Source organism: Barbatula barbatula (assembly GCF_947034865.1).
Source record: "Barbatula barbatula genome assembly, chromosome: 2".
Classification (NCBI taxonomy): Eukaryota; Metazoa; Chordata; class Actinopteri; order Cypriniformes; family Nemacheilidae; genus Barbatula; species Barbatula barbatula.
The window spans coordinates 14,493,676-14,630,457 of record NC_136767.1 but is presented as its reverse complement, the minus strand read 5'-3'; the positions used below and the strand labels follow the sequence as shown (position 1 = coordinate 14,630,457).

Genomic DNA, 136,782 nt, shown 5'->3' with positions numbered 1-136,782 from the left:
TTTTTGACCCCAGTAAAGATAAGCAAGGATTGTTTTATTTTACAATGGTTTATTGTACTGGAGAGCTGACTTGCTTGTGCTCTTTTTGACTGAATTATCTGCTTATATGCTATAATAAAGGATTGTGTTAATTATCAACTATTAATATAATATTTTTTAATAAAAACGTCAAGAGGCAGTGTTTATGGTTATATACTTTCAAATTACTGAGTTTAAATGTAAATCCACATTCAAATGAACTGGGATTGCACTTCTTTGCTATACCACAGCTGTTTACAGTTGAGTGATTTACGGTTCAATTCTCTAATTTATTGATATATTTATATAATTATACAGTTTTTTAAATAACAGCATTTAAAAGCCATATTTTTTATCAATTATTAAGAATTTTCTGACACACTTTCTCACAGTGCAGAAAGTCAGTGAATTAAAATAGACACAGTTTAAATAGTCATGTCACTACATGGGTTTGTTCAACCTTAATTTTATGAAACCTTCATGCAAACATTCATAATAAGAACAAGAATAATAAACGAAAAAGTAAGTATTATTTGTTATTTATGTATTGTTTATCTTAAACAATAGTATTATTGTTTTTATTACATCATTGTTGTTGTTATTATAAAAAAGATAAAGCAATTGTTGTATATCATTTATGAATTAATGAACTTAAATCCTTTTTTATTATTAAATTAACTCAATTGTTATATTCTGTTTAGTTATTAATAATTAATTGAAATCATGTAGTTGTTATTAATATTAATAACAGGTTAATACCTTTGACCTTTTCAGGGAGAGTGTCATCCATACCTGATCCAGACTCCGCTGATATCTCACTGCTTGCAGTAACAGCCTATAGTCCTCTGGGTCCTCCTGATCGGCCTTGGTATACACCTGGAGAAGCCTTACTGCTGGATGATCCAAGGGTGGTGGATATGAAGAATCCAATAAGACTTCCGCACATGTCATCATCAGGAGAGAAAGATTTCACACGTGCTGCAAAGCATTGTCAGTTTTATGGTTAATATTGTTGACTCACAATGTTATTATCGTCTCATAGATAGCTTGTAAATACAAGTGTCATTTGCATCCCCAAAAGCATCATGCCATCAAGGATCAAGCTAAATATTGAGGTAGATTGGAATTGCATTCCAATCACAATGTTAATATTCATTCTCTGTGAATCATTCAGGCAGCAGCACGAGTATGATCTGGGATTTAAATCAGAAGGTTTAAATAAAGCTTGAGAGAAGCTTGTGCATTGAGGTCAATCATCACCATTAACATGTTTTAGACATAGAAAGTCAACAGAAGATAAGCAATACCTACGGAGACCCCTGCAGGACAGTTATGACAGACAACACATTAAAATATGCAAGTGGTTCAACCTAAAAAAAATTAAACCTTCTTGTACAAATACAAAAAAACTATTTATTTTCTTCAGTGTCAAGGTTGAACTACTGTAATGTTGACACAAGGCAGGTGAAGCATGCAAGATGGTCTAAAATGTATTCAGGTTTAATTATCTGAAAACAAGATGATTATTGAATCCTTTAACAGGAACAAGAGGCTGATCATTCCAACTATGGAGGTAATTAATTTTCTAAATAAATATTGCAGTATATTGACGTAAATGTTTTTGACATTTAAATCATTTTGTCCACTTAACAGAAAGATTTGGAGACGCCAACCATCCACATTTTCCTTTTCATGACCCATATTAACTGGACATACAATTAAAATCTGTAAACAAGTGGAAAATTCATAAGAAAATAGTATATAAAACAAGTTCAATAGTTGAATGTATTTTATAGACACTTGTTTAAACAATGTTTCAAACATACAGTTGATGCATATTTAATCAAACCAGAATAATCAAATAGAATGTTGCGAACCAGAGAGAAGTGCGAAAGAAATGTAATTATTAAAGAAACAACTTGAAGACAAAGATTCAATTGCTGTTATTTGGGATCGTAGACAAATGTAAACCAGCCATTACAACGTTGGGTCCATTTCGTGAATTTTATTTAACATTTTTCAAACTTGTAATACATTATATGCTACATTCATAAAAAAATGAAGTCAAAGCCATTTCTTTTTGAATCCATCCAACAGCCTAGCATTAAACCCGCTCATACAGGTTGTGAAATGTTAATGAAATAATCAAATATTGTGTATGTTTTCATTTAAATGCAACCCCAACCACAGAATGTCAAGATCACAGTTCTCATAAATCATCCTTTCACAAACCAGAGCAAAACACAAGCAGCTACATGCTTTTCTCTATCAACAGAGGGAGGTGGACAGAGGGAATAAGAGGCGAATAAAAAACAGTGGGAATGGACATAAGCGGAAAATAAACAAAGCACAGTCCTAAAAAGTGGAATTTATTTTTTGTCTTTTGTACACGATGGCCAGTATGAAGAGAGGCCTTTGAGGGTAAACGCACGGTTACATTTATCCATAAAGGTCATCATCGTTGTCCTCATTGAAGATGTTGCCTCCTCCACTGCCAGAGGAACCCTGACTTGGTCCACTTCCTGCTTGGTTACTGGATGGGAATCTAAAAAAATAAATGAAGGCCAATTTAAATACTAAATGCTTCTTGTGAAAACCAATTAAAGCTGCTAGTAAATGAGAGCTCTCACCTGAAACTGCCAAAGCCTCGGCTTTGTTGCAGGGTCTGTGCGAACATCTCGTATTTGCGGATGTCATTGTCACTGACGGAGCGGCGAGCAAAGCGCATAGCCTCCTCAAAATGATCCTTCCTGATCTCAGGTACAGGATCATCCTCCTCCACCTCCTGAAGAAGCAACAGTCATCAAGAACGTGGAATAGATTAAATATGACATTGTATTACTTAGGGGATTGATGGGTTTTTCGTTAACTGCAATGTATCAGTGGTTCTCAAACGATGTTGTGCACACCAGCCAAAATCCTCCAACACTGGATTCACAGGTCCTTCATTTCAAAAAATTTTATTTCATTTTGGGTCTCTTATTCATCTACTTAAAATATTTCCACAGTGACAGCAGAGGCACAAAAAAAAATTGTGCTGGAATTGGCAAATACAAAATATGGCTTTTTGTATACGGCTAAACTGAGAGATCATTGAAGTGCCCACAAAAGATTTTACCGCAAAAAATCCTGTTTAGCTAATGCAACCTCTGCTCAGCAACATACTTACACTAGCACTTAAATGTCTCTGAAAACCAATGTTTTGACAAGGTGGTAAATTGGTTGTTCTGCATTTCTGAACAATAAGTAGTGCCTGAAAAGTCATGATAAACCATCAAATCTCACCATTGCAGAAGGGTTGGTCTGCCTCTCACGTTCCCGTCTGATCTCATTCTCAATGGACTCACGGATGGCCAGTTTACAGGCTCTCTGACAAATCTCAGTCAAGTCAGCACCTGAAAAGCCATTGGTCATCTTTGCTAAGAAGTCCACGTCCACATCCTACAAAAATGAAAGCAAAAAAAAAATTAAAATAGCTGTAATTTATTTTAGAAAACAGACATTGATCCGAGTCTTCCCCACCTTTGAGATCGGAGACTTCCTGAGGTTTGCTTTGAGAATGGAAATGCGGGACTTCTCATCAGGCAGTGGTATGTAGATGAGCTGGTCCAATCGGCCAGGCCTGAGGATGGCAGGATCAATGATGTCTGGTCTGTTGGTAGCGCCGATGATGAACACGTTCTTCTTGCTGGACATACCGTCCATTTCTGTGAGGATCTGGTTAATGACTCTGTCAGCGGCGCCGCCTCCATCACCAACGTTTCCACCACGAGCCTTAGCAATGGAGTCCAGTTCATCAAAGAACAGCACACATGGTGCAGCTTGACGAGCCTGGAGGACAAAGCAGACAGTGAGGACACATCAAAGTGAAACTAGAACCTGAACAGCCTTTAGAAAGCTTGTGGAAGAAAATAAATACCTTGTCGAAGATCTCTCTGACATTAGCCTCTGACTCTCCAAACCACATGGTGAGAAGTTCTGGTCCCTTAATTGAGATGAAGTTGGCCTGGCACTCATTGGCGATGGCCTTGGCCAGAAGGGTTTTACCACAACCTGGTGGTCCGTAGAACAGCACACCCTTGGATGGGGTCATGCCAAACTTGAGGAATTTGTCTGGATGCTCCACTGGGTACTTAAAGGATAGAGAGATGAGGCAAATTGTGAGTCAGCATAGACAAAGTATGATAAAGCCATTCAAGCACATTATGAAATTTATTCATTTGGTCCCAGTACCTGCACAAGCTCCTGCAGCTCTCTCTTGACATCATCAAGACCACCAATATCCTCCCAATTGATGTTGGGCACCTCCACAACTGTCTCACGTAGGGCAGAGGGGTTGCTCTGGCTAAGAGCCCACTTTAGGTAGAAGAGAACACAAAAGCAAAATACCTCATTCTTCTGAACACTACTCGCTCACAACTTTAGGAGCACAGTAGTTAAAAGTCACAGTTAAATTAATGTTGAGATGCATATTGCTCACCCTAAAGTCATCCATAGTTACAGCCAAGGAGTTCATGACCTCAGCATCAATGGTCTCATCCTCCAGATCAATAAGGTCCATTTTCTTACGGATGGCTTGCAGGGCAGCCTCTGAGCAAAGGGCAGCCAGATCAGCACCCACATGGCCATGGGTCTCATTTGCCACCTGAACAAACAAATTTGTAAAATAATTGAGTCACACGTAAATGCACAGGTATAGGTTGACATACAAATGTTCTCTGAAACATACCTGCTCAAGATCAACATCATCAGCAAGCTTCATGTTTTTGGTGTGGATCTGAAGGATCTCAAGTCTTCCAGTAGCATCTGGAATGCCGATGTCCACCTCTCTGTCAAAGCGGCCTGAAATCAGAGCAACCACATCAGTACAAAACACTTCCAGTACAGGGACTAATAACGAACGTGATACTTATTGGTAAAAAAAAGACTCCAACTTTGTGTTCAGAATCCCTAAGAGAGGTACATTTGAGAGAAGTTCTCACCAAATCGCCTGAGAGCTGGGTCGATGCTGTTTGGTCTGTTAGTGGCTGCCATGACGATGACATGAGCCCTCTGCTTCAGCCCGTCCATCAGAGTGAGCAGCTGAGACACAATACGCCTCTCCACCTCACCATGAGTCTGACAAAACAGAGATCGTTTATATAAAACAACACTAATTTAGACATTCAGACAACCATTTTGGGAAAAGATTGCTCTAGAATCTAAAACATCTTACCTTCTCTCTTTTGGGTGCAATGGCATCGAGTTCATCAATGAAGATGATGGCTGGAGCGTTCTTCTCTGCTTCTTCAAAAGCTTTTCGCAGATTACTCTCAGATTCTCCTGCCAGTTTGCTCATAATTTCTGGGCCTGGGAACACAACAGGAAAAACATCAAGATCACACTCAAAAAAACAATGTGCACAAAAAACAGCAAGAACCATGAAAATTTTTATTTTCATATTATCAAATGTAATCTTTCATCCGCACCATTGATGAGGAAAAAGAATGCTCCAGTTTCATTGGCCACAGCACGAGCAATAAGAGTCTTTCCAGTTCCAGGGGGTCCATACAGCAGAATTCCACGGGGAGGCTGAACAACAGGACATAATGTTCTTATATGAACCTCTCACTTCAAATGTATAATATCTTAATTTATAAATAAATTCTTGATCATTACCTTCACTCCAATAGCCTTGAAGAGAGCTGGGTGTCTCAAAGGAAGCTCCACCATTTCTTTAATCTGGGCGAGCTGTTTCCTTACACCTCCGATGTCATCATAACCCACTTCATTCAGAGACTCTTCCTCATCCTGAAATTAAGATAGAAAACAAAAGTCACAAACTGCCTCAAACTTTCCTCCATAAATCAATGTTAGCTGCCAGAAACAACCTATATTAAATGATACTTTTTTTCTAAGGACCACAACTGTAGAACCGCTTAATATCCCATAATCCACATACCTCTCTCTTGATGGGCTCTCCCTCACAGTGGATAACCGTGTCTGGAGCCACAATACAGTATGGGCTGGGGTCAGTCTCCACCACTTTGAACTCCACAGCACGCATGCCACCTCTCACCAGAAAAATGTCACCTACGAAAATCAAGCGGTACAATATTGTTAATAGGGCCGTCACAATATCAGATTTTCACTGCACGGTTTTCATGGCCAGTCATCAATGGTTCTCTAAAATATTATCTGGTAATAAAGCTACACTTAATTCTGTTGCACAAAACAAAGGGTATTTCTATAATTGTATTAATGTTAATCTCGTTACACACAATTGGACCAAAAATATTTAAAACAATGCTAAATATATTAATTCAAAGTCATTTTCAGTTTTGGTTGTCGTCATTCTGAATTTTCAGTATCGGTTTCAGCCCAGAATTGTAATCTCTGTGCATCGCCAATTTTCACATCCATTACAGTTGAAACATTTTAACACAAAAGGTTTGAGGTTGCACACAGATGCTTGTGACCTTTTTTGAATCCACCTTCACTGGTCGACAGAAATGCGTTAGTTTGTTGTTTTAAAGATCAAACTATATTCAAAGCATTGTTAAACTTGTATTCATGTATTACAAAAAGATGTCAAACGATTTACCTTTGCGGATTGGACGGTAAGCCTCCAGGAAGTAGGGCTTGAGATAGACCTCAAACAGGTTACCAGTGATGCCTTCAACTGTGTCATCGATGGGCAGAACATGAATGCGCTTTCCATATTTCACATCTGGGCATGGTTGAATACTGAAAGCCAAAAGGCAGAACAAACAAACGATAATAAAAGGTTTCTTTAACAAACTTTATCCAGAAAGTCTGATCTTTCTTAATCAGATACAAACAGCTCGAATATTTTTGCTGGCGTAATTACTGACGTGTAATAGAGTTAATATAATCCTACCTGATGACATCACCAAGGCGCACCCGTAGGTTGTTGCGGACCACCCTGTTCATGCGAACCTTCTCATCAGAGCAGGTGTCATCAGACAGCACGATGCAAACGGTCTCCCGCCTCTTCTTGCCCTTCAACAGAACCGTGTCTCCTCTAAAGAGCTGCAGCTCATCCATCTTTGCCTAAAAATGCATAAATAATGAGATAACCACAAGGGACAAGATGATGGACAATTATTATTTTGTGTCAAATGTAAGGACTGTACCTGAGAGAGAGACACAACACTGTTGTCTTCATTGATGGACTCATCAACAATCAACCTATTCGGCCTGTTCTTCTGCTTTAGGATGGCAGTGGAAAGATCATCGTTTTTGGATCTGTGTGGAGATTCAGAAACAACACTTTAATGGCGATATCAGGTGGTTATCATACCAATGTAATATTATCTGTCTCACTGAACACGAAAGAAAGGTACATTACAGATTAAATAGCACTTGACAGAAAATAAACTTTTATTAGCCTGTCTGTTCTCAAATAATTTAGGGATCGAGACGATAAGTGCACTTCTGGCCATAAGGTACATTAGTAAAAGCCGAGCTCAAGTTACACTAGTCTAGAGGTTTCTACAAAACACTGGATAGACGTAACGATCCGCTAGATTTAGGCCAGGATGTGGCCGGTAACAAGGCCTCAGTGTTGCTGAGCTATTGGAATATAACGTATGATAGAATATATATATATATACATACATAGATTGACAAAAAGTGCGCAAATAAAAGGTTGTCAAACAAACGTCAAAAGCGAGACGACAACTGCGCTTGCGTGGGTTAGCTAGCACATTATCATCATAGCTAAAAGACAGTACGCACTACGTCAAGTGTGACTGAACGCTACGATTAGCTTCCTTATAAAATTGTTAGTTTTCGCCATACGAATTGCGGATATATTGTTTAGCAAGATGGATGTATGGTTTATTTTCCACGCAGTGTGGTGATGTGTGAGCTACTAGCAGTTAGCCGTGTAAACTGGCCCAATGACACAGCAAATGCTGCTGTGACATGTGAAACAAAAACCGCTGCATTACAAGTAACTTAGTATGCAAGTTATGAACGTAAAGGAAATGGCGACAATTTTTTAGTACGTAACGTGTTTATGTCACATCTTGTTTTGTGCTTCATGGTTAGAGTGCCACAATAACGGGTTTTACGAGTCATCTGTTGCTACTCAAATTTACACAAAGCCGCGTTCTCGCGTCAGCTCACGCTGTTATGTATTATTATACATTTTCACTGTTGTAAAGAATTAGATGCGGGTTTATTTTCTCTAGTTATTTAGGCAGTATAATGCACGTTTGACATTGCCATATGTGTATTTTCGGGCAGTACGTTAACCCGTGATGCCGGTGGGCCGAAAGCCTCCGTCTGAGGAGAATGACTCAGTCCGGTTAGCTCAAATGCTAAACACACCTGGTTAGTCGGTTTCCTTACATCTCGCTCGAAGTTTGACTGGGCGGCGAGGACACGAATGCCAAAATAAATCTACATTACTTCAATCGACATGTACTATCCGAAGACAAACCTACAACATTCAAACTCACTCGTTTTACCGATCGCCATTTACGAAGCGCTCATGTCACTTAGCGTTAAAGCTAACTTCCACTCAACCGACAACAAAACAGCCATCCTTCATTCAAACACGACATACGAAATATTATACTTACTCTCCACCCGAAGCCATATTGCTTCTCCCACAAAAAGATATAAATAGTTAATGGAACTGAGTAGCTCTTTTGAGTGACCGTCTCCAACCTTCACAGTAGCTTTTTACCTCTGCACTGAATTAGCTTGCTAACATCAACTCTGCGGGGAAAAACTTTCCTCGCCCATAGAATGATGCACCAATTAGAAGACGCCTCGCTATTTTTTGCGCTGATGGTTTGGCCAATCGCGTGGTGACCACACAAGAGCTTAAGTATCATTGGTCTGAGTGGCTTTCAGCTTTCACAATGATTGGTCTATTTTCTGCTGCGTTGTGAATAGTCTCTTTAGGATTGGCTCGGGCAATCTGATTAAACTGTTGCTCAGCTGAGTAGAAGTGTCAAAATGCCACTGAATAGTCTGTTGCCAAAAAGGCCTTGTTGCCCAATATTTTGTCAATCTCTAAAATACACCCAACATAAAACATAAAATATGTTTAGTGTGAAATAAGTGAAACCAACCAGTCTGATGATGAATGACAATATAAGTGTCAATATTATTAAGATGATATATTATATAATAACTGTACTTGCATTTATAAGCACCAAAACATATTACAATGTTGAATGATTTCTTTGAAACCCCTTTAATGTATCAGTTTAAATGTAAGATTATGAATGGTGTGTATTTTCATCATAAATAATGTGATAGATGATTTACACTTAAGCACACATGAATCAATTCAAACAAAGAGATATGCTTGAACCAAAGTTCAAATCAAGAAAGGAATCATATATGACTGACACTGGTGGACTAAAATGTCAAAGCATTTAACAAAAGCAACTTACATAGTTACAGAATAAAACAGAAATTAAAAGATGCTTTATAAAAGAGTCCTTGTTTGGGTGTGGTGTGACATAGTATAAAGCATCTTCTTTTTCCGTATGTTATACATTGCTGGCTTGAATGTGCTCCTCTATTTTCTTCTTAAGGCCACTGAAGTCTTCTGAATCATCTTGCCATGCTTGCAAATATAGTGGTAGGTTTCTGAAACACACAAATAAAGAACTGAACATTCATCTATATACCATATACAGTATCTCACAGAAGTGAGTACACCTCTCACATTTTTGTAAATATTTTTTATATCATTTCACGTGACAACACTGAAGAAATGACACTTTGCTACAATGTAAAGTAGTGAGAGTACAGATTGTATAACAGTGCAAATTAGCTGACCCCTCAAAATAACACACAGCTAATAATGTCTAAACCGCTGGCAACAAAAGTGAGTACACCCTTAAGTGAAAATTATATTTCTTCAGTGTTGTCACAAGAAACTATATAATAAAGTATTTTTTTAAGAAAATGTGAGTGGTGTACTCACTACTGTGAGATACTATACATATACTATGTATGTATGTATTTATGTATATAGATACGATACTTACGATATAAGAAACATTGTGACTTAAGTAAACTATATGACTTGTCAAAAGCTTACTTTGACTTGGTGGTATCTGTAGTATTATAGCTCTCTCTCCAGTGTACTGAAGCTTCTTCTCTGCGATCAAGCCTCCATAAGACTTCAGTAAGCCACATTTCAGTTTTCCTGCAACCTAGTGGAATTTGATTCCAGATGCATTTTTTAATCGGCAAGTAAAACAGATGAGATAATGATTGTACCTTTGAATCTCTTTGTTCACTTGACTATAAAAAGTATTTTCTTTAAGTAACAGCAGATCCAGCTGTTTTTACATACCTGGGAAAATCTGGAGACTGAGATGAAGATCTCTCAATGCCTCTTTTAATTGGCCCTTTTCCAGGAAGCACAGCCCTCTTCCAGCTAGTGATTGTGCTTTTGCTGCTTCTAAAGTCAACATTCTTTTGACCATTTCTTCAGTGTTTCCAAGATTCTTTTGTTTCCATTCTGTAGTTTTGACGAGAATATATGAGTAAAGAGACAATGAAACCAACACGCAATATAACCCCGTCCCCAGTAAAAAGAACCTTACTGCATCTCCCATATTCAATAATACATTTTTATATTAAAACAAAAAAAATCTTGCCTTTTTGTTTAATAAACACCTTCACCATTTGAATGATAGCCCTGAAAGGAAAGAAAAAAACAACATAAACGCTATTGTTATATAATTGAAAGAATGTTATGGAAATATCTATATAATAAATATATGGATTAAAGTAGTTATTTTGGTTTGTTTTCGCACATAAAGTATTCTCGTCTCTTCATAAAAATTCAATTGAGCCACTATGCAAGGATGGACCAATTTAATGATGTCTTTAGTACTTTTCTGGACCTTGACAACAACTATAACCGTGATGTCTATGAGGAGGCCTGGAAATCTCTCGGATGTCACCAAAAATATCTTTATTTGTGTTCGGAAGACGCCAAGAGGTCTTAAAACATGTTGAACGTCATGCAAGTAAAATATAACACAATTTTGATTTTGAGTTTAACTTTCCTTGAATTCTTTCTTATTTGTGAGTTCCTTGGGATAAAAGCGTCTGCTAAATGAATGAATGCAAAGATAAACGTTCATAATTTTGTACCTTGTAAAATTTGTAATTGCCTCTTTGGTATCCTTCAGCTTCCAGTGAGTTTGTGCTTGAAGAAGATGGGCTGCACCAGCCCATATTACAAAGTCCACATTTTCGAGCACAGCATCAGAAGCTGGACTCACAGCTGTTGGTCCACCTGTAAGCTGATTTTCCATGGGCAGCTCAAGCACCAGTCTCTCAGGGATGAAGTCTAAAGTACTGGTAATGACCTCCTCACAGATCACAAGAACATCCCTATATTTCTGAGCTTTAAACAAAGCAAATGCTGCTTCAAGATAGACCACTGGGATTCTGGGAAAAGAAGTGCCAACCCCTGTAGGTACCTGCAATACAGTCGGAGTTTGAGAATCAGTCTCATATGACTAGATACACTGTTTAAGTTGCTTGAACTAGCAACACATTCTATAAACTTACAAGATCTTTGCTGTCCAATTGGAATGATGCCAAGAGATCAAGATAATACTCAACACCATCTGAAATACTGATTGAGACAGGCTTAATTAATACAGGAAAATAAGTAGATGTCTTTGCCATGTTATATCAGTATGGCAGAGTACAGAAAAATGCAGATGCTTTATTCGCTTGTTGGTATACTTGCCTGTCATTGAGGACACACGCGTGTGCCAAAGTGTACAGAATCAGGGAGGGGGAGGGGACTCTGTTAATAAAGGTAATATGTTCCCCACTCTGCAGTAAATCTGGAGAGACCAGTAAAGCACTAGATGGACATTTATCAGACTGTCGCTGTACAGCCTGAAAACAAAGAGAAAAATATGATTATTTAAATGAGTCATATGGCACGAATTCGTGTCTTTGGTGTGTTAGTTGCCCATGCATGTATTAGTAGGGCTGTGCAATTAATAAAAAATGTATCGTTATCGTATCGTAAATTTTGGCCTTCCTCAATTACACAACATACACAAAATAATCGAGGTAAAATGATTGTTGTGGCGCATTCCATTTGGCAAGTATCCTCTCTTTTCTTGTAGTATAAAGAACACAGTGCACCTTTCTCTTAACATTTATTTTCAGTTAGATTCACAGTTTAAAAGCCAACTATGTTGTTTGAAAGGTTAATGAGTAATCGTGTTAAATTATCGGGATCTCAATATTGGTCAAAATAATGGCGATTATGATTTTTGTCATAACTGAGCAGACCGCCCAAATGTATTCGCAAGTAAGGGGAGCGTACCGGTCAGTACAATTGCTTTGGAACCTGATGTTCCAAATATGGTAAGAGGTGTTACATCTCCATCACATGCTTGTGTTCAACCAAAAAAAGACATTTATAGAGTTTTGAAACAACTAGAGAGTGAGTAATTCATGACAGTTTTTGGGTGAACTATCCCTTTAAAAACAACACTATACATACCAATGTGTGAATGTATTCGTTGTAGTTAAAGGTAACCATGTGAAGCATCCTTGTGTAAAGGACCACTTACAGAATAAAGAAGACGTAGCGCCTCTATTTCTGCTTTTGGATTACCAAGCTGTCTGAATACCAGTGCACCTTGATAGATCGCACTGTGGCAAGAAAAGTCAACTTCCACAGCCTTCCTATAAAAGTGAAGAGCACAATGGGGTTGATCCTGCAAGGACATAAAATACAGAGACATTAAGAGTGTCCAGTGAACTCAAGATAAAAAAAGAATAAATCTTGATCTAACAAATCAATCATTTATAACATACAATCTTATAATTACATCACTATGAACTGAGACAGAGGCAGAACGTGTGTGTTCAAAAAGTTTCTAGAGGTTTGTTTAGTTCAATCTTTCTTGCTATTGTAACGGTTTAAATGGATGGGGAAATCGTATAACAGCTTTGTACCAGCTTAGACAAACTTTGGCCTGTAAGAGTGTGGATCTGTGCCACGAGTCTTCTGGGACTTGGCCGGTCTTTAGCCTCCTGAAAAGCCTCAAGGGCCTCAGAATAGTTCTCCTTGCTCATTTGTTCCACTCCTAAACGAACAAACGCAACACATTGTTTGTCTTGACAACTAAATAAGAATAAAGATAATATAAGAGCATTATCTTTTATAGTAATGTATATTAAATATTTAAGTAACTTAAGTTGTACAGTGTATAATTTATGAATATTTATATAAACTTGTAATATTATGTAATATCTTCAGACATACTGTACCATGAGCAATAACAGTACAGATGTGCAAAAGATCCTTGAGGTCTCTTGCTGACATGGCAACCATTAGCAAGGAATCCTCCTCCATGCTCAGTGCAAGGTTTCTGATTTCTGTCTGTAGATTCACAGGTGCTAAAAGCTCTCCCTAGGAGGACACAAGAATGACATCCATATAGCCATATGCGTCCCAAAATCACATTATCTGAATTCTTGTCACATTCAGCCTTTTAAAAGTATAACTACCTTGTGATTTGTCTGTGTCAGAAGAGCAACAATTCTCTCTAACTGTGCCTCCATTAGCCATAACATCCACTGGACCAAAAGAAGCTTATGGAGATACGGCGCATAAACCGATGTGTCAAAAGTCTGCAGTACAACCTGCCATAACTTAAATGGACCAGAGCTTTGGACCTGAGATCCAGCAGCACCCAACACTGGAGAAAAGAATAATGAACATAAAGCAAGATTATGACCCACAATGCAAAGCCTACTGAATATAAAAACATTGAAACATGTACATGTTGGGCGTCACCTCTTAATAAAGTTCGGGTGAGATTCTTCTCTATATCACTTGGGTGGGTGAAACCCAGAGAGAATAAAGACGTGTTGTATGAGACTGTCATTTCAAGTTTGAGTCGTTCAGTAGCTGCTGGTATACCTGTGAACACGCACAAGCGATCGTATGCGTTTCTCAAAGTAACACACTGACTTCAATGTATCAAAACATAAAAATAACAGGATAGTCAGTTACCTTCCATTTTCTGAAGCAGTTTAACGACTTCCGAATAGCATCGTGTCCGAACATCGTGCATTGGTTGAAGTCCTCGTTCATATTGCTTAAACGGAAACGAGTGTTTGATCGTAAGGTAACTTAACGTTAACATTAGAGTGTTAACAACAATTATTATTCAATTTATTACACTAACATTACCTTCCACCTGACGATTATGGCGTTATTCTCCTCAATCCATCTGTCAACTAAAGCCGGAGTGAAAGACATGTCAAAATTCAGATTTTAAAAACCGAAATAAAACCATTTTTTCTAATCTGATGTTTAATAAACAGGGTCCGATGTCTAATTCGAATTTCCCTCCTGCGTGTTGAAGCAACTGTTTGATGGTAGGGCGCCATCTGCTGCCGAGGATGTATTACACATAACGAAAACACATGACGTCTGACTTTGGAAATCTGAACATTACCGCTAAGTTATCTCCGGAAAAGTTGTGATTTAGTAATGTATAATAATAAAATATTAAACTCATTCAATAGCCGCTCCAACAAAATTTGAAGATAAATATTTATTGATAAAAAATTTGGCTTTTCTACAACCCGTTTTTATTTTTCTGCCTAATGTAAAACGTTTTTAATTATTTTTTATTTAACATAACATAAACGTGACCAGTAGTGCATTCATTCTACATTCTTCTACATCTTCTTCTACACTGTCTAGTATTGAGGTCACCTGAGGACATCTGACTACTTCCACATACGCAGCGATATCTGTCGCAGCATTAAACTACGATTCTACGTCACATTTTCTCTGTTTACCCCCACCGGAGAGCACCACCGACCGCAGACGAGGCCGTTCTAGACTTGGAAACCTGCATTCGCCAAAATGGTACGATATTTCACCACGACAATCAGCCGGGATGTATCAAAACGACTCAACTATTATATACTATTATTATATATTGAATGATTTTCAAGACTTTACCGCCGCCTTTATTCAGCCATTTATGTAATCTTGTGTTATTCTGATGTGATTGACGTAATGACAACCTGCCTAGAAGATTATCGCGTTTATGTAAACCTTGAATTTGAATTTCACGCTGAGCGTTTAAATACGTCTCTATAATAAACTCGTCAGGTTATGGAATGACGCACTGAAATATTGACGCGCATGTAACTTTGAGCTATTCGAAGAAGGGGCGTAATAAACATGGCACGTATTCATTAAGTTTGCTATCTGACAAAAAACGCTAAACACTGTTAGTGCGATCTTATTTAATGGATATGGCCCAAGACACACGGGCATATTGGAATAACGTCGTTATAAATAGCGCGTTCACGCCTAGAACAGTCTATGCGCGTATTAAAGTTTCGTGCGCACGCAACCGTGACTCTGAAGGGTGATGGATGAATAGAAAGATAAAGCGTTTTATTATTTTTGATGGTCGAAACGCGGCACTTCCTATCGGTCCAGACAAGCTTGTTATTGGCTTAGTGTGTCACGTTTTAAAATGGTGCTGAAAACGCTGTAGGGCACAGCAGCTACGCAGTTATGTTACATGCTGAAACTTCAGTGTACTCTACTTTAAATAGTCAATTATTTGTTAAGCATTAAACACATTATTTCATTGCTGTGGGGTTTTTGGGCATACTTGAATTATTTACACTGTGTTGAGAAGTTAAATCCTGTCACTTTTAGTATCCGTTGAGCTGAAGGCATCCATTTGTTATGGCATTGCCCCATACACAAACTCCCGTATACAAACTTGATAAACTTGATTTTGTTGCTCAGGTGAACTTCACAATAGACCAGATCAGGCAGATTATGGACAAACAGTCCAACATCAGGAACATGTCTGTGATCGCCCATGTGGACCATGGTAAATCTACTCTGACTGATTCCTTGGTGTGCAAAGCTGGTATTATCGCTTCTGCTCGCGCAGGAGAGACCAGATTCACTGATACCAGAAAAGATGAACAGGAGAGATGTATCACCATAAAGTCCACGTATGTACCCCTGTTTTAAAAGTTCAAATAACATTATAATTTACTCGTCTGTAGTAGAAGTTAATTTGAAATCAATTTGTTCAAACGAATACCAGGATTATTGAATAGTTAATAAGCATACATAATAATACATTGTGCACATTTAAACTTCATGTATCCCCCCCCCCCCCCCCCCACAGAGCTATTTCTCTGTATTATGAGCTTGATGAAAATGACTTGGCCTTCATTAAGCAGTGCAAGGATGGATCTGGATTTCTTATAAACCTGATCGACTCACCAGGACACGTTGACTTCTCATCTGAGGTGACAGCTGCTCTTAGAGTTACAGATGGTGCCCTCGTAGTGGTAGACTGTGTATCAGGTAAGGCAAAGCTAGCATGCATACTATCCTCAAAAACTCTTATTTCAGAATATCAAATTCAAACATTCAGTAAGTAAAGCATGCAATATATTCACAGACATGTATTAGATGTTTTTGTGTATGTAATATATGTATTAATATGAATAGTTAAGGCACAAAATGACCAAATTATCTATGATTTGCTCTATCCACAGGTGTGTGTGTGCAGACTGAGACCGTCTTGCGTCAAGCCATTGCAGAGCGCATCAAGCCTGTATTGATGATGAATAAGATGGACCGTGCCCTCCTTGAGCTACAGCTAGAGCCCGATGAGCTTTTCCAAACTTTCCAGCGGATCGTGGAGAATGTTAATGTCATCATCTCAACCTACGGGGAAGGAGAACATGGCCCAATGGGAAACATTATGGTAATTTATCATTCCAGTTGACATCTACACATTTGAGAGATTTGAACTACCACAGTTTATGGAAAAGTCTGAAGGTTATTTCTGCTTTTGGGGTGTACCCTAGGTGGATCCTGTGGTTGGGACTGTAGGATTTGGGTCAGGCCTCCATGGCTGGGCTTTTACTCTCAAGCAGTTTGCTGAAATGTATGTGGCTAAGTTTTCTGCCAAAGGAGATAAGAAAAAAGCAGATTTTACTCCGACAGAACGGGCTAAGAAAGTGGAGGATATGATGAAAAAACTTTGGGGAGATAAGTAAGTATCTTGCATTCTAAAGAATAGTACAGTCGTGGCCAAATGTATTGGCAGTAACATAAATGCTGTGTTTTGCCAAGTTTCTGCTTAAACTGTTGTGGTGTTCATTCACGTTGTTTGGAGATTATTAGGCAGAGTGATCCGATGCATTTAAATAATTGCTAAAAAAAGAAACTGCCCAGATGTCAATCCCATATAGAGAACCTGGTCAGTCCTCAAAATGTGAGTGGACAAGCAGAAGCTTTTTTATCACCTCAGAGCACTAATAAGGAAAGAAATGATGGTCATGCTCAGAGATTATGAAAAACAAGGCCCAACACTGTAAATATTGATTCTTTGCAAATATTATGTTATGCCAATAAACGCCTTCAAACCTTAACCTTAACTTTAAGATATGCTAATTTAAGATATCCAGTATACCATTGAAACATGTGGAAAAACAATTACAAATACAGAAGCAGCAAACTTTGTACTGTTACTGCCAATACTTTTGGTCACAGCTGTAGATGGTAGAAGATACAATTTACGAATGTGACATCAAGTATAAATCATTTCTATGTAAATTAAATCGTCCTTTTAACCTTAAGTCATCTTTTTCAGGTACTTTGATCCTTCCTGTGGAAAATTCAGCAAATCAGCAACTGATGCAGATGGCAAAAAGCTGCCACGTACTTTCTGCCAGCTGGTCCTGGATCCAATCTTTAAGGTGTGTGTTGATATCAGATCTTGGTAATACCTCATTAGCAGACACTGAATAAAAAAAAAATATTCCATCTTAACTTCGTCCACAGGTTTTTGATGCCATTATGAACTTTAAGAAAGAAGAGAGCCAGATATTGATTGAGAAGCTTGAAGTAAAACTTGATGCTGACGACAAAGAAAAGGAGGGAAAACCTTTACTTAAGGTAGAACCACCCAAAATAACTTGCACTTACCATGAAAGAAGTCATAAAATAGCTTAAGCCTCTCTAAATAATCGCTTTTTAATGATCTTCCTTAATTCTGAAATCCAAAGAGAAAACAAGTCGGTCCTGTTGTAACTGACCTATTATTGTCCTGTTTTCAGGCTGTGATGCGCCGTTGGTTGCCTGCAGGTGATGCTCTACTGCAGATGATTACCATCCATCTTCCGTCTCCTATTACAGCCCAGAGGTACCGCTGTGAACTGCTTTACGAGGGCCCTGGAGATGATGAAGCCGCTATGGGTTAGTCCTAACATTGCAAAGTGTTCACACTTCAATGTTGCCATGTTGGCACCTTTGGTCAATCTCCTCTGACCTTTCAGGTATAAAGAACTGCGATCCCAAAGCTCCTCTCGTGATGTACATCTCCAAGATGGTGCCAACCACTGACAAGGGTAGATTCTATGCTTTCGGCCGTGTCTTCTCCGGTGTTGTTTCTACGGGGCAGAAGGTGCGCATCATGGGCCCAAACTTCACACCAGGAAAGAAAGAAGACTTGTACATAAAACCAATCCAAAGGTTTGCTGCCATCAATTAAACTAGATTAGCAAATCCAATTTTGTGGTTTGATCATATGATCATTAATAATCTCGCTATGTTCTCCTCAGAACTATTCTGATGATGGGTCGTTATGTGGAGCCCATTGAAGATGTGCCATGCGGCAACATTGTCGGCTTGGTTGGGGTCGATCAGTACCTGATTAAGACTGGCACCATTACCACCTTTGAAAATGCTCACAACCTGCGTGTCATGAAGTTCAGCGTTAGTCCTGTGGTGAGAGTTGCTGTGGAGGCCAAGAACCCAGCTGATTTGCCGAAGCTGGTGGAAGGGCTGAAACGACTGGCTAAGTCTGATCCCATGGTTCAGGTAATATACCTTGGGTGGGTTAGCCTATAACTAATATAAATGTGTGCTTTTTAACATTACTTGCCTTTTGCTAGTGTATCATTGAAGAATCTGGGGAGCATATAGTTGCAGGTGCAGGGGAGTTGCATTTGGAAATTTGCCTAAAAGATCTAGAAGAAGATCATGCTTGCATCCCTCTGAAGGTAAAGTAGGGTTTTGATGACCTCACTGATGAGTGCTGGTGTTCCCGCTAAAAGCTAATTTTTTACAGAAATCAGACCCAGTCGTGTCATATCGGGAAACAGTCAGCGAGGAATCGGACCAGGTTTGCTTGTCCAAGTCCCCCAACAAGCACAATCGCCTATACATGAAAGCTCGACCTTTCCCAGACGGCTTGGCTGAGGACATCGATAAGGGTGACGTGTCCTCAAGGCAGGACCTCAAACTAAGAGCACGCTACCTGACTGAAAAATATGAGTGGGACGTTACCGAGGCCCGTAAGATCTGGTCCTTCGGACCCGATGGCACGGGACCCAACCTCATGGTGGATGTCACAAAGGGAGTTCAGTATCTGAATGAGATTAAGGACAGCGCGGTGGCTGGTTTCCAGTGGGCAACTAAAGAAGTGAGTATGGTATTGTAATTAATAGGACATTTCTACATAGTTCATAGATTATGATCCACTTTATTACAAGTTTTTGAAGATTAAATTTTTTGTGTTAACTCACCAGGGTGCACTGTGTGAAGAGAACATGAGAGCAGTTCGATTTGACATTCATGATGTCACCCTTCATGCCGATGCTATCCACAGAGGTGGCGGTCAGATCATTCCCACAGCCCGTCGAGTTCTGTATGCTTCTGTGCTCACCGCACAGCCAAGACTCATGGAACCCATTTACCTGGTCGAGATTCAGGTATATGAGACTTCTTTGAACAGAAATACAATTTAAATATTGATGGTACTGAAACATTTTCTTTGCCCTTTCAGTGTCCTGAGCAGGTTGTTGGTGGTGTCTACAGTGTGCTGAACAGAAAAAGAGGTCATGTCTTTGAGGAGGCTCAAGTTGCTGGGACACCTATATTTGTTGTGAAGGCATACATGCCTGTAAATGAATCATTTGGTAAGCTTATTCTTTAAAAGATCTTTGTCTAAAATGATGAAATGTGTCATTTTTAAATTCAATAAACCCACTTGTGAGCCTGGTTTTAAGTAGCACGGGAATATTTGTGGCAATAGCCAGAAAAACATTGTATGGGTCAAAATTATAGATGTTTCTTTTATGCCAAAATTCTATAGGATATTAAGTAAAGATATTTTGTACATTTCCTACCATGAATATTTTAAAGCTTTGTGAGTAGTTTGCTATGCTAAGGATTTTATTTGGACAACTTTAAAGACGATTTTCTCAGTATAGATTTATTTTGTACCCTCAGATTACAGAGTTTTAAATAGTTATATTTTGGTACAAATATTATCCAATCCTTACAAACCATAGATCAATGGAAGGCTTAATTATTCCATGATGTAAAAACCTCAATTGTGAAAAACTTGACACATAAGTTTTGTTGTCCAGGGTCAGATTTGTACATTTAAAACAAAGAGTCCGTTTGATTTAGATTTTTTGTTTCCCGTACAGGTTTTACAGCAGACCTGAGGTCTAACACAGGTGGTCAAGCATTTCCTCAGTGTGTGTTTGATCACTGGCAGATTTTGCCAGGTGATCCCTATGACGTTAACAGCAAACCTGCCCAAATTGTCGCAGATACCCGTAAGCGTAAAGGTCTGAAGGAGGGAATCCCGGCATTGGACAACTTCCTGGACAAACTATAATTTTCTCTGGATTGTGTTATTAATTTTACAATGTTAAATAACGTCAGTGATGATTGGAATAATGTTTACACAAAACATCACTAGAGCTTAATGTCAATTTTCAAAGCTGCAGAGTCTGCAGGAAATAAAATCCAAGCACGTTAGACGTTTGTGAATGTTTCCCAATGTAATAGAAAAATACAGGCAATTCAGTAAGGCTACAAAAATATGCACCTTGGAAATCATTAAAAAATATATATTTTCAGATGAACATGAAATAATGATCTAATCACTGGGGATTGGTGTATATGTCATAAGTACCGCATCCTCCATCTATGGAGTGATATATCCATTATATGAACTCCCTGGCTAGGAGTGGAAATAAAGCACTGTATCAACATTTACAGAATATCAATGTTCTTTTTTACAATGTAAAATGAGATTCCTTGGTTCAAAATAGTACATACAATTTATGAAACATATGCGAATTGCTACATGTGTAATTGACATGCTTTGTAAAGACAGATTTTGCCTAAATAACACAGTATATAGTATGGCTCCCATCCAGTAGTACTATATGCGAGATTAATTCAACCGAAGTAAATATTCAATTAAGTAAATAACCATTAGCAAAAAATGTGTATTGTGCTGAACCCACCCCATAACAAAACTATAAACTTTGAGGCGTAATTTTATAAATTCAATGAATGGGTTGAGAATGCTAACAGAGTGAAATGAGCTAATCTAAACAAATCATAGAAAATTTAATTTTAACTCATGATGACATTATGCAAAAAAACAAAAGACTTCAACATAAAAACACAAATTCAAAATGGGCATACGGCTTCCAGGAACCTAGAATCTGATGGCCTTTAAATAATTAAATCAGAAACTTTTAAAAATCCAAAACTAAAAAAGTAATGCTGTTACAAAACTAACACTTGCCTTCATATTACACAAGTTAACGAGTAAACTTTACATAACATACAACAGGTTTTTATTGCTGCAAACAAAGTCTGAAATGTTAACAAAAAGAATTGCACTGTTGAAATTGAATAGGACAAAATAAAATAAGCTGCCGCTGAAAATCTGCATTTGTTTCTGCAGACACAACACACACAACAGAGCTGTCTCTGGATGCCCAACATTTCCAGTCCGCTCATTTTTTCCCTGTTTGCTCTGCTCTATTCCTCAAATCAAAAAGCTAATGGATGGGAGTCTTTATTGTGTAATTGTAATTAATTGTGTGAGAAACAGCTTGTGTCAGGGCTGCATTAAAAAAAGCATCACTGCCGATGCAGTCATATTCCTCAGAGATTTTCACTGCAGTCCTTCTAGGTCCTTGTCTGAGCAATTCTCAGTCCGATATAAAAAATGTAGCTTAGCTTACTCGATTCAAAGGGTCGTTTTTTTGGTGACTGGTTTAATTCTGGCCAATACAAAAGTACCCAAATGATTCAGTCTAAGGATATAATGTCTGAAAGGCCTGAAGATCCTCCGGTGATGACCCCAGTCTCGTGACTTGAGCCGCTGCTATGAGTCGCCGTCTCATACGGAGCTGAAGAGGAAACCAGGCTGGTGCTGGCACCCTGAAGGCTGCTGGAAAGGCTGTCTAAAAATATGGGGGGCCGGTAATGCTGCTGAAAAAAACAGACAAACTTAATTGTCATGTTGCTCAAACGTAAGATCTGTATGAAGCCAATCAAATAATGGAAGAACATGTACTGACAACGCAATTCAAACTAAACATTCTATGCAACAATAACTCATGCATACCTGGGGGTCCCCTTGAATCAGAGAAAATAAATCAAGACCTTTTGGGAAGCAAATATGAGAAAAACGTTAATGTTGAACCATGAGGATGATCAAGAGCCCATCTAACTGGATGGAAGATAAGATAGACACATACTTTGCATATCTGTGGGAATAGTGGATAAGGTTGAATGGTGGAATGGAACCGAGTAATCTGCTATTGAGGAGGTCAGGTATGAGGTGTCCAGTGACTGGACATTTGGCACACGAACAGTTGATGGCTGATAAGTCAAAACCCTAAAATAAAAAATTTAAGTATTAAAACAACATACAGTTTCTCACAAAAGAACACCCCTGACATTTTTGTAAATATTTGATTCTATATTTTCATGTGACAACACTAAACAGTTGTGTACAGAACACAAAGTAGTGTACGGTTTGTATAACAGTGAAAATTTGCTGTCCCCTCAAAATAGCCATTAATGTCTAAATCACTTGCAACAAAAGTGAGTACACACCTAAGTGCAAATGTCCAAATTGGGCCCAAATAGCCATTTAGCCAATTGTTGCTCTACATAAAGCTGGCCTAGGCTATAAGAAGATTGCAAAGACCCTGAAAGTGAGCTGCAGAGCGGTGGCCAAGACCATACAGCGCTTTAACAGAACAGGTTCCACTCAGAACAGGGCTCGCCATGGTCGACCAAAGAAGTTGAGTGCACATTCTCAGCATCACATCATGTTCCAGAGAGAGCCTCTTTTAAAGATGATGAACAAGAAAGCAAGCAAACAGTTTGCTGAAGACAAGCAGACTAAGGATATGGATTACTGGAACCATATCCAGTGGTCTGATGAGACCAAGACTTCTTTGGTTCAGATGGTGTCAAGCGTGTGTGGCGGCAACCAGGTGAGGATTACAAAGACAAGTGTGTCTTGCCTACAGTCAAGCATGGTGGTGGGAGTGTCATGGTCTGTGGCTGCATGAGTTCTGCCCGCACTGGGGTGCTACAGTTCATAGTGGGAACCGTGAATGCGAGAATGTACTGTGACGTACTGAAGCAGAGCATGATCCCCTCCCTTCGGAGGCTGAGCCGCAGGATAGTATTGCAACATGATAACACGCCTCCAAGTCGACCACTGCCCTGCTAAAGAAGCTGAAGGTAAAGGTGATAGACTGGCCAAGCATATCTCCGGACCTAAACCCTATTAAGCATCTGTGGGGCATCCTCAGCCGGATGGTGGAGGAGCACATGGTCTCTAACATCCACCAGCTCTTTGATGTCGTCATGGAGGAGTGAAAGAGGACTCCAGTGGAACTCCATGTCCAAGAGGGTTAAGGCAGTGCTGGAAAATAATGGTGGCCACACAAAATATTGACACTTTGGCCCAATTTGGACATTTTCACTTTGGGGTGTACTCACTTGTGTTGACAGCGGCTTAGACATTAAAGTAAATTTAAGTAATTTTGAAGGGACAGCAAATTTACACTGTAATACAAGCTGTACACTCACTACTTTACACTGTAGCAAAGTGTCATTTCTTCAGTGTTGTCACATGAAAAGATAATAAAATATTTACTAAAATGTGAGGGGTGTACTCACTTCTGTGAGATACTGTAGTAACTAACGGCACTTATGTTATTTGGAAAGTGGAACAGTAAATCAACTTTTGGCAAGACATTTACGTAAATTGGGCTTATCTGTAATGAACGAATGTCTACAAACCCTTTGCTGTGGATCTCCTCAGCTTTTGACAAATATACACAACGCTTTTTTAAAGGAGGATCGCTCTCGTCATCATCAGACGAGCTCTCTAACGTCAGGTCGATAATGTCTGCTTTTTTTGTACTGCTGGGCCCCACTGCACTCTGTCGCACTGGGACAGCACCTGAGAGTCATGAATGATTTAAAAAGAAAAGGAAAGAAAACTTACAATCAAATACATGAGTTCACAGAGACGTACGATTTGCTTAACAGTAACTTAACAGAAAGAAATATCAGGACAGATTCCCCAACATTCTGTCATTAGCAACAAGAACAAAATTAGAATTTAGTTTGAATGAGTCATTTTCAGTACTGTATCAAACTTACAATCGATTTTTGGGATACATGGGGATGACACCTTTAAGGCCTCCTTCTTCGGTCTCATTGGACACCAAGTTCCATCCTCTTGAAACTTGATTTCATCAACATCTGTGCAGTCGTTGAGTATTTCCATAAAGAGCCTAAAGAGTAAAAAGTGCATAGTTTATTCTAAATGGCTTTTCCGGTGCTTTAACCCTAGTTCAAAATGAGCTTAAGTTAAAGGGATAGTTCACCTAAAAAAATGTATTCGGTCATAAGTTCTTGTCATTTAAAACCTTTATGACTTTCTTTCTTCCACAGAACAGAGAAGATATTTTGGAGAAAGTTGCTAACCGAACAGTGCTGGCACCCATTCACTTTTATTGTATGGAAACAAAACCAATGTAAGTGATTGGGGGCAGTTAACAACATTCTTAAAAATATCTTCTTTTGTGTTCTGTGCAAGAATTTTTTTGGGTGAACTACCACTTTAAAGAATAACTTTGAAGTCTATATTCATAAAACTCTCTATAAAACTAAATAAATTCAAGTATGTACTGTTATTAGAGTGGACATAGTCCCTTTTAACCAGAGTGAAAACTCACCCATCTATAATTAAACTCTCGTATGTGGCCTTCTTGTCACAGACGGGACAGATCCAGGTGGGCTTCTTCTCATTCATTTGCAGGTATAGAGCAGCATCAAAGCACTGCAGGTGCGAACAAGTAAAAGCTCGACAGGGCACTGTAAGGCGCATCTTGCCAAGCTACGCAAAGGATGAAACTATTAAGTTATGCAAAACAACACCCTTAACACAAACCAACACTAAATAAAAAACACTACGTCAGATTTAAAGTGACGACTTACTGGGCACATAAGTGAGACTCGTAAACTGGTTGTGGCGACTTCACTGTCAGGGTCTGCAGTAAGCTTTTCTTTAACTGTTATAAAAAAAAGTGAGTGTGGATTTAGTAAATCCATTCAGACGATTTTTTAATCTTACAAACGCTGAGAAGGAACATGTTCTAGAATTCAAGGCACACATAATGATTTTACAAAAAGATTACGGAAAGGTTTTCTTTCTGATCATGTTCATATTAGCAAAAAAGATAAGGGCTTTTCTCTCTACTGAAAAATAAAAAGTTTCTTTACTTAAAGCTCTAGAGTGGTCAGGGTTCCTGATGCCCTTCATTCTCAATCTCTGCAGTAACAGTGGAGAGGTCAGCTGCCGCACCAAGTAGACCGACATGGAGTACGTCTACAGAAAACAAAAGACTTAAAAAAGACATTCGACGGATAAAACTGACATTGGAAGGTGTGCCTGAAAAAGAGGGACAACCTGCACTGCACAAACCTTTCCTATATCAGGTGCCCACGTGACGGATATTTGATTGGGTACAGCGGATGATAACCTGACCAGCGATGTGATGTTTAGGGGTTTGCCTGGTCTTTTTTGCTCCACACCATTTTTAGGGGGAGGTGCAAAACCCTGTGTGAAAACCATATCATATCAATTATATCTGAACGCAATAACAACAGCAAGATTAAATGTCTAATGTTTTGCTATTACGTGTTAATCCTGTTAAGTGTGTGCAATGTTATTCGGATGCTATTTTAGGTTGGAAAAACATGAAACAGGCTTACTGAAGTTTAGTTACAACAGGACTACGTACAGGGAGAGGAAACAATTTCCCATTGACTTTGATGCACAGGCTGTTTGGGAAGTTGTCCTCTTGTGGACAGCTGGTCTCTGACAGGCAAAACCTAGTATATAAAAGAAGCGATTTAAATCCAATTTGAGACCTGCAAAAATAATACAGAACATTCTTTTGGTTCTTACCGAAGTTGGATTTGAACCATGTAGTCTCTTCTGCCACCTGGGAGAAAGTCCCTATGTAAAACAATAAGAACAAATTTAACCAAGGCTTACAAGGAGCAGATTCATATTTTTTTTATTAAAGTCAAAGTTCTTACCGAGAAATGCAAACTTCTCTCACTTGCTGTGGAGTCAGAGCAAATATAAAGTATTTCTCCTGATAAAACCTCTGAGTAGCACAGGCCCCTTTAAAACATAAAACACCCATGTGACTACTCCGCCCTACTTATAACCAAACTCCCTTTAGAGAACAGTCTTTTTAGAAATGCATGGCTCAATATAAATCCCTGTTTAAAGGGATAGTTCACCCAAAAATGAAAATTCTTTGATCATTTAATCTAGGGGTCGACTGATATGTGTTTTTTAGGGCCGATGTCGACATTGTTTATTACAGATCAAGTTTCAGAGACGGCTGAAAGCGCAGCCTGTGTATTTTCATTTTAATACAAAAGCAAAACATTTTGTAGATAATGCGTACACACAAATAAAAGTAGACAAATCACAGTTTCGAATCATGTATTAGTCTTATTTGTATGACCAAAAATAACTGAAGATCGTCTTTTTTTTCTGACAGTCCCTCTGACTCTAAATAAACCATTATATTAATTCAGTTAGTCACAGTTCTGAAATGAAGTGGGTGAAGAGGGAACTAATGAGCACAAGCAGCTGATAGTGAGCTTTATTCGCTGAACCGAGAGCCATTTCCTTCAGACACGTTCACTTGAGAACCTATGATACTGCGCATGCATGTAATTCTAAAGCAAATAAAAAGATTTTAGTCAGATGTTTAATCAAACATCAGATGTGTGATACTATAAAACACATTGGAAATATGTTTAGTACGTTATTGCTGCCTTATTACTGTTACCCCCGATCTGCAGCGCCGTTTATGTTCGTGCCACTGCTAGAGCGGTTCTCAAGAACCAATGTACACTGAACCGATAGCCGTTTCTTTTCTACACGTTGGATTGAGAGAACCGATGAGTGGAAAGTGACTGAGCATGGTTGATTCACCCACAGTGAGGCTTGGAGGCTACCGAACTATGTGGATAGTTGATGCTGTCCTAATGCTACGAGCTCACGTGAACAGAGCATGTAAATATTATGTAGCAATCTGGCAAAACTTACATTTATATAGTAACAAATAAATCGTATTTGATTGTGCATGGATCATAGTTTCTGTAAAACGCTGATGAAGATGAATTATGTACTTTATGTCTTTAAGATGATTAAAGATGATTCTGTTAACTGACAGAAGTTATGATTAAGGATTTATATATTTTGTGCTGACTGCTGAGCCTTAGTGTAGTATTTTAATACCCGCCTTTTTGATATGCATTGCTCTAGGCCAGAGAGTGGCGTTACAACAGAGGAGGCTCCATTAGTGCCAAATGTATATTTTCAAAAATAAATAAATTTATCGGCAAATCCGCTTTGAAAATGACCGATGTCAATAAAATGGTAGCAAATGTGAAAAAAATGTATAGCGTAAGTGCTTAATTTTAACAGGGTCGCTTGCGGGTGTCAGTGCATAAAACAAATGTTTGCCCCACCAAAGATTTTATTTAACATTCAATATATTTTTTTAATGGTGAATGTCGGGTTTGTGATAAGTGCAGGAAAGAGCGAGCAGAGAGCTCCTGCACTCTCTTGGTCTCCAAACTAAAGTGTGCATTTGACCTCATTCTGTATAATTTAGTTACAATGTATGTTATATAAAGTATATATATAATAATTTAGTTCTGAGTTACTTTTGAGTTTTGAACTATATAGCTAATTTAATTTAATGTGGTAAAAATAAAAATAATCAAATTAAAAATAAGTTCTGGCAAATGAAGGCCAGTGGCAAAATTACAGATTTTTGCAAAGTGGGCAATAAATGAGGATTGTGAAGAGTGAAATTTGTGTCTGATCAGTTCATAGCCGATTCATAACTTGAAAGAAGTTATAAAACCTAACAACTGTATAAAATAACAAATACAAGGTTTCTTTGCATTTATTTTGGATTTATTGGGTAGGGAACTTTTAAGATGGTCGTCACCCACCATCAAAGACTCTTTTTTGACTCCGGAAAAACCCTGCCTGTTAACCAATCAGGATCAATGTGCCCCTCCGTACAAGCACGCCGTGCATAGATAATAAAACACAAGAGTTAAAGCACAAATATGAAGCGGTCTATAGCCAACGATTTTAAAAGAATGACTGACAAATTAACAGAACGATTTATCAACTGAGTTCATAATGCAAGGTCATTTTGGGTGCAACCAAATTTAAAGTTGGTGCGACCAACTGAGTGGGAAAGTGGGAAAAATTTGTCTAGAGCCCTGGAAAATCAAAAAAATGCTTATTATTGACATCAATAATCTGCCAGGGCGATAATCGGTCGACCCCTAATTTAATCACCGTCAAGTTGTTCCAAATGTGAATAAAGTTTGTTGTTCTGCTGAACACAGAGAAAGACATTTGGAAGAATGTTTGAAACCACAGATTTTTGGCCACCATTGACTACCATAGTATTCAATGGTGCCCGAGAACTGTTTGGTATTCCACATTCTTCAAAACATGTTCTGTGTTCATTAAAACAAAGAAACAAATAAAGTTTTGTAACAACTTAAAGGTCTCTTTAATATTCATAATGCACACCGTGTAACACTGGAAAAACTAAGAATTTGTAATAAAATTACCTAAACTTGAAGGTTTAATCAAGACATCCAGCACATCATAAAACGGAAGGGACTTCATCTGTACGTCCGGATGGACGGGCGCCATAAGTGATGTGGGCTGCTGCATATTCATCATGGGCTTTGATTCATGAAAGAGGGGTGATTCACAGCTCACCTGGTCCGAATGGGCTATGTGAGAAGGAAGATCTGAGTCTACAACCGTGGCGCCGTTGTCTGCTTGAAAATAGGATTTAATGCTCGACTTAAGAGCTACCAAGTCTGCAAGACCATCAGATGTCCTGGGGTATCTCCGACGATAAAGTTCCTTAATCTTGATCTGCACGGCAGGACTACAACCACTCCTCAGTAAATACAAAGCCCTCAGCAAAAGTTCATGCTTGCGGCCGCTCTTATTCCTTCCAGCAAAACCTAACAGTACCTGGAGCTCTGACACACGGAAACTTGATATCATATTCTGCAAAACAAATCCAAACAGGTCATAAAACAGAGTACAAGATCCCAGAACATGACAATCAAGCAAGCTGGTCAAACAAATAAAAAATGTTCCCACAGAGATTAGAAGAATTATCACCTATGCCATGTTGAAAAGTTCTGCATGTGGGCAATTCCAGTGTTATGGATGTGACATTTTCAGTCAAAACTAGAAATAAAAATGCATTTTCTACTGATAGAACAAGCGTCTGTTTATATTTAACCAAACCACTTTTGATAGAGTCGAGACATCAGAGACATATTAGTCTATACATGAGTTGTCTAATTTAAAAAAGGGAAAGATTTATGCGTTATGCATGTGACAAAAAAGGATGCATGTTTTCGAGAGACTACACGTTGTAGGATTTCTCTTAATAAAATGAGCAAACAAGAAGCAACAATATCGACAAATTAAGAAAGCTTGGCTCTTTGAAGAACTTAACATTTTCATTTATGACGAATAAGGACCGTTATGGATTTGACAATTCATTTAGTTGACTATAAACCAAAAATGCTAAAAAACCTTAGAGGCTGATTCACATGGGTACTTAAACCACCAAATACTGACATCAGTATGGTGAAAACATGTGGTAAAACGTGACTTTTGTGTCCTAAGGGTTGACATTTGCATGGAATTGCCCAATTGATAAAAATAACCAAAAAATATCAGTGTATTGATAATCAACATGACATAGAATGGTGATTTTTAAAGAAACCGGGGTTTCATGTGCAAGCAGGTTCTTCCGTCAACATGTATGCTAGAAGTGTGGCGACAACCCACCCAAATTCCCATGTCAGACAGAAACCCCAGAGAAATAAGAAAATCTCAACTGACCCTTCATTATACGGTCCATGCTTGGTTGTTCTTAGGTGTTAATCCTTTTTTCTTTAAAAATCCTTAACAAATGTGACCGAAATGCATCTAAAATGTTGAGAATAATTCCAAGACCCATTAGATAAACATTGTGAGTATCACAAAGGACAAAACAGATGTTGAACCCGAGAAGAATTAGGTGAATGATTTGTAAAAGTTGGATTCAAATAAGTGTGGTGTTTCTGGACAGCTTACTAGAACTTTTATAATACAACATAACTCACTCGTGTATATGCATGTACAATAACAGGACACAAACACAAACAGGAGTTTTTTCAGCTGACATGCTATGCATTGTTTTGCATTGTAGAAAGACATTGCATTGACATCCTCGTCGTCTGGAGAGAAATGTTCCATAATCAATTTGGTCTTCGCTGAATTGTAAACAACATGCCTCATTTTAGAGTTTATATAAAAGTGCTACATTTGCATGAAAAACGAGTGTACACTGCATATAACAATACTACACCCGTGTGGGTACAAACGTGTTTACAGTGCTGTCTGGTCGGACGCTAGCTAACAAAAGACCAGCCAAAACAAATCAAGCAGTGAAGAAATTATAAGGTGAAAACTTGTTACCTGCTGCGAACGGTTGTCAAGCTCAGTTAGGTATTACAATAAAGCACTTTCATGCATTGAAAGAGGAATATAAGAGCAGTCTCAGTGACACGTAGAAGCCAATCTTCAATGTTTGTGTTGCAGCTTCAGAGCTAAAAGAGCAGCTAGTTGGTAGCTAGCAGGCTAACAACTTTCAGTCTAAAGAGTGATGGGACATTTCTGACTGGATTATTATTACACTAAACAACGGGCACCGAACCGGCCGAAAATGTACGATACGGCAACTGTAAAATATATTCAGAATGTAAAAGACGCAAAGAAGTAGCCAGCTATCATGACACTTTCGCCTACCCGTAACTCCTCAATATCCGCCATTTTCTGGCTGCGCTCATCCTGCCAAGTCCGGCGATGTCGGGTCACGTGACACGAAACGGGTTAAAGGGGTCGTAACGTAACTCAAAAATAATTGTAACTTTTGGTTTAGTAATATATAATTGTTTACATGATTTTTACCCCTAAATATCTCGCTATGCTCAAAAGCATATAGTTGTACTTGTACATACACTTGCATACATAAATACTTACATACACTGTTTTACATTTAAGCGTTGCTGTGTGGTGCCCCATCAGCAAAATAAAACAATGAGGATACATCATGGATTTTGTTTAGATGATGTATTCTTGCAACATGGATGTCCCATGCCATTATTAATAACTGCTTGACATTCAGAAGTTTAAACATTTAGGATTTATCGTCCAGCAGGTGGGGCTAAGTGCCTATAAATAAGCTTTCCCTCTCTGTTTCCCCCTAATGGTGTAGAGATCTACAGTTGAACATGCAGGTCTTCCTTTCAACAGCTTTATTTAGGAAGCTATAGAAGGATGGTAAGTATGAAAAGCCTGTAGTTTAAAGTTTGACAAGTGTAAACATTTATATATATGAGATGGATTTTTTTTATTTAAAGTTTCTTTTTGGCTGTTGCATTTCATTTGTATGACTGAATCATTAATGTAAATCTCTTTAGGTCTTGTTTTGTGTTCTGTAAATTTTGTTGTGTTTATAAGAACCCATTTGAATATCTGCTTTACGTTCTCATCAGCTATGCAAACTGAATTTTCTTTTCTGAGATAATATTTTTTGTTATATTTCCAAACTGTTTATTTTCAAGCATGTAGCCTAATTTAATGACCAGGTCAAATCTAAATGAATATAAAAAGTAGGGTAAAACAAGTCAATATATGAAATATGCCATGACCGAAATATGTCACTTTTGGAAATATGATTATTCTTGCATACTGCATGGTGATCTCACTGTTTTAGCTTTCAGCTGTTTACTAACTGCATTCCAGTGGGTTAACCTCAGTATTTCCAGTCAAGACATTTCAACCTGCACATTTACATGTCTTTTTTCAAACTGTCTTTTCTCAGTCGATCAGTTCAAATGGCTACATCGGTCTCAGTTTTCAGACAAAAAAAAGGATGTATTTAGGCACTCAACAGATTTTCTCCAACACAGATCAAAAAACCAAACACTGTTAATACAGTTATGTGAATATTGCACAAATTTGAACCATAAATACACAATCAGAATAAACTGAAAAAAGAGGGAGATATCAAATAGGTACATCCCTTGGCATTGAAAATAATGAGGCTAAAAACAACCATTGTCCCTTTATTTAATAACTTGATCCTTTAGATTTGATCCTTAAATGTAGGCTACATTGTTTTAAGCTAAGGGGAAATCTTATTTGTGATCATTTTCAACTTTGTTGCCTCTTTCAGTTCATCACTACTTTATAAATATATAAGATGGGGTATAACATCAGAAAAGTTAATTTAAGATTAAATGGTAATTTATCATTTCTTATTGATTTTTAATTTTAAATTAAAACCCCTTTTATATTGGGCCAAATGGTTACTACACCTCCTAATTTTAACGTCCTCATGTCTTGCCAAAAAATGACTTTATTTCTTCCAAAGGAATACAAGAAAAGTGTTGTTGTTCCATTGTACAATATCGCTGCTTTGGAACAATGCAAATTGTGAAAAGCGCTATATAAATAAAAATTGAATGAACAATAAAAGTCAATGGTGACTGCTATTTTCACCCTACACAAACGAAGGCACCTCCACAGACTCTTCTGTCAAACTCCTGAAGTTTGCAGATGACACCACAGTCATTGGCCTTGTTCAAGACGGTGATGAATCTGCTTACAGAAAGGATGTTGCTCAGCTGGCTGCCTGGTGCAGTCAAAACAACCTAGAGCTAAATGCATTCAAGACAGTGGAGATGATAATGGATTTCGGAAAGACGACTCCACCACTCCTCCCATCACCATCCTGGACAGCACTGTGGATTCTGTGGAGTCATTCAGGTTCCTGTGTTCCACCATCTCTGAAGTGGGAGTCCCGCATAGACTCCACACACCCTGCACACAAACCTTTCAAAACTTTTCCACACAGAAGCAACTTCTTCCCCCAGGCCATCTCCCTCCTAAACAGATAACTGCTCCTTAAGAGCTATATTTCACTTTCACTACTTCTATAGTGTGCACTATAGTGCCTTATTAGATGTAAATTTTATTTCTACATGTATGTAACACTACCTCTACTTACAACAATATCCATTTGCACACGTGTACATACAATCTGTTAAAATGTATATTCTATTACATACTACCCTGTAGCTACAGTGTCTCTTATATGTTATTATCCCCCATTTTGTCTTTCATTTTATATATGCATATTTTAGAATCTTTTAGACTGTAAATCTTTGTATTGTCATTGTGTTGAATATCTGTACTAGAAGCGTCCAACACCAAAGAGAATACCTTGTGTGTGCAAGCACACTTGCCAATAAAGCTCTTCTGATTCAGATTTTTTGCATCATCGTGAACATCGTGTGGTTGAGTAAATGGCAGAAATGTCAGTACTAGAATTATTAGCAGATCTATCCCTTTAAATAAAACGTCATGATAACTCATGATTGATGGATGCTGCGCATGACAGGATTTTAAGTACAACAAGTTTAGCTGAAAACAGAATCGCTACTCAAATTCAATCTCTTTGATGCCTGACAAACACAAGGTTAGCCTATTTGTGATTGATGAGGTTGAAGTGTGTAGGCACAGAAGTCCATGACCTAGGTAAACTGCCCATGGCATCTAATTACCCGGCCTTTCTCACTCGGGTAACCTGCCATGAAAACCCCCATACATACAGACACACAAAGACCTGCAATAAGAAAGAACATACACCGACACACAAACACCTTAGCCTTTATTAACCTCAGCTCTTGTTATTGGCAGTAACAGACAGAGACAAGACCCCAATTACTGTTGAAATCAAAGTTGCTATCGTTAAAGCTACCGTGGAAGTGTGTGGAGACCGGACTACTGGAGTGGCTTGTTAGCTCGCTTAGTGCCCGTCCATCGGGACTCTCGCTTTCAAATACCTGTCTCTCAGAGCATTGTTATTCAAACGGAAAATCGAACAGCCCAATGCTGCTCTGGTCATTCTGTCAAGTACACACCATGCTGTGGGCAATGGTTAACAGTAAATTGTAATTTAGGGTCAAGCTGAGGCATAACACCACTTTCACAATCGCCTCATAGACTTGGACGGTGCCGCATGTTAAACATGTAGAAAAACTTCAGACGATTTGAATTGTGTGCTGATCAGACTGAAGCTGACTAAAAAAGATCAATGACGGACTGCATTGTATTGAATTAAGGATTTTTAAAGAATTTTCTACTAACCAAACCAAAACATGTTTTGGTACAATCTGCTTTTGCGCCAGTGATGTTGGGTTTAGGGGTTAGTTAGGGGAGAGGCCTCAGTATTGCGTTTTTATAATAATCACATGCTTCTGTTTCATATGCATCGTACAAATTCATACAAATAAACCACCTCGTAAAATAGGCGGATCATAATGCTTAACTTAATAAACCTTGTTTCACAGAAAACACTGTAAAATAGAAAACGGTTGTAGAGAATATAGTTGTACAAATCTGTAATTTTTTAACAGATTTTTTCACTTAAAACGTAAAAACATGTACTGTTATTCTTTTTATCCACGTATTCTTCACAGCAAAATCGTCGGTGTTAAAAAGGTCAAATAAACTCTCACACTTTTAAAGGCTGGTTTCACAGACATAGCTTAGCTTAAATCAGGACTAGGCCTTAGTTAAATTAAGATATTTATGTCGCCTTTATAAAAATACCTTAGAAGAATACATTGCTGGTGTGCATCTAGAGACATAACAATTGCACCGACACATTTTGAGATATTTCTGGGCAAGTTATATTCAGTTAAGACAGGTTCACATTCACTAGCCTTAAGCCTTGTCTGTGAAACCGGGCCTGTGAGTGTTATTTTGACACTTGACACTGCTCGTTTTAACACTGGCGATTTTGCTGTCAAATCACAAAATCACGTAAAATACTGTCAAATCACAAAACAAGACAAGAAAAGTGTACTTTTATGTGATTGTTTGGTATTTCACTGGTGCCACAGCTGCTGGAAAATTACAAATTAAAGATTTTTTTACAGTGAAATCTTAGCTTAAACCAGGACAATGTCTTAGTTAAATTTAAATCGCTTTAATAAAAATGCTTTAGAAAAACCCTTTACTGGTGTGCATCTTAAGACAAAACAATGACACTGATCAATTTTACTGATCAAAGTTATTTACAGTTAAGACAGCTCATTCATTTTAGTCTGGGACTAGCCTTAAATTGCTTAATTTTATGTTGAATACTAACTGATCTTATGTAGGAGGTAGAAATTGCTTCAGTTTGATAATAGCTCCTTCTCAATATCCATTTCAGATTCTGCTAAAACAAACCAATACCAATAAAATAACCATAAACGTGGTAGGATCATGCCTTTTTCTTAAGCCGAATGGCAGTAATGGGGCAGTAAAGTTGCACAGGACTCCATTTGTAAGGCAAAACAGAAATATAAGCAAAAGACTAGCGTGAGCCATCTGTGTTTGTTAGGATGTCAGCATGGTTTGTGGAAGCATATTCATCATTGTGCCGCATCGCTTTGGCTTGGCTTTTGTGTGCTTTGGTGAATTTGCATTCTAAATGTTTCAAATTATCTTCACAATAGCAGGTGCAGCCCAGAGTTGGTAGGATTTAAACACCTTGTCTCCCAACAATCAGATGGACCAAAGAGACGTTGCCAGGTATTCACGGTTTTATCATTGTTCATTTGGCACCCAGGAATATCTTGATATTCATTGGCTCATGATGTGAAGCGTGACAATACTGATGACGCAAAATGGAAAGCAGAGTTATACATCCAAATGTCCACATTGCCAAGATCAACAGGGTTTTCCCTTTGTTTTAATATAATGTTTGGCCTACTCTAAACAGCCATGAAAAGTCTTTTGTCACCCACCTCGGCTGCATGCTTTGAAAAATAGACGAATGCAAAACATGCACAGGAAAAAAATATCAAGGCTCTCCCTACAAGAAGAAAGGTTTATTTATTATTTATTCTTCATTGCTGTTTATCTGTCTAACCAAAAATGTATCCAAACAAAAAAAGCAAAAACTTAAATAATATACATTTTTATGTTATTCATTAAATAACACATAACAGCAGAGGTTTTATTCAAGAGAAGATTTGGTCAAGTTTTTATATCTGATCGATAAAGTCTACACCACAGACAAATGACTGTTGAACTGTGGTGATCAATCCATTATTTTGTATTGACTACAGATCCAGTTTCCATAGCTTTTATCGCTATGGCAACTACCATTTCCTTTACCATGAAAATATTTCTGATAGCTTTTTAAGTGCCTGGCTGTACATAGGTTCCATTTCATAAGGGAGGTCATGGACTGTGACCCAGATAACTGAAGGAAATAATCCCATTACAATGCATTAGGGCCTGACTAACCCCTGCTTAATACAAGGAATGAATGACCCTTCCCCTACGCAGATATCATTCATTCTCGCCGTGTCAACCAACAAACAGAACAATGTTTTTGAGCCTTTTGAAAGTGCTGTTTTAAGTGAAGTGTTTTAAGTACAGCATGAAATATGTCAGGCTTCGTGATTCCTTGTATATTTCTAAGACAAGTTTACATTCCATAAAAAATTCTGCGACTGGATTGACAAGGTTTATGAGTTCTCAAAATTCTGAAATAAAATAAACTAGATTAGAATAGAATACAGATATAGTTAACATAGCCTATTTTTTTAAAGAATCTCTTTAGAAATGCAGTGATAGGGTTGTTTAGTGTTTTGAACAAAATGAAAAGTTCTCCTCAGGCTGCCTTTCAAGTGACACTCCCTTGAGGCTTCAGGTCTCCAAATGAATTTTATTGCTGACTTCATCCTACCACACCCCCGAGCTATACCTGCCACAGAGAAAAGCCATTTGATCCAGGATCAGCAAAAAAAAAACATAGAATTAACAGCTTTAACATCCAATAACATAAATGTATAGTAAGTCGCTTTGGATAAATGCGTCTGCCAAATGCATAGATGTAAATGTAAATAACATTCTTTTCCACAACACAATTCCTTAATGAAATAGCCACGTTGGGATCTGACGGAAGGATAGCGCTTACTGCCGTGTGCTGTTAGTTGTTTATTTATCGAGGCCGTTTAATTGAGAAACATGAACCCCTCACATAAACACATACAGTTGAATGAGAGGGAGCAATCAAAACAAGCTTGATCCTTCACGCTCCACTTGCCAAGAGACACTCCCAGTTGCATCAGTCCGTCGCATTTGAATGCACTAGACATCAAGTCTTTACATATCTTCATGGAACTTAGAAAACAAATCTTTTGAATGCAAAACAGACATTTACTTTACACTGACGAGACTGTCCGATGCTAGCTTGGAGCTAATAGTTTTATTTATTTACTTTAATTTGATCTGGAATTGATTCATTAAATAATCGGAACATTTCAATAAAAAATGACTAATTTATACAGGAATCGTTCACGCCTCTTAAAAATGCATAAAGTAGTGCATAATGTGTACAGCAATATTACACATATAAAGGCAAAATATCACACAGTATGAGTATTCTCAGGCCAAAATGTTAACATTTTCTAAACTTTCAAATGTATTTGACATTTTAATTTCACAAAAAATCAAGTTCTGGTCATATTACATATAAGAGGTAGGTGTATGCTGTGATAGCTAATTGGTATTGACCGCACAAAAGCTTTTCCTCTTACATCAGCTGAGCTAATCGTCACTGACAGCCATGAGGTGATTCTAGTGCTGAATCCTACTGCTGAGGTGAAAGTTCACCACAGAATCAATGATCACCGGGACAACGGTGGATAGAAACAACATGATTTATCTCGTGAGAAAAAAGAAATAGCCTATGGCTTATTTGATTTAGATGCTCTTTGTAAGGGAGACTTGATGCAGATGAATTATTTCTAATAATAGGCTAAATATTTGTATTTCACTGTGCTGCCCATGAGTGAGAAATCTTAATGTTATCAAATGTATTCCTTGAGGTTGATCTCTTGAGCATGCAGAAGCTGCGGAGGGGAAATTAAATTAAATGAAACTACAGGATCTACCTACATGTCGTACTCTGACATTATTAAAATTCTCAAAAAGTTAAGTACTTTAAACAATAATGTTATCATTTGCATCATGTCCAAAGCAACTTAGTTCATTGAATATTGAGTTGATATGATCCAAATAAATTATGTTCTACAGCAAAAAAAGATATATTTGGAAGAATGTTGCTACCAAACAGTACTATAGTAGTCAGTGGTGCCCCAGAACTAGTTTCCCACTTCTTTAAAATATCTTCTTTTGTGTTCAATAAAGAAATTTGTACAGGTTTGGAACAACTTGAGGCTAAGTAAATTATGTAAGTTTACAGTTTTGGGTTAAGAATATTTTTATATCAGACAGCTCATGGACTTGGGGTCCTTCAGACCATGGATTGAGAATCATTGCTAACACATACAAAATTATAAAAGATAAAAATGAATTGGTAACGCTTTAGATTACGGGGCGCAATGTACCACATAATTAAACAGGATTTACTGCGTAACTGATTGTAACAATGGTGTTCCTCTACAGTGCATGTCTGTAGATAAAAGGCAATAAAATGCTAAGTTTGGGGAATAAAGGGGTAAGAGTAATAGGAAAATAAAAATATATTTACAAGGGAACTGCCATATAAACATCCAAATCAAACTGCTCTTGAAATACTTGATTTAAGTCTCCAAAGATCAAAGTTGATTTTGCACCTTAAATCTCGTCAAAATTACTCATAATTAAATAGAAAATTATTTGTAACCAACAAACCTATAATGAATGAAATAAAAATGTATCCTAAAGTGAAAACTCTGTCAAATTTACAGTTGACAGACAGTCTGCGTTCGTGTTGTTCGTGCTTTAAATGAACCCATAATTTCCCCTCATTTCATGTTTGCTAGTAAAAAAATAAGAACCCCGTCCTTGATTAATATCCACAATAGCTTATTTATGGGTATGTATGTTCAAGCTAAGATTGTTAAATAGCATACTGCAGGTCATGCATACCACATTATATTAAAATAATTACCCCTTAGTTTAAAAATATATATTTTTTCTTATTTCGTAATTTATTCACTAATCTTTGCATATTGTTCCCCTTTACAGATATGTATTTTTAGCTGTACATTATTGTTACAATTACACTGTATATTCTGTTTAATTATGCCGTACATTGCGGACTGTAATCTAAAGCGTTACCTATAAATTTAATCTAGGGGTTTTCAAACTGGGTTTTCTTAAGGGTGTCATTTAAAGTCCCTCGCAAAAGGTTTGGGGGTCCTTGGTACGAAAACTGATTAAGGTTTTTTTAGCAGATGTCCTATAACACATTTTTGACACTTGAAGTAATAATACAAGTGAATTTAGATAGTCCCATTTCATAAGAATGTATGTTGTAGTCTTAAGAGTTTTTATCTCTCTTGGATTCAAGTACAGGGGACATTTAATTGTTCAAGAAAGAGTATTAAATTAAGTTTTCAGTAAACTAGAGCAATTCGCATTTTGGTGCAAACGCCAGAACAACTTACAAAACAAGAAAAAGTCTTTGTCTACCTGTCCTCAACGTGGATTGATGGACTTCCTGACTTTATAGTACCTCTATCGATTGTGAAGGTGCTTGTCAGTGATGCATAAAATTAACACTGTGTTATAGGGCATAGATTTCTGTCAGGCCCTGACAAGATAACCCATTATTGGACGATGCTGCTAATTTGTTTTTGTTTATTCGGAAGTGTAATGTAACACTGCTTGAGTCTCAATGATAACTCTATTCCCTGCAAATCCTGGGCAAGACCATTGACAGACACTAATCTTGGCCGTACTCCTAATTACATCAGGTCTCGGGTCTTAATGAACCAATCTTTACTCCATTTTAACTGCTTAATGCTGCACACACCCCTGACATCATTAGTTTAATTGCCTGCGATTGCGGTGCGCTATTTTGACCTTTGTCCTGATCAACTTTTTCTCTGTCTGTATTTCTCTGGCTCCTTTTTCTCTCGACCTTTGTGATTGCTTCAGCTCATTGCTGATATCCTCTTAAATTCTGGTGTTTCCGCTCAGTTTATTATGTTTTAATATGAACATAACGAGATTGAAGGTCATATCGATTTGTGTGCGTCTTGTTGCTTAATAAACGCTTGTTGCTCAATGTGCTTTTGAGTGAACAGTCACTTAATCCTTTGTCTGTAAATACAGGCTAAACAACAGTACGGTGTCCAAACATCATAATAATTTCTCTCTGCAGTATATTAATATCAATAAGATTAGTGCGGATGTAATGACATTTATTATAAGATGTTTTTATTTTGAGAATAGTGCCTTGTGACTTGAAATATAAATTCTCAGAGAATGTACTTATTACCAATATATCTGTATATATTTTCCTAAACCCCTGATGATAGAATCCAGACATCAGAAAAATATTAGTCTTGTCTATTCTAAAAAAGAGGAAAAAAAGATTGCGTTATGGATCTGACACAGTTTTGAGAGACAGCATACTTTGCAGGATTTCTGTGATTTACAATGCACAAACAGATGCAATAAATCCAACAAACGGATGGGTCTTCACAGACAACAAACCTTCACTTTTCTTTCATGTGCCCATTCACGAGGAAAAGGGACTGTTCTGAATGTGACAATTCCATTTGTTAAAAATCACTTATAAATATGGTGAAAGTCCTTGGTAAAAAACTTTGATTTTGTTAATCTTCAATTGGACATTTGCATGTAATTGCCCAGCACTACTCAAACCTCCTCAGCTCCGGTACAGTTTTGCCTGAACTGTGTACTAACCACATGCATTGGAGTAAATTAAGAAAGATGCTCAGATTTATCAGTAAACTCTCTAAATTGAACAATTTGATGATAATTTGACAATTATTCTATGTTATGTTTGTCCAAGGTGATACATATACAATGATATTCTTGATAGTCAGAGCTTTCATTTGAAAATGTAACTAACTTTGTGTGATTTAAATATGAAATTGAATATTATTTGTATGATTCTCACAGGGGTAAGTGGGTGGGTTTTGGCAAGACGAATTCAGATTATATTCCTTCATGATCTGAGCATAAATACAAAATAGATTTGAAAAAAACAGATGTTGGACCCACCGGTCGTTCGAAAGAAAAACCCAAGTGCTCGTTGAAGTGGAAAGCAGTTCTTTATTTCTAATTATGCTACAAGTCAATGGCAAAACAAACTAACAAAACAAAATCTTTCACCTGTTTTTTTTCCCTTTTTAACCCCTGAGCACCACAATCCAGCTTTCCCATAATGCACTGGATTTATCCAAAATTGAATAAAAGGAAAAGAAGCATTATACACAGCGAATAATAGAATCTAAAATCTACCAGCATTGCATTGTTGACATAGCTAAACAAAGTAAACAACAAGTTATTTTTTTAAGCACGTGAGTGAATCTTTTTTTCTTAACCTTTATCAAAATGATAGTCTCTATGAACAATTTTCACACATTATTCAAGCACGGGTCTGTAGAAGCATTGGTTATGGAATCATTCTGCTTCGTGGTTTTGTTTTACAGTCAATAAGCACACCAGAGTTTGTCGAAGATCTGTTTTGCAGTCTAGTAACATGAACTGAAGAGGGAACAGACAACCAGGTGAAGAGCAAAGTCTCTTCATGTGCTGATAAAGAGGTAAATTACATTGAACAACAGGAATCAGACAATTGTGCATTGATTGTGCCCTCTGTTATTCCACATAAATATAGACTATATATTTCTATATATTCATTCTTGCACCTATACAACAACAAAATGATGCTCAGGTTTACTTGTTTCATTAAGCATTGCGTTTGTGCTGAACGTCTTGATATAACATTCGTAGATTTCCTTTTTTGGACAGAAACAAACTCAGCCTTTTCTTTGAAAACAGTTTGATCCAAGTGCTTAATATCAAGTTTTGCCACAGCAGGGAACGAATAAAAACTTCTCTGCTGCTTGAAATTAAAAGTTCGGGTTGACACGATGACAACACTAGGGCATTTAATGATGAACCCCAAAATATGGTCAACCCAGATCTTTGGTATTTAAAAAAAAAGTTCAATCACAAGAGCATGTTTCCACATTCACATTGCGTCTAAGAGAATGTACAAAAGAAGATATAGATTTTTTCGTTAGTTTTGGTTTAGGCTATACATTTGGTGAAAACCACATTATGTTGTGAATAGAAATGATGAGTGAATCAAAGACTAGCAGAAATAGAACATCCAAAGGCTGCGGACCGTGAGGGTAGGCGAAACAATTAACTCTAAATGCCAATAGCTGCAGCTTAACCTCGATACATTGCAGAGGATATATTGAGGCGTATTTCCGATCTGATTCATGATCTCATTTACAAAACCTCAAAAATAAGTCAATGTGAGCAGTTGTATACATAAAATAGAATCCTTCTTGTATTACCTTTTACACGAAGCACAGCAAAATGCCGCAGACAGAAATGAACGAGCGATGCAAATGGTGTGTCTACAGCCCTGTGTGGTCCAGCCTCTGGTCTCGCAGCAGAAATCATGCAAACAAAAATGATTTTGGAGCAGAAAGGCTATTATCAAAAAACTGGCTGCTGTGATCATGTGGTTGGCACAGTCTATAACAAATGAGGTAGATGTGTTCATTATATATTCCCTTCTTTGGAAAAACAATACAAAATAGAAAAAAATCCAGTGATCTGTTGAAAAACATCAATTTTCAAGTGGCTTCATCATAAAATGATAGAAATGAAATAAATGAGGTATTTCTTGTATTCATAATCTGTTTACAGGAATTCTGAGGTATCGCCCGTGAAAAGACTTTTTCCTTTCTTTTAAATAAAAGCGATTTTCACTAAACAGTCACTGAAAGCCCAAGATTCAACATGATAGATAGAGAATAAAGGCAATAATAAATACAACTTGAAATTGTCTACAGAAGTCTAAACAAATGACACAATAATATCCTCCTATTTTCCTCACCAGAGAAGAAAAGGAGATGCACAACAAGAGCGTGAGCAAAATGGAGAATGGGATAAAGTACGAGAGATCCGCTCTCGAATGCAAGTGCGTTGCTGTAACTTGCCAAAAACTGGATTCTATTCACAACAAAGATGGTTGGATCTGTCGATTTACAGCACGCAATCTTCTCTCAAGATCCTTCTTTCTGGTTAAACTCTGCCATTTTTCCATGATCAACTTGCAGCTCATTTAACCCCCAGCGACTTCTTAAATACCTGTATTAACCAGCTTTACCCGTTTTCCTGTCTACTAAACCATTTAATAAACGTTTTTAAATCGTTGCTATAAAACATGAGCCGAGGCGGTGGAAAATCGTTGAACATTACCGACAAGTGTTCCCCAAATAACTAAGTAATCAATGGAATATATTTGGCCGCAGCCTCGGGCCAAAACCAGACACAAGAGAATATAGCAGAAATAATCTCCCTGCTTTCTTCAACAGCGATCTACAAAATGGCTGGTCTTGCATATCCAACTTAATTTTATGATTCTCCCATATTTTATTAAAATTCTGTAGGTGATGATTTCCCTACATTGACCTATTACAGCAGAAAATATCCCTTATGGACAGAAAGTCAAACAGTGGTACAGTAAATATTTTTTTCTCCCTGACTATTTGATGCCCTTTGATAAATGGCATGTGCTTTGTTTAAATTCTGAAATATTGACGTGAGCTAATATGATGGCTCTCCATTGCAAATTTCAGATATTATGCAATGGCATCATAAGTGTGACGATGCTTAAAAGCATCAAGGTAAATAATCAAATGAAACCATTTGCTAAGTTGCTCTTATTCTCTTTGGTTGAAGCTGACAGTAGCTCTTGCTGTTGAATTCAAGAATGCAAAAAGTAAAGTTGATCAACACCGACTCCTATACAAAAACTGCAGGATCTGTGTAGCAAAGTGATGAATCTCACGTCAATGCATAAGGAACAATTCGTCCTCCTTGTGTTCCTGCCATTGTCACACAGTTTATGGTTTAGTCGCTCCGCACTGAACAACACGTCCTCATAAGAACAAAATAAAAAGCTGCATTTGCTGCATGTGTAAATGTCTTTTTAATGTGTTTTAATGGTTACGTTTTTTTAACACTCCTATCCTGATTGGAGGGATGGGGGAGGGTTAGCAAAACAGTAGAAAGTGTTCACTGAAAAAGACAGAGGGAAAACTGGTCCGACAGGATGAGACCCTGCCTTATCTGACGATGAGGGAGAGTTGAGTGAGGAGTTGTGGGGCAGATGGAAGGTTCAAGGGGAGGTGGCTGGTCCGTGTGAGGAGGTGCTGGAGGAGGAGGAGGAGGACGGCTGCATCTGGGTGCTGAGGCCCGGGCTGACGCTCTTGGCCTGAGAGCTGTGTTGGTGATGGATTCGCTGACTGCCAGGAATGAAACCAATGGCTGGTTTACGGCCAAACAAGACCCCTGGAGCAGAAGAGAGCAGAAGCATAAAAACACTTGCAATCTCTGGTTCTGCTTAAATCACCCCTCCATAAACTTTATTTAATTGTTTAAAAATAAAAATAAATGTATGCAATTGCAGTAACTATGCTGCTAGGACTGTAAAATAGATAAATCAAATCAATCGATGATTGTTTGTGTTTATACAATATGTGTCTGTGTACTGTGCATATTTAACAATAATTGAAATGATATGTAAGTACAATATTTTTTATGTGATAATTTTTCTTAAATATATACATGTTTACAAATATAAAATGAATATACACAGTACACAGACATATATTATGTAAACACAACCGTATGTTCTGGATGCGATTAATAACAATTAATTACTTGTAATATTCATATAAATTACAGACTTTTTAAATTATTTTTTTGAATAATCATGTGCATTCTAAGTAATATGAATTAATGGGTTGTTTTGATTGAGTAATAAAACAAAAAAATGCAAATGAACTCTTCGAATACATACAGTATGGCACATTTTTTCTAAAGATATACATGTATGTTTGTGCATTTATAAGTGCAAATAAATATGCACACACACTCACATATAAAATAAATATTTTGGAATGGATTTAATGACGATTCATCGATTTGACAGCCCTAGCTGATAGATTTTCTCAAATAATCTTTCATTGATTTTTCACATATATTGTGAAACTATGCGCTTCCACAATCCTAACAAAAACATGAGCATCACCCCCTCGCCAAACAGGAAATACATTTTTGTTCCAATTTTTCATTTGTGCAATGCTGGAGACAAAAAATCTGTAAATGTAGCAAATATATGAATTAAATGATTAAATAATATTAAGATTCTTTCAATCACATGTAGTGGCTAAATCAAAATGTCTTTACATGTTAATATAGTTTTTTCCATTTAATTCTATCTGTGTTCAAATTTTGAACATACTGTATATGTAAATGTGTCTTTGGCCACTGCGTGTCACATCATAAGTGTGACATAACAACGCTTTCTCAATGCATTCTGTTGCAATCCGTCTAGCAGTTTAAGTTAAATGTGGTCAGACGGGGTGAACTGTCTGTGGTGGCACACACACATCAGGCGTGAATAAGCGCATTCTTAGAATGCTATTTTACTCTGAATGAATTGTACTAAATAAGTGTGATAAATGGCCAAAAACGTCTCTATGTTGGTGGGTTGTACATTGTTACTGGAAACAACCCTTCAGTGAAAACAGATGCCACTTCAACTTGATCTCCTCCATTGAAACGTTCCCAGCAAGCTTATGACCCATCTTCTAGTAATTACTGTCTCTCGCGCATCAGGCACAAGGACAGTATCTATCTAAGGCGCGGGGCCTTTCTCTCAGGCACGAAAGACACTAAGCCGCATCGACCTCTCAGCGCCCGGGCCCAATTTTAAGATATTTAACTTTTTTAACTCGATTGGACTTGCCACTTCATTACGATGGATTTTATAGCAAAGACATCAAATTGTGTGGAGGACTAAGCGAGGGGGTGCTGCTATAACTTATTGAATTTCCTGCCTCCAATTACATCAGCAAACAGCGCTCTATTTACCTGTGTAGACAACCCCATTTATTTCTATTGACATGTTGATGCTGCTAATGCCGTTGGTAGACAGGTTCAATGCAGTCTCTTGTCTATCATCTGTCAAGAGAGGAGCCAGAGAGCGAGAGAGAGAAAAACTCAATATGAGCATTTATAAAAGGAACACAAGAAGCAAGAGAAGCGTGCCACCAACTATCGGTGATAACTCATAAATGACAGGATAAGGAGGGGTTTATTAAAAGACTTTAAGGAGGGAGGGAGATGACTGCTGTCAAAAACATCGGGTTTTCACTTGTGTTGTCTGTTTCAGAAACATTTCCTCTTGACAAATTTGTGTTGTTAAAGAACACTGTTAACATTACACACAAAGTTTTGCACACAAATACGGTAAGTTTACGTTTAAAATGCAAAGGGTTCAGCCACGGTAAGAACTGTTTTTGAACTTTTTTCAGTTCTTCTCTGTTATGAAAGTGGATATTATGAGGTTAAAGAAAATAACATTTTATATAATCTTTAAATTGCACGGTTACATAGTGCTGTGCCCAATATTACAGAATCATGATACATTGCCTAAATAAAAGGCAAAACCTGTTATATGGCTGGTATAAGACAGTCATGCAGTGCACAAAAAAACACATTACTCATGACTAGACGGAACCTACAATCATATCTCACACACTCTGTCATTAAGGTGCACTGAAATCATTAACATTGAACTAACTTCTTGGCATGAATTATTTTTCTTCAATAGTTTCACCATTTATTTTTTGTGAGAATGTCTTCCTCTACCTCTCACAATAAAACACGTTTCTCTTATCAAAGTGTCAGTGTAATGATAAGACATTTATTTATAAAGGTCCAGTGTGTAATATTTTGGAGGATCTATTGACAGAAAAGCAATATCATGTACATAATTACATATATGTTCAGAGGTGTATAAAGATCTTTCACAATGAAGCCATGTTTTCATTACTTTAGAATGAGCTATTTCTATCTACATCGCCATGTTATTTCTACACTAGCCCTAAACAGACGAACTGCTGTACAAAGCATGTTTCGTAAATATGTTATCTCATTTGGACTAATAATGCAGCATGCACTGCAGGGACGACATCTAAGTCCCGTGTCAGCCACCATAGTGCTTCGAAAGGGGGGGGGGGATGTGTAGTGAGCCATTGATTGCAACTCAGGTCAGTTGTGGCCTGGTGGTTAGATCGTTGGGCTTGTGATCAGAAGGTTGCCTGTTCTAATCTCAGTGCCAGCAGGTCATGACTGAAGTGCCCTTGAGCAAGGTACTTACCCCTGATTGCTCTGCAGTAATGTGCCACTGTAAGAAAACTACTTGTAAGTCGCTTTGGATAAAAGCGTCTGCCAAATGAATAAATGTAAATGTAAATGTAACTCGCAACCTCACCACTGGATTTCATACACTGGACCTTTAATAAAGTAATTTTCAATTTCTATACGGAGCAAAAGTCTAAATAATGATGAGAAAGTTTCTGCCTTGCAAACTCTGTAAATAGCTTTCAATTTCATTGAAGTTACACAAATAATGCTAACAAATACTTGTGTGCACTCACCCCTGTTGTTCAGCTTGATATTCATGGGTAGTTGGGATGCCATGGCGAAGATATTCTGCTGCAGTGCATGCTGCATTATTCTCTGCTGCTCCTCTGCCATAAGCATCACCTTCTTTTCAGGTGGTTCTCCAGACTCCAGCTTCTCCCGCAGTTGCTCCAATGCAGCTGCCTGCACAGCTGCGGCTGCAGCCTGGGCCGCGGCGGCTTGGGCTGCACTGTGGTGGCCGACCAAAGACATAGGGATGCCCATCCTGTTAGTCAGGCAGCTGGAGAGCATGGAGTCTTCTGGAGAGCAAGAAAGCATCATGAGTTCGTGCATGTGACTAAATGCTTTTGGCTTTTTATTTCCATTTTTTCCATTTAAAAGGTTTGAGTTCTATTTAAAATCCCAGTTTAATGCAGTCTCTGTATATGCTAAAACTGTTTGGAAAATGACAAGTAAGATGACACAGCATTGCATAACGTTTTATTTTTACATTTAATGTTACAGCTTTGTATTTTCATCCACAGATTCATATGGAGATGCTGCAACAACATCCTCATGTGGTAACATGAGTATGAAACACAAGTCATGCAACATGCGACTTGTCTATTTAAAGCTGCATTGTAAACACTATAAATACTGTCAGATTTCACAGGTCTTTGATCCATTACGGCCTGTGTGACTTGTCTTTTTCCACATCGCCACATTATTGAATCATGAAACAGCCCGTATGCCTTTGTGTTCATTGCTTCTATTGCTGTGATGCGGGAACTGGCAGAGTGGGCAGGAGGAAGTCCTGCAAGCTGTTTCCTGTCTGCTCCGGTGATCATTCATGCCACAGTGTGTAATACGTGTGCGTAAGATGTGGCAATGTTACTGTGGAGGAGAGATTACTTCTGCTTTGGTAGGTCTAAATGATCTGCTACAAATTCAATTGACTGATAAAGAATAAAATGTATGTGTTTAGTCCTCTTTGTGTTTGTGTGTACTTGTGTGTGTTTAATCTTCTCAAGCCCTATCCACACTTTTCGTTTGAAAACACATCTTTTTCTCTCGGTTTTGGCCTTTCGTCCACACTGAGAAGGTGGAAAACAGAGCTTTTCGAAAACGCACTCGAAGTGTTTTGAAAACCGCGAAAATGTGAACATTTTCAAGTGAAAATTGACAGAGTCTCAGACTGCTGTTTTTCAGAGATTAACCTATGAATGACTTACTATAGGGACAACACTGCACATTAAACTGGGTTAGGGCATTGCAATAAAATACAATTAAACAAAAGGGAATATTTGTAGCCATTTGTTGAGGCATGTTTACAAATGGAAAGAAAAACATACACACACCTTTCTTTATAACGGGGTTCTGAGTCATGTGCCCACCATTAGGAATGGGCATGCCGATGTGGGGCATCTGGAGTTTGGGCGAAGCCAGCAGTGTAGGGGTGCCAACGGGGGAGTAGTTGAAGAGGGTGGAGCCATAACTCTGTCTCCGCCCTTCACGTCGATTGCTGTCAATAGCTGCCTGCAGCTCCTCGGGAGAGCTCAGTCCTCGCTTTTCACATTCATAAGGATAGAGGTACTTCATATACCTGAAGATATAAACATTTGTTGTAGTGTGTAGAATTCAGTATTTGACATTGTAGTCTGTTCTCTTAAAAAGATGCTACAAAAAGGTTCCTAAATAATTATATAAACCAGTCATTTCTCTTTTACAATCTCAAGATCCCTTCTCCACAAGAAAGCCCTTTTTGTGAAACAGTAAAGAGGGACTTCTTTGAGGATAATGCAATTGCGTAGGCAATGATACGCGGGTTGAAGACTGCTTTCTGACACAAAATTACCATTAATGTATAAATGGATGAAAGGTTGAAACATTTTGTTCAAACTCATCTTCACATAGAATCAATAGGACAAATCACTTAAAAAAAACATTGTTTCTTACTGATTCTAAAAATCACTATCTTCCATCTACTCGGACCCTGTCAAATATACTCTCCCCTTCACCCGCTCCATTTTAAAAGCAGATAATTGAATTGGCCGAGATAGTCAAGAATCAACTGGCAGTTATCAACAGGTTCTTCCGCTCTAGGTTATCACACTCACTGCGTTCGGAGGGTGAAAGCCGCACTGGTGATGGAGGTAGGAAGGTTCAGGCCTTTGGTAATCTCCCGCCATATTTTCTTATTGATGACTTCCACTAAGCCGCCTTTTTCTGTGACAAGCTTGTAGAGTGTGTAGAGATCCAACACCTGCTTGGCCATGATAGGAATCCGATTCACAGGAGTCCCTGCAGGAGCGGAGGGGAAAAAGCACAATATCCACAATCAATGCCATTAACTCGGGCTCATCGACGGGTCTCTCTGCTGCTTATAAGGCCAATCAGTCAGGCATAAGTAAAACGTCTGACAGCTTCCCACTTCACTTAGCAAAAATATCACTTTTTGCCTTCCATCAAAGGTCTCCACTGTCTGTTCGGTACTGAATAGAAATATCCATTATGCAGCGAGATTGTGTTAATCCAAAGAGTGAAGTCACTAATAATAAAAATAAATCTTTTTCACATTCTTCCTTCATGTGTGTTCCGAGGAAACACAGTGTGACAAGTCATTTTATGTCGTTTCCCTATATTTAACATATTACACACATATCATATTTACACATCTAACCTATATAAATATTACCTTAGAAAGTAGATATGCGACTATACATTAATATGTATACAACTACATTAGTTGACAGACTAATAATTTGTAATATGGTGTGACAGCAAAAATGTGAAAAAACTAACAATGAATTTAAATCTCTCTTATGCTATTTTATGTGATAAATATAAAAACGAATTATATGAAACAATGTAATATTAACAGTTTGTTTTCAAATGGTTCACCGTAGGAAAAATGTAAGATTTATTCGTCAACTACCCATGTTTGATAAAAAGGTAATACGACTGTACGTGTTCGATATAATGTATTATGTAATGTAATATGAAAATGTAAAGCTCAAATGCTTTTATTGCCAGATGCATAAAAGAAACTGTATCTGATATAAAACAAATCTAATATCTACTCATACTTAAAGAATCTGCATTATATCTAATCTGAGCCATAAAGCCCTGCGCAGCAATTCAATACAATCATTTGGACAATAAAAAGTGTATTGCGTCTCAAAAGAAGTAGCAGAACTCTCTCAGATACCGTATGTCAAACCCCTCCATTTCCCTCTTTTGCCTGTTAACTCGGCGAAAGAAAAAAGCCTTGGTGATAATTTGCGCTCACGATTTAATGTTAGGTTGTAATGTGTGAAGAGGATAAGCCCTTTGTGTGCATCGGAGGCCGCCTGACCTCCAGATAATTAACCTGTATTTTGCTGATAGAGTTCTATTGTGCCCATTGGATTTGCCATAATAGCAATCAATACACCGAGAAATATAGAGCAAACAACAGCAAGCAGAGGCACGGACTGAAAAGAGCAAGAAGAGCAGAGCTATGGTCTATCAAGGCGAAAACACATCAATTAAGACTTGTAATTACGGCTTCATTTTGCCTCTCTGGCATGTGAACTAAGAGACACTATTAAAACTAAAGATTTATCCGTCCTCCACTCTGAGACAATGCAGCCATTAGATCTAAAGTCGCACCGATGTCTAAAACAATCGACTGATGTTTCGAACTTTTCCTTAAACTGAGCACACATCACATGTCACTGAAGTGTCTTCATTAAAAAACATAGTGAAAGTGTTTTCAGAGCTAAAAGAGAATACCGTGTCCTGTGTTACATTGCAAAGGTAACGAATAATTTACGTCTTGATTTTACCGCTTTGTTAGTGCAACTTAATGTAATCAAATTAAATCAAATCAAATTGATTTAGTTTGATTTAGTCAAATAAAAAAAAATGTTTTCACAGCGCACGATACATTCGGCAGATAAAAAAACAAAGACCAGTCGCGATCGGCCATCTGAAAGGGATACCTTAAAGTATTTAAATAAATAGTCTTGCCAAAAGCCAACAAAACCTTTAGCCTAGCGTGTGTTTTTCTAAATGCAAAACTACATGCAAAACTTGTCCTCCTGGCACACTCCTTACACACAGACCCAATAACGCACAAATAATTATTTATTCCAGTGTACAAAAGGCCAAACCCGCCCGAGGCAATAAATAAAGCCTGACTCCAAAAGCCACCTCTGGACTGAATCTGAACCAGGACAAGAGTCTTTAAAACAAGATTTACGAGCGCTCGATTTACGAGGTGATGTATTCATCTCCTCTAGTTCCCTGAAAGAGATGCAGCGAATAAAGGCCGCTACCAGCTTTTGTCATCCCAAACAATTTGATCTGCTCATGCATCATTATGACAATGAGGGATTGTGGACTGCAGTGGAACGCGTTTTGTCGAGCTCACATAGTTGCCCGCTGTTAATTGCTCACTGGCTAAAAAGGTTTAATTGAAAATGTGCTGAAGGGAATAAGCTCGTGTCCGAGGCCAATCATCTATGTGGCTGCCTTCATCAGCACTCTGTGTTTTCATCATTCACTTCAGGCAGATAATGGAGGGACAGCGAGCCGGCAATTGCTGGCTCTTCCGAAGCATGAAATGAAGGGAACATTTGTAAAGACAAAGCTAGAAAAAACTTTATCCATGTGTATAAAGCCGTCAATTTGTGCTTTTTAGAAGACCAACAGGCTTGAGTAAGTCCACTGCTGTGATGTGTGTCATGGACACGGGTAGGCCAGCCAACCATTTAAAATTGTGAAATGTTTTAAAGCTGCAGTCCTTAACTTTGGCCTTTTTGTCGCCGTCTCGGCTTGAAACATAAAATGTCCGTTATACGCAGAGTTATTTTCTTTACGTGGGTTGTGCTTTGGCACTGCCGCTCTGTGCGGTTGAATCGGAGCTCTGTGCTAAATGACTGACTGCTCACCGGTGGCGGCTGGTGAACATTTCTTGAGGTGGGGCTGTAGCACACTGGCACAGCAAACAATTTCAGCAAAGCAATAAAGTTAAAGAAAATCTAGTTACCTGTTTATCCATTTCATAATCTCTGATCAGTTCATTTACAGAATTATTCATGTGTACCCTGGTGTTCTCTTACTTTCTCCGACAGGTGCTTCATATCCATAACTACCGTAACTGTCAATGCTGGATCTCCCAGATGCTTTAAACAACGGGCAGGAAAAGCAAAATTAGACCTTCGCAGAATCACAACCATATGGCCAGGCCTTTTTGGTGTACCAACGGGAAGAGAAGCTTTGCGTGTACTTCTTCCCTTTTTTGCTTGTCTGCTGTTTGATTAAGGGGTCAGGCTGATCTGGACCCAGCTTCTTTACCTTCAGTTTTTCGGCCAAAGTTCTCTTCTGAAACGCACATTTGAGTAGAGAGTTTACAGAATTAGCCATTGTCACACAATTGGAAATTGCGCCACTACAGACCTGCCCATTTCAGATAAGATTTGTGGACGCTGATTGGGTAAATTTGATGTCATGTCTTAAATATATGTATCAGGATTTGCTTAAATTCTACCAAGACCCGCCTCCTGTGGGCGATTTCTCGATCGCTGAAATTGAGACGTGCAGACAGGCAGAGAAGGCCATATTGTGATCACAAAAACATTTATTTTCCGCAGATGATCATCTATCACATTACATTACGCAAATATACATTTAAAAAAAACGATATCATTATTATTTTGTGTATGTAGCTCAGGGAGGGCGGCGCCCTAGCGCCCTCTATTGGCCAGCCGCCACTGCTGCTCACACCTCACATCAGAGCACATCTGTACAGCAATGAGACCCCCTCACTGTACAGCAATGACCCCCCCTCACTGCCAAAGGTCCAGAATTTAAGTCTGGGTTTTTTTAAGTCATTTGGCAGACGCTTTGATCCAAAAGCAACGTGAAGAATCATCGCCTCTGAATGATGCGGGGGGAGGGGTTATATATATATATATATATATATATATATATATATATATATATATATATATATATATGAATGTGGCCCGCCCACAGATTTGGACCAGCCCTCTGAACAATGCCTTATAGTGTGTTCACACCAAACGCGAATGAAGCGTTAAGCGTGAGTGATTTACATTTGGCGAACTTTGGCGAAAATTCGCGCAGCGTTAACCAATCAGGAGCTTGCTTTAGTAGGGATATTGTCAGAATATTGGCTTTCAGACCCAAATTTCTCTAAGTTACTCACATAGCCTAATAATTTTTTTAATTCATAACGTACCATTGCGATAGAACTGACGCGCGAACCATCGGAAAATTTCAACGAGATGACAAAATGGCCAAACATTTACATTTATTCATTTGGCAGACGCTTTTATCCAAAGCGACTTACAAGTAGTTTTTTTACAGTGGCACATTACTGCAGAGCAATAAGGGGTAAGGTGCCTTGCTCAAGGGCACTTCAGTCATGACCTGCTGGCACTGAGATTTGAACCAGCAACCTTCTGATCACAAGCCCAACACTCTAACCCCCAGGCCACAACTATTAACTATTAATAAACTATTATACCATTAGGAGGCATAATAAATACATAATTAAATCTCCACAATAATTCAAGTAGTACCTCCAGCCCATGTAATTTTCTGTTACAAACCGACCCGGCCCCCCATTAAAGACAGGGAGAATCATGTGGCCCTTGCAAAAGTTTGGGGACCCCTGGTCTACAATATAATAGCCATATAAACGTAGCGTAATAATAATAATAAAACATAACAGAGAGGCATTGACAGAGAGTCAAGAAATGATGATGAGAAGAATTATTATTAATTTTTCAGAAAAGTTCTTTAAATCTATTCTGTTGTTAGTTTGGTCTTTAAACTTATGAACTGTGTATGGACTGACAAAAGTGTTACATGAGGAAGCAATTTGACAACAATGCAATGAATATTTTAGGTGCATCCAAAAGCGTGCTGGTTAAGATACTAAAAGACAAGCTAATCCAGCAGAAATTAGTGCATAAAAGGTCACCAAAATGAAGTATTTGAACCTCATAATTAAATACAAAAGGAGGAGAAAACTGCAAAAAGGTCCACTTTTTGAAAAAAAGAACCTCCCCTTCAACTGGCTGGCTACGGACCTGTAGATACAACACCAAACGTTTAAAAACATCACTAATATAGAATCAATTGAAGCATTCGATATCGCGTGACAAAAATATATTGAATGATGCAGACAAAAACTCTACCTTACGTCCAACAAATAATATATCTGAAATATGGCCTCTGAACAAATACAATATCTGCTTTTGTTCTGACTACATGAGACAACTTAAAAAAATTCACGATTAGGGCTGTAACAACTAATTGATCAAATCGATCATAGATTCAACTATCAAAATAGTTGTCAACGAATTTCTTTATAGGTTAGTTGGTCTGTGACGTCACTTGCGGGCTGCGCAGTTAAAAATCAAGCGCATCTTCTTCTCTTTATAAGTGGTTCCTCTATGATTAAGAGCAAATAACCACTTTTGGTGCTTTTTAGCACCATTTTTTTAGTTGTAAACTAAACTTAATTGTTTAAAATCTGTGCATTCAGGTTTGAGCTCTAAAAGTGCTTGACTACAGAAGAGCTTTCATGGAAATGAGAGGCTATCTGAAACCATGGGAGAAACTATGAATCAAAAGACTCATTCATCGAAATGTCGCTTAACTGGCCTTTCATTCTCCTCATTAGTATTTCAGGTAACTATAAGAGCGTCAAATATTGATTCATTGTAAAGAAAGTGCTGATGCTACCCCAGATGTGATCAATTTATTGTTGCCTCCCTGTGGGAATCATGAATCAAAGTGGGAATTTATCAGTTTACAATGGGTAATAACATGGGCATTGTTCCCATCGCTTTAAGATTAGCGGTCGTAAATGAGCACATCACCCCGAGTCGCTTAAATGATGGACGAATGTATTCTTCAAGACCGATCAAAGCAGCTTGAAAGAAAGGCTACAGCTTAGTGATTTACACCAGTTGTTTAAATCTCATTTCTCTACATCTAATGAGACAAGCATACTAGAGCCAGCGTCAAACAAAGATGGTCATTGAACTGCCATAAAACAACAGTGTGTGTTTTCGAAAACTTCCACGAAAATCGCAAGATATTATCATTCTGACAGAAGTATAATTTCCTCTCTGCAGTCAACGGTACAAGCTTTATTTACAGGTCTTAAGCAGCTGGCCATAAATACTTCTCTCTATATAAAGCTCTCTGGGGGAGCAGTGAATATCATCTACATTCCTCCGTGAGCTAAGCTTAAACACAGCGCTGTTTGTGTTGAGCTGTGAAATAGAGGTAGCTATTTTGATGTGAAAAAAGATACGGCCATCTCAATACACATGGGGGCCTGCGACAAACCGTTTGTATTTGACAGGTTATGATTGATGATGGCAAGGTCCAGGGGACGCTGGCGAGGCCAATGACCTATGGTCTCAGGCCAGGCCTACAGGGGACACCAGCCCTGGCGCAAACAGCGGGGGAGAACCTTTCGTGTATTGACTTTTAATGTGTTCCGGACACGTGGCGAAGCTGAGACCATTGCAGCCAAAGTTTTCATTTTCTTACTATCGTCAAACTGTTATTTGATCCTGTGATTAAGTACTGAAATATCCTTTTAGGGGAGAGATTTTCTTTGGAAATAGTTTGCTTAAAACAAACCATTGGGACTTGTCATTGCGGTACACAGTAAAACATTTTTGTGAATTTACAGTCCAGCCCTAAGTTTGAATCTTTATATTTCTATTCGGGCTGTCATACGATTAATCACGATTAATCGCATCCCGAATTGATGTTTTGTTTACAAAATGTTTATATATTAGGAAACATTAAGATGTACTTATTTATATTTACCAATAATTGAAATGTTAAATAAACCTTAACATATTTTGATATTGTATAACTTTCTTAAATATATGCATGTGTTTATAAATACAAAATGAATATGCAAAGTACACATATATTATGTAAACACAAATGTCAATTCCGGATGCGATTAATCGTTTGACAGCCCTTATTTATATAGCATAGTTTACCACAACTGTAACACAACCTATTTTTAAACTGTATCTGTTTTATTTGTATTTAAAATAGGGCCACATCATTAATGAAATAAACAATTGCGAGTAATAAACAAAAATTAAGTCTAAATGAATATATATATGAGATGAGATAACGAAAGATATCTGTCCATCTGGTTCATGTTAAATGTTTTAAAGAACTTTTCCAAGGTGATATTCATTGTCACCTAACAATGATAATTGCTGACATTGAAAAATGATCTCTCAAGAATACAATAAGCTCAACCGACAGGTCTTTGTACTTTATTCACATAAACTGATCAAACGAGAAATGATATGGGGGAGGTGTAGGGGTGGGAATCTTTATACACAGATGACACCCAACAGCAGTTGCTTAGGATAATGTTTTCCCACATAGGGATGGAAAATCTCGCCCTAGGAGCGACACTTTAATCTGAATGCTCTTTGAGTGGCCTGTAAGGGAGCGAAGAGTGGAAGTCTGTCTGTGCCCCAGGCAGTACAGGAGACAGTCCCTTACCCAATCACAATGATAGGATATGTGACACTGATATATGCCGCACTTTTACCAGGAACATTCAGTGGGAAAAAAATGCCTTGTCGATTACGAGCGTTGTTTAACATCTTTTAATTGGACATTTTTTGATGATTTTACATACGATATTATTATGTTCTTTTATTTACAAATACAAATATTATTCAACGTTAATATATAATTAATATGTGCCTATCCACTTCCACTTTGTTATATTCGTTGTGTTTTTTTTTTTTTTGTCATATTTATACTTTCTTCACACAAGTCAAACGTTTATTTCCCTCGAAAACGTTTCAACTTTTCTGTGACGCGCAAAGAAATATTTTCAGAGACACCTGAAAGGTTTATATGGAATTCACACAGCAGTTCTAATATATGTATTCTAATTTGAAGCTCAGATTGCAGTGAAAGCCAATACACGTCAAGGCTTTAAATACAAATTTGGTATCATTGATCACGGACCTAGTGCACTGCTTAAATTTTCCTGCACTACAAAAACGGCAGGGGGATAGTTTGCATCTTGTTCATTTCAACCGTAATCAAAATAAGCAAGTTCACTCAACTCTGACGTTCAGTTAATATGTTAATGTAAAAGAGGATTTAAGATAACACGAAGCCTTGTGAAAAATAGAAAGAAAGAAAGAACAAAAACAATCTCTTTGTTCCTGTTAAACCGTCAGAAAGCTACAATCATTACGTCGCATGTGGGAAAATGTTCTCAGCGAGGAAAGCTTTTAATAAGGAGCTGTAACATGATATCATCTGTTTGTGTCTCCATCTCCGATTGCAACATGGCAATAATTTCATTCAATCCAAATCTGTGTTGAAATGTCATTTATAATATGTCTATGTAATCTGTAACCCAATCCTCGACAAGTCTCAAACAAGAAAAACCACTAACCATGTGGCTATGGACGGCATATTTAAGTGGGGGCAGCATGCTTCTTCATTTCACATCAGCAAAATGTTTCAGTCTGCAGGTTTATCAAATGATCACCTGTCACTGATGAAGCACACAAGGACTGACGTACCTGAGTGCAGGAAATAGACCTGCGGCAACCGAACATTACAAGACATGAAGTACAAATGTAACCAAGACAAGAGTCACAGTGAAGACCAGGTGCCATCACTCACTGTAGTTAAATGTTTCTCACTGTTGTTGCAACTCACTAAGACTGACAAGTAAATACACCTGTATAAGCCCCGGGCCTTTTTATCATGTGCTGCTCTATGGGTCAGCTTCTTTAGCTTGGGACCGGAGTGTTTTTTGTTTTCATTTCTTCAGCACTACGTTGTCATGATGATATTTTAGACGCATTAATGGGATAGTTCAACCAAAAATACAAATTCTGTCATTTGTTCACCTTCATGTCATTCAAATTGTATGGACTATAGTAATTCAGTTAATATAAATGTCCCGACATAAAACATTTTTGCTACTTAACATCATTTTACAGTATACAATGTTTTGAGGTTTGTTGGACTTTTACACATTTAGCTCCATTAATACAGATATTCTTGCATATCCGTGCACTTAAAAAAATTGTGCAAGTAAATCAGACAGGGTTTTTCTAGGATAAGTGGACATTTGGGGCATAGACCATGTTTGTCTGGATGTAGGGACCACCTTTAATATGATATTGCATGTAACAATTAATAAATAAACATTTGAATATTACAACTGTGCAGACTCGGCTTGTATGAAGTAAATCACTTCATATCATCACAAAAAAGTAGTTTTGTTGGTGTAACCCCCTCTAGTCGGGTGTAACCTATTAAGTCCTATTGGACTAGTTTTGATGCACTTATGTATTTTGTTGCCTATGTTGTTATAATTGCTTCCAATGATTCCTCATCTGTAAGTCGCTTTGGATAAAAGCGTCTGCTAAATGACTAAATGTAAATGTAAGTCATTTTAAATATCCTTGATGTGAATAAAGCAAGTTAATTTAGATTACCAAAGAACTATGTTGTTGCCAAAACATTCTTAACATGTAATGTGATCCAACAGTTTCGGCTGTCACTTTTGAATCACCAACCTCAGAGACAAAACTTAATATGGTGGAAATGAAATGGGAGTTTCCATTCTATTCATGCCGCCCTCTCACACAGTATGATATCGCAGCTATGAAAACCACTTTGTCATCTGAAACCATAGAGGCTTTATTTACAACGCAACAGTCAAACAAGTAATACAGGTAACCTTCATTATGTGTTAAAAGATTGATGTACGGCATATTAATTGAAATCTCAAAATACTTTATTATAATATCACAAAACTCATGGATCGGATCATACTACGGATTTTGAGTCACGGATCGGATAAGTTTCGGATCAGCAAAAAAAGTTGTGTAAACTACTAGCATAACTTCTAAAGTCAGTAATAAAACAAGAACTATTACACAAACTAGCATAGAATAACAGCTTACACCATAAAATTATAAATAAATGAAGTAACAGTAGTATTCAGGTGCAGAAATGTAAAAAGTAAGTGTAAAACACAATAATGCTTACTGCAAAAATTTCATACAGAGTCCTTTTTACAATTTACAGGTAATTTTATTCAAATGAAAAACTTATTTACTACAGGAACAAAGATTTATTTCATAATTAAAGTTTGTATCACACAACAAGACAATTTAGATTGTCTTTTGTCGATTTTTATACATCAAGCAGTGCACAGATTGAAATCTGACATGGAACAACATATGTGAGTGGTGCAAATCACTCCCCCTCAAAATGACCAATCACATTAGAGAACGGGGAATTAACAGCTGCATCAATATGCATCTATTAAAGACATTTGAATACATTAATGCACCTGAGGTGAGCACATTAAAAGATTCAAAAATGTTTTCTTCAAAGTCTAGTTGTCAAGTCACAACCAATGATATTAACCGACATTTGGACCTTCTATGACATCTGCTTAACTGATGCCTTCGCAAGTGCGCTGCATGGGACTTCTGATTTCCTGAGCTATCAAGTCAATAGAGATTTACACATCAGGCAAAGAGGATTTCATTATATTTAATCTCACGCCTGATCTTCACTTCAGTGCATTCAGGCATTTTTATGTTATGGCATCACTCGAAGGGTCGACTCCTCACTTGGCTGTCTCAGACGGATTAGCCCACATCGCAACAACAACAGTTTGAACAGCGATAAAACCTGCCTTGCATTCTTGTCATCACAAATTTAGGCAGATGAAACAGCCCCAAGGACAAATCAGCCCAACGTGACGTGTTACCTCTCCAGGCAAATAAACCAGATACCCAGTCCCTTTAAACACTAAACCAAAACTCAGGCAATAAGATCTGTTGCAAACCTGTTTGACTAGTCACACTTGATGTATAAGCAAATTTATAAAAAAAATAATGTCACTACTATGGAAAGTTTTCAAAGACCTACCATGCATAACAGGTCGCCTTGGAGTTCCAACAACAAAAGAACCAATGTTTTTTAATCCATTACAAAACGCTTACAACACTCAATGTTGTTGTAGTTAAATTACAATATATTTCATGGTACTTAAGTATCTGAACTGCTGAAAAACATGTACTTTTCAGAAACAGATCAAGGAAAATGTCCTAAAAAACAAATGGATTTAAGTGTATTACAGAATGATATATATAACAGAGTATTGAAGTGCATGAAGTTAGAACTGATCGTTGAGCTGTGCAATGATATGAGCTATTCAGTAATATGTTGTAGTTTTGACATTTACACATAGATTTTGTTGCCTAGTACCTTCAGCATAATGTGCGGGGAATGACTTCAACAAAAGAGACCAGCTACAAACTGTTAGCCAGGCACATCTGTCATTATCCATGGATTAGCAGAGGGATTTTTGTTCTACTCTTCTTTCTCTGGAAAAATCCTCTGTACTTTTTGTTTGATTTGGAGATGAATGTGCCTGACATGTTCATAATACAACAACTGAGTGAATCGTGCTCACGCTATAGTTGAGAGTGAGAAAGGGAAAGCTGGTTGAACATGGTGATGCTCTATTTTTCATGTAAGTGTCAATCCCATGAGCACATATCCCTTGTTGTTAGACAAACCAGGACACAACAAATTAATCTAGTTTAAAAAGAAACCTCCCTAAGGCGATGACTTTGGTCTGCCCCACTTCAGCGGTCGTGTTCTTACTGAAGGTTTCTTTTCCATCGATGAAAAAGATTGTATACAATGTTTTAAATTGTACGTAATATATGTTGTATTGATATTTAATGTACCAAATGCATATTTAACTGTTTTTTAACAATTTGTGCACACCTGATATACAGGCAACTATCAAAAAAATGTATCATGACATCCAAAATCATCTGAACCAATTTCTTTATTTTTTATGTGGTATAATGTTAACTATATTCATAAAGCTCGACTCTTCAACCTCAAATATTGTAAAAATAAAAATCTAACAAAATATTTAATTTATAATTTTAAAGTAATTAAAAATCTACCTACATAGCACTTATTATGCCTATATGTACAATTCTTCCCCCATTATGGCAAGTTGTTATTTATAGATTTTTATTTGATAGATTTTCTTTGTTGTATTTTGATGTTTGTATTCTTTAACTAGAAAATAAGAAAATCATAATAAACCACATTTGTTACCAAATTGGTGAAAACTGCCAATGTAATAAAAATCAATAGAGAATTAAACAACATTTACTATTTAGTTTGACACTTTCAGGTTGATAATGACAATTTTATTTATTTGAAAATAATAATTTAACAAGTAATCCAAAATCACAGTTCTAAACCCCCTTATTTGAACAAATCCGCAGCACGAAATAACAAAAATAGTTGCAATCTGTGTGTCCTGTTGATTTCTCTTTTTTCTGAAGGCTTCAAAGGAAGAAAACTTCCTCACATTATGCAAGCTCTTCTATTTCCTCTATAAAATATATGACGTTTCCCACCATGTGGGAAAAATCTCTGAAGATGTTCCTCCCTTCTTAATAACGCATAATAAGAAAATGCATTACGCTATGGCATGCGAACATAATGCCAGGATGCTGCCTTTCCCACTGTGGCAAGGTCATCCCCTCAGGGGTGTTTTCACATAATCTGAGAGTAATTATAAAACAAACAGCCGAAGCCGTTGTTTCAGATAGTATCACACGCCACCGTGGCAGCAACACTTCAGAGAAATGGACGGTTGAGCAGGAAACCTGACATAGCCGATCACAATAGTATCTACACATTGTCAGCCTTTACCAAAACAATAAAGCCTGCATTCCTATTGTTGTTATAAAGCAGATGTTGTGTTAGACATTTCTGATGTTTTGTTTGAGAACGCAGGTGGCTAAATGCACATGACTACAATTGAATATAAGTAGTTTGATTGTTCAATTGAAAAACATGTGATATTCAAGTTAAATTTTTGTCACACAATGTAAATTCAATTTCAGATTTGTAAAGCCTAAAAAAATTAAGATAGCTTTTCAAGTTTAATTTATTTGTGATTTATAAGATGTGACACTAATTCTGATTTACAGTTTGACCTGGAACATATATGACTAGACTGACTAGACACACACACACACACACACACACTCAACAACACTCACCTCTTTTCTGCATGAAACTGAAGAGGTCATCGAGAAACTCTTTTCTTTTCTCGTCATCGTCTAGTTCGTACAGCTGTGAAATGATAAAGAAGACACTCGATTAATGTTCTGAGACGGCTCATTCAGACTTTCCTAGGTTTTATCGCACATTGTTTATGCTGTACAACAATACAGCTATTCATTAGAAAGTTGAAGCATCTATCGTTAACAATATCATATGGAGGCTGGATGCTGATACATTCACATCAGTGTGAAGCCACATGCCTTTTAAGGGAGCTTTTCCCCTTATTGGCAGATCCATTATGTTTCCCATCCTGTCTCTGCTGCTGAATGGACATGCTCAAAAGAGCCTTTTAAAAGCTGTCTCGTGAAGTAGAGGACTGCAGCATGATGGAAATATGTTCCTCAACCTTCACTTTCAATAAGTCTTAGGCCACGTTAACAGGCGAGCAGGTCGATACAGGAAGACAGAAGGATGACCTTTGGAAACAGCGGGGCACACGGAACAAGACCTCAGAGATAATAACCGATCATTTAGGAGCGTATTAGCTGTCACCAATATTAAAGGACCAATGCAATCAATACCTCAGGAAAAAAGGTACAGAGGGTTTAGTGCGACCGAGATGACACACCGGCCTTTTAAGCACCATATGTGACATTTCAAAGGTGTGGACCACAAATCAAAAACATGCAAGCAAAGAAAATCTGTAATCGGGGAGGAGCACGGTGAAGTCTGTAAAGGCAGCTGATAAGGTTATGTCTTAGTCTATACCTGTCAAACTTTATTTACAGTATTTTTTCAAGAAAAGCGATTCATGTTAATCAGTAAAACACTGTGAATGTCTGATGCTCGACTGTAAATTGTTGAGTGACAAAGCGAAACCCCTAAAGCACAAGGCACAGATTTTGTAACATGAAAATGCTGCTTCTCTGGATGCTCTATAAACATTTTTAGATTCAGATGTTGCGTAAGCCACACAACATTTTCTAGCATATTTAGCAAAATTGTGAGATGCAAAAAAGTCTAAGCATAAAAAAGCACGTAGCCCAACTATTTCATCTGTAAAAAAATAATTTTAAAATGGTGTAATATTAAAGAAATTACTTTCGGTTGGCTTTTATCTAACCAACACTCTCATAATTCTGTTGAAGTGCCAGGAAACATAAGAGTAAATTAGAGATTCAATAAGACTGATGTAATTGTGACACAGTCGGTTTAGGGGTCATCACTGAGCCGGAGTGACCAGTAAAGGGGTAATTAAGTCAAAAGCGTAATGACGTATACAACATTCCATTAAATATTAACAGATGGAAAATACATTAGAGCTGCGCTTCACTTTGAGTGCTCCATTATGGTCATATAAGTTCTATTCCGAACATTATAACTGCAGGAATGTTGAGCAATGAATATGCATTTAGACTCACAAGACACACATGAATCTAAATTTTGGTAGATGGACTGTGACTGCGATCATTCAGAGTTTGGTTACTTATTATATGGCACAAACGGTTTTGTTAAATGACATACTGTACAGTGGAGTGCAAAAGTATAATGAGACCATACTGAAGATCTAGAATATAAAATCGAATGAAAAATATTTTTCAAACAATTTTAAAATGGTGACATTTCACGATATCTAAAACAAATGTTATGACATTAATAAGAAATTAATAAGAAATATGTATCTCTTTAATTAAGGTCACAAATAGACAAATCTGTTGAATTCATGCTAGTTACTTAAATCATCAGGGTTTGCTCAGATACAATTTGTAATAAAATATGATTAACATATTTCATAATTATAATATAGCTTTTATGACAAAATAGAAAAGGGATAACAAATCAATTCATTTTTGCATATTTTAGAGTAAGCAAATAAAACCATGTTTTAATAATGTACAATTTCATAATGTTTTTTTATATCTTTGTCTACATCATTCAGTATTTCTTCAGCATCACTGACAAACAAAGGAAATTGTATTTTATTATTTAAAATATCATATTTAGAATATCATATTTATGTTGTTCTGTTGAACTCAAAATGAGATATTTTGATGCATTTAGGAAAGCAAACATTTTCATTTATCCTACTACGGTAGTCAATGTTGTTGCAGAAATGTCAGGAGCTAATGTTTTTCCAAATATCTTTGGGGTGGGGTGTAATTCATGACTGCATTTTCATTCTTATTGTCTAATCAAATCCAAACTAGGAAATACAAGGGGAGTTCAATATTTCTAAAAACATCACTGAAGTTTGAGCATAATGAAAAAGTATCTCAGCAGGATTTCAGTAGAGGGAGCTCTTCACAATGCAATAAATGGTCATGTACACACGCCGGAAGTACGTTTTAAACAGTGCTTATAACAGATTCATGCCTGGTTTGGACAACAAATCAGAGACAGGGAGTAGAAGAACAAACTTTTCTAGGGTTTATACAAACAGTGTTCAAAGAGGGGGGTAGGCGTGCTATCGACATTGTTTCACAATCCTTAAATCAGGTAGGTGGGCCAGTGACAGAGTGACATTCTTTGTGATTGAAACACACACATCATTCATTTTTTTGCGTGAAAAGCAATGAAGGCTGTGTGTGTGTGTGTGGGGGGGGGGTTGCTGGGTTATGACTTTGAACTCAGTTCATGAGAAGCTTTAGGCAGTCTAGTGCTGAACTGCTACATGTCGTACTGAAACCTGAAAACCTGGAGGTGCAGCAGAGAGACTATTGAAAGTTTGGAAACGCTTTTACTTCTATACCTCGTAACCTCTGTGACCTTGCAAATAATACACACCCGGTGTTAAACTTGCTGGTGTGCTTATTCAACAGTCTGGCTAATAGCACAGTTTAAAGATAAAATGTAGGTTTACATATACAATAGGGTTAAAGTCTAAATCCAGTTGTGAAATTACAATTAATTTCATTTTTTTAATCTAGCTTTCATTATAAATGATACTATGATTACATTAATTTTATTATATTGTATTATCAAAGGGAAATTAGATAATATGAATATTTCATATATCATAACGCAAATGTTCAAATGACACTGCAACAAATTATTAATCCCAAATTTTGAATGAGGACTTTTGAATCCCTCTGTATTATATAATGTATAAAGGTCCATAAAAATGTATTACCTATAATAACCTAAACAATATGCATTATATAATTCAGACAGTTGCGATGTATGCTACAGATATTTGATTTCACTGTTATCCTTGACACCAAAACACATTGTACCACAGCTATCGGTTTAGAGGATTTGTTGTAAATGAGCTGTCTGTTCCTAAAAAATTGGAAGTGATGTCATATTTTCAAATAACTCTCAATGATGTTATTATCATCACACTGATAACAAGTACAAAATGTTTGTAAAATAAATATATTTGAAGGTAACAATCACCATCTGTGCTAACAAACCACTAATTAACAAGCATCTATACCGGGGAAAAAATCCCATGACAGCAGAATCGATGAGAAGAACCTTCCTTATTGTGCGTGACACTAATAGTGTGTGTGGACACGTGTGTATGTGTGTGTGTGCACTGGGTCCCAGAGCTCTAGGGAAACTGCTGGGCTTAATGTGCCTGTGTGTGCGTCCGTGTCCGTGTGTGTGTGTGTGTGAAGTACAAGCTCAAAGGAACAAGAGTTAATTAGAGAACAGCAAGACTGGTCACACTGGCACTGGTCCAATCTGGCGGACTGCCAGTGCCGCTTCCATTCCATTACACACACACACACACACACACACACACACACACTGACTTCCACACATATGCTCATCCTCACAACAGTTCGGCGAGCTCAGCTGACATAATGAGATGTGTAAGCTAATATGAAGAGCTGATCTTTGTCTTTTCTTGATGGAGTTCCTCCTAATGGGATTTGCCCGGGTGCTTGAGCTGACGGACTGGATTAAGTGGCAGTGAGTTGAGCATGTGCTGCCAGAGCTAAGTGTTATTTTACAGGGACAGAACTGTGCAGGGTGCCCCTTTAACTCCCTTTGTGGGAGGTGGGAGAAGATGCGGCGCTGAGTGTGGACATATGTCCAACCCCAATTGATAAACTGTGAGCATCTCTGCACCTAAAATAGTAATGTGTCATTTTTCATATCTATGAAAGATTTTCACTATATATAAGATATTTATTATATATTAATAAGTTATTAAAAATGATTGGAAAATTGTATAAAATTAATACATTGCTAATTTACAGCCATATATAATTTACATGGTCGCATTGGAGGCAAAGGATATGGTCAAAATTGACCAAAACTGAAAAACGAATTAAAACATGCAGGCTAATGTTAAAACTGGATTTAAAAACTAATGTTATCTTCCATAATAATAACAATAATAATAATTGTTGGCGTTGTTATTATTATATGAATATTTTCAAGTTATTAACCTTAAAGGGAATTTAATGCATTCAATTGATTTACATAAAAAACAACAGCAGATGTAATCCTTAGGGGGAAATTCTACACAGAGCTCTCTGCTCTCTTATGTACACGAATCATTTTAAACATGATCACCAAAACACTTTCTGAGGCTTGGTTCCTTTATCTTCTTTTGATTTAGAGAGGCTGTCTGCTGTCCAGTTATCTCCTTAAAGCCTTCACAGAATTCTAGCATGTGTGGATCAAAGTCAGGAAAGCAGTCATGTATACATTTATATCTGGGGACGCTATCGCCTATTAAAGGGATAGTTCACCCAAAGATGGAAATTCGTTCATCATTTACTCATCCTCGTATAATGTCACACCTGTATAAATTACTTTGTTCGGAAGAATGTTAGTAATTTTCAGTGCCGGGACAACACTGACTACCATGTATGAAAAATGTGATGGTAGTCAAAGGTGTCCCAGAACCTTTTGATTTCTTAAACTTCATAATATCTCATTTTGTGTTCAACAGAACAAAAAACAACAATATTTTTATTCCTATTATAGTCTTGGATGATGTCCCAGAACTGAAAATAGCTAACATTTTTCCAAATATCCTTCTCTGTGTTCGTCGGAACAAAGACATTTATACAGGTTTGGAACAACCTGATGGTGAGATGACAGAATTTTCATTTTTGGGTGAAGTATTAAGTGTTATTTCTAAATGTATAATTCGTTTCATATTTTATATTCTTTAATGTGTCTTGTTCCGTATAAAGTCTCCTTGAAAATAAGTTTGGGTGTGAAAAAAGATCAAATATAATGCATTTTCTTAAAAATTAGAAAAAATCATTTTCTATCAGACTACTTCAAATATGTCTGTATTTACGCCTAATGAGCGATCATAAAATGTGGTCGCCGAGGGCTCAACGAGGGCTTTCTCTAGTCTTTGCCTTTGTTGGTTTAATCACATCTGGTTTTGATCATTTAGCTTCTAACTTTTCAGCTGCATTGAGGTTGAGGTTTGATGTGAATGAAATTCACTGAGCTGCAGCCACAGTTTGACCTCATTCATTTGAAGGCAGAGAAAGAGAAAAGGGGGAAAGGAGATTGTGGGTTGTTTGACAGAATTAAAGGCACTTTAATGGTAAAACCCTGTAGCGTCATTAAGGGATTAGACGGAAAACTGCTCGGTGCTCACATTTCGCTTTTTTAATATCAAGTGAAAACACAGCAAATGTTCACAGTTACCGAAGCAGAACCCTTTGAATTATACCTCATATGATCAGGAGAATTTCTTTATTCATGTTCTTCATAAATAATTGACTGTAGAAACACCCGTGATTGGTGAACCCAGATTGCAGTGTGTATACATATTGACAAAAAACCTGATATTTATTTAAAATATGCAAAACGTGCTTTGAGATGATGGTGACAAAATGAAACATACTAAACCAGAAAAAACAAGTTGTGTGACTTTCTTTTTGAAAAGAGAATCAAAACACAGACCCCCCAAAATTGAAACACAGCAAAATGAAGCTCTCAGCGAGAGAAGCCTGAGGCCTTTTGCAGGGGATTTAGAGAGATTCATGTCTATTTTCAAACCTGACCTTTGAGGGCATGTATAGAGAATGTTAAGGCCTGAATAGACAGGTGCTACAAGATAAAGTTTGAGACCTTTACTTATTTAACATTTTCAGTTTCAGTTGTTTTATTGAAGCACACATATATGTTTTGTACTAATACTGCTTTATAAGAAGAAGAAAAAAACTAGCTTAGTCCTAAAGTTAGTCCTACGTTATAAAATAATCTTCAACATCATACGGGGCAATGGTCACCTTCCTTAAAACTATTAAGAGTACATAGGGCTCTATATTACCAGGCCATAAACCCTATAGCAATGACAGAGGTGCAGCTGATAAAGCTTTATTGTAAAATAAAATCACGTAATGTATGTAAAATACAACCTCAATATACATTGCATTATCCTGATTACTGATGAACTATCTAAAGCAATAAAGATGCCCTTGAAATTGTGGCAATATCACAATATTTTCCCAGGCGTTTTCCGGGTGGTGAACGTCCATCTTTGCCTGATACGGTGTTTAATAGGATGTTAGAGTGGAATTGCTGCCATATGACAAAAAGACCACCTAAAAACCAAAAATGACCCCGTATCGCTTATTGCACACAAAAACGAACAGCACCTTTTGATCAGGCAAGTTCTTATCTGATCATGTTTGCTTTATGCATTTTTTAAAAGTTAGGAGCCATTCACTCAAGCGCTCAGAAGCGCAGAGCCGAATGCAAGGGTCTCAAGACAGGCCTTTGTGGAAAAAGCTTGCCCGGATCTTCAGATAGCTGTACTGTTCTAGAGCTGACATTGAACGTCGACGCTACGTGTAACAGTTGTTATTATTTAAACTTGACAAAATGGGTCTGCAAAAGAATCAAGCACAAACACGTCACCACAAATATGGAAAAGTAGGGCAATGAAATGTCTGTTCTTCGTTTTAACAGTTGCCTTTAAAGTGAAAGTTATCCCAAAAATTTGAAATCTGTCATCATCTACTCACCCTCTTGTCTTTTCAAACCTGACTTTGACTTTCCTTGTGCAGAAAACAAAAGATATTTTGAAGAAAGTTGGTAACACTGGTCCCCATTCACTTCTATTGTATGGACACAAAACCAATGCAAGTGAAATGGGGCCAATTAACAACATTCTTAAAATATCTTCTTTTGTGTTCTGCGCAAGAAAGAAATTCATGCAGGTTTGAAGTGACAAGAGGGTGAGTAGATGATGACAGACTTTTTATCACTTAAAGGTACTTTAATGTTAATACCAAGTAATGATCTACAAACAAAAATGAGTTTTCTCTATGAAATAAACAGTACATTAACAGTAGTCTGACAAACTATACGCACATTTCTATGCTGTTGACTGAACAACAGTTGCCATGTACTACCAGACAATTATTTAAATATATTGGCCAATTATTGTTGTGTCATCTGGATTTATAGGCCCCTAAACAAACAAATAAAAAAAAGCTGTGGTCATTTTACATGTTGGTAAGAAGCTCTTCCTGTGGAAGTGGGCGGGGTTGTATACTCAAAGGTTTTTACATTTACATTTAGTCATTTAGCAGACGCTTTTATCCAAAGTGACTTACAAAGAGTTAAGGGAGCAATAAGAGAGCAATAGTGCAATAGGTGCTAATACTTCTTAATGCCTTTGGCTACAGCTGTAGCAGGTCATGAGGAGCTACATGTAGCGGCTATGAAAGGGATAGTTCAACCAAAAAAAAAAGAATTATCTCAAGAATAATCCTCCCACCCAAGTTGTTCCAAAACTGTAGTCATTTCTACCATAGAAGGAAAAATTAAAATGGTAGTCAAAGGTGAGCTAGAGCTGCTTGCTCCTTCGAAATATCAAATTTTGTGTTTAACAAAACACAAAAATGATACAATGCTTTTTCCTACTATGGTAGTCAATGATGTCCCAGAAATGTCAGTTGCTAACATTTTTTCAAATTCCTATTTTTGTGTCTATAAGAACAAAGACATGTATACAGGTTTGACTTGATGACCGGATTTTTTTTACCTCTGACAGAGTAACTAGAAACCTCCTGGAATCTTACAATGCGATGCAAATGAATACAAATGACCCTACCTCAGTCGCATGTTACGATAAAAATATGCACAAACAAGCATTTATTCACTGAGTGACTCTTTCATAGCAAGTGTTATTTGCAGTTTAACTGTATGAAAGTGCTTTCTGTTTGCGTGCATTTGTGTAAAAGGGGCGTATGAGCTATGCCTCGAAAGGTCAAAAGTTAGCAAAGACCTCTCATAATTCTTATTCCAGCGTCGCCTTGAGTTGTTACACAATGACCCAGCCCTATTATTAAAGTTTTCCCTTCATCGTTTTTTCAAAGCCGCCTGCCCACCGGCCCTACAATACAGATTTAATCATACACTAAATCATTCGGGCCAAATCATCTTATTGTGTCTTTCGCTTATCATGAAAGATATACCGTCTGCTGTTTTCTGTTGTAATTAGCAACAAAACAGGACTCATTCACGTCAATTCTCGCCGCTCCCTCGCTATTAATCGCGACCCACGCTAATGTATCGCGTGCTCTTATGAAACCAGGTTTTACAACATAAAATTCTACCTGTCTTCCATTATCTATATTAATGGGACATCTAATCTTGATGGATAAGCGAGCTTCCACGCATTTAATCCAGCACTGAGTTCATTTGATTCAATCTGTCCCTTTAGATGGGCTATAGAATGCCTTCTGTACACAATTCATGTGACAAATGTGCTGGGTGTGTGTTTGATTGATGCCGTTCACTCCCTAAAGTTTTCTTTGCATGAACAAGAACCGCTGATAATAGTAATGCTTTCAGATCAAATGGCTCATAAGACATCACGTTTGATGAAGAACCAGAAATCACAGTTGTGACATGGTTGGGCAAATAATACAGCGACAAAGAATACTGTATGCACCATCTGCCAAAAATAACATGAAGAGATCTGTATGACTCACACCGCCTTAAAACACACAGATACGAATCAAAGGACACATTCAGGTTTAAAATGGGGCTCCTTAGTGTTTTAGTGTTAGTCTTGGTGTTGTGTACAGTTATAGGGCGCTTTTGACTTTCATTGTTATTTTTCCTACTATGGTAGTCAATGGTGTCCAAGAACAGTTTGGTTATAAGCATTCTTCCATATATGTTTCTCTGTGTTCATCAGAACAACGTTTTTATTTTTGGGTGAACTGTGCCATTAGAATAAGAATAAACAAACAGTCACACAAAATGAGATCAAAAGCAGCTACTGTATGTATTTACACAGTCTTAAATAAGAAGAGCTTCAGTAAACAACCACAAACTCTGTTTTACGAATACACAATAAAACTCGATCACATTTTTAGCACATCGTACTCATACAGAACAAATGTAAAGTAACTTGGGAAAACTAAACCTTGCAGGCAAAGAACCAACAGATGCAAACTCATGAGAAAAGTATAACATATGGATTAGCTTTTAAATGCTAATCAATAATCGCATCATTACGCTGTAGCCATAAGCCACACAGCATAAACATAAAGAGGCTGCTGACATACAGACTATACCATGGATATATTGATCCCTCCCTCAATCATTAATTTATGGAAAAATAGACTCAGCACAGTCTTGTAAAACGAAACGATTTGGGTCTGAGATAAGGGCGAACAAACAACTGACGGGAACAGGATGGACTCTGCTGTGACGATATCCACAAGAAGCTTCACGATCTTCATGGGAAATAAGGGTGAGTGGTTTGTGTGTGCGTGGAGCGTTGTGATCGCTAACGCAGGCATGACACGAGAGGAAGAGAGGCTGCATCACTGGCCTTCACCTGTCTGATCCAAGACGAGGGTCGGACGTGATTTATGCAACACATAGTAATGAGGATGCAATGAGTTCTTCTGCTGTGTGCATCTGGTAGAAGTCAGAGTAATGGTATCACATAGACTATAAATGCAATCTAGTGTTTGTGATTTGTTATTTTATCATTTTTATTTAAGAAATATAGGGCTTGCGTGATAACCGGTAATGTGATATTCACAATTATTCTGCTTACATTTTTTATCACGATTAATAACAGTGATTAATAATCATGATTATCACTTTTCTATTTCATCTTACTTATTACACTTTACAGAAAATGAATACATGTTATCGTCTTGCGCTGTTGAACTTCTGTGACACCGAATTTCACGTAATCCTCCGTAAACTCCGCCCTAAAAAGGAACAATCTCAACCTTTATTATGATGATGTTTTGTGGGAGGCAGACATTGTTATCGAAATAAATACACATAATAACAATTAATGACATCAGCCCTAAACAACGTATTTCACTAAATATTTTGGTGTATTTTGGTTTAAAAAGAAACATGACGACTGTCTGATGAGCATCACGATCATCCAAAATACAATCAATCTAGGGAGATCGCCTGACACGAACGGGCCACACCCAGCTCTATATCCCGTGACACCATCAGAAAACAATGTAGAGAATGTCTGTCTGTAATTTTGCCACATTGCGCATTTAGACACTGATCGTACAACTGATAAGAACATGGCTGCAGCTATAAAGAACATTCTAGAACACTCAGCGAGCCTGAGAAACGTATCTACACAAACACATTATATTTCATTCTGGAGTTTCCGGGGCTGTAAGCTCATATGAGCTTGAATCTCTGTGGCAGTTTCCCACACCATCCCGCCATTAAGCGCTTTCGGCCCCTCATCATTTCTTTCGTCCAGCGACTGGGGCCCCTCCTCCATCCTGTTGTAATTGTGATGTTTACCCTCTAAGCCCAAGGCCACGTCTCTAATTATCCCCACATGAAAACTGGAATGTCCAGCACTGTCATTAAAAATAGAGCTAATGCCCAGAGCCCCGCTAGCAGCAAAAACAGGTGTGATCATTATAAGCAAACCCTAATACTTTTATTTACCCGCACACTTTATTAACTCACCATATTAAACGAACTGCATTCACATGTACTATTATACATTTACAACATTATCAAGTTCGTGATGCTTACATGCTAAATATTCCGCTTGCTGTATGACGGATGAGAGTTGCCGCTAGGTCAATCACACATTCCAAGCGCAGGGCTAATGAAGCGAATGTTTGATCACTGCATACAACACAAATGGCAGAACAGAGCCACATCCACTAAACAGTGCAAACGCAACATCAGCAACAACACTCAATGGACAAAACAATGAAGCCATTCGGTCCAGGTCGCATGGAAGCTGCTCCATATTTCAGTTTTGCTGACGCGCAGCAGTCAGGTCTTATTCACATGGGCCCCTCACAGCCAGATCTGCCTTTCACTGTATGTCATGGCTTCAATCCCCTGTCACGGACTTAGATGCACAGACTGTGAATGTATCATCCAACTATGAGGTTTCGAGAACCTTTTTGAATTTTGTACAGTATGTCAAGTGAACGACTAATATCGATTCAGACAGATGTTTGTGATTGAATAGCTAACAAATCTATACTTTAAACAAAAAATACTTTAAAGGGGTAGTTCATCCAAAAGTAAAAAGTCATGAAGTACTCATTCGCTAGTTGTTCTTAACCTGTATAGATTTCCTGTATTTGAACACAGAGACATATATTTGGACGAATGCTTGTAACCAAACATTTCTTGGACCCGACTGACTACCATAGTAGAAAAAATGACAATGGTAGTCAAAGGTGCCCCAGGAATTTGTCTTAATATGGTGTCAATGGGGTCCGAGAACTGTTTGGTTATAAGCACTCTTCCAAATATCTTTGTCTGTGTTCATCAGAACAAAGACATTTATACAGATTTGGAACAGAATTTGTATTTTTGGGTGAGCTATCCCTTTAACGTTTCATGAGTGTTTACAAGACTCACCACTTAAAGAACCCAAACTGCATTTTAAATGAAACCCTGTTCCCGTCCCGTTTCTGTTCCCCCTGAATGACTAACCTAAGCAGGCACAAAGAACACCCTGACCAAATAAAAATGTTAATCAGTGTCCGAGCATCAACAATTAAGCATTTGATATTTGTGATGTCGCTTCACGCTGGCCGCCTGTAAAGAATGCAGCCTGTGCTTAATGTTCCCAACTAATTCTGCCTCCCCCCTGAAATGCTTCCTGTCCTGAATGAATGTGTTGGGACAAAAGAAAAAAGTTAACGCTAAATGAAAAGCATGTGATGTCCGGACATGTGCGGAAAATGCATAGTTAGTGTTAATGGCTTTCCAAGAACACAGAGGATGTTAAAACACGCTCATGACCTCACATTAGAGATCTTTCCGTATTGTATGAAACTTGATATTGAAAAGATCTTTCATGCAAAACTCTTTCTGCGAGAGTTGAAGTGAGAAAGAAGATTAAGTGAGAAACCGCTGTGATATGTTTTTCAACATTCATGTTGACAAGCATTCCAGCCATGTGAAACCATGATAACGGCAATTATAAATAACGGTTGCAAAATGAAGAAGTGGGTTAGGAAGTGTTATTGCAACTATGGGTACACCATGGTGCTGTTGATAAGGGTGCAGAAGTTATGACCAAATTGGCATTTTTTTTCCGATATGTGTTAACAGATAGACAATTTTTTGATCTGTGTTATCACATGAACGATAACATGGTGCATGATGGGTTTTCTTCATAAACACACCAGAAAGTCAATATTTTTGTCCTTAAGCAGTAGAGATCATTTGAGCATGACGCATAATGCACAATGTTTACAGTAATGTAGACTATACGTTGCAAAATACATTATGCAATCATGTATTTTACATAATTTTGTAATTGTTATTCAATTTGTGCATGTATGTATATATAACAGTATATGTAACATGTAATTTAATGCTAAATAAAACATTAGAATAAAATATACTTAGAGGAATGAAAGCCTTACATGACTTCAAATGTTTATGCATAATTTACGTCTTTCTTTTTCTACACTTTTCAATGTGATGTGACTTCTGAATCAACACGTTATTAGCGCTAAAATAAAGTAGTTGTACTAAGACAACCATGCAAGTCTGTCCCATGTACCAGTCCAAGAGCCACCCATCCCCCAACAAAGAGACATAGCACGTCATACATCTATATGATACGACAAACAGAGCAGACGTAGCAGATTTCAACTCTGAAACACTTCAACTGGGCCCCTTTCATATAATATAAATACTCCATGGACAGAGCACCAGTGAAAACAATGTTCAATGGCCTGCGCCGGGCCCCTGCTCCAGAACTCTGACGAAATGCAGTTGCTTGTGTTTAACAACCAAAAAAACCTCAACGCTACGTGTGAAAGGAATGTTGCCTGTTGTCAAGCAGAATAACTGAAATGGTGATTCACACAAATATGAAAAGTTGCATTTCCAAAATGACACCGTCCACCACCTTACACGCTGCTGATGCCATCAAATGATATGCACTTTTTTATACTTTTTATAAGTTAGATATGTGCAACACAGTGTTAAACATAAACTGTAATAATAGACTACTAATAATGATTAATTAATATTATTATTATATATATCACAGACAAAAGAGATACAAGGTTTCAGAAGGACAGCAGTGATATGTTACATAAGCGAATATTATACGTTGGTAATGTCTGTATTCTGACAAAATGGTGATGTTTGGCCTTGAAGGTCTTGACGCTCTCAAGTGTATCCAACGAATAAAATCATTTCACCTGATCAAATATGTTAGAGGTCAGGGGTTCTAATATTTTAATGAATTTAACACAAATGAGAGCTCAAGCCATCAAAGATCATTCACTGCTGCTTAAACCCTACGACTGCATGATTATGAAAATGAAAGCCTTCCACCAGGAAGGCCAATAAGATGACAGCACATTAAAAGCATTCATTCACTCACAGGCCTTCCCTTTATTCCGTTACATGCAGTTGAGCTATTGGACATAAATTATTTTATTGTCTAAATATTGTGCTCATTGAAGTGCAATCAATACTTTTTTAGGCAATTATTAAAAAAGAGGGCCAAGCAGCTGTGAAGTTTACATTTATACTTTAAACATCTTTCATCCCCTTCTACCCAGTATAAAAGGCAGCACATTGTCTGAGAGTGAGGCAGTTGCATGCTTAGACTCTGCTTTAACTTAATGTTTTAACTCTTAAATCAAGAGTCTGGTTTAATGTGTTGTGATAAAATATTCATTCATGTGCTTCATACAGACCATTAAACAAATAAAACACTGCATATCTTTATCTGAAGTGCACAGTGACCTCTACTTACCTACCTAATAGCACTCATAATTTATACTCAAATATTAACCTAGCTGAGCATAATGAAGAAGACTTTCAGCTTGTTATGCGCTGATTAAATGGAAATGTATGCAGAGACAAGCAGAGAGGCTTTCATTTGGTACTGTAGGCTTGACAAAACAAATAGGTCTTCCTGCTTTGTGAATCAGGCCTTTGAATAACAAATGGAAGCTCATTTTTTTCTTATAACAGTGACAAGCAAAAGTATCAAGGACTGGCACGTTTCGGACGGAACGATATACACGCACCTTAAAATTTACAGAGATTATCAGTAGTAATAATAATAATGTATTTGATTATAAACTTTATTAAAATATTTGTTATGATCAACTTTGCTTAAATAGCATTTATGCTGTAAAAAGAGCAAACAAGTAAAGCTCTACAGTGTATTGCGCATTTCAGTGACATATGATTAAATTTCATGGTTGAATTAAGAAACGCATCATTATAAAACATCAGGATCAGTTTCATAGTACACCCTGTCCCCGGGAAAGGCTTACATCATTACCCGATAAGACAAAGAGGTATTTTTTTCTTAGCCTGCTGCCTAACAATTTTATCTAAAGGTTACAATGACCAGAACCTGCACATTAATTTTCAATTACATTTGTTTCTGACTATGTGCAATCCCCTGGGATTGAACCCATGACCTTAGCGTTGCTAGCGTCATGCTCTAACCAATGAGCCACAGGAAAGCCTCGACAGTGCGATAAGGACCCAACACGAAGCGGTGGGTCCTGTATCACACTCAAGGGGCAAGGAAAAGCCGCTTACTTTTGGTCTTAAGGTAAGAAACGATGTTCAAATGTCACAAACGTGAAATTTGGTTTAATCATTTGTAAATAGAATGCTATAAATGTTAATAAAATATATATTTAATTTGTCAAAAAACCTGTCAAAATGATAGTTTTTTTTTAAATGCGGTCGATTCTCAAAAGCTGTGAATTGATTTTTTTTCTTTCATATTTCCCCAAGAACTGAACATTCATTAACACGATTGTTGTTGCTTCACTATCCACTAGATGTCACTTTTCTTTTTACAACAGGATGTTACAACAGGGAGCACATCGTTCATTCATTGCTTTATTAACATGGCGGATGTGGGTGTGTCGTCGGATTTAACATCACCTTCACATAAAAGCAGCGGTTCTTACGAGCCTCTCTTTAAAGCTCATTTTGTGATGTGCAGTTTGTTATGCTGTATCTTAAATGTAAAACAACATGATCGTTTTTGATCAATGTATGCGACTGTTCTGTTTCAATATACCCAAGTTTGTTTAAAATGTAATATACGGGTTTTCGGCTCTTCGTTTCATTTTTTAATTCACCGTTGTAATGTGATATTTACTGATCTTTTTATCGACAGCGGAGCACAAAAACGGAAAATGCAGAAAGGTTAAAAGAACAACGTGGCTAATCCTTAGCTGTTGCAACAGTTAGCTCATCGTGTCATCGGTAATATTTCAGGGAGTTATTCCACAATGACACGCATCTTATACAGGTCGGTATTTAATTATGGCTTTGTTTTACACACAGTTTATGTCGTGTGTGTTTGCCGTTGCGAAGTAACTAAGCAGGAATGTAGATATAACACTGTAGTATTTGATGTGTGTGTATGCGAGTGCGATTGTCCCGACGGACCTCGCGGCGTTGGTTTGCGTCTCAGCGTGATTCTATCGAACACTGGTTGACGTCATCACGAATGTGCATGACACGTGATAGTAAACAGAACACGGGACAATTTATTGTTTTTTATTCACTTGATGCTATTATCCGCTGCGTTCGTCTTCAAAAACAGCGTTTCCGTTGGAAACGATTGAAAAAACACGCCGCCAGAAACGCCTCGGTCATGCAGACTATCATCTATTTTTAAATCTGGAAACGTATTACCATTTATTTGTATAAAACAATGCAGGCTCACTGTTGCTAAAATCCAAGGTAAATTGCCAAAGCTATCATCTCTTACATTTGTTCGCGTGACAGCTTTTACATTAGCGATTTTTCATTGAAACCGTGCTCCATTCTGAACTAAACCGCAAGCGTGAAAGCCACCTAAGTGGGGCCTCACCCAAAGAGTAGCCTGGGGCGCCTGACCACCCCTGTTAATCCGCCCCTGTACAAGACCCTTCGCTTCGTGCCGGCCGGGTCCGATCACACTATGGGTTTATTTCTGCGGCAACATCCGGCTGCCAGTACATTATCCCTTACAGTTTCTCTTCATTACATATCTCTGTTTTTACGAATGGTAAAACGGTGTTTCGAGCATTCTGACTTTTGTACAATGTTAAAAATGCTTGCTTCTCATGCTTAACATGGTCACTGGGTCGAATAAAGAGTTGGACGTTTGAAGTAGTATTACGGTGCTTGATACACTCCCCCAGCGTTCGTCTAGGCTTCACAACGTTTTTTAAGAACATGAAAATCTGTTTCGTAATAACTTTCCTTAGTCCCTTATTGGACAATTCTCTCGGAAAGACCCACGCGTCAACCAAGGAGAGCGGGAGAAGGAACATGCACACGCCGCTTTCACTTGAATGCAGGAGAGAGAGCACTACGTTCTATCTTCAAATTCAGCCGTGTTTGTTCACTGCATTTAGGTGATGAATATTATATAAACGGTGGAAATAACCCTGGATTTGGATATCGTCTAAAACTGATAGATGGAGCGGCGGTCCCAGCGCTAAAAGATGCCTGACATGAAGCGGGAGTCATATGTCTGCGTTTTGATGGCAATTGGTGCGCACATGCTTTAGTTCCGCCGCACACGTAGTATGATTTTGGAAAAAATCGTACAGCTGGATCTGTCTTTTATAAATGTGATCAAACTAAATACTATACGGACATTTGAAGGGGTACGATACTATTCTGTAAGTAGTCAAGATTAACATGAGATATGCAGAAACTGTCTGAGTGAGCAGTATTTAAAATAGCAAAAATCAAGTGAGAATTTATAATTCCCATAATTCCTATATAAAGGCCTGTTCACACCAAGAACTATAAATATAATTATAATGTCCACACCAACAGAATATAACATGTTAGTTTTAAGCTAAGGCTTATTTTTCACTGTAAATGTGACAGCCCCTGACAATGTTTTATTGGTAACACTTTATTTCAAAGTGCCCTTGTTACATGTATTTACAATAGTATTTACTATAAATTGTTCATGATTACATGTAACTTACCCCAATACACACCCTTATCCTAACCTTGTAATAAGTACATTGAGTAATTAGTATTACTCAGTTAGTTCTTAAATGTATAATTACACTATAACAAACAGACACTTAAAATAAAGTGTAACCGTAATCTTCATCTGGAAAATGAAATCTGGATCTACGAAACTGATCAAAATGTTATTGATACAATAGTACTGATGTGGCCTAAATTATTCTTAAAGGTATTAGTTATCCTTATACCGTGGTTGTTCTTGAATGAGTGACCAGGAATGTTTTGACACTGTGGTTTATTATCACGGTTCTGTGCTTCTAAACTATTTACCATTCATGTCTACACAGGAAAAAAAGCTGGACATACGAAATCCTTATCAGCAGCGCAGATAATGTGTTCTATGTCTGTGCAGACGATGGAAACCAGTCAATATCCTTCTGTCAGCGCTGGAATGCGAGCAACAGTAATTTACTTCAGTCTATAAGACTATACCTTAGCCATGTTAGCTTGCGCTATAGTATGCCACAAGTGCAAAGTTCCTCAGAGACGTTTACCAAAGCATACTGCCTCTATAATAATAAAAGTGTTATCACAACACGTATCATTCACAAGCTTCTTTATGGAGACTGAGCTCTGTGTGTACAAAATACAGAAGTTAAGGGAGGCAGTTTAAAGACGAAACAGCTTTGATATCAGTTATTAAAGATCAACCCGCACAACATGCTTTTTCATAATTTTCTCGGCTTTGTTCATCTTTTAGCAGATTTTAAGAGATTCTACTTTCTCAAATGAAGCGCAATGGCCCTATGCACATGAATGGAGGCTACTGCAAACAGAGGATGTAAACTGAGACTACAGGATGGCACCATGGCTAATTGAACGGCTGTAAAAAGCCAAAGCAACATTATCCAGTCCCAAGATTTGGTCAAATTTCCCATTCCTCCAAAAGCCACGCCCACACACAGACAAGTCAAATGTTGCCTGCTAGAACCATAAACATTGCCCCACATGCTTGATTGCTTCTCAGTGAATTCTTAACTTAGCAGTGATAATGGAGGTGTCTAGTCTGGATGTGTGGAGCGGGGGGTTGCGTTTGTGTGTGTTGGTGGGGGTTTTCTGAAAAGGAGAAGGAATCAGAACAAACTGTAGGCTACCGTTGGTTTTTATTTCATGGCTTTGATGTTTACAGCCAGTTTTTCGGGTAAACCTAAACGTAATTCCCTTCGTTTGAGCGTCTCCCTTGTTTAATGAAGACTTATGATGTCGGCCGCAAAAATGGCACGCACTCTGACCTACGGCAGACCTTAGATTAAAAAAACTACATCTGGATCTTGTAAAAGTGCCCCTGTGTAAATATGAACGATGACGGGACATTGGAGTTGGTAGTTTTAAACTTAAAAAAAAACAATTGATTCAAATGTTAAAAGGCGCATTCTGAAGTTTACAAAGATACCTGAACACCATCTGAATGCTTTGAAGGCCCCACTCAAAATCCAGAAGCACTCAGGTCTTCTTCCCTGTCTGGCTCAGAGCCGGCTTGTTTGAACACGCTCTTGCAGCTCCTTATTAGAACACAATAAAAGACAGGAATGGAATGGGAGGCCTCCCCTCACCCAAAAGAACACTCAAAAAGCCTGGAGATGGAGACCAGATAATTAGGTCTTGGTCTTTGATGCTCCACCATCGCAAAAGGTGAGTTACCGGCTCATTTGTAACACAAAAGTTGGCAGGGCAATGCAGGTTAGAGTACAGCAAGGGTAGAACAACAAATTGAACGGTCATTTAACTGCATCCCATTCAGAGCCTGACACTGAAGCTTTTGGCATGTAAAGGTTAAAGAAGTCCACTTTTCTTCTATATTACCCGGTGGTGTAACTCAACCAAACCTTCTCTCCGTTTGCCTAAACACTTCTTTAGAAGTACAAAAGTAGAACACACAATTAACACCCAAGCGATGTTCGCTGAGAAAACACTATTAAAGGGACAGTTCGTCCCAAAATAGAAATTCTGTCATCATTTAGTCATGTATGTATACATCTGTTACTTCTGTAGAACATAATGCTACCACCAAATTATCTTCCTTGGTGTTCTGCCGAAGAAAGAAAGTTGTGCAGGTTTGAAATTAAAAGACGGTGAGTAAATAATGGCAGAATTGTCTTTTTTGGGGTGAACTATGCCTTTAAGGAGGGAAATCAGTTGATTCCCTGCATATATTAAAGTGAAAATTAAAGTAATAATGCCTGGATTTCTATATTGATTAGAAAGGTTGCAAAAAGCTGAGCATGGAACAACACATAAAAATAAATCCTGCTAGTCTTGTGTAGAATTAGATTATAAACACACACCATCCCATTTAAGGGCCTCCAGAGTGACTTTAAGACCTGTGCAGTTGGGGCCTTAACATTTGTGTGTAAATCCAATAAATGTCAAAGGCATAATTAAGAAAATGTGCAGAGCTTCACTTCATTGCAATCCTGTACTGGCCAAGCAGTTCTTAGTAGTATAGTGCCTGACTTGCTCAAAGTATGCAAACGTATCAGAAAACTCACCCAAATCCAAAAGCAGACAAGCAAATCTGCGAAGCAGGAATGCAAACTGACAGGCATGCAAACAAATCACGCAACACCAAAGCAAATCCGGAGAAAAAAGCTGACGTGATTTGTAGGGATGCTCCGATCCGATATTCGTATCGGGTATCGGCGTCGATACGTTATAAAATTCTAGATCGGGTATCGGTGCAATTTGTCACCGATACCCGATCTGACATAAAATTTGTGCTAGACGATGTAAAAGTTCATGGAGACACCGGCGCTTAAACTCTCTCGTGGGCGGCTGTGCTTTGCGCAACGTGTGACACCATACGCTAGCAACGTGTGACATCATACGCTAGCAACGTGCGACATCATACGCTAGCAACGTGTGACATCATACGCTAGCAACGTGCGACATCATACGCTAGCAACGTGCTCTGTACGTAGTGCACGTGAACAAGTGAACATATAGCAGCGAACAGCATGGAGCGAGCCAAAATATCTGTCATTTGGAGTTATTTTACAACAGCTACGCCAATAAGTTCCACCGCTTTCATTGTTATGGATGGGCAACCGCTGTCCGTCGTTGCGAATAATGGCTTCAGACTCCTTATAAACCACCTGGAGCCGCAGTACGACACGCCGAAGCGTAAATATTTATCTGATATTTATCTCTACCTGAACTGTACTGAAAAGTCTGCAAACACATATCCGAAAAAATTAAAGATGTCAATGCGGTGAGTTTTACAACAGATATCTGGAGCTGCGACGTGTCCCCCGTGTCGCTTTTAAGTTTAACCGCAAACTGGTTGGATGAGAATTTTGTGCCACAAAATGCCACGTTAAATGCAACAAACATGTGCAGTTTTACTCAGCTAGGGAAGCTAGCGTTTTATTTATCTGTTTCTGTGTTGGATGTTAAATTTTATTTTCACTAAACTTTAGTTTAGTTAAGTGGACTTTGCTTTAGTGACTAAAGCATTAAAAAGATCTGATTCATGTTATTTTGAATATCTAAAGCAGTAAAGCTATTACTTTTTTGCTCAATTCAGCAGCTTTTTTGCGAATTGATTTTTTAATTATTTTTGCACTTTCTTCAATTATTAAGAGATTTTGTTTCCATTTATTTATACCCGTTTATCAAGCTAGTGAAGCTGTTGTTATATTCAGCTGCTTAATTTGCACTTTAATTTTGAATGTCTTTTGTCCAAAGATAGTGAACACTTTTGTTTTATTTTTCATTTGTTTTGCACCGGTGCTGGTTTAATAAACTATTTACTAAATTTGTGAATCATTAGTTTGTTATTTTGTTTTACGGGGTCAGGAAATTTATGTTAAGTCGAGCCTGATGTCTTGCACAGCAATGCACATAGTTTATTAAGTAATTGTGCACTTTAAAATTTTTACCTTAGTATCGGATCGGTACTCGGTATCGGCCGATACTGAATCTCAGGTATCGGAATCGGTATCGGAAGCAAAAAAGGCGGATCGGAGCATCCCTAGTGATTTGTCAGTTCCGGCTTACATGCTTTAGTTTATCGCTCAGATTCCAACAAGCAAAGATATGATTTAAAACATTTTCCAACATTTATATAAATGTCGGTATGTTTGTTGTTAATGTTTTTTTTACAGAATCTCCAGGTAATTTAATTTGATAGTTTTGTATAAAAAAAGGACATTTCTCTAAAACACTCGTTTTATTTGTGATCAACTGTTTGAATGTGTTTTGTGCTTTGCTACGTGCTTTTCAGAACAGCGTTTCAGAAGCTTTTTTGACACACAACAAGATTAGCATGCGATCTTTCATTTGTTTGCACGCTTTGACTATAAACTGAAAATACCACACCGGAACCAAAAAGGAAAGTCCAGGCGTATTACCAAAAAACTAAAGTTTAAACTTTGAAACAATGACAGAAACATTCTTAGCCACGCCTTTATACACTTCACACTTCACTCGCCTCAAAACAAAGACCTGCAATCCATAACCCTCCAGTCCCTGTGTGTCTCTGCATGTATTTACTCAGATGAACACAGACGACTCAATGTTTTCCTTTTTTCTGTCTCCGCTGACAGGTCCTTCGACAAAAGGAGCCTGCCATGGTGGGAGGTCTACTGTGGTAAGTGGCTGCCCTCGCCTCTGTGCTGTCAGCCTTAGCGACATGGCCGCTCGCCCCTGACACCCGGGAATAATGATATTAGTGGAGGGTGGAGGAGACAGGACGTCAATGGGCAGATTTGTTCAATTTAACCCCTCTGACCTCCGTCCGGCCCTTCAATCTGTCAGCTGCACCCTTTCCTCAGCACTAAGCAGCTACAGGGACAGGAACACAGCGACAGTGAGGGCGAAGAAGGAAAAATTACAGTACAAACATTTTTTTGATACTGAATAAAATGATGCAAAAAGCAACGGTCATAGGAAGTTAAACTCACCATGAAAATGCTCCTGTATTAGTCTTTAAAGGAGTAGTTCATCTTCATAATGAAAATTCTGTTATTATTTACACACCCTCTAGTCATTTCAAACCTGTATGACTTTCATCAGCAGAACTTGGTAAATTTTGGTAACAAAAACTAATTTGTCCTCATTGATTTTCATTGGTTTTGTGTTCATACAATAGAAGTCAATGTGGACCAGCGGTTTTTGGTTACCAATATTTTTTTAAATAACGATGACACAATTTTCAACTATTCCTTTATCCAATAGTTTACGCCATATACGATATCGTACATGACAATTAAAATGAGTTTTGCAATTCTGCATTATCATCATCTTAACAAAGTATTGTAATAAACAATGCAAACATATTTGCAAATTTGTACCCTAAAAATACGTCTACAGCTGTGTATGCTATAAGCACAAGAGGATTTGGAATTCAGAATAGAGAGTAAATTTCCTACCAAACCCCCCCAACACACTATCAATGGATGAATGTGCTCTCTGGCTGCTTGGATGAAATATCATCCGATCATCAGGTTCACGTCGCTCCGTTTTCGCTCTCCTTCCTTACTCTTCTCGTTTCTACAAAGTGCATCTTACACCACGTCTCTAGACATCTGTAAGAGATTGTCTGCGTGTTACAACAGCACCGTCAGCCAGCTGGAGCCAGGCCAACTAAACCCTGCCAGAAAAGTCAGCAGGCCACGCGTGTGAACAAACAGTACGGTAAGAGGTCAGAGAAAGTGTTGTGTGACGCAGACCTTGGAAAAAGAGTGGGATTCAGAGGCGGGAGGGGGGGATGACAGAGACTCTCGGCACATGAGCCTGCTTTATTTCCCCCATTATGACGGATGGCTCCTTCATATGCCGGCAGCTGCAGCGGCTTTTGGAGAAGCTGAGCAAACATAACACAATTGAAGAGGACTGACTGAGATAACAGCCTGAAATAACAAGGAGCTCAGAATTACGGTTATCTCGCTAGTCTGGTTGACGCTACTTATGGACCAATCGATAAGGAGATGTACTACAAGAGTCAAGGCTCAACATTAAGTACGGTCCGATGGCCTGGGGCCAGTGTGACAGAGTTTGGGCTCAGATATGATTACACTTCCTGCATCAGTCCTGAGATGTTACAGCACAATTTGTTTTGTTGAACATGAATGAGCTTCTCTTTTGCCTTGAAATCTTGATCAATTTCCAGTTGAAAGCATAAGATTGAATGAAAAATCATCACCATATGCTATTGATTTTCGGTAAAAGTGTCCTTTATGCAATAATGAAACTATATATACAGCTTGATCGAGGAACAGTGAAAATATCGCAGTCTGTCAGTAAATTCTTTAGGAAGTGCTAAAGAAATATGTTGAACCGTCAGCACTCTGGGATGTGTGGTGGATTGAGCACTGTAAAATATGCTCTCCTGACAATATCTCTTTAAGTTATTAACAGAAGCTGATTTCATAATTTAGTGAATGGCAGTAGACTGGATTAGCCATTAGGTTTTCACTTCCTGAACAGCATATGGCAGTAATACTCTTGGGTCCATGAACAGTTAATCAACATGGTAGTATAACTCAAAGCCTGCAGATGGAAATGCACATATCCGCCTCTAAACCAATATAAAGCTGTGTGAATAAATCATAGGTGACCAAACGTGAGGCAGTTGGAAACTGTTCTCTCTGTACAAATAAATAATGCAAAGGAACATGACCAGGTGGTAAAAACCAAAGGACTTTAACTTAAAACCAGACTCCGAGAAGCCTGTTCAGAAGATCAAGTCGGCTCTGCATGGTCACTCTTTCTTAAAAAGCAGATGATGGATGATGCCGAGTAGATTAGATCTCCGACAGGTGCTAACATGAACCATCAATACTAACCTACTATCAGGCTATCGGGGGAGGCCGTTTTAACCTCTGCGACACATGTTCTGATTTACCTAGTCAACGGAGGGACGGGGCTAAACATGTAAATCTTTGATTTCCGTTGAAACATCATCTTTATTCACCCACACATTAGAGTAAATGACACGATGCCAATGCCAAGTAAGCTATTAGGATGGCGATACTGGCTTTAAACACTCTCAGACGGGCAGTCACATCACCACCTGCGTTCAAATCACTTTTACTCAGTGTAAAGTTGGATTAAAGCCAATGCTAGCGCACAAAAAGGGAGCAAGAGCCCTGAATAGATCAGTGATGGATGAGTTCACGTTGACATCTCTGTGCTATAAGAATTGCTGTGTATGTGTGTAATACAGGGAGAGAATGAAAGTGTGTGTGTGCTTTGTGTCTGAATGTTTTAGGAGGGGCTGGGTTTTCCCACAGCTGTGTGTATGTGTTCCCGTATGCACTGGAGGCAATGGCCTCTATCATATCAACAGTCCGGCTCCTGTGTGTGCTAACCTTTTATGGTCTTTGACAGCTCAAGATGGCCACCATACCACACAGAGCCGTCTTTATTAAACCACGTCTCAAGCAGACTGCATTACATAACCCCAAAACATACGTTATAGCTCAAAAGCTGTCGCTGAACTTTGCCATCGTCTAGAAATTCACACTTAGGGTCTTAGTATTACATGTAGATACTATAAACCACGGTAACAAACGAATCAGAGCCTATCCCACGCTATGAAATGTCTAACCTTTTAATAACCTGTTTGTTTGGTTTAAAGGATTTGGAGTTTCATTTCGGTTTACGCAAAGCATATTGTTTGCATTGTCAGCTCTAACAGACACATTTTTCACGTAGGCTACAGCGTATAACCTTAGGTCACGTATTGTTTAGTTTGGTAGACCTTCTGAGTGGGTGAAATGTGTGCGTGTGGCTGGTGGTAATGCATGCTTGCGTAGAATAATGCTGACATTAACTTTAGTCTGGTAGAGTAAAATATGACCATGTGATTGTCTACACACCCAGACTAAATATGACTATTGCTTCAATGGAGATCACAGCGAATCAAAAATGTCCTACAAAATCCAAAAATGTTTTCTTAAGTAACTTTATGAAATAAACATTAAGATAAGCAAACAGGCGTTTTCAGTTCAGATTTTTTCGGCATGTTTTCTGCACATTGCATCATTCCGCAAGCTCCTTCAGAAAGGCACGCTACTAATCTAATTACTATCTAGTTTCCAAATCTGACCCAACCTGCTTCTGCGATAGATATAACTTCATTATATTAACCTAATTTATAAAACAGATGATCACGAAGCGGGCCATACATCAACAGACATATGGAGCAAGTCTTTAAATGGCAGGAAATCGCTGGCTTCATCTCATCAATTCTCCTCACCTGTCACCATCACAAAGAAACTATTGCACTGTCACATCACAGCATGCTGGTGAGGGGGCGGGACTTAAACGAGCCCATCCATTGTGGACTCATAGTAACACGTTTCGGCAATAAACCGAGAGTCTGAAGGATAAATAATTGAAGGAATAAGCTCGGTAATCGAGAGAGAAAGGAAGGGGGTTATAAAGGGATGGAAAAAGAGGAGAAAAAACAAGGGGGGTCAGGCTATTAAATTTATGACTCGAAGTGCCACATCATCAGTGGGGGATGCCATTTCCTGCCAGAGGAGGGGGTCAAACTAGCATTGCGAAAGCAGATGGTGAAGATATCACCACAAATTATACCTTCAAACACAAATATTACTATCACAAAAACTTAAATTCGATTTATGCAAAATAAGAATTCTCATCAATGTAATTCATTTAAAGCACCTCTGAACTTTTCTGTATGTTTCTCATTGCAATTCACCAAAACCAAATCTGGTTATTAAACTAATAAGAAACTCCTATTTATGCAAATTCAGGGGGAAACACTGACGAGATTGTAATTTATATACTTTAATTCACCTAAGAAGGTCCACACCCAACTGAAGTTTCCCATTAGCTACTAGCTGTATAGACATAGGAAAATCAGACCAGGTCATTATTTTATAGTCATTATTTACATAGCAAATCCAGCAATATATAATGAAACGACAAAATGAAAGGCAAACACACAAACAAGAACATTTTTTTAAATGCATTGAAAAAAAATGTTACAGGATTGTTGTGCAACATGTCTGTCCGGTAATAAAATAGTTGTAACTGTTGGTAAAATCTCACCCCAGTGTAACATGATATATGTGTGCACCCTTGGTTTGAATGTCCAAAAGCGAACGCAAACCAAGCCCACTTCTCTGATTGTAAATGTGCTGATATCAGTGGAATCATATCACACTCTGAAACTAAAACATTTGTGTTAAAACCAATATTATAACTGTTTTAACATGTCCTATTCGGGCAAAAAGAAGAAGTGTACTTAACCATAGTCCAAGATACACATAACACCATTTATTGCTGGTCTGTAATGGAGTTTATTCTAACAATAGCTGTAATTTGTAAAAACAATACATGTCATTTATCAATATCTTTTATAAAATCTCTAGCACTCAAGAAGCTTTCTTGTAAACGGCATCTGGATCTGATCCGGTGACCTGTGCTGACCTGTCAAATTTACTGTTGATCATAAAACATTTGTCTAAGCAGATGATACATACCAGGAGAACAACATATAAGCCATCAAAATGACACTGACGGAAGAGGCCTTTAAGTAAGAGCTTTACGATGCTGGCTCTGAATTATTGAAGAGAGCGAACATGAGTCGCGGTGAGCTCTGAATGCGCCACGTTTCTGCTGCAGTCCGCTAAGGTGTGGAGCACGCGCGAGCTAGTCAAAAACACATACTGAAGCTACGAGGAGACACGGTGAGTGGTGAGTGATGAGAGGTGAAAGGTGAGCACTATATATACACATCCATGCACGCACACACACCACACCAACGACAGACATCACACCTTCTCTGGAATAGTATGTTGTTTTATTACTATCCTTTCTCAATACTAATGTTTTTATGTTTTTATTGGCGCTACACAAAACTACTGCATTAAGGTTTTCAAAACAATCTGGTTGTTATACCGATCAGCTTACGGACTGGTGTTTGGCATGGTTGATCTTTTTTCCAAACCCTTTGATCTGCTTAATGATCAATGACCAAGCGAGGAATCTATGCCTGGTTTTATGGCGATGTGAGGGGGTGAGGTCTACAAACAGGTCAAAGGTCATCAGATTCTGCTTATGCTAAACAGAAACGAGGAGTCAGCAAGCCCATGTTAGATTTCACAGAGGCAAATGCTGATTTGAGAAGATCACGTTTCTCAGGGAGTCATCTTAAAGTGACAGCGACATATTTCTCGATCATATAAAAGAGTACTGACTGTAAGTCTGAGGGTTTATTTTGACACATTGCTAATGACATTACACTTGGTAAAACGCATGGTGGATAAAATAACAAAGTTAAATACCTAACTTTTGTGTCTATATTGCGCTTCTCGGGAATCATCTTAAAGTGACAGCGACAAATTATTTCTTGATTATAAAGTGTACCGACCGACTATTAGTCTCAGTTTCCTTCTAAACATTAATAATGACATTACAAGTAATAAAAAAACATGATAAATAAAATCTAAATACAATATGTCATTTTTGGGTCTATGTCTATTGTGTCTGTATTGTGTTTTAAAGTGAGTCTTAAAGTGACGGTAACATATTATTCTTCAATTATATAAAGAAGTACTGACTATACGTTTGATTATCTTTTGAGATTTGAATAATGACACAATAACTGGTAAAAACCATAGTGAATATAATATAAATGGCTAATTTAATATCGCTGTTTGAATCATAAAATTGGGGGTTACTTTACATACTTGATGTACTTAAATTATAAATGATTATTTAAAGAAAGGCAAGAAAACTTTTAATTTCCCTAATAGCCGATTTTGGTTTATTTTGAACCAAAGTTGCAGCGTGCAGCTTTAAATGAAGGCATGAATAAGATTATCGTTCAGAAAGTACTTTGTTTTACAAAGGAAGTCCATTATTTTACCTCCATGCAAAGCACGCAACTTTAAATATACATTTCCTCTCTGCTATGTGCTGTACATTTTTATGTGTCAGCGATCATCCCTTAAGGAGGGGCCAGATCTCTCTTACACCAGAAATAATTCATCTCCCACACCTAAGTGCTAACCCGGCCCCCGAATTATAGAGGCCTTCGCTTGATTTTTCCTTTTTTACGAAAAGGTTCATTATTGATCCTTCATCCCCCTCGTGAGCAGCCTTGAATAATCCTTTTCCTTCTCGCGTCTTTCTACACAGTTTGTCATGAGCGCTGAAGGGGAGAGAATGGAATCAAGGAAGGAAAACAAATCCATTATCTTGTCAAAATTCTATTTAACTTCATTAGGTTCCATCCTAGCAGAAGTGGATAATGTCCTGAGTTGATAGCATTGGCTGATTTTTAACAGTGCGGTCAATCATGATTGAACGTGTTCGACCCGGACATCTTTATCAATACACTAAAATTATGCATGGCTGCACTTTTATTGGTATACAAAGAATATCCTTCATTATCAGCAAATTTCTTCAAGTCATATTTTACTGCTCTTGTTAATAGCGAAAACAAACACTAGAGATTTGGGATCAACTATTAGTCTTTGCTGATTTAGATTATTTTGCCAAATTCAATGTGCTATATGGCCGAAGAAAGACTAATCACAAACCACGGTTAAGATGTTGAGATCTCCTGGTCAGCTGTGGATCTATGGCATTACGAGATATATCTAGTTTGTATTGATTTAGTGAGGACTTCAATAAGAATTTACTGACTGCTTCTCTGTACATATTGCAGGAAGGAAGAAACCAGGATGATCATGAGTATTACGGATATAACTTTTACTTCTATTCATTCAATTATGCCTACCTATATAAACCAAAACCTGTGTAGAAAGTTCATGGCTATTTAAAGAAAAAAACAGAAAAAACCTTTAAGGTAATTATTTCTATTTCTATTCCTTTCCTTCTCCAAAATGTATTCTATATGTTAACACATTCAAAAGCTCTGTATGCTGAAACCAAAGGCATTCACAGTATCTCTGAAGTCCTGCACACGGGCGGGCACCCGTCGGGTGAACCGCTTATGTTTGTCAAATACAGAATAGCTACTATTAGCTAACAATATTTAAGCGGATACACTCTTGGTTGTCTCTCCTGAAACTCTGCCATATTGAGTTTACTACATGTTCAAAAATGCATTAACCAGGAATTCCTAATATTTTGTTGCTTGTTGCGTGAGAAAATAACGGGTAGGGTCGGGTACGGAATTAAATTAGTGCTGCTGTGGGGTCGGGTGTTCGTTTAATTACTGCGGGTGCAGGTTTATCAAACAGGACCCGTGCAGGACTCTGGTCCCCACATCGAGGGACAAAGCTGGAAAACTGTCGGATGTAACATTAAATGAAGTGTGATTGGAAATACAAACGGTACAAACATTCAATAGCCGCTATCGGTGGATCCCGATAATCACACTTATTTCTTAAGACTCTTACACAATATTGAAAATGCCGTGGACAAAAGCAGCCTGGGCTATTTACTTTATTGTGCACTGAAGGTCAGAGTACACTTTTTTCATTTGGCATTTGATTGGTTCAGCAAAGCTATAATTCACACAAAAGGCAGCAAAATTCTTAGAATGTCCTTAGAAACCGATATTGTGAACATGTGATGCTTTCCTGCCATAGCAAACCCATGTGGTGTTAATGCAGTACAGTAGAAAATATATCTAGATTCCTTTTAAAACTATTTATTTAAGTACTTCGAAAGGAAAATTACTTTAACAGTCTTACTGCCTAAATACAAAGCTACTTATTTAAAGACTTATTTGAGACACATATGAGAATGTTTTAAAGTAAAAATCTATGTAGTATATCCATTAATACAGCCATTAAGATTTATTTATTTAATTTAGTGAGTATGTCTCACTGCAGGATATGTAATAGTTTTTATATTTGACTCTATAGTGACCAGTTTGGCCTTTTCACTTCAGTGTAAATATTTCAGGTTACGATCTCCTTTAACAACCAAACCAGACGGAAAAATCACAAACCCTCTGAGCAAAACCCAACACGAGCTTGTTTTGACTTCAAATATTTAATCATTCCCTTCAGACCTGATAAATCATCTTAACAGCAGTAGGAAAGGAATTGGGGTGTAGGGCTAAATCTGTAAAACAAATAATTCCTGCCATCCAGAGTGCTCTGATGCTGTTTCAACTATGCCTCTGCTCCGCCCTGGCACCGGCAAGCAGGGGTCTCACTTTTTCCACCATCTTTTTTATTGACCTTCGAGTCTTTTAGCACAAAGGTGTGGAAGTCAATGACATCCAGGACAAGAGTGCTGAAATTGCTCTTCTTAAATGAGTGAAATGATTAACAGCTTTAAAACAAAGCTGTCCTGTGGATTATTGTAGAGACTGCCCGCTTTAATTGAGGTGTCTTTCATAAAGGTGGGGAATGTTGTATCACATGCCTGCGGAATTTAGGCTCTAATTGACCCCTGAATTCATTGCTGGCCATTAAAAACAAAGCAGCCCTTCTCTGCTGCATGTGGGTTGTGAAGTATGTACTGTAGGGCACAGTACGGTCAGTTGAGTCGCACATATTTATGAATTCCCTACAATGGATTAAACTGGGCCATGATGTAGCAAACTTAGTTAGGACAGACCATCACATTGTCTAATAATGGCTCATATGCGCCTTTTCAAGTTTGTGACGTTTTTTTATGTTGAATTTGTTCTTATTAGGTATATAAAATACATTAATCAGGTTGTAATAAGTGGTTTCGATATTCTCTAATTACAGAACAAGAAGGATGAAAATACGTTTTTAATTCGATACATTTTCTATTTTGCAAAGATCATTCTTCATGAGATTTGTGTAGAATTCTCATTTGCACAGGTATCAAATTCAAGATAATTCAGAGGAGTTTCTCATTGATAAATCGATTAAATGCTAAATAAGATCAAATAAAATACTGTATATTGTCATATATTTAAAAAACATATTACTGTTATCATAAGCTACTTTCGATCTATGAAAGGCTACTTCTGACTATTGCGATATGTATTTGATATTATTAATATTCATCTTTAAAATATAAAATAGCATATAAGAGATTAATCTTCATTGTTATTTTTTTTCCAACTTTTTGCTGTCACACCATAGTACACACGTGCGTCTTATTTGACAACTTCTCATCTACAAATGGGTTATACCAAAAAGGCTTTCCAAATGTTTTTTGCACATTTTCTCTGTGGCCTGAATTTCGAAATAAACAAGATATTTTTCTTATTTTTCAAGATTTTTCAAGTTTAGTCTGATTTTTATTCCTAATTTCGAATTATGAATTTAAAACATCTCGTAATTTAAACAATGTTTGCATTTATGCAACTTTAACACTGAAATACTGTTTGGCGTTTGGATGTTGTTTATTGCACAGCTATTTACTAATAGAATATTAGTTTATATAATTATTTACAAAATAGCAAGTAGCTAAAAATCGAAATGCTAAACTTCTCATTTCATTGCCGCTGTCTTGAAAATAACAACAATTGGTGTACGTTATTTTCTTTTTGCATTCATCGTTGTGTGGAAAAGCTCTGACAAAGATAACATTATCATTTCATCTTCCTGAGAAAGGTGCTTTGTTTTCAACACTGTCTGTCGTCAAGACAGACTCTCTGGACTGTCACTGTTTGGTTGGAGGGGTTGTTTTAGAGGGGCTCGGGGCCAGAGAAAGGGGGTGTGAGTGCACGAAGCTAAAGGAGAGCAAAAATGAGGAATGGGGGTGGGGGGGTGATTACTGACCTCCTGAATGAGAGACGAAGAGCCACCACCACCGAACGCAATGCTTGAATCTTTCTGCTTCCTCTCCTGCCCGCTGCAGTGCCCTGACTGAACACATGTCAAGGGTACAACTGAAATCATGGGCTGTGACGTACAAAGAACTACATTTGACTCATGCTAATGAAGCCCACAAAAACAGACGCCATTTGTGTTCAACAAGAAAACCTCACAATACACAACATTGTGCTGTTAGTTGCCTACGTCAGTAGAATATGTTTCAACAAGCAAGTTGGATTATCTCTAATAACTGTATATTTGCATTCACATACTGTGCAAAGACTTTCACTTCTGCCCTCCTATAGTTTTTTTTCACGTCTATTCACTTTAGATTCATTTTCACCCATTTTTCCACTCCTCCTTTTATTAGTCTATTATCTAAAACTTCTGCACCTGTTGGATAAAGCAAAGAGCTCACGTTACTCTGATCTTTAGACTTGTAAGTGTGTCTCTGAATCAGACAGAATGGGTGAGACTGAGATTACATACAGTATAAATGAATCAACAGTTGAGAAATGGGTATTACTAATAGCCTTACACTTTTAACACAAACAAACAAAACCCAGCAGACACAAAGATACAGAAGCAGTTCGCTATGTTTCCAATGCAATTCAACAGAGTGAATCTCAAAATCTCAAAACATGAGAAGCAATATGGCCCGAGACATAATGATCGAATAACATGAAACGTCAGCTGCAACATGTTACACCCACCCATGTCCGCATGTGTTTTATTCACCCGTAGAAACATTTAAACACTTTCAAAAGCACCCAAAACCAAATTAGCATATTTAGCCTGGTTATCCTCATACACGTTGGTTTATTGCTGAGATATGCAGAAGCACACTGCAAAGGATTAGCCATTTCTTCCATTACCATTCTTCATGGATTAATGGTGAAATGGCTCCGCAAGCCCATCGATAGCTAGTTTATTTTAAGTGCCAAGAGAAACGTATGACATCCAGTAAGATGAACCTGTCACAGCAGTTAAAGAGAGCTGATGACAGTATATCACGTGTTAGCGGTGCTAATGATCATACAGTATAATACAAAACTGTACTCAGTATGAAAAACACTAAAGTACTATTAAACCATATATACAGTGCATACGGTCAAATATTAAGTACTTTTAAAGTATAAAGACTGTACAGAAGATGTCAACTGAACATTGCTTACTACTAGCAATTGCGAAATAAATCTACAATGACTCACTACTAATATGCAAATTAATACTCCCACAGACAAGAGCAAGAAGTAATTTTTCAGACATGACTGAATAAATAAGGGTGTTTTTTCTGAATGTTATGATCGTGTATCTGTCATTTTGCTCTTTTCTATTTAACATATGGCACAAAGAGATAAACAAAAACCTGTTAAGACACACATTGTTATACACTTCAAATCCGCAATTCCTATGAGCTGCCCAATGGTCACTTGACTGGATACAGGAAATCGTGTACTGTAGGGCACCCTCACTATAAATTGTGAGTCTAAATGATGCCATGTGGTCAAGCCCTCAACAACTGCTTGAAATTACACCTCATTTTTCCGATTAAGGGCAAAGTGTTGAAAAGAAACAGAGACTATTAACAGGCTACGCAATACATTCCCCAGCAAAACAGAGAAAAGTTCTGAGAAACGCGGCAGAAGTCAACACCATCTGTTAAGGCATCCCTGTTTGTATTTTGCCGATCAGTGAACTAGATGTACTGTACCTTTACCCGTGGGTCTGTGACCAGTTCTGAATGTTCAGTGTGGTTAATGTTAAGACAGGGATTATAATGTCTCATCAAATCTGGCAGCTGATGACATGTAAAACGGATTTTATAGTGGACGTGGCTGAAGCAGACACCCAAGCGATCTAAAACGGAGACTGCTGAAATTGTATTAAATAATTCCACTGACAGCACGCACATCCAAAACCAACCTGGCACAGCTGTCGGAAGGCCTGCGATAGCTCATGCAACAGACTGCTAACGATAGAGCTGCTGGGTAAAAATCACAACCTCTGTGCCATATGGAGATTTTTTTCCATGCATGTGTTATAGCTTGAGACTGCATGCTGGGCTGCTTAATGGCTCCCTAGACCCAAAAAACATATGAGCAAAGGGGTGCAATCAAACAGAAGGCGATTTACCGTAGAGGTGGAGCAGGTCTAGAAAGTTAAGGAATTTCTGTTGTTTACACTGGAGTTACTCCGTGTGGAAGTGTCTGGGCATCAAGCATGTATATGAAGGTATGAATGGGTTAGAATGGAAGTGTGTCACAAAACATCAGGACATTTAAATATATCAAGTGCATAGGGTCAAGGGTAAGAACCACTCTTGGCTGAATATAGTCTGTCCGTCTCTCACTTCCACTATAGACAAAGTTTTTCTTCTCCTTTACAAAGGTGTCCAGGAAAACAAAGAGGTGCATATCTTAAAACCCCTACCCAATGACAAAACGTTTGTTTAACCACAAAGACTACTTTGGCTTCCTGGCTGGGGGGGAACGTTGCCTTCCTTTCAGTGATTTCACAATTGCCTCATTTCCTATTTTCTCCAAGAAATGTTTTGCGCAATCGTAAAGGCTTTCAAATTAGGTCATCGCCGACTGCTTGATGCCAAGTAATCTGTTTTTACCAGCATTTTAAATATCAAAAAAGCTCATTTTGAGTTTTGAAGGGTCACAACTAAAAGATTAGGGGGCCCAACAGACAGCCCTGAGTTTAGAGAGTGCTAATAGCCCCAGATCTAAAAAATAATACATTCGAATAATTTTACTATGCCAAACTGAACAGGAAAATACAAACCTCTTTTCCAAAAGCTTCTGAAGTGAAATCAAACACCGCAGTCTCAGTGTATCCTCCACCCCTTTCAGCCCTGCCCAGCCCCCCTCTATGGCCCTGTAAAAGCCTTGTTATGGGAAAAAGCCATTCTGTGAGTTTTTCGTGTTTGCAAAACATGGCACAGGGTGAAAAAAAGGGGGATCAAACACAGGCCCTGAAAACAAAGTGGAGGTCAGACTGAGTAATCAAGAGATGATTGATATTTGCTCAAGGAAAACATATTCTGTAGTTTCCTTAGTGACTATTAGATATGCACTTCAAATAGGTTTCTGTAGTGAGATTATGCACCTGCTACATATGCATAATATTTCCCACCACATTATTAACCTTTGGTTAGCCCTTAATAATCGCATACTGATACAATGTAAAAAAAACGTCTTTTTCAAACGTCATTTTCATAATGATAACAGTTTAAAATTCAGAAAATGTATGGTTCAATACAAAAATAAATTATGCAAGTGTACTGTATATGTACAATACATAAAATAAATTTCACCCCTATCCTGTTATCCTGCTTTAAAGACAATAAATAAAAGTGAAAACGTTTCAATGAAAAAGTAAATATTTAAGTGTACAACAATGTTGGTGCAGACAGTGTTTCTCTTTGTGGACGCACACACAAACATGTTTGTCTGGCTAGACTGTATTGAAGTATGTAGTTTGTTCCTCTTTCGTAATGGCTTGGCTATGAGCCGACCCATACGCAGCCTGAGAGGGATATCCCAGCGTTATTGGGAGGGAGCCAGGTTGGAATGCCACTAGGTCTAGTTTCCTGCATTCCTGCCAAAACTCTACGCAACTCTGTGATATTTTTCCCTCACTGTTTCTTTGACAATAAATGGACATATGGCATGCGGTTTAACTTCGTCTCCTCCTATGCTAACTTGCTAATCCTTTCCGTCCTGTCACTTCTTTTCTCAAAAATACTAAGGATAAAGTCATTAGAAATACACACAAACATACACTAAATGCATTGTAGACAACTAAACAACGTAAAGAAATTCATAATAAAGTAGCTGCACGCCATTTAAGAAATGACACATACATTTATTAATTCGTATAGGTCTATAATTGATTTTCTTTTCTGGCTATTTCAAGATTTTGTACAGAAATGAAAATCAAACATGTTGAAGACAAAAGAAAGATCTGAGTATTCTCATTTAACAGTAGGCTATATTTTGCTCTATTTACTTTTGTAAATACAGACACCAGGAATTTTTGCCATGACCGAGTTGTTCAATGCCTCTGTCTATTTTTACATTCCTCTAAACAGCTTTTATTATTTCAAGACGGCATTTATTGCGTTTGGATGTTTTTTTTAGAATTGAAAACAGGCAGTACACTGGCTCCAGTCAGTCTGCCAAATGCCATCGGCATCCTTTCATTGTTTCTACATTTCACTTGATTTGTGTAAATAGCTCAAGAGTGATTAAATTCACATCCTTGACTTCTCTACCACAACCTCAATTTATTTGTTTTTATAAAGTTAGACAAGATTTTTATGTATACAGCAAAAACATTATTGTAATTAGTTCATTTTAATTAAGCTTTATTTCTTAATACAGACAATAAATAAACAAGCATACGTTTTATAAAGTAAATTAGGTTTTAATGTGAAGCAGTGGCAAAGCTCGCCTTTTCAGAATATGCGGTGCGACCTGGGCTAAATAAATGTGAGCTCAATAAAATCAGATCAAGACATTGAAAGTGGATTTTGAAACAGATCAAAATTGCTTACTACAGAATCACTTATTTGGCTACAGCTAATTTAATATCGAACTATTATATAATCAAAAAGCATTAAACGTTTGGCTACACAACAGCATTTCACAACAGAAGTTCTTTTTTGTTGAATCTGTTAAAGCTGCTTTTGAACAACTGAATCCAAATACTGTAAGGGTTTGACAAGAAGAGCATCATGACATGTGGGATGACACTGTAAGACATTGTCATAAGAATACAACAATATCCCACATTATTATGGTACTTTTGATGAATCTCAATCAAAGCGCAGCGGTCCTTATTCAAACTGACCTGTACGCCTGTATGTTAATCCAGTGCTTACACTAATGCAGCTGCTAATGTGCATGTCTCATTTGACCGGGCCTCTGAATGATCTATCATAAATAAGGAATGACAAGTCCATCCAAGCTCACTCTTTATAGATCTGTGTTTGCTTAAGAGCCTCACTTTCAGTCTATCACTCTGAATGATCCCCTGAGAATAACATGGAACTATGCTTCTGCAAAATAACTCGGAAAACAATCTTGTGCATAACCCTGAATTTCCAGTGTGCACTAGACTGCCTTGAATAACAGGAGCATCCAGTTTTCATACTAAAACAGTTCGAAACAGAATGATCGAACACAACTGCAAATCACAACACAACAACACCGATAAAAACATTATTGCGCTTCAATTGTGTTGCACAAACACAACTAAAGTAGTTATCAGTTAAATATTTTAAGTATCTATAAGACATGCAACAGACACAACATGCACAGTTTGTATGGAAGTACGGTACAGAAATGACACATTCATAAAGCAGCAAGTAATACTGATAAAGGCCCCTTTACTGTTACCATTAAACGACAATACACGATGTACAGTAAGTAGCTTAGGTCTAACAATATAATCATAGAACTGCATAATAGACTGTATTCTGTACAGTTTATAAACTTATCTGAAGTAATGTTTAGCAGTGTAAGAAAATGGGACTTTGGCAAATAGTTACAGCAAAAGAAAATTCACTCCATGCTTTAAAACTTTGCACATCAGTAACCACCATATAGTTTACGAGCACATTCAGTGGTTACGACGGTACAATTCTATAATGTACAGAACTTATTATTAATGGACATACCTGTTTGAACTGTTCCTCGTAAGTCCATTCGTGGTGCTGCGATTGTGCTTGCGGTGCCAAACCATTCGGCGATTCGGTCTGTCTCGGAGCTGGATACGGAGGCTGGACTCTGGACAGATGTACCGGGGTACTTTTTGGAGATTGTCCCAAACCGGGATAAAGAGCGTGACGTGGTGGGTAATGAGCAAGGGGTCCTTCTAAATCTTCATCCCCACAACCCTCGTTCATGCTGTCCTCCTCTTCCAGATCTCGATCCTCGTCATCCATGCCGCGGTCCAGGTCCGGGTCATCATCGTCATCGATGTCGGAGTCGGTTATGCGCTCAGCCGGGTGGCCTAGGCTCGCCATGGGCGATTTCGGGGCTGCCCCGGCGAACGCGCCTCTGACAGCTGCTTGATAGTGGCGGAAAGCGAGCGCTTGTTGTTGGATCTGGGACTCCACCATAGACCTGATGTCTTTCTCTTTCTCGGCTTGCCGGAGCTTCTCCTCCAGAGCGAGGCGAGCCGCCTGCTGCCGCTGGAGGTTCTCCATGACCGCTTCCAGCTTCATTCCACCGCCGCCGCCGCCGGAGTGACTGTGAGCGCCGGAGGAGTTGACCAGCAGACTGTTGGCCGACGAGAAAGCGGCTTGCTGTGGGCAACAAAATGTCAAATTTGTGTTTAAAACGCGCTTAAAGTCCTGCAAACGGATGAGCGGGTTTTGTTAAAGATGTAGCCTGAATTACATTCTCTGAGTGTTATTATCCTACATAATAGATCAGTCCACATGATGCGTATAAATCGTGGTTTCCTATGGAAATGACTCCACTAGCTAGATTAGTTACGCTACACAAAATGCCTGATAGTCAACAAAAAAGTTTATAAAATGACTGCGAATACACGCAGCGACACATTTTTGATAAAAATACGTAAAAGTATTGGCACATTGGCACAAACATGACGAAATGTACATTTGCTGTTTATGGGTAGCTAGGTCGAGATCCCGTATAACATAACATAACGCGAGCTAGTCTATGAACAGGTACAGCAAATATATAACAAGTTGATACACAATTTATAACAAGTACACAACAGGGCGACTTGGAAATAAAAACATTTTAAAAATGACACGCAAAAAATGAGAATCTCCGTTCGACCGAAAGTGCAGAAGCTCGCGCTTACCAGGGCAGATTTAGTTGCTATGCTCGCGTTGTCAACCATGCTTCTCCCGTCAACTGCGACGAATTTGCTCAAAAGTGACCTTTTCCCCCACACAAAGTCAGAAGTGGTTGTATTCCCGTCTCAACATCTAGATGTGTGTCGCGAACGCAGTGAAATAGTTGCTTTCTGAAAACGGTTTCGCGGCGCGTTCGCGGTCTCTGAGCGATTTGGCAACAAGTGGCTGTAACTGTAGCGAGATTGACCTCCGAGGACTAGAGATCAGATCAGTCTCTCTGCCTCCATCTGCTCTGTAAACGTCAATAGATAGACGAATACAAGGCAATCGGGGCAGGGTCTGCACTCAGCCAACAGAAATACAGGGGAACGGTGAACAAGACCAACTTCCTGCGCACGGTTACTTTAAAAAATGCACTGTGCTTACTTTATTAAAAATCAAATGAACGCCTTTTTTAATGTTTGGCTTTTTATAAGTCCTGAGATCTCGTTCTTGTGAAATGACGGGTTCATTCGTATCTGACACTAAGTACGGACAACGCACTATTTATGTTACAAAGAAAAAAATGACTTTTCCCTTCATGTTTCTGTCTAATGTGGGCCACGTAAAATATTCCTATTTATATCAGCATTTTCTTCTATTCTTATTTTCTGAAGTCTGTACACTCTGTTGTTTACTAAACAAAAACAAATGTGATTTTAAAAACTAGTTTTAATGTAAGCTGATGCTCTCTCAACATAGAAAATGAAAAACAAAACGATTGCATTACGCCAGCATTTAGAAAGACTCAAATGGTAGAGATAAATATCACTGTGAGTGTTGGTCTTCTGTAAATACACCCTATACTGACAGCAGAACGTGTAATTGCAATTCACCCTTCAATTATCCAAGATTTGTAATTATAGAACCGATAAACAGACTGACTTACTATTGAATTCCATATAATTTTAGAATACCACAGGTCTTAAGGTTTTTTACATATTCTGTGGTAATGAAGCCCAGGGTTTCATCTAATTCTTAACTCTTATCTTCGCAACATCGCTTAGTCATAGATAGATAGATAGATAGATAGATAGATAGATAGATAGATAGATAGATAGATAGATAGATAGATAGATAGATAGATAGATAGATAGATAGATAGATAGATAGATAGATAGATAGATAGATAGATAGATAGATAGATAGATAGATAGATAGATAGATAGATAGATAGATAGATAGATAGATAGATAGATAGATAGATAGATAGATAGATAGATAGATAGATAGATAGATAGATAGATGATAGATAGATAGCCATAAATGCAAGTTTTCCCATGACCCCTTAGGACTTTGATTATGATGAAATAACCTGTTATCTTCTGACCCCAATGACTCCTGCAAGTACCCTGTGTTGCCTTCAGTATTTTGAACAAAATTGATAATCGGTCTACAGTTATAATCTATTCAAGTTAATGCAAGGTGAGGTTTTGCAATGACACCGATTAAGCTAGAATTATGGTTAATATGTTTGACAGTGAACTGTGGTCAATGACATATGGCAGTAATAGGACTAAATTCACACACATTACACATTTATTTCTGCATATCTAGATGACATTTAAGATTTTTAACACTACTGAAGAAATGTTTAAGATGCAATACTGAATATCTAAGGTTTTTTAAATAATAATAATAATTTTAAAATAATGTGTCCAATAATGATTACTGTTGCCAGGTAAGTGAATAAAACTTTTTTTTGGAATAATTTAAGATATCAAACAGGAATCATCGGTGGATTAATATTGACTTAATACTAAAACAAACTAGTTTGTCTGTTCGCAGGGCAGGAAAGATATGCGCTGTTAAGCATCGCCACCTGCTGTTTATTACCACTAAACACATCAGCAGGTTTGACCATTCTATAAAAGACTTGCTAATAAATGTTGCTTTATTTTTCATGCCACCCTCATCTTCAGGAATGTATGGCATCACCTCTAAGATTTGAGGGAATTCATTAAATATAATCATATATTGGCAGACTTGTACAAATACATTTTCACTAAAAATAGTTATTATGCTAACCTAACCTAAATATTGTATTATTTAATAAACTCAAACTATTGTATATCAAGATCTAATGTCACATACACTGCGAGACTAATTATTTGTTTTGAAAACTAAATATATACCTATTATTTAAAAAAAAAGAAATAAAAAATTATTTATTTTAACATTTACATTTACATTTACATTTAGTCATTTAGCAGACGCTTTTATCCAAAGCGACATACAGATGAGGAAACATTGGAAGCAATTATAACAACATAGGCAACAAAATACATAAGTGCATCAAACTAGTCCATTAAAGCCTAGCACAGTATACAAAGCTAAGAATAGTGAGGTTAGTAAGTTTTTTTTTATTATAATGAAGGAAAGGGAAGAGAATTAGGAAAAATCAACCAGCGACGTGTTGATGGAAGATATGCGTTTTTAAGTGTTTTTTAAAGATGGCAACCGAGTCTGCTGATCTTGTAGCAGCTGGTAGATCATTCCACTAATGTGGATAGAAAAGGTCTAATTTTTCTAATGTTGTAGAGGATGAATCTACAGGACTGGGTGGTGCTGGCAACATGACTTGTGAAGTTAAGCCGGTTCATCGATTACCACTCCCAGGTTTCTGGCTGTGCTGGACGGTGTAATCGTTTTATGAGCCTAGTTGAATGGCAAGGTTGTGGTGAATCTTTGGGTTGGCTGGGATCACAAGCAGTTCCGTTTTTGCAAGGTTTAGCTGCAGGTGATGATCCTTCATCCAAAGCGAGATGTCACTCAGGCATGCGGCGATGCGAGCAGCGACCGTCGGATCGTCCGTTTGAAATGAGAAGTAGAGTTGTGTGTCGTTGGCATAGCAGTGATAGGAGAAGCCATGCTTCTGAATGACCGAGCCGAGGGATGTCATGTAAATGGAGAAGAGTAGCGGTCCAAGCACTGAGCCCTGTGGCACCCCCGTGTTGAGCTGTTGGGACGCGGAGACCTCATCTCTCCAGGATACTCTGAATGACCTACCCGAGAGGTAGGACTCAAACCATTGCAACGCCATTCCAGAGACACCCATAGCACTGAGAGAAGCCAGGAGGATGTGATGATTGACAGTGTCAAAGGCAGCAGACAGATCCAGTAGGATGAGCACAGATGACATGGATGATGCTTTTGCCAGTCTCAGGGCTTCGATGACTGAGAGCAGTGCAGTCTCTGTGGAATGACCGGTCTTGAACCCAGACTGATTGCTGTCCAGAAGGTTGTTTTGCATGAGAAAGGAGGAGAGCTGGTTGAACACAACTCGCTCCAGGGCTTTGGCGATGAAGGGAAGAAGGGAGACAGGCCTGTAGTTTTCTAGCAGTGTAGGGTCCAGGGTGGGTTTCTTTAGAAGCGATGTGATGCGGACCTCTTTGAACGCTGTGGGAAATGTCCCAGTGGTGAGCGAAGAGTTGATGATGTGGGTCAGAGCAGGCACAACCGTTGGAGAGATGGCCTGGAGGAGATGGGTGGGGATGGGATCCAGTGGGCAGGTGGTAGGGTGGTTGGAGCCAATGACCTTTGAGACATCAGCTTCAGACAGAGGAGAAAAGGTGGGGAGCACACACGTGTCAGGGATGTGGGCGGGTTCGACAGGTGGTGGCGTAGAAAACTGGCTGCTGATGGCAGTAGTTTTCTTTACGAGAGAAAACTACTACTTTTATTTACGAGATTTTAAAGGGAGGTTTGTAAACTGCTGCATTCTACATGTGAACTTTTCTGCAGGTAACCACAAAAGTCCGTGACTAAGCTTGACAAAATGATACTATGAATATGAATGATAAAACACAATGTTTGTAATTGTTTTTTTGCAACAAATTCAAACACATCAACACATTCATAAAATCTTTTTTGGTGAATAACTCATTGATTCAAACAGGACAGACCATTAGGATTTAAGCACTGTTAAACAAATGTTAAATATTATTCCAAGAGATTTTACAGTGCATGATAATATCCTTATGATGCAAAGTTTTACAGTTCTATGAAGAAAAGAAGTTGAGCACCATGAGTGATTGTACAATAAATGAGATAAAATGCCAATAAATATGTTGACCAATACTAACAAATGGTCATCTGCTGTAAATGTGATTTATTGAGGAAAAGGAACAGCAGATGATTAAACCAATACTGATCAGGGATATTGATCACTGAAAATGTGTCAGTTGGTCAATGTAAGACTGTGTGTATTTATAAATGCAAGATATACTGTGGTACACCTGAAAAACACACCATGGTTTGAGTTTAAAACAAGTGTTACTTGTAAAGCTCAAATCCATCTCATTTCAGTATTGTGTTAATTTGTCTCTGGGTTAACAGAAAGGTGATCTGTAATTACATATTCTGCTCCTGATCTGAATGTGTTTGGTTAACCTTCCTCTCAAGACTTCAGGACTGAAGCAGCAGTGTATTTAATATTGAAAGTATTGATTTCTCAGATGTCTATGAGTGCTCAAAACAAGGAGGTGAAACTTTTACTTCAAATAAGATTTTTAATTATTTTGTTTATTTTGCTCAGCTCAGCTCAGTAATGAGAAATTTAATCTAATAGCAAAGAATGAACATACTGTCTGCCCAAAAATTTTAATCTGTCTTAATTACTGTTTCAAATCCGTGTACATTTCTTTGTTCTGTTGAACAAATCCACTACCATAGTAGAAATTTAGTTATTATATTTTTTCTTCTGTTGAACACAAAATTTTATATTTTAAAGAATATAGGAAAGCAAACAGTTTTGGGGCATCTTTGACATTTAATATTCCCTACTATGTCAATGATGTTCGTAAACCAAAAATTGCTAAAATTCTTCAAAATATCTTTCTCTGTGTTCATCGGATCAAAGTGATTTATAAAGGTATGAAATAACATGAAGGTGAGTAAATGATAAACTGATCATTTTTAGGTGAACTACCCTTTAAGAAAATTTTGAGAGTGTGGATTATACAGTATATACACTGCGAGTGTTAATTTGACCTTTTTGAACACTGGTGATTTTACTGTGTATATTTGTAGATGCAAATACACAGAAACAGAAGTATTGTATCAGACAAGGCTGGCAAACTTACATTTAGGGAATTCAAATTTAGGTGTTTGATCAAACCTGTTTAAATAAACAAATAATAAACAACTTTTTCAAGAAAGACTTTAATATGCCAGTGTCAAACTGTGGTACTAAATAAGCAAGATGAAAATGGCACACTATTTGAAGACACAGATGCAATTGCTATCGCTGAAACGGTAACAAATTACAAGGAAGCGCGAGAAAATAGTAACCCATCCACTCAAAGGTACAGTTACCTCAAGTAACTGAGGGATGAGGTTGCACTTCTGCATGACATCCCTTGGCTGTTGGAAATCATGACTTTGCCGGCCACAAACTGGAGACATTAATCTAGTATAATCAGGATTAATGCAGAACACAGCCCTTGTACTTGCACTGACAGATGGCTTCAATTACGTGAGCACTTTAATAGAGCACGAGTCATAAACTCATCGATTAGATCAGCAAAACAACTACCAGTCTGTTCCTTGAATTTAAACGAATGACTATATATCTATAAAAGTAAAAAACTATAAGATATGGTTTCAACAGTTTATAACATGGCTTACAATTGTATCATTTGGAAGTAGACGTAAACACGTAAACGTAAACATACATGCCTATTAAAAGTTTTAATGCTTCAGGATCACTTATGAGCAATTTTGTGATTCAGTAACTAAAGTAACCCCAGGGGAAAACTACACCCAGTAGGCTACCATAGAATAAAAGACACACAGCATTTCACATCACGGAAAACAGGGAGTCTGATGTAGGTTTGCCAGGACTGACGTTGTAATTCTGCCATTAGATAATTACAGAGACACGCTTAACTGCAGTTCTCTGAACGGATCCTTTAGCTGCCGTTATCTTTAGACCCATTTTGTTTATTCAGCCTGGATGTGTTATCCCTATGGGGGCAATTGACCAAGGCCACAGACTCAGTGCACCATTTAGTGCATGACGTGAAAAAGAAAATGTTCACCTGAGTTGTAACTGAGTCACATTTACCAGTAAATTTGGCCTGCTATAATGACTTCTTATTCTCAAATGTTCTTACATAACCCAATGCCTTATATAAATAGATTATGCATTCGTCTAATATAAAAAATATTAGACTTATTGCCATTCTGTGTTTTCTATAATACACATGATTTACATTGTAAAGCACATTCTGACCATTTAAAAATAAACAAATGCATGATGTGTTGTTGTGTGTCGTCCACTAGATGTCCCACTCACAGTGTTTAAAAAGTGCAAAACTCAACTTTTACATGAGGCTGGACATGCGGACCAAACAAATGCCATCAAAATACCTGAAATTTGAAAGATAACCATGATTTACAAATAAGTATAATTGATAATGGTAGTCATTTTTATGAAACATGATTACTATTTTCTTTAGAAACATAAATGTACCAGTAACACTTTAAAACTATAATGGAAAAGTTGAGAAAGATGTATTATCACCTTTACAGTGCCCATAAAATCTTAATTTTCAAATGTATTCAGCAGCTTCCCAAATTAATTACATTTTAAAAGATCATATATTAAATTTAATAAGGGCAATAAGATATGATTCGGCATGATTCTTTCCTTAGTTAACAAACTGCATTTCCTATTAAAATAGAAAGTTAGGATATACTGCACATTATTGAATACAGTCCCATTTTAGTCAATGGCCTTAGTTTACGTCACGGTCAGAAACCTGGGTTTGCAGCTTGCTAGTTTTCACTAAATCTGGGAAGGGACATTCTCTGTCTAGTATCAGACACATTGTCTTTGAGTGAGTGAAAAGATACACCCTCCCTTTTGGCAACTTTCAAGGTAAATCAAAACTAACATAACTTCATACACAAATACTACTTCACACACACAGGTCACTGCAGTGGAAAGCGCTCAAAAAGCCATTTCGTCGTTGTGAAAATGTGTTTCAAATAGTTGCACATCAACAACTACAGGGGGACGGTGCATCCCATACAATGTCTCCTCTTAAGATGTCCACTCTAGAGAAAAAACGTGTAGAAAGTTAAAATCTAGTTTTCATGCTCTAAAAGCAAAAAATCGATTATAATACACCATATGCATTCAAAACAGTTAACAACACTGCAACATCAATAGCAGCCACATTTAAAAATCATATATTTCATTTTAAGTTTAAATTGAATAAATAGTTATGGCTTTTCCTCGTTATCTAATCAGACCGCAAGCAACAGAGTAATTTGATGATTTACAGACAGAACCGGTGGGTTGTAACATACGGCGACGCTGTAGCTTTAAGGGGGAGGTGGTCTGCGCACAGATGACGCAAGAATAATAATGAAAGGATGCTTCAAAATTCCTGCTAGACTGCAGAGTGTGTGGTGAGCAGCCGCACACTTCACACATCCTAACAAGAGTAATTACGCTGGGAAGAGGAGAGTTAGAGAGACCCAGAGAAGACTCCAAACACGGGAAGAGTGTCCTGGAGAGACTTGCAGGAGCACACACACGACACAACTCACTTATTCAAAGAAAGAGTGGGATTGAGACATACTAAGTTACATTTAGGATACGTCTTAATTGAAATAACCATTTACTTTGGGAGACTTCCTAAAAGCTTTTGACTCACCACAAAGCTTTGACTCACTTAGTACACTGAACATTTTGAAGAGGCGACATGTCATGTTTCGTGTCACTCTGCCTGTCCATTTGGGTAGCACTCATGATGCCTGGCAGGACAAGTGCACTGAATGAGAACATCGACGTGATGGTCATATTGCCTCTCAATAACTCATACATGTTCTCACACCCGAGAGTGTCTCCGGCTATTGAGTATGCGAGAAAGACCCTTGGCAAAGGAGATCTCTTTGCGGGATTGAAAATCAATGTGCTTTATGAGAACTCGGCGTGCGGGGTGGATGCTCTGTACGCGCTGGTGGACAAGCAGAGAGACCAGCGTCCCGACCTGATCCTCGGTCCGGTGTGCGAGTACTCGGCCGCGTCGGTGGTGAGAGTGGCATCGCACTGGAACATCCCGGTGATCTCGGCAGGTGCTCTGGCCACCGGCTTCACCACCAAAAACGGCGAGTACTCGCATCTCACGCGAATCGCTCCAACTTACCTGAAAATGGCGGAGACCTTCCAGGCGATATTCGGACACTTCGACTGGAGAAGCGCGTATTTGATTTACGATGACGACAAAGATGAGAGGAACTGCTACTTTACGATGGAGGGGGTTTATACGGTCCTGTCCGAGTACCACATTATAGATCACGCTGTTTTGAACTCTCACGAAGAGAGGGTAGACGCCGACGAGATCATAAAGTCAGTCTACGGGAGCGAAGGTAAACTTTTATTCGTTTAGCGTTTGTAGAATCGTATTGCAGCGCACTTTATGGCGCGCTGAAGCGGTCCCCTTTACGCGCATTGCTAAAAATGATAGTTTGCGCAAGTGGCGTGGATGGCAAGCTTTCATTTATCACCAGCCTTTTATAAGTTAGACAACACCGCCACAGGTGGTAATAAGGTAGTTAAGCTTATATTTTTTCAGAAATAGTTACATTAATAACTCCAGATAAGTTTTCCATTGCATTACGATGTCTTGGGAACGTAAGTGTGGGCGTGAACCTTGGGATCAAGACGGAGCTTTAACAGATCAGCTGTTACGTTTGAAAGCGAGTTCCCCCCCCCACATTTACTTTGTAAACCCCGTTTGCGTTATATATACTGACTGTGTCTGCACCAGCCAAACACCATTTGGGCCAATTACGTGATTTGTTTTCTACATTTTATTATTATTATTATTATACTGTATGAGGTTATCACTGAATTGGAAAGGTTGGTTGGCTGAACGAAATCGTTAAGCACGAAATACTCTTTCGGTTTTGAATGGTGTTCAGAATAAGATGCACAGATGTAAAAAGTGATTTGGTCATTGCCAACATCTCAAATGCTGGTTGCGCTGAAGCAGGTGAGACACATCGTGTTTCGGATCCAATACGCTTTTAAAGGGCCGATGGTCGACCCATTTTAACTTGTTCTTGTGCAGCTTGTTCTCTGGATGTCCAAACGTTTTCTCTATTCAGCTAATTTTCGGTATGTCGTTAAATCACCGTATTTGTTTATTCGATTTGAAGCCTTTAATATTATTGAAAGCCATGTGTGTTTTGTAACCGTTGCTTGTATCAATGGGAACATGTTAAACAGTCATGGGATGGTACATCACACAACATTAATGCAGCGGTAACACTTTACAATAGGGTGCTATTTGTTAACAGTTAGTTAATGCATTAATGAACAGTGAACAATGCTTCTACTACAGCATTAATCTAAATTTATTATTTACCAAAACTACATTAAAATCAAACATTGTCACTGTTAACATGAGTAAATGCACCATGCACTAACACGAATAACTGTATTGACATGAACTACATTAATAAAGATACATGCTGAATAATTATTTTGTTTATTGTTAGTTCATGTTAGTTAATACATTTACCAATGTTTACAAATAGCACCTTATTGTAAAGTTTACCAGTGTAGCACTATACAATCTTTTTTTCTATGTTGGACTGTTTTAAACCTGTCCAGGATCAGCCCAGGGTTCACTAAAATAGACAACACCACTTTTTGTTTAAGATAGGAAAGAGTTCAGTTGCCCTCCAAAGGAGAGCAAGTGGAAAAAATGATCAGAATTTTGACAGGCAGTCAACACTGAACAAGAACTGTTGGAATTTTTGGGAACAACGCTTTAGACATCCTCCAGCACTTTTTAACAGCTTTTCTCATGGCGAGTAAAGTCATGTGCTGTCTGCCTGGCTGATTCCTAATAACTGGAGGGAATACACCCTCATTGAGCACACGGCTACTATTAGTCTTGGACACATTATGGTGCTAAAAGATCTGCCTGCTGTCAAAACTATTAGCTGTCTGCTGTTTTAGTCTGGTTTCAAACATCATATCCGTCTGCCCCAATGCTGTTTCACAGAGAGTCCAACTTTGCACCTCCTTACTTATCCTGTTTCATAAACAGTGCATTTCTCACATTCCTACCAAAGATGTTGACGATTTCAGAAAATATACAGATATGCCTCAATACAGGGGCCCCGAACAAGGGTTGGGTCCCCTGTATCAATTGGGTCCCATGCATTCAGTGTCTTGAAGTGAACATCTTATGTTTCCTGAGCAAAAACATATTGCATGAACACTGGTCATTAAAGGAATGTTCCACCAATTCTTAAAATTGTCAGCGTGGTATGAGTGAAACAGGGTAGGAGGTTAATGCTGTCTTGGGGCTGTCTTGACACCAGCAATGTCAGGGTTACTGCTTTTAAGACATTTTTATAATTCTTCCTTTTTCCACCAGTTTCATTAATTTCGGAGGTCCTTGACGTGTTGCAATATGCAAAGCAACTAAAAGGTAAAAGTATGCCATGGTCATCTCATGGCGTATAAGGGCCGCACATATACAGCCAATTTACTTTAAAACTACTATTCTCAGGCAGAGATATAAAGAAACCTCACTTAACCAAGTTTAGCCAGTTTACATCAAGTGACAATTGTGCCAAAATAGTAGAGATAGTCACATGGACTTTGGGGTCAACATCAAAATATTATTTAGAAAATATATTTTTTAAGTTAATTATCCTTTTTATTTTGATATCCCAACTACAATTATATGATTCGTTGCAATGGTATTATTAGCCATGATGACCCACCACTTGTGAATGACTGAAATTAGCCTTTATTCTGTGTCATTACTTTTATTAAAGGGGCGATGAATTAAGACATTAATTTTAACCCGAACTTTTGTTATATAAGTGGTCGTATTCAAGCGAACATTCTTTACGTGTCAGAACTGAAAACGCCCTTGTTACTGATGACAACTGTTATTGACACCAGGCTCAGCGAACGCTAGGTCCTGGAATGCACCTAACCATGTCATAGATAGGTTGAACACCGCCTCCACAGAAGAATATCAACGACTATTTATCTAGCCCCGCCCACTGGTTCGCGAATGACAGTACTGAAGTAACACAAGTGGCGGGGAACCAGATAGAAACCCGGGTAGAAAATAGACTTACTTATTGAATTTGATGTTTTCGAATGTAAAAACCATGCGAATTTCATTAGTAGACCTCAGACAACAGTGTAAAATAGTTAAAACGGCTAGTTCAGGACACCTTTAAGTGATATTCCAATAGTGCCAAAGCAACCGTTGTTTCAAAGCTAGAAGGTTATATAAAGTTAGACTTTTGAAAGCTTTTACAGCACTGACAGGTGACCAGATAGTTGGCTGAGGTCTTATGGTCATAAAAGTTAGCGTTTATATTACCATATATTACAGACATGGCCGCTGTATAAATTAACATATTTTTAATGCTAAATGCTGCAGCCTGTTCCATGAGGTAGATTGGCTGCGTTGGCATTAGTATTCCAGGCATGGCAGACACTTGTTTGATTTGTTTTCAGAGGCTCATGAAAGGTTGATGGACCTGTACTGTAGTGAGGAGTATTGATACAGTGCGGATATAAAGATGCAGATAATATATGCAGCTATAAATAAATAGTATTCAACAACTGTTTCTGTCAGAGCAGTTCACATATTTAATATGTATGATAATTTTCTTTTAATTGGTAGTGGACAGCAAAAGTTAAATAACAATTTTAGTATTCATTACATTTATTTTGTTTCTTATTTATGTAAGGTGAATGTTACTAAGTCTCATTTGTTTAATGAGATCATCATGTTTGATGAGATTGGAACGCATTTAGCAAATTAATTTTATACGGTTACATTGAAAAACACCATTCAGCACTATCTTTCTCTAACACAGTTAGTTCATAATCACAAGCCAGTGCAGATTGCCAAATAGTTTCTGGTTGCCTGCAGTCATCTTCAGAAATGAGGTAAAGGACGTCATTGGGACATTCTCCAGCACCTATGACGCCTGATTTGATTCATGGGGCATTGCAATGTTTTTTTGCGTCAGTTTATGCAACTTTATGGATATTGCCTATAGAGGGATTCAGCTTAACAACATTAACAAATGTTACCGCGTATGCACACTTTTGTGAGCCCAGCTTAACTTCCGGTACACATTCACAAACAATAGAGTGCCTGTAGATTATTCTTGATAACAATCAAAAGAAACAAAAAAGAACTGTCTGTTACTTGGCTAAACTTGTCTCTCCAATATTTAGAATTTTGACTGCGATACCAAGCTCAACCACTAGATGTCAATGTACCATACTGTTCATTTAAATGCGTCAAAACTACAGGACCAATTCAACAAAATGTTTATTCAATGCAATAATTATACAGAAAAATAACATAAATTAAATACAAATAGTTACATTTTTAGACCAACACAAACCGGAAGTAAACTGGGGGGTCAGGTGTGCCTGTGTCCAATGAAACGGTCTATACTGAATTTTGATTGGATGAGCTACGTTAAAAGCCATTGTAAAATGACTATAAACCCATTCTGGCATAGCCCAAAATAAGAAACAGTTAGGAAAATGAACCTTATAGCATAGTCAGATAAATTGTTAATACATATGGGGATTTTAGGCATTCCACTTCACAATGTGCCTTGGACTGACAGCTTCATGTAGTGAAATATGCTATTATTTACGTCATTTTAGCCGATAGCCGACACCGATATAATGTAAGCCTATAGACAGCTGGTGTCTTTGCCAAGGCTTTGAGAGTGCACGCTCATATGTCAGAATGCCAACACATAATCAACATGTTTTTGCATCTTTTCATGAGAGACAGTCTTTGTAATCAATATTAGTTCTTATAGCGATAGTAAATGTACTAATAGCTAATAAGGCTTTGCGAGTTTGCATTTTGCAAGTTCACATAAAAGTGCAAGCTACTGTATGTTTGTTTGCATGTTTTCCAACGTACACAAATTCATCTGGGGTGTGCCTCAACACTTACATTCATGCATTTTGGATGCATATCTGTCTTATCACATCTCCTCGCTGGCGCTTAATGTCAGAATTTCTATCACGCTTTTAATTAGGATGGGAAACAGTGTTGCAATGTTTTGACAGTGAATGACGTGAGCTTGGCAACACAAACTGGCTCCTTGGAAGCCTGCACACCGGCCCTCGGGGGAAACACACGAGTGAATTTACCAAGCCAGAGATGTTTCATTACTGTAGCTCTGCTTATTTTGCATTCTATGCCACGCTGCCAAAGTCAGACAGAGGGCAAGACAGTAAACCCTTGTACTCTGTAGCGATATAGTTTCCACAGTGATATTATTTCCACGTGCACATTGACACTACGCTTTTATATAGACCCATAGGTGCATTAAATGCAGAGCAACTGATGGTAAGCATGCTATGTGTTGCCACTTTGCATTCCTCAGCTCATTTGTAACTAGTGTCAGTGGGAAAATCCAAATTTTTGAAATATTGCTGGCTGGAGCCGTACCCCACGGAATCGGCGGAGAGTCAACACAGGGCCTGTAGTGTGCTGCGCACTCTGTAATTAAAGGGTGCTATAGTGCAGGAATACTGAGGTGAAGTTTGTCCCATTCAGCTGAGGATATTTCAAGCAGCGCTTTACACTGACTTAGCTGTGGGGAAAGTTCCAATCCTCTGAATCTTCCTATTTATGGGACATTGCTTTTTTTTAAGACCTATTTTCTACCTCATTGCTCCATGGGAAAACATTTTGTACCCTAGACTGAGGTTCTGTTAGACCAGGTCAAAAAGGCGTTGTTCAATCGTACTGTGAGCTTGGGTTTACATAATAGAGATAAAAATGCTGGATTCAGTGCCCCGTGGTGTCATAAAGCTGGCCAATAGCGTTAAAGTCATAAATGATCTTAAAAAACACACTTTTCTGAGAAACGCACATTTTACAGATGTTTGATTTCTGTTCTTATGGGAAACCAATCCCTTTTTTGTCCGTGCCATGAATCTAGTTTTGCAATTGTAAATGTGCACTAGTTGTTGTTGGGGGAGATTATACACTAAGAGCACTTACATTAGCTGGCAATTATTGCTCCACGCCATTTCGAATGACAAGCAATTCTCTCTCTCTTCATTCCTTTTGCAGTGATTATCATGTGCGCCAAGGCGGACACAGTGCGAGACCTCATGCTGGCAGCTCATCGACGAAAATTAACCAGCGACAGCCACATCTTCTTCAACATCGAGCTCTTCAACTCCTCTTCCTATGGTAACCTTCCAGTGTTGTGATTTTACTTACGGCCGTTGTAGACTGATTACAAAGCTTATCTATCCCTATCCCCAAGATGTGCCTTAGTCAGACGAGACTGTCCCACTTTGACCCTTTAGCACAATGAAGCTATCTACACTGAACTGAAAGAGAGGCCCATCTTTTCTGCTTGATAGAGATTACATTCAATAGATGCAGCCACTAAAACATTTGGCTCACCACAATAGTGCCTGGATATTGTCTGGTGGTCTGACCTCCAGGATGTTCATCTGATGTTCCTGGGCGTATCTGAAACGCTTTATTGTTGCAGCAATTGTCATTCTGCTTTATCAGCAGGCCCATGCAAACATGCTTGTATAATCTTAAACTCCCTTCTTTGTCCTATAGCGATTTTTGGGTATGGTCATGTTTAAATAACATATCGAAACCTCAGTTGGGCCATTGTTTTATTTTACAGGAGACGGATCCTGGAAGAGAGGAGACAAACATGACTATGAGGCCAAGGCTGCCTACAGCTTTCTTAACACAGTAACGTTACTGAGATCCACCAAGTCAGAGTTCGAGAAGTTCTCTATAGAAATGAAAAAGTCGCTACAGCAGTCAAACATCCCTGTTTGCGGAGACTGCAATGCTGTACGTGAGTCTTTGCAACAAGATTACTGAATGTTATCATATTTAAAATGTATATAGTCATGTTCAAAAACCAAATGTGTATCAATACAATGTCTATTAAGTTCACTAAGGGATGGTAGGTTCCGATGGATGTATTCCGATATCTGAATTCCCTGCAAATATATTCTTTGCCTATCACACAATTGATCGATTTTGATCAATTGGAGTAATGGAGAATGAGGTATCAATAGAATATTTACAGGATAACGTTATGAGAGCGAACCGTCTTACTGCACCATCAGATAAAATGGTCAAATAGGTTCCCATGCTGTCAATGGGGTGGTATTCTTTAAATAAGTGCACCCTTATGGTACCTCAGATGTTCATATTGGTACCAAAGAATCCATATTAGTACTTCAGAGGCATATACTGGTACCACATCTATACATATCTGTACCTAAGTGGTACCTAATAGGGATTTTTTTAATAACCCACTTTAAAGTATATACTGTAGTCTATACCTGTAGTATTTACACATCAGGTGCATTTGAATGGGGTGATTTGGCGCTGCAAACAGGCCCAAAATGAATGCTCGTGCAGGCAGCATATTTTGGTCTGGTTCTTTGTCCCCAGCACGTCAGGTTCTTTTGAAAAGCCGGCAAAGCTTTTCTAGAGCAGACAGCAGGAGCTGTCTTTCTGAAACAAACAATTGTGGATGAATCGAAGTGTCAAGGTTAATAACCTCAGTGGGGGCCCTGCCACTTTTGACTGGCTCAATTGCTGTAACAACAAGAGCCACAAAAGGCTTGAGCAGGACTATTGAGGCGCACCACCGCCATACACACCGGAAAGTATTCAGACAAAGTCCATTCTTATTCCAAAAATGAATTTCAAGGCATGAGTGTGCCCAGCACAATTGTTTCTTTGTGTGAATCCACTTTCCAGAAAAGCTTTACCTGATAGAAGTAGTGCGATTTTTCAAAAACTTGGCTTTTGCCTTGTAGTATCTGTTCAGTTTTTCTGAAGGAGGTGTTCTTGCTGAATTAATGAGGTGGATGAAGAATGTTCACTTTATTCATTAAGGAAGGTGATACATTTTTGGGAATTGGCTAACAGTGAGTGGTGTTCTTATGAAAATCTGCACAGGTTTTAGCAATTCACTCTAGCTGCCAGGAAATGTATACATGCTGTACTTATTTGCAAAGAACCCGACGTGTACGTAAAGCTGCTGGATAAATGACAGGTTCCAGGAAATATCCACTTTATAATCAAACTACAGCGTCATTTTTTTACTATGAGGCTTAGAAAATGTATGGTTTACACGCAGTGTCAAGCTTATTCTACAATATTATTTTTATGCACCGATGACCAGTAGGTGGGTGTGTTGGATTACAGCACACTCATTAGCAACACGTTTAATGCTTTGACGTTCAACAGAAAGAGTCCTTTCTTTTATAAGTAGAAATTCTTGCTATCAATCCTTGGAACAGGCAACATTCTTCAGCATCATTAACTCTTTCACTCAGTGAAATAGCTGAGAAACATCATCTCTTCAAAGGAAGCAAGACCTGAAATGAGTCAGACAGACATGTTATTTTATCGTGGTTAGTAATAGTTGTCATCTGTTGGCTCTGAGGTTTATCTGTTACTTATTTGCCTTTAACTCTCTCACCCTTTATCATGCGTCTCTGCAGATTATCAGGTTTAAGCACTGAGAAAAAAACAAATCTAAAAAAATTCACTCAGATTTAGCATTGCTAAAATACCTGTCTGTTCATGTGAGTATAATCCAATCACAGCTTTTCGGGACATGTGAATCATGCTCAATTCAAGCAATTTGTGTTTAATTGCTTTGCTTTTAAGATCATTTATTTGTCTGTGCTTGGAAAATAAATGCTTGTAAAAATAAGCCTCAGAAGGAGGATTTGTGAATGCATAGGTGAATATCAAGTTCAGGACAGTCAAATGAGCTGTAAATGATTATAAGGCCACTCATGATTGCTCGTTTCCATCTCAACGGCCCTTATCTAGAAAAAAATATGCAGTCAGCTGCTTTGCTGACCATTAAGGAGAGCTAAAACCAGTAAGCTGAAAACACCGAGACAAATAAAGGAAGTCACAGACAGTTTGTTCTGCTCGAAACATCTCTATTTGATCAGCAATGAAGGGTGTCACTGTGGTCAAAACAGACATACCGTCATAGGAACCTCAAGGGTATCACATTATTCTAATGAATTTCCTTCAATATACATTTTAGAAAGAAATAATTTTTGAACAAAAAAATTAATATAAAGGAAAAATAAATAAAGATAAATAATAAATGTATATAAGACCAAATGATTAGTAAGTTCATAAAAAAAGAGATAATTAAATGCTTAAAAAACTGAATTCATAGTTTAACTAAACCTGTTGCTTTGAGCACTGCTGTCATGATCGCAGTGGTGAGACGCGGACAGAGGACCCAGGTGCAGACAGCGGGTAAGGGGTTAACAAGACTTTAATAATATAAAATCAAAACCCAGGAAGGGGTAGCATAACAAAACACGGGAAAATAATAACATGACAAGACAGATCTAAGACAGATCTAAGACATGTTTTAACAAACTACAAAACTACACTAGACTAAATTAACACAACACAGGAACTCACCCAACAACCACAATGAACCAGCACAAGACAGAAGACACAAGGGCATTAAATAAGGGACCAAATCAAGAGGGCAACAGGTGTAGGGCATGTATCAATAACAAGGAGATGAGAGGGCGGGAAAAGAGACGAGACCGGAAGAGAGCGCATGGCAAGCCAAATCAACAATAATTGCCTCTCTCCACATTAAACATGAGGTTCTGTCATGATTCTGCCACTAGACCAAGAGAAACCTGACATGTGGCAGAATCATGACAGAAGCCCCTCCTTAAGGAGCGGCAACCTGACGCTCCTCAAGGCACAAACATAACAAGACAGACTATGACAAAAACAAGGCAACACAGACTCGACAGCCGGCAGGACAGGGACTCGACAGCTGGCATGACACAGACTCGGCAGGACAGGGACTTGACAGCCGACAGGACACGGACAGGACAACCGGCAGGACACAGACTCGACAGCCAGGGCGGGAATGGCCGGCTGCACCGACCTGGAATGCCCGGCTTGGGGATCTGTTGCAGACACAGGGTTCCGGCGGATTCGACCCTTCGTTTATTTAAGACTAAAATAAACTTTGAACATAAACTACAATCAACCATTATTGCCTCTCTCCACATTAAACATGAGGTTCTGTAATGATCCTGCCACTAGACCAAGAGAAACCTGACATGATGTGGGCAGAATCATGACAACTGCAGAAGAGTTTCATAGAAGAAGGTCTTTACAGCTCTGTGAGGGTTTTTGACATATATGACAGTGGTTCCTAAACTTGTTCATTGCATCGCTTTGCAGCCCCCCAAATAAAGACTTAGAATCTTAAACTTAGAATTTTAATTGTACCAAAAACTTATTCAGTTGTACAATGCTGGAATATCAATGATTTTGCTTGGTTGTCTTATTCTTCCGATGTTTGATTGCATAAAATTTTTGATACATTTATATTTATTAAAATGCCACAAAATCTATGCCCTCCTACATATTGCCAACACTATTAATGATAATGTCGAGATCCCGTTATCCTTCGGCAGCACGTGATCCGGAGGCTTCTTTTTCCGGCAAATGATGCAGTCGTGTCACAAACGCAGCATTTTTCAGACCGTAAGTTCCGGTCACAAACGCAGCATTTTTCGTTTTGTTCCAATAGGAGACCGTCTCCTCTGTGCGGGAGCTTTCGTCACTATCATCTGCCGGAAAAACAAGCCTCTGGTTCACGCACAGGCCGAGGGATAATGGAAGGTAGACATTATCTTTAATAGCGTTGTTTAATATGGCTATTTCTCTTCAACAAACTCATCGCTTAACTTCTGAAGACATTTGTTAAGGCCACAGAGCCGTGTCGAGCAGTTCTTTTATCGATGGAGGCACTTTTTGGAGCCTCAAAAACGTCCCATTTCCTAAGAAAAAGGATGCGTGGTATTATATCTCCGACTGAATTATTGTTCAAGAAGAAAGTCATGTTAGGTTAGGCTGTCTTGAGGGTGAGTTTGACATGGGGACATTTTGTTTCTTGGCTGAAGTCTCCCTTTAAGTACAAAATTGAGATGATGTCTGAACACTTGGTTGCCAAAACTCCCTCGAGGGTTATCTCTCAAGGTGTGATACAGCTTGTTAACAACAACAACTACCCAGATTACTCACGATAAACATTTCTGTAAACAACTAAATTGATCATAAGTGAATAGATGGAAAATGAGAAGACGATTATGAATAAGAATAAAAAGCTGCATAAAAGTGTAAAATATGCAAGATTTTAAACTGTTTGTAAACACAAACTTGAAACTTGGCCCCTTCTCCCACCAAAAGCATGCCTGTATAATAAAAATAAATAAATGTAGGAATAAGTAAATGTTATGAATGACTAAATGAATAAACATGTTAACATTTGAAACATATACATGATATATTTATTCAATCTTTTTTCACATTTATATCTTTATTTATATTTTTCTATAAAAAAAGATTTCTTATTAAAATACTGCATAGTCTACTTTAATAAATTGTCTTACAAAAATAAATATAAATGCAAGAATACATATGTAATAAATGCATAAACAAATAAATGAAATATAAATTTATTTTTTCATATTAAATGCTGTACTTTGGCATTTCTATCATTGCAGCATTCCTGGAAGTGACAGTGAGACAGTGTTAGGTAATTCTTCACTGGGGTGAGGAAACTGACATGCGGTTGCTCATTTTAGTGCCAGAGCCTGAAGTTAATCAGCCCAAGTAAACAGGAACAGGCTTATTGGTAAAAACAGAGCGTCCACTGAACTCTAACTTACATTCACACTAATGAAGCACAACTTTTTCGGCTTCATTCATTCGATGATGGCTCAGTGCTGGAATTTGTATTTCTCATTTAAACACCGTAAATAAAACAGTGGTTACAAAAAAGTCAACATGTATGATTACATAATGCATGTTTTAGATACGAGACCTCTCCTTTAACCTCTGGGTTAAAATAATAGAAATGTAATCGAAATCTCCTCTATATCCTTTTCATGTAACATTCTTGAACCGAGATGGCATCAGTTTCACACAAACTGTTGGTGCCTGATCTTAAATGGCGGTGGGATTTGTTTCGCAATGAGAAAGCATGACATTTTTGAAACATGGAATGTCCAGTGCGATACATTGTGTTGCCGAATCGCAAGCTGTGCTCTGTATGAAAACACGGCGGGGTTTGTTATGCTCCGAATGCTTGGAGATGTGACCTCTGTTCACGCTTCCAAAAATGAATATGTATATAAACAGTCATATGACTATATCAGCTTTTCCTGCTGTTTCACTCTTATTAGGCAGTTGAGGGTGAATGTAAATATACAGTAATCTTGGCAGCCGGTTATCTAATCTCCCCCGGGCAGCAGACTGGCTAAGCTCCGGGTTTTACTATTGTTTGCCTTGGGCAGTCCACATGCAGCCTACAGCTTTGCGGCGGGATCGGACCATTAATCCGTATCATAACATAAGCATCTATCAGTACATGCTTTTCAGTATTCAGGGTTGTTGGGTAGGCTTTATTAGTTTTTAATTGCTTAACGTTTACATCACACTGTGATATATATGGATCCTCACCTTATTCGCTGTTGATGTCAACAGACATTCTACACCAGCGTTGATTTGTGCGCAAATCAGAAAGTCTAGCCTAAAATCCTTGAGGGTGAAATACTTTCTCTGAATGTGAAAAGGTCGGATTCGTGGTCTGAATATCAGAATTATCAGTGAATAATGCAACTTTGCATGACATGAGGGTGAAAAACTATGATATTTTATTACAATAACTATAATATAATTCCTTTAATATTTTTAAATGAACCTTTCGATGATCCACAGAAAAAATAAATTGCTGCCATAATCACATGTTGCTCATACCTTGCTCTATCATTACATTTCAGGTCAACATGTTTATGGAGGGGTTCCATGATGCTCTGCTTCTGTATGCATTTGCTTTGCGTGACGTGATGAGTAGCGGTCTGACCAAAAAGCATGGATTGGACATCACGCACAGCATGTGGAACCGGACGTTTGAAGGTAATTCTTAGCAAAAATGCAGGAATGTTGAAGTAGGCATAAATCTTCTGCAAAGCAGTTTTTTTGTCGTACTATTACATCATAACGAGACAAAATTTGTCACCAAGCATTTGGCTGCTTGGTTTCAATAAAAGCTGCTTGTGGAATTCTGGAATTTATGGATGTTTTAATAAGGGCTGCCAAACGATTAATTGCGATTAATTGCATCCAGAAAAAAGGTTTGTGTTTACATAATTTAGTCTGTGCATTGTGCATATTCATGTTGTATTTATAAACACAAAAACATACACATACATGTATACATATTTAGAAAATATTTAGACATCGTTATTTATGAGCAAGGCACCTTACCCCTGATTGCTCTGCAGTAATGTGCTACTGTAAAAAAAACTACTTGTAAGTCGCTTTGGATAAAAACGTCTGCCAAATGAATAAATGTAAATGTAAATTTATATTTACCAATAATTGAAATTGTACATACTTTAAATATTTATTCATTTTTTTCATTTTGTATTTTTCTTAAATATGCATGTATGTGTACAGTATTTAGTATACAACATTTATATGCACAGTACACAGACATATACTATGTAAACACAAATTTATTTTCTGGATGCGATAAATCAGGATTAATCGTTTGACAACCCTAGTTTTAAAATGTCAAGGATCAAGGCACTTCTTTAACACTAGGCTGCAAAAACACTCTGGCTGATTTCATTTGCATTTTGTAACAAATAACAATACAGTATCGCAGAAAATAAAAAGCGGCAGCTGGCTTGTCAGTAATGAAGTGAAACCTTCTGATTAGCATGTCTGGATGATACAGCAGCCAGACGGTGTCAGAATACAGTTATTACATGAGAAAATAAACACTACACTTAAGCATAACCCTTGGGTTAATCATGCAGATTTAGCTTGTGTGCATCTACAGTTGGGGTTTAGCACTAAAACAAATAACATCAGGCCCTGAATGTGTTTACTCTATAGCAGCACATGTTCTCTGTGTGTTTGATTACAGACATTTCTTGTTTTAACCAAACAAAATTCATTTTAAAAGCTGTTGAAGTGTCCAGAGATTGTACTAGTCGCATTGTTGCCAGCATTATTCATATTCATTTAGTATTATTACAGTTTTTAAAAAAGGTGTTTGATCATTTGTGTACAATCTAAGCTGGGATCCAGGTTTAAAGCATTTTTAAGCTGAAGCAAACTGGGAGATCAACTTGCTGACCACCCAAACCAGTTCAGCACGAACTTGGGAGACCAGCTGAAGACCATTTGAAAGCAAAAAATTTAAGGTCCAGTGTGTAATTGTTTGGAGGATCTATTGACAGAAACATAATATACATAACTATGTCTTCAGAGGTGTGTAAGATTCCTAAGTCATACATTTTATATCGCTTTAAGGTTAAAAAACACGCTGTATTTTCCACATGCCGTGCATGTTTGTATCTCCTCTTTGCCCCGCTCTGAAAAGCGAGGTGTACTATGATTGGCCAGTTAACAAGTGGGTAGTGATTGGTTGAATACTGCAAGTGTGTGGTGGAAATGTAACGCATCTTACCATATTCGGAACATCGGGTTCCAAAGCAATTGTATTGACAGGTTAAAAATGTCATCAATTCGAGCCCTAATCTGATCCGGAAAATAAAGATGATCAAGCCGATACATCAACTTTGCCAGCGCGACCTGAGCAGGATGTAAAGGATCGGTAAGGCTTTATTAAAAAACAAAATGTTAGATAGTTAAAAACTATAGAACAGTTAAAAACTGTTTCTGGAACATTATTACTGGTTACTAGGACTTATGTTGTCTTTTTCCACGTTGCGCGAGTGTCTGCATTTGCAGATCACACAAAGAAACAACATGCCCTTCAAACACACTACAAACTCATCTCGCGTTTTTTAGGTAAATAAAAACATGTAAACTAAGGCACACAAAATGTTGCATGGTTCAACGCATTTGATTCCCATTACTGTATTTGTGAGTAGGATTCAATCTTGCCACTGTCTTCATTAAGCTGAACAAGAATCCAGGCTGCTCTCAATGACTACACCAACACAACCAAACGTGAAATAACAATGCTTTTTTCGGCCAGAGTGATCAAGAACAGGGTCATGTTTTTCTGTTAAATGAAATAATATTTTAAAAATGTCAAGAATTCAGAAACACAGATGTACAGATAAAATTACCCTTTCTCCGGTCAAAGCCAACAAAAACGGCAGGAGGCGGATGAGATTTCCTGTTGTATTGCCCACCCGGAATTTGTCCACCGTTGCTGGTGTTTTCCTTGGAATGTCTGACTCTTCAAACTAATTAATTTTCTCATTCCTCACATTCCGTTGTACAGGCATTGCCAGCCAGGTGTCTATAGATGCCAATGGTGACCGAAATGGGGATTTCTCTGTCATTAGAATGACTGACCTAGAGGCAGGTACCCACGAGGTAAGAGCACACAGACACAGAAAAATTCATTAACAAAGTCACAAACATTAAAACATGTTTTGATTAGTCTTGGTGCTTCTAAACAGTCTTTAGACCTTCTAGATCATAGGTTAGTCTTGCTGGTTTTCCAGCTTGGCCAGTTTACATCAGGTTTACATGAGTAATGAACTGATTTCCCAGCATGAGTCCAGCTACATTCAACAAATGAATTTACACTCTGGTTCTATAGTGGGGAAGTGCTATTAGGACATGATTATAAGCACTCTGTATGGTTAGGAGACCCAATTCAGTTTCTTTTTATGGTTTCAGACTATCTTGAACTACTTTGGCACTAACAGAAGCTTCCAGATCATGCCCGGCTTTAAGAGGGAATGGTTCTCCTTGAAAAAGATACCAGGTCCCCCACTCCCACCACAGCCGGATCAATCATGTAAATTATCTCTGCTGCTTCAAGACTGATACTAATGCACTCCACATGGACATGACATGCGTATAGATCAAGAAACACTGTAAATTATTTACAATCTACCTATAACATAACATCATACGGTTATCTGAGAGCGATGCATACATAGAAGTTTTTATTTGGTTACTCGACCTCTTGTAAATCAACCAGACCGTGGAGTGCAACGATAGTTTAAAGGAGTGGTTCACACAAAAATAAAAATTCTTCCAGCTTGATTTCACAAGAATTCACAGCTTATTTTACAGGTTGGCTAATTCCTATGAATTTGCACGATGCAAATCAAACAAAAACATACGATTATTAGAAAAGTGCAATACTGAAGCCCATTCCATAACACCACCCCTAAACCTAACCTTCACTGGAACGTCAGCAAGTCATACAAAAAGATTTGATTGTACAAATTCTTACGAATAAGCCACCTTGTAAAATACTTTAGATTTCCTGTGAGATTGTGTTAAATACATCCCAGATGTACATGACTAATATAAAACGAATCATTTTCTAAATAATTCTGTCATATTATCTTACATGGTAGCTTCAAAAATATATCCATCACTCAGCGATAAGTTCGAATCTTATTGGTTCCTGCATTTCTCATGTTGAAATGTCATATGACAACTAGTCTCGAGACATGAGAAGTCATATAAATTTGGGATGACATTACTGACATTTTCATTTTTGAGGTGAACTTTAAATGATTTAATTTAATGACATTAAAGTAAATGTGTCTCCTGGTAGTATAGATGTGCAGCTTTCCTTACAAAGGATTTCTTTTTCTTTCCTAAGCAGGTGGACTAGGTGTATCGGCAGTGACTGGGATAATAGTGGGGGGAGTTCTGGGAATTTCTCTCCTCTTGGCATTCTACTTCTTTAGGTAACATTAACAACAGTGGCATTTAAAAAATATTGAAAATATTAAATATACAATTAATAAAATATGTAATTAATGACATTTAAAGCCATTTTGTTCTATAGAGCACTTTGCAAAATGTAAATACTGGTACAGAAGCACTTCCTGTTTCATTTTCTATTTATTTAATCATTTTAATAACATTTAATGTATTATTAAATCTTATATACATTTATTTAACATTTGGATTCGTTTATAAATGTTATGTTGTTGTATATTGTTAAAATTAGGGCTGTCAAACGATTAATCGCATCCAGAATAATCATTTTGCATAATATATGTCGGTGTACTGTGCAAATTAATTTAGCAGTTTATAAACACATACACGCATAATTGAAGAAAATGTATGAACGTTTGTATGTAATGTATATATTTGGGTGTTTTTGTTGATATTTACATGCATGTCAGGGCTGTATCGGTCTGTGCTACGAATACATTTAATAGTGTAGCACACGTGCGATACAGTTTGGCAGGTGCATTAGACGCTTGTTTGTGTTGTGAAAGTGGAGGGTGGACGTGGTGGAAGAACCCAAGTGCAGGCAGACACGGATGATGGGGTTAACAGATATACTTTAGTTATAAATAACAAGAACAAAAACAAACACCCAACGATGGGGAAAAACTAACTAGACAAAATACAAAAACAGAAAATAAATCCTTCCCACAAGGGGGGCAAAAATAAAGAACCACGAATAAAAACAAGGAACCACACATACACTACGAACAAGACCAGAGAACTTGGAAACATGGCAGGAAACAAGTACAACAAACGAGCACAAGACAATAGGGCAATATAAAGGGAGACTAACAAAGGAGATAACGCTGGGCAGGTGTGGGTAATGAGACACAGGAGGAAAGCTATACTAGGAACGAGAGGGGCGGGGCCAAATGACGAGACTGGAGAGAACACATATTATGTCCTGATTGACAATAATATGTTTCTCTCCACATAAAACACGTGGGTCTGTCATGATTCTGCCCCTAGACCAGAAAATCAAGACAAGAGATGGCAGAATCATGACATGTTTGTGTTAAGTGCGTTTGTCGTAGTGCTTGTACGTGTGTGAAGTTAACTAATGGTGCACCACAATTTTTTTGTTTTGCTAAATTTTTGGCAATTAAAACTAGTTTTCCGGCTGCATCGAGTCCATTGATCTAGATCCTTATGAACTGCAAGATGTGAGAAAACATGGAAGGAATCACGAAAGCGGAATTCTACTATTTAAATATGTAATCTGCTTGTTCTGCGTGTCTATGAGTGCATGAGCTGCACACATGTTACAAGCGTGACACTCTCTATCTTACTATACGAGGACATGAACTTCATCCACAGAGTTGCTCTAAGTTTTATTTAGTTTGAATACAAAAATAAAAAGTATTTAAAGCCTTTAAAATACAGAAGTCAGAGGAATTAAAAAGGAAACAACGAATTTGGTAAAAACTAAAAATTAAATGTCCCTAATTTATCCATTTGTATAACGTTAATGTCCTGTTTCAGTTACCTGCCTATTTATGTGATGACCAGCACTGGTGTTTTTTTTAAAGACGATAACAGACATATGCTTGTGCTTATAACCTTTAAAACTCTGTATCGCTGGTGCTATGTGGAAAAAAAAGTTAAAGTACAGCCCTGTATGTTTTTGTATTTATTAATAAAAATTTATATGTCCAGACCACAGACGTATGTTATGCAAACACAAACTTCGATTCTGGATGCGATTAATCGTTGTGTAGTGTTAAACTAAAACCCAAAACAGCCTTGTATACATTTTCCAAAGTGGTCTATATGGATTACCAAAGAAAATAAATAAAACTTGACTGAATAGATTTGAATATAAATTTGAGCAGAATAAGAGGTTAGTGTTACGGAATTGCTTATCAACACTTGTCTGTGCATATTGTATTCAGTTTTACAGTTTTATTTACTTTTTTGGATCAAATTATGAGTGAACTGTTTATCCCTGAGACAAATTGTCTTTGTGATCTTCATTCAAAATCTGAAAAGTGGCAATCCTTCTCTATAGATCCTTTTGACTGTTCGAGCAGAATATCTGTTAGCCTCTCCCTTCCAACCGTCTGTTTCACTCATAATCACTCACAATGCGGATGTCGAACGTGACTTCAATTTCACAGGGACTTTAGTGTTATATTAATGTAAAAGTAATGTGAAAGTTACTAATCCTGATCTTACCTGTCATCTGCATTGTTCCTCAGGAAGAATTACAGGATAACTATTGAGCGGAGAACACCTCGAGAAGAGTGTGACATCGGGAAACACCGTCAGCTGCGGGAGGACTCAATCAGATCCAACTTTTCAGCAGCGTAGCCTGCAGTCGAGATCCGGATAGTGAGGTGTTCCAGTCTGAGGGAAGGTGCATCTCTTGTGGACCACTTGGGTCCATTAAACACCATCCCAGAAAACCTGAAATATTTATAGACATGCTGTAGTGTTCTTTCTTTGTAAATGTCTCTTGCTCTTCACTTCGTAAACTCAGGAAAGTTGAATTTTGAAGGAGAAGCGCTTTTAAGGCTTCTTGACTTGTCTGTTTTATTTAGCTACAGACACTTTTTATTTTGCCAAACTTTTCTTGAGAAAGACTTTGTCAGTTCTGTAGAAAACAATCATCTGACTTGAGTCCAGTCAGGTGCTGGGTCACCGTATTGAGGGTTATAACATTGATACGCAGAACTTTAGCTCACTTTAAATGCACATCCTCCCTAGTCATTCCGGAGGTCATTTTCCCTTCTTCTACCTATAGAGAATGTCCAGTAGAACACACTGTTAAAGGGATAGTTCACACAAAAAATCTGTTGCCACTTTCTCATGTCATTCCAAACTCATATTCACTCTTAAAAATAATGTGCTTAAAAGGTTCCTCACAACGATGCCATAGAAGAACCATATTTGCTTCCACAAAGAACCTTTTGTGAAACAGAAAGGTTCTTTAGATGTTAAAGAGTAAATATTTTGTGATTTGGATTATGGTGTCTCCAACAACAAGTCTTCGTACATACAAGGTGTTAATAAACGCCTTAGCTAGACAACATGCAATTTTGCTGTTAATACACAGAATAGCTTTTTTTTGCGCATTAGCCTACACTTGCATTAGCCTATGGCTTATAGTTATTTTGTGACCATTTAAAACAAGCTTACATTATATCCTTTGCTTTTTTGTTGAAAACATTATGCAATGTGTGAAGTAGCCTACGAAACAAACGTATTCATGAATAAAAAAAACAAATGAAGCAGAATACAGCAATGAACATACAGAACGTACTGTAGCGTACAGTCGGCGTATGGTTTTGCTATTACTTCACAAGTTTCTGTTAAGAGAAAATTGCACAAGGTTCGAGTACTCTCACTAAAGGTCTTTCGCTAGCCTAGTAATTCCTTCTATAACCAAATCCAAACTAGTCAATGCTATAGCCTATTCTTCTGTTCTTTGTATTGAAATTAAATTCGCAGTAAAATGCGCATATTTCAGAAAAGACCACAACGTGTTCCCATAAAGTGTAGATTAATCAAAACATTGAATATATTCACAATAGGTCCCAACTCCATATAACTGTTGTAATTTTACAATCCTGTTACTATGACTTAAAATTCAGAAAGCACCCGCTCTCCACGTACAAAAACAACACAACATCTGATTTGCCACGCGAGGCATAGGAATTCGGTTTACGTTTCGCCTAGCTGTTCTTGAGCTGCTCTCAGATGTAAAATGGAGAGTTTCTCTTCCAGGTCAATGCGATTTGTTTTAAATTATGTTTTAATTGACTGCGCTACTATCCAAAAGTCAAATTTTCTTACACTACAGTACTGGAAACGTTCACAGACTCATAGACTCAGAGACTCAGAGTCTTAATAACAGATGCCAATCCAAAAACACATTTTATAAATTTTTTATTGATTTCGGATGTTTTCAGCTTGTTTGTAATTATATTAAAATCAATAAAGTAATAACATTTTAAGAAATAAAATATTTATTTACAATATCAGTGGTGGGAGGGAAAACATGCCCTTCAGGTCTGTTTATTTACGTTGCCAGTCGTTCACCCCAACCTTACCTTACAACTTTATTATTTAACACTCGTGAGCCACTTTTCAATATTTTTATGATGCTTTATGATCTCATATGTGATTGGGATAAAAATGTCGGCAGGAGGCAGATTCGAACCTGCGACGATCTGAAGTAGTAGACCTTTTTATACTCCACTGTAGACGATAGGTAGCTTAAGTCACTTTTACTTTTTCTATATTCCAACCAGAAACTAGTGGGCAGAGTTAGTGTACTGTATATAGCCCCTGTTTACAAGATGGGCTATTTGCACTCAGTGTAAATAGACACTCAAAGATATTAGGAAATCCTTGAGGGTGCTTTGCCGGGGTTAAGCAGTTTTCTGACGGAGCTAAAGCCCCTGCAAGCCCCCCCAGCGCTGCCACTTTTCTCAAATGACTGACTCTCAGATAATTTGTTTCTATCAGCCTACTCTGATCTTATTGGTCAGATGGTCCAGTATACCGTGTACAGCGTTGCAATGTTGCAAATGGAATATCACACCGAGTGAAGCAAATCCGCAAAACAGATAACTCGATCGCGTGATTCAGAGTCGACTTTTCTCCAGCCAATAACTTTGTTATTGGTTCACTTTCTGCTTACATTCACACACAGCAATATTAAACACTGCATGAAATATCATTTTAATATTTACTCTTTAAAGGTTCTTTATGGAACCAAAAGACTTCTATGGCATCGAAGAACCTTTTGAAGCACCTATTTTAAGAGTGTAATTAACACAAAAGAAAACAATTTAAAGTTTGTTAACGCTGTTGTTTTCTCTACAATGAAAGTGAATGGTGACTGAGGCGGCCTGACGTTTCCTTTTGTGATCCACAGTCAGGCTTGGAACGACATGAGGGTGAACAAATTATAACCAAATTTTTCAAACCGAAACGTTTTACGCGCAGAGATTCTTTTTTTCTGGGTTTTGTGTAGAGATGGACAGGAGGTACTGATGAATATGAAACTGATGTGAACTTCAAAATGATGTTCCTCTCTGTCAACATGTATCTCAGCAAGTCTTGATGTATCTAATTCGGCTCCATGCTGAAACACTGAACTGTTACATAGTTTTTATTTATTATAATTAATTCAGATTTTCTTTTTGTGAGAGGTTTTACAGTCCCACTAATATATAATTTCAGCTCTCTTGGTTTAGGGTGACATGTGGGTAGCTGACAGACTAATATGCAAATTAGTCCTATGGTGTGAAGGCATCTCTCTTATTTTATGTGATAAATATAAATAAAATGTCATTAAAAAAATTCTATGTCACACCATAGAATGCATGTACGATTTATTCGTCAACTACCCATATACAGGATCATATACACGCTGCTGGATGCCTCCATATGTTGTCTAATTGTTGAGTTTACGGTTAGGGCTTCAACATTTAAAGCAATTTAATAAATGCATCAGATAGTTGCAGTAACGTTGAACTGCAATTAACTCAAGTTCAGATATAAATTTCAGATTCCACTATTATATACCTTCCTACTTAAACATGTCACATGTACCTTTCATAATTTGTAGACATCAGACTCATTAAAACTCTTTTAACGGGTTGATTCTACTAAAATCAACAAGATGTTAAAGCATTGAAACATGCTTTTGTTGCATATCTGCATAGGAATTTCAGAAGAAAACCAATTTGGTTTCAAATCTGTAAAATGAGGAAAAGAATGTTGATAGTAAATTTTATAGTAGATAGTTAAATCAACAAATTTATTTTTGCCGGTCTACGTATAAACCAATTCTTTTGAAATGCTACGTTCATTCGCAGAGTTTATATTGCACATGTACATTTTTATCTGAATGTTTTTAGATTGACTTTGTTAGGAGGTGGTTATCAATAATCTGTCGATTTAGAATCATATAAAGTTTATTTGTGACATTTGATGGTTCAGTTTAAGACATGTAAATGTGAGACACATTTAAAGCCGTCTTTATGGTTTTTTGCTTCAAAATAAATCTAGGGTTTTATTCAAGCTTGGTATGATGGCAATTGTATACTGATGTAAGTAAATGTATCAGCATAAGATGTGATTGTTATTTATTGATATTTTTGTAGAGGTTTCATGTTTCCTATTGTTGATTTTAACTTTGTTTCCTGTGTGAAATATACAGAATCCTTTTTTAAACCATATATCTGCCTTGTCAGAGCAAATTTTATCTGATAAGTATATTTACAAGGCTTTGTAAACACCCGAAAGAACTGTAACTTATTTAGATTAATACATATTGACCAATTAAAAAGAAAATTTATGACATTAAATTGTCTCCCTGTTTTGAACCTTAGCAGCCCTTGTGTTATGGCCTACAGTATAAAGAGAGCAGAGGTGGAGACAACAGTGTGGCTATGTGGTCTTTTAGTACGCAAGTGGACTATCCCGTACGTACGGTAAATGTCATAGCTGTGGTCTGAAATTCCTCATAGATCTCCAAGAAGGCGTGTGCAAATGATCCCAGATTGCCCAGACTATGTGAATGTAGGTCATGTGGCCAAAGCAAACACAACTGACTTCCTTTGCTGCTCATCACGACAGGTGTCACATACACATCGAAATTTTCCATTAAGTGAATGCAATCCAAATAATCCGGTGTCTCAGTAAACATAGGACTATAATTACTTTGATAACATCTTTTGAAATCATTTTGTGAATTTTTTCAGTGGGACATATATAACAAATTATTAAAAATCCAAAAGTTTATTTCTCTAAAATTTACAAATATGAAAGTTTATTAAATGAAGATAATTTTTATTTTTAATATACATCCAATATTTTGGTAAACATTGACCAGAGGCTGTCACACTTTAAAAGGCCAAAAAATTACAACTACCATACAAGTAATTCATAAAGCTTACAATACAATTGTCTGAGGTTATTCACTGAACAATCTACAATGCTGAACACATTTGATATACCACCTGTCATAATTAAGAGAAAATATAAATATTTTAGTAATCTGTAAGTAAAAGTGAACTGAAACAACTCTATTCACATTTTTACATCCAAATTTTAGCTGGCACATTTAACTTCTCTAAGAAAATTGAAATAAAGGGTCAAATTAAACCATTAAAATATATATCTCTATTACAGACTGCAAGTAAACGACTGTTATTGGACATCTGAATAAAATAAATAATAAAGTGCTTTATTTTTTTTCTGCTGTGTAAAAACATGTAATTCATAAAATCTTGAATAACAACAATATTATATTAGCTTTAGAAATACAAGTAGGACTAAAGAGGTTAAACATGGATGATCTATTACATAAAAAAACAAACATATACTGCATTTTTGTTAATAATTGAGTCACAAAACTGTTTTTCAATAAAATGCAAGGAAAATAAGATGCAAATTTGGATTTAAATGCGTGACGACTTGAAAGTACAGTATTAGTTCTGTGAATGATGAATGAATTATACATTGCGCAGGCTTTCCATATTGCAGTGCACGTTGTAAACCGTATATGTCTGACAGACAGAATGTTTATCTAACCTGCCTGTCAGGGAGTCTGTCTGCATATTTGATTTGTGTATTCCCCGAGCTGAAAGCTACACTCATCAAACAACATTCCAACACATTCTTTGATCAATTCTTCTCAGACTATGGAAAAGTGGTTTCACCCCTTCAGGTTCTCCTGTAATGTTTAACATTGCCAGACACTTCTCAGATTATGTTTTGGTATGTCTGATTGAACGTTCCCAGTATGTAGGCTATTACATTTATTAGCCACTTACCAGCAAAATTATAAACCAACAGTCCATAGCCCAGACACTGCTTCTCTTTTAGAGTACACTACACGTTCAAAAGAATTTTTAAATATCACAGCTGATACAAAGTCATTCTTGACCTCACATCTGGCTATGGAAAACCAAATGGAAAAAATTCCTTGAATGCTTCTTAATCAGAAGACTCCAAAGTATGAGGCTGAACCTGTTGACTAAGCAAGACTAAGCAAGAGAGACTGTGACTGTGTTATGCAATGGATTTTCTATTAATGATTTTGTAATGCTTTTTTCATTTCTTGTTTCATTGTCCTTGGCAAGTGCAAAACAGGTTCAGATCAATGGAATGTATTTGACGTTTTCCTGTATATACAATCTATTTAAAGTTAAGGGGAATCTATTATTAAATGGATCATCTATTAAATGATAATATTATTGTAGTATTACTTGACATTCTACACATGGTGCGAGTCCTGTAAAGTAAATAACATTTTAAATGATTTGTCAGATAATCTCAAACAGCTGAGAAATCCAACATTTGTAAACTTTGCAGACATTTGTAATGATATGGAATGTTTCAGAAGAGGTGTATTCTGATTCTTAGTATGTCCAGTACAGTAAAAAAGCTTACAGTGAGTGGCTTGTATAATTGCTTGTGATGGTAAGGGATACACACTCATACAACTGTTTAATATCCCACACCATAATCCAAGTCCAAAACTAACATTTGATCAATTCCTGAAAATACATCTTCTGTCTCTTGTGAATCTTAACAGTCCTTTTGTGAAAAACAGCAAATGAGGCTTGAACAAAATGCCTATATAAATAAATGCAAATTCGTACTTGCAAGAAACTGTATGTTTTTATGCCAAATGGACTATTTCATTTAATGTGGTTTGAACTATAAAGATGTAGATTGAGAAAAGGGTTCATGAGCAGCACACATAAAAAAACAGAATAGTACAAATTTAGAGATGATACTGTTTTATTTGCAGGAATGAACTAGGTTCTTTGGATCACAGATGGTTTTAAACAGATTATAAACAGATATTGTTGCAATATTGTGGATTATTATCACTCAGAAAGGTCTAAAGGATCTAAGTTCTTTTGCAGTCGAGTGTTTGATGTGTCACATTTAATCACAACAAAGTTTTGACATAAAAACACTGAAGGTAAGCATAATATCTTTAAGAACAATTAAAAAACAAAGGATGTTAATCCATACCGCAAAGTTTATTATATGTTAAACATAATCCACTTTATTTCTGAACAAGGATTTGTCTTCAATTGACACTTGAAAGAAACACTTTACAAAACCTTTACATAACGTTTTATCAGCATACCAAACTTCAGCACTCAATGGAATGCCCTTATTGCACAATTGCATGTGATGTTGGATAAATATTATTATCCAGGCGGGATGTTGTGAGGGATGCTTTCATTAAATTTACTCAGTGGCCAGATTAGAATCTGTGTTGTTCCAAACATTACAGCTCTCTGAACCGGCCTCAGTATCAACACTGAGTGATGTGGCCCATTGCTCTTCCAGTCCTCTCCGGCCGCTTATAACCTGTGTGGCCCTAATATGTCCTCTCAGAGACGTCAGAGGTTCCTTATCAGTTATGAGTCTTTGTCCCAGAGCCCCCCTGTTTGAAATTCATAGACAGAAGTCTTGAAGCAATTTCAGTCTTCCTTCCTCCGGGCTTCCTTTTCCATCAGTCGTGTTAAGCTCTGATCAATTTTGCTTTCCTGCCACTCAGTGAAGAACTCTTCATGTTCAGGCAGAGAAACAAAAAGTCATTGCAGTTCTTATGTGCGAATACAACACTT

At 37.7% G+C, this 136,782-nt stretch overlaps 6 protein-coding genes across 16 annotated transcripts; 2 read left to right on the top strand and 4 right to left on the bottom strand.

Annotated features, from left to right (window-relative positions):
* Window positions 1–2,008: 2,008 nt before the first annotated feature.
* Window positions 2,009–8,832, bottom strand: vcp (valosin containing protein). The gene is made up of 17 exons (XM_079449085.1): window positions 8,610–8,832; window positions 7,155–7,266; window positions 6,899–7,071; window positions 6,602–6,744; window positions 5,960–6,090; window positions 5,677–5,808; window positions 5,487–5,589; window positions 5,234–5,367; window positions 5,001–5,136; window positions 4,748–4,860; window positions 4,499–4,663; window positions 4,252–4,374; window positions 3,938–4,150; window positions 3,541–3,849; window positions 3,304–3,459; window positions 2,649–2,803; window positions 2,009–2,563 (listed from the first exon to the last, which is right to left on the bottom strand). The coding sequence occupies exons 1-17, from the start codon at window positions 8,624–8,626 to the stop codon at window positions 2,458–2,460; spliced, it is 2,421 nt and encodes an 806-aa protein (XP_079305211.1). The 5' UTR covers window positions 8,627–8,832; the 3' UTR covers window positions 2,009–2,457.
* An 88-nt stretch (window positions 8,833–8,920) lies between these two features.
* fancg (FA complementation group G) lies at window positions 8,921–14,871 on the bottom strand. Its single transcript, XM_079472661.1, has 14 exons — window positions 14,240–14,871; window positions 14,060–14,144; window positions 13,841–13,966; window positions 13,552–13,742; window positions 13,312–13,453; window positions 12,997–13,127; window positions 12,609–12,755; window positions 11,765–11,919; window positions 11,581–11,647; window positions 11,158–11,489; window positions 10,656–10,696; window positions 10,349–10,516; window positions 10,091–10,205; window positions 8,921–9,633 (listed from the first exon to the last, which is right to left on the bottom strand). The coding sequence occupies exons 1-14, from the start codon at window positions 14,306–14,308 to the stop codon at window positions 9,534–9,536; spliced, it is 1,869 nt and encodes a 622-aa protein (XP_079328787.1). The 5' UTR covers window positions 14,309–14,871; the 3' UTR covers window positions 8,921–9,533.
* On the top strand, window positions 14,788–21,804 carry eef2l2 (eukaryotic translation elongation factor 2, like 2). The gene is made up of 15 exons (XM_079472647.1): window positions 14,788–14,926; window positions 15,830–16,044; window positions 16,224–16,405; window positions 16,600–16,811; window positions 16,915–17,102; window positions 17,703–17,808; window positions 17,894–18,007; window positions 18,169–18,307; window positions 18,388–18,583; window positions 18,673–18,931; window positions 19,006–19,113; window positions 19,182–19,535; window positions 19,642–19,824; window positions 19,899–20,031; window positions 20,548–21,804. The coding sequence occupies exons 1-15, from the start codon at window positions 14,924–14,926 to the stop codon at window positions 20,739–20,741; spliced, it is 2,586 nt and encodes an 861-aa protein (XP_079328773.1). The 5' UTR covers window positions 14,788–14,923; the 3' UTR covers window positions 20,742–21,804.
* pias2 (protein inhibitor of activated STAT, 2) lies at window positions 20,961–31,408 on the bottom strand. Of its 10 annotated transcripts, none has more exons than XM_079472682.1 (15): window positions 31,017–31,405; window positions 30,399–30,485; window positions 29,093–29,546; window positions 26,507–26,594; window positions 26,373–26,423; window positions 26,206–26,296; window positions 25,887–26,021; window positions 25,685–25,790; window positions 25,400–25,473; window positions 25,138–25,298; window positions 24,560–24,693; window positions 24,194–24,356; window positions 22,630–22,769; window positions 22,497–22,534; window positions 20,961–22,360 (listed from the first exon to the last, which is right to left on the bottom strand). In XM_079472682.1, the coding sequence occupies exons 3-15, from the start codon at window positions 29,541–29,543 to the stop codon at window positions 22,178–22,180; spliced, it is 1,815 nt and encodes a 604-aa protein (XP_079328808.1). In that variant the 5' UTR covers window positions 29,544–29,546; window positions 30,399–30,485; window positions 31,017–31,405; the 3' UTR covers window positions 20,961–22,177. The 10 variants fall into 10 exon arrangements, with proteins under 10 accessions (XP_079328808.1, XP_079328812.1, XP_079328810.1 ...); XM_079472686.1 differs by having other exon boundaries at window positions 20,961–22,357; XM_079472684.1 differs by having other exon boundaries at window positions 31,347–31,405.
* Window positions 31,409–41,684: 10,276 nt separating this feature from the next.
* On the bottom strand, window positions 41,685–102,569 carry arid3c (AT rich interactive domain 3C (BRIGHT-like)). Of its 2 annotated transcripts, XM_079487485.1 has the most exons (9): window positions 102,269–102,569; window positions 101,109–101,738; window positions 95,381–95,467; window positions 63,257–63,329; window positions 50,210–50,393; window positions 49,451–49,695; window positions 48,128–48,412; window positions 46,557–46,646; window positions 41,685–44,969 (listed from the first exon to the last, which is right to left on the bottom strand). In XM_079487485.1, the coding sequence occupies exons 1-9, from the start codon at window positions 102,305–102,307 to the stop codon at window positions 44,797–44,799; spliced, it is 1,806 nt and encodes a 601-aa protein (XP_079343611.1). In that variant the 5' UTR covers window positions 102,308–102,569; the 3' UTR covers window positions 41,685–44,796. The 2 variants fall into 2 exon arrangements, with proteins under 2 accessions (XP_079343611.1, XP_079343612.1); XM_079487486.1 differs by lacking the exon at window positions 95,381–95,467 and having other exon boundaries at window positions 102,269–102,554.
* Window positions 102,570–109,662: 7,093 nt separating this feature from the next.
* npr3 (natriuretic peptide receptor 3) lies at window positions 109,663–133,491 on the top strand. The gene is made up of 9 exons (XM_079474362.1): window positions 109,663–110,684; window positions 116,423–116,545; window positions 117,003–117,178; window positions 123,202–123,337; window positions 125,688–125,782; window positions 126,092–126,212; window positions 127,038–127,122; window positions 129,373–130,954; window positions 131,017–133,491. Exons 1-8 carry the CDS (start codon window positions 110,018–110,020, stop codon window positions 129,482–129,484), a joined length of 1,515 nt encoding a protein of 504 aa, XP_079330488.1. The 5' UTR covers window positions 109,663–110,017; the 3' UTR covers window positions 129,485–130,954; window positions 131,017–133,491.
* Window positions 133,492–136,782: the final 3,291 nt, after the last annotated feature.

What these genes read in the sequence shown, in the direction of transcription:
- vcp (XM_079449085.1), bottom strand. An exon ending in TTACCGTCCAATCCGCAAAG is followed by an intron (nt 6,091 to 6,601) that starts GTAAATCGTTTG and finishes TGATTTTCGTAG; the next exon opens with GTGACATTTTTCTGGTGAGA. An exon ending in ATGATGTTGATCTTGAGCAG is followed by an intron (nt 4,664 to 4,747) that starts GTATGTTTCAGA and finishes TTGTTTGTTCAG; the next exon opens with GTGGCAAATGAGACCCATGG.
- fancg (XM_079472661.1), bottom strand. Translation starts at nt 14,308, where the DNA reads ATGTCTTTCACTCCGGCTTTAGTTGACAGATGGATTGAGGAGAATAAC. An exon ending in GCGTGTGTCCTCAATGACAG is followed by an intron (nt 11,648 to 11,764) that starts GCAAGTATACCA and finishes TGTCTCAATCAG; the next exon opens with TATTTCAGATGGTGTTGAGT. An exon ending in GGTGTTTATTAAACAAAAAG is followed by an intron (nt 10,517 to 10,655) that starts GCAAGATTTTTT and finishes TCAAAACTACAG; the next exon opens with AATGGAAACAAAAGAATCTT.
- eef2l2 (XM_079472647.1), top strand. An exon ending in AAAAAACTTTGGGGAGATAA is followed by an intron (nt 17,103 to 17,702) that starts GTAAGTATCTTG and finishes CATCTTTTTCAG; the next exon opens with GTACTTTGATCCTTCCTGTG. An exon ending in TCCAGTGGGCAACTAAAGAA is followed by an intron (nt 19,536 to 19,641) that starts GTGAGTATGGTA and finishes TTAACTCACCAG; the next exon opens with GGTGCACTGTGTGAAGAGAA.
- pias2 (XM_079472677.1), bottom strand. Translation starts at nt 31,370, where the DNA reads ATGGCGGATATTGAGGAGTTACGG. An exon ending in ATGGTTCAAATCCAACTTCG is followed by an intron (nt 26,297 to 26,372) that starts GTAAGAACCAAA and finishes TTTATATACTAG; the next exon opens with GTTTTGCCTGTCAGAGACCA. An exon ending in TGACCACTCTAGAGCTTTAA is followed by an intron (nt 25,474 to 25,684) that starts GTAAAGAAACTT and finishes TTTTTATAACAG; the next exon opens with TTAAAGAAAAGCTTACTGCA.
- arid3c (XM_079487485.1), bottom strand. Translation starts at nt 102,307, where the DNA reads ATGGTTGACAACGCGAGCATAGCAACTAAATCTGCCCTG. An exon ending in CAGTTTCATGCAGAAAAGAG is followed by an intron (nt 50,394 to 63,256) that starts GTGAGTGTTGTT and finishes CCGCTCCTGCAG; the next exon opens with GGACTCCTGTGAATCGGATT. An exon ending in AAATGGGGTTGTCTACACAG is followed by an intron (nt 44,970 to 46,556) that starts GTAAATAGAGCG and finishes CTTCTGCTCCAG; the next exon opens with GGGTCTTGTTTGGCCGTAAA.
- npr3 (XM_079474362.1), top strand. Translation starts at nt 110,018, where the DNA reads ATGTCATGTTTCGTGTCACTCTGCCTGTCCATTTGGGTAGCACTCATG. An exon ending in GTCAGTCTACGGGAGCGAAG is followed by an intron (nt 110,685 to 116,422) that starts GTAAACTTTTAT and finishes TTCCTTTTGCAG; the next exon opens with TGATTATCATGTGCGCCAAG. An exon ending in CTTCAACTCCTCTTCCTATG is followed by an intron (nt 116,546 to 117,002) that starts GTAACCTTCCAG and finishes TTTATTTTACAG; the next exon opens with GAGACGGATCCTGGAAGAGA.